Source organism: Chaetodon trifascialis, chromosome 3, assembly GCF_039877785.1.
Source record: "Chaetodon trifascialis isolate fChaTrf1 chromosome 3, fChaTrf1.hap1, whole genome shotgun sequence".
In the NCBI taxonomy this organism is placed as follows: Eukaryota; Metazoa; Chordata; class Actinopteri; order Chaetodontiformes; family Chaetodontidae; genus Chaetodon; species Chaetodon trifascialis.
Window position 1 is genome coordinate 18,984,374 of NC_092058.1, and position 121,896 is coordinate 19,106,269.

General features: G+C 40.8%; 9 protein-coding genes and 3 non-coding genes across 15 annotated transcripts in view; 4 read left to right on the top strand and 8 right to left on the bottom strand.

The window, feature by feature from the left end:
- Positions 1-16,186, bottom strand: part of per3 (period circadian clock 3) — a 19,982-nt gene extending 3,796 nt beyond the window's left edge. Inside the window, exons 1-19 of one of the 2 annotated variants that reach the window (XM_070993299.1) lie at positions 16,039-16,186; positions 7,483-7,908; positions 6,582-6,742; positions 6,367-6,485; positions 5,836-6,034; positions 5,535-5,583; positions 4,942-5,087; positions 4,640-4,718; positions 4,433-4,539; positions 3,515-3,671; positions 3,239-3,347; positions 2,593-2,721; positions 2,393-2,501; positions 2,181-2,292; positions 1,930-2,069; positions 1,670-1,828; positions 1,240-1,479; positions 282-1,126; positions 1-109 (exon numbers count right to left, since the gene is read on the bottom strand). The exon at positions 1-109 is cut by the window's left edge and continues 78 nt beyond it. In XM_070993299.1, the coding sequence (XP_070849400.1) occupies positions 1-109; positions 282-1,126; positions 1,240-1,479; positions 1,670-1,828; positions 1,930-2,069; positions 2,181-2,292; positions 2,393-2,501; positions 2,593-2,721; positions 3,239-3,347; positions 3,515-3,671; positions 4,433-4,539; positions 4,640-4,718; positions 4,942-5,087; positions 5,535-5,583; positions 5,836-6,034; positions 6,367-6,485; positions 6,582-6,742; positions 7,483-7,769 (3,256 nt within the window). In that variant the 5' untranslated portion in view covers positions 7,770-7,908; positions 16,039-16,186. Of the gene's footprint in view, positions 110-281; positions 1,127-1,239; positions 1,480-1,669; positions 1,832-1,929; positions 2,070-2,180; positions 2,293-2,392; positions 2,502-2,592; positions 2,722-3,238; positions 3,348-3,514; positions 3,672-4,432; positions 4,540-4,639; positions 4,719-4,941; positions 5,088-5,534; positions 5,584-5,835; positions 6,035-6,366; positions 6,486-6,581; positions 6,743-7,482; positions 7,909-16,038 lie in introns of both variants that reach the window. The other variant, XM_070993291.1, reaches the window with a different exon arrangement.
- A 2,051-nt stretch (positions 16,187-18,237) lies between these two features.
- vamp3 (vesicle-associated membrane protein 3 (cellubrevin)) lies at positions 18,238-27,006 on the bottom strand. The gene is made up of 5 exons (XM_070959721.1): positions 26,892-27,006; positions 21,775-21,856; positions 19,930-20,088; positions 19,561-19,612; positions 18,238-19,309 (listed from the first exon to the last, which is right to left on the bottom strand). Coding segments are annotated over exons 1-5 (312 nt in total). The 5' UTR covers positions 26,894-27,006; the 3' UTR covers positions 18,238-19,292.
- Positions 27,007-32,228: 5,222 nt separating this feature from the next.
- trnar-acg (transfer RNA arginine (anticodon ACG)) lies at positions 32,229-32,301 on the bottom strand. Its single transcript has one exon. It is a non-coding gene; the product is annotated as a tRNA-Arg (tRNA).
- A 335-nt stretch (positions 32,302-32,636) lies between these two features.
- Positions 32,637-32,709, bottom strand: trnar-acg (transfer RNA arginine (anticodon ACG)). Its single transcript has one exon. It is a non-coding gene; the product is annotated as a tRNA-Arg (tRNA).
- Positions 32,710-33,430: 721 nt separating this feature from the next.
- ccdc3b (coiled-coil domain containing 3b) lies at positions 33,431-44,165 on the top strand. Its single transcript, XM_070959314.1, has 3 exons — positions 33,431-33,834; positions 37,968-38,142; positions 42,524-44,165. The coding sequence occupies exons 1-3, from the start codon at positions 33,476-33,478 to the stop codon at positions 42,815-42,817; spliced, it is 828 nt and encodes a 275-aa protein (XP_070815415.1). The 5' UTR covers positions 33,431-33,475; the 3' UTR covers positions 42,818-44,165.
- An 8,546-nt stretch (positions 44,166-52,711) lies between these two features.
- On the bottom strand, positions 52,712-88,687 carry camk1b (calcium/calmodulin-dependent protein kinase Ib). Of its 2 annotated transcripts, none has more exons than XM_070958629.1 (12): positions 88,572-88,687; positions 82,551-82,664; positions 66,178-66,309; positions 61,068-61,142; positions 59,969-60,107; positions 59,720-59,846; positions 58,692-58,767; positions 58,324-58,436; positions 57,282-57,360; positions 56,958-57,045; positions 56,228-56,357; positions 52,712-56,087 (listed from the first exon to the last, which is right to left on the bottom strand). In XM_070958629.1, the coding sequence occupies exons 2-12, from the start codon at positions 82,634-82,636 to the stop codon at positions 55,990-55,992; spliced, it is 1,143 nt and encodes a 380-aa protein (XP_070814730.1). In that variant the 5' UTR covers positions 82,637-82,664; positions 88,572-88,687; the 3' UTR covers positions 52,712-55,989. The 2 variants fall into 2 exon arrangements, with proteins under 2 accessions (XP_070814730.1, XP_070814729.1); XM_070958628.1 differs by having other exon boundaries at positions 54,411-56,087; positions 86,646-88,645.
- Positions 88,688-90,304: 1,617 nt separating this feature from the next.
- Positions 90,305-98,093, top strand: nek4 (NIMA-related kinase 4). The gene is made up of 16 exons (XM_070958804.1): positions 90,305-90,668; positions 91,391-91,657; positions 91,759-91,956; positions 92,080-92,187; positions 92,560-92,714; positions 92,893-93,028; positions 93,966-94,634; positions 94,730-94,780; positions 94,932-95,081; positions 95,168-95,326; positions 95,696-95,762; positions 95,957-96,069; positions 96,247-96,335; positions 96,518-96,735; positions 96,820-96,953; positions 97,464-98,093. Exons 1-16 carry the CDS (start codon positions 90,579-90,581, stop codon positions 97,560-97,562), a joined length of 2,703 nt encoding a protein of 900 aa, XP_070814905.1. The 5' UTR covers positions 90,305-90,578; the 3' UTR covers positions 97,563-98,093.
- Positions 98,094-98,273: 180 nt separating this feature from the next.
- Positions 98,274-99,648, bottom strand: spcs1 (signal peptidase complex subunit 1). The gene is made up of 4 exons (XM_070959252.1): positions 99,533-99,648; positions 98,999-99,058; positions 98,809-98,895; positions 98,274-98,569 (listed from the first exon to the last, which is right to left on the bottom strand). Exons 1-4 carry the CDS (start codon positions 99,566-99,568, stop codon positions 98,444-98,446), a joined length of 309 nt encoding a protein of 102 aa, XP_070815353.1. The 5' UTR covers positions 99,569-99,648; the 3' UTR covers positions 98,274-98,443.
- A 353-nt stretch (positions 99,649-100,001) lies between these two features.
- glt8d1 (glycosyltransferase 8 domain containing 1) lies at positions 100,002-104,022 on the top strand. 2 transcript variants are annotated; one of them, XM_070958921.1, is made up of 9 exons: positions 100,002-100,385; positions 100,594-100,692; positions 100,854-101,064; positions 101,200-101,317; positions 101,419-101,503; positions 101,638-101,750; positions 101,841-102,007; positions 102,116-102,228; positions 102,684-104,022. In XM_070958921.1, the coding sequence occupies exons 1-9, from the start codon at positions 100,370-100,372 to the stop codon at positions 102,866-102,868; spliced, it is 1,107 nt and encodes a 368-aa protein (XP_070815022.1). In that variant the 5' UTR covers positions 100,002-100,369; the 3' UTR covers positions 102,869-104,022. The 2 variants fall into 2 exon arrangements, with proteins under 2 accessions (XP_070815022.1, XP_070815023.1); XM_070958922.1 differs by having other exon boundaries at positions 100,896-101,064.
- Positions 104,023-104,256: 234 nt separating this feature from the next.
- On the bottom strand, positions 104,257-108,716 carry gnl3 (G protein nucleolar 3). Its single transcript, XM_070958864.1, has 15 exons — positions 108,640-108,716; positions 108,371-108,429; positions 108,081-108,221; positions 107,673-107,792; positions 107,504-107,584; positions 107,282-107,417; positions 107,065-107,168; positions 106,460-106,610; positions 106,232-106,319; positions 105,925-106,102; positions 105,692-105,834; positions 105,318-105,454; positions 105,056-105,204; positions 104,774-104,843; positions 104,257-104,691 (listed from the first exon to the last, which is right to left on the bottom strand). Exons 1-15 carry the CDS (start codon positions 108,650-108,652, stop codon positions 104,600-104,602), a joined length of 1,662 nt encoding a protein of 553 aa, XP_070814965.1. The 5' UTR covers positions 108,653-108,716; the 3' UTR covers positions 104,257-104,599.
- Positions 106,735-106,867, bottom strand: LOC139329599 (small nucleolar RNA SNORA47). The gene has a single exon (XR_011602088.1). It is a non-coding gene; the product is annotated as a small nucleolar RNA SNORA47 (small nucleolar RNA).
- A 1,402-nt stretch (positions 108,717-110,118) lies between the features above and the next one.
- Positions 110,119-114,814, top strand: LOC139329585 (zinc finger and SCAN domain-containing protein 22-like). The gene is made up of 2 exons (XM_070959986.1): positions 110,119-110,350; positions 112,191-114,814. Exons 1-2 carry the CDS (start codon positions 110,170-110,172, stop codon positions 113,108-113,110), a joined length of 1,101 nt encoding a protein of 366 aa, XP_070816087.1. The 5' UTR covers positions 110,119-110,169; the 3' UTR covers positions 113,111-114,814.
- The last annotated feature ends 7,082 nt before the right edge of the window (positions 114,815-121,896 follow it).

Here is a 121,896-nt window from a genome sequence, read left to right on the forward strand (position 1 = left end):
AGGCATTGGAGCCGGTCCCTGACCTGGCATCCTCCTGCAGCAGCATGTCGAGCAGCTCACTGGATGTAGACTGGGCATCATGGTTCCCAGAATCACTGGGGTTATCACCCTGCTCAAGGCAGAGTTTGACAGTCAGAACTGAACCAAATACTTATGCTGTGAATACAAGTGAAGAGCCACAATACGTGAAATATGCCTACTTGCTTAAAACTTAAAGAAGAAAGTTGTAAAAGTTTTTGGCATGCTGATGATGAATGTTAGCAGGGACACAGCACTCTTACCTCAGTGGCAAGTTGTTCGTGGAGGCTCTCAGCGTGGTTGTGCCCGGTGCTGCTCTGCCCTTCATTCAGCTTTGGTAGCTCCTCCTGCAGCAAGTTCAGCTGCAGTGGAGAACTCGAGCGAGAGCTAGAGAATAAAGCCCGAGGCCCGGCATCCTCCTCTGCTTCCCCGACAGAGGAGCTGGCTCTGGGTGAGCAAAGCAGAGGGCCCATTGGGGTCTGACTGTGGGGTCCAGGCTGGGATTGGAACACGGGCTGAGGGAGGGGGGCACTGCCAGGGGCAAAGCCTGCCATGGTGATTGGCGCCTGGGGAACCATGGAGGGAGCGGATGGTGGGTAAATGGACGGGTAACCTGGAGTGAAAGTTGGGTAGTTGGGCAGGATGACAGCCATGACCGGAGTCATGTATGGGTTGATGCTCTGGGCTGGAGCCATGGGCTGCAGGTTGTGAAAGTTCTGCATATTCTGAATGGGCTCCATCTGGATTGGTTGCATGCCTGGCAGGCTCTGAGCAGACTGCATGATGCTGAAGTTGTAGCTGAACAGGCCTTGGTCAGGAGGCTGCAGCACCGCAGGGGTCGCTCCAGGCAGCTGTTGTGGTCTGAGCGGTTGGTCAGGGCCAGGCTGGGTCGCCATGATGGGGAAGAATGGTGCCTGGAGTTGGGATGTTTGGCTGTAAGGGGCCCCCATCTGGGGTTGGGAGGACTCTGAGGAGGGCCAGGAGGAGTTGGGGCCAGGTGGCGAAGCGTAGCTGTCTGAGGAACCCTGGGGTTTGGGCCGCTTGTGTCTTGGCTTTCCTCTCCGAGAGCGATTCCACCCACCACCGCTCAATGGACGTAGGTAGTCACCTGTTGCAAGATGCACACAGCCTGCAGAATAAGTTTGATCAAAAGCACCAAACTGTGCCTTTAAAATTCTGTTCAGCTGACTCTAAATCCACTTTAATAAGGTACACACATACCTGGGTGGTGGGAGTGAGCCATAGAGCTGGTGTCCAGCTGCAGGTAGGAGCTGTAGGGGCTCTGGAGGATCCGATGGCGGAATCGATCTACATATTCTTGCTCCTCCTTCTGGGTGTGAGCTGACAGCACCTCCTTAGTGAGACCTAGAAACCGTCGTTCCTCTGTGGTGGGACGGACAGGGGTCTGAGCAGCATCAGCAGGCTCACTGCCCATTGGGGCATCCTCCAGTGCCGTGGCCTCTGTCAGGGAATATTAATGAAAGAACATATTCAACTGACAGTTTCCTAATGTGACACTGACCCAAAGCTATTCTAATTAAAGATTTAACTCCAAAATGCAGATTATTAAAATCTAAGATCAACAAAACAGTTACAGTCTCTGAGTGACTCCCATCATCTGACACACAGATGTAAAGGCATGTTTATGTACCTGATTCAGGTTGTGGCACATGGACGATAGTGCTGCTGTATGAACACTGGCTGGTGACAGAGACTACACTCATGGCCTTAGTGGACATTGTGATGTCTGTCAGAGGTGCTCCAACAACTGCTGCTGCGGTAGGGGCCACTGACACCCCACTGTCCAACACTACTGGGAAGTGAGGAGCAATGAGATGAATGGTTGCTTTTCATCATATTACTCAAATGATGACTGAGTAGTAGATTGTGTGGTGTGTGGTGTGTGTATACCATCTGAGCTGGCCTGAGCTGTGTCAGTGGCTCCAGCAGGCTTGTCGTCTTCCGAGGTAGAGGATGAGGAAGACGAGGTGGCCAAGGAATGAGAGTCACTCTTCCGCTTGAGGGCTGGACCTGTACAGCTCTCCAAATATCTAGAAGACACAAACAGAGACACACACAATTAATAGTGTGATAGGAATCAGGTGGTTTAGCATGAAACAAACGTGATCTTAGAGTGGCACAATGATGCGAACACCACACACCTGATGATGTTGTCCACACAGTTGATCTGCTGATAGGAAGGAATGTGCGTTTGCTTCCTGCTTCCCTCATGATCTCTGACCTCCGGATTGGAGGCTGCGGGGCACAGACGTGCTGGGAAAATAAAGGGTCATTTTAGCCAATATTAAAACATTTGCACATTTGAACACAGTTTTTTTATGTTTTGTATTTTGAATGTGGGGTGCTGCATTACCTGCGGCAGGCTTGCCAAGGAGAGCGATTTTGTGGCTGGAACCCAGATAAGCCTGCTGGCCCCAAGTCTTCACTCTATTCACATCAGCACAGATCTGCTGCAGAGTCATCTGCAATAACACACAACGAATCAGCAGGATTCAACTTGGTAGCAGGGTTACCATTGGCTTCCTGGGCTGTGATGTCACTATGATGTCTTACCAGTTCCCGGTGCGAGTCCTCCCACACGTTACCATTGCTGTCACTTGAAGAAGCGACGCTGATGTAGTGCTCATGAGAGCCATTACTTCCCAAACTGCCGTAACCACTGGAACCATTGTTATGGACCGGCTGTGGAGAAGAGACACAAAGAAGATTCAGATTTTCTCTCTGTAATTGACAACATACACAAACATTTCTCATTAACTTTCTTTGATGAAAAATTCAATTGTATGTTCATAATAAAAAACTGAATATGAAATAACTATTTTTGGGGACAGCTGCATGTGCGTACATTTTACTGGCATAGAACCGGATAATGTGATGCATTTCTAGTGTACACCTATGGATATATATGTGGTCTCAGACTGCAACTTGCTTCCACTATTAGTTATATTAATTATCTAGTAAGGCAATAAAATGTGTCAAAAATGGCCAATGATGGCCTTCAAATTTTCAGAGCCCAGAGATTTGTCATGTGATTTCTTTCTAAGGTTACCAAACCTAAGAAAACGCCAGAAAGGACTGATTTAAAATTTATATGAAACAGAGGCAGGAAAGCTAATTTTAGTATTGATGACCTGCAAGCATTTGACTTTCTCTAATGAGATATGAAACAAATACTTGAATGATGCACTGATATAATGACCTGCAGGAAAAGCTTGTAGATCTTTCCTTGCAAATCTTTTATTTCCTCATGGGTGACTGGGACATCGTCATTAGTCCGAGCAGCAAACACATCCTCGTTCAGTGGACTCCTGTGGACGAAAGACAAATGTACAGTGAGGTTATCTTTGTTATGGTGTTGTTTTATTTAATTAGCAACTCTTAGCAATAACACATAGGATAGGTGTATTATATGACAGACCATGCAAATACCAACCCCGTCTTTGTGTGGTATTAACATTGTGCCATTGTTACTTACGTCCTGACTTTATGCCGTCCAATGATGAAGGCCACCTTGCGGCTCCAAGGGTTGATGAAGCTGGACCAGCTGGTGTCCAAAGTGATGTGGTCTCCATTCTGACAGCGTAGACGCACCGGAGAGTGCTCGAATGGAGACTGGCCGGCATACTTCAACACTACACATGGCATAAAGAGAAAAAACAGCAAGAGAGTGGGAAGGATGCAGGAGACTTTAAGACTGATTGGTCACTATGAACAATGAGGGCTGTCACAATTTTGATTCTAAATCAAAAATCGAAATGAGGATCAGCAGTTCTCCCAGTATATTTATTCTCTTCATCCCCAACGGGTGTGTGTCCAAAAGAAAAAACAATAACCTGTTCAAACACAGTGCAGCTTACAAGCAGCCTGCAGCTGCACTTTTACACTTGACACTATGGCCACTGTTGGAGTCGGAGATGATGGAGAAACAGAGTTGGAAAATCCTTCTGCTTGAAGTCACTGGTGTCATGTTGGTACACATACACACTGCTACACACACAGAGACTCCTGTTTTTTTTATGTTTTTGCCAAAATAAATGGCTGTTGTCAGCATAAAACCAATGATCTATTGATATTTACAAATCAAGACTTGACAGACTGGCAATGACACAGCCATCAGCGCTGTGTGACTTTAAACTTGAAAGTCATATTGAATCATGGATTTAGAAAATCGCGACACCCCTATAAACAACACTGGATGAAATTTTGGGAGGGTCCCAATTTGGGGTGAAACTTGGTTATTGGTTAAGCTACAGATATTTTTTCCACAAATCAATGAATTGTTTAGTACATACACTGACAAATTATCTCATCTCAGTATACTGATAAGGGCTACTCTTAAACTTATTAATAATAAAAAAAAAACCCAAATCATTTACCCCCCTTGAACGCTTACCTTTCCGGTGCATAGACAGCATGAGGGGGCGATCATCTGGGTGGATGCAAGTCAGTAACGACGTGCCGATCAGATCCTGAGGAAGGTATCCTAGCAACGGCACCGCCCTGTGGACAGCAACCATCAAAATCAGCCTCATCAACACGCCGCCATTTAAAAAGCTCAGTGTAAAGCAGGATTGTGCAGAAGGTCGGTATGTGTGTTGACCTGTCATCCACTTCCAGGAACACACAGCCAGGCGAGTGTGTGGTGGTGAAGATGCGCTTGTCCAAGGGGATCCGAGGAGCTGCACAAGCGAACAGTATCAGTGTCACAGGGATCTTTCTTACATGTTTAAGTACATGAAGGCCTCTGCATACTGCTGACAGACATCTTCTATTAGAAATTAGCTAACATTGTGTGTCCAGGAACAAGCGTAAAAAGGTCTGCAGGTAAACAGCTTTTTGTTTACTATTCACTTGGCTGTTTGAGTTCTGTGCAGTTTGACATGCTAAAATTAATATTTGTACCTTCATATCCAGAGATGATGCGTTCAGCCAGCGCCAGGCAGCACGGCTCCTCCTCCCCGCTGCTTCCTTTTCCCTGCACCTTCAGCAGGTAGGGTGTTATCCGAAACGGGTTGTAACGCATCTCACCCTCGCGGTCCTTCCCACCCCTAAAATATAAATTGAAACTGAAATTTCTACTGTGATGTATGAAGTGAACATACAGTAATTCATTTTATTCAACTAATATCAAACACTGAAAAAATATATCAAACTGGGAATGATTTAAACAAATGAAGGCTACAGTCAGATCTACACGTTTCTCCTACAAAAGTAATTGCTCTGTAAAAGTAAAAAGTAAAGTCCCAAAGAGTTGGCAAAATGTCTGACGAGCTTAAAAGCAACTTTCAGTTGTTCTTCACTGATATCTGCTGGTAAAGATTGGTTAATTATGAGTCACTTCAATTAATGTTCTCCAAAAATTTGTGGAAATTCATATTTTTCTGAGAGCATCTGATCTTCCCAGAGAGACTGTATTATTGTGAAATCACAGAATTAGGGGTGGTGTAGTCTCAGCAAGGTCTTTAATGGAATGAAAATACAGTGCAAGTACTGACCTGATTCTGCAGAAGAAAGATTTGACCTGGGCACAGTCAAAGAGAAGCCCTGCAGAGACGAGGAACAGAGGGGCAAATCAAATCCAATATTTATTACACTGTTGTAAATTCAAATGAACAGTAAATTTAAATATAACCTGGAAAAAATAACTAGCTTACAGTGTCAACAAACTGTAATAAATAAAGCCAGACCCCAGCACCCCAAACCTCAAAGTTCTTCCGGTTAAAGCTTTCTACTTAAGCTAAATAATGCTGAAAATAAACAAAACCGACTCAAAACATCATGAGTGTCCAAACACACCTGTGTGCGAGTTGCTCCAGGGTGGCAGATGCGGCTGAGCTGTATGTGAGTAGAAGACATTAACATCTTGGTGGTAGAGCAGCTCCACAAACTTGGCTGACTCCAGGAACTTCCGCTTGCAGCACAGGATGCTGGGAGCCTGCTCCGACGCGTACAACACGCGGCCGCTCAACAGCGAGAAAACCACCACGAAGGAATCCTACACGCAGACACAGAGAGACGTACGCACGCACATGTAGAAAGACACAAGCACACAAGCGAGCCAAGTCACAGACACACACAAAAGCAGTAAACACACATACACTCACACACCCGCCCAGGCGTGAGGCAAAAGTAACCACATAGGTATGAATGTGTAAGACTGTGTTTTACTTTAAGATGGTCTTCAACTGTGACAGTCCTGAATCAGTATCAAAGTTGAATATGAGAACAAATCCGAACAAACCCTCTGTTGTCATGACTACTTAAGTGACAACAGCATCAGCTGCTGTTAGTTCGTGTGTGTGTGTTTGCGTGTGAATGTATGTGTACCGTGTTTTTAAGGGTGTGTTCAGAGGTGACTCGGTCCAACTCTTCCAGAGTGCAAACACAGGCATCTCTCCTTTCATCCTGGCCATTTCGCATCAGCAGTTTGTAGTATTCACTATTGGCTGCAGAGGAACACACAAACATACGCGCTGCTTTGAAACAAGGTGATGTCAGAAAAAGTGGTGTCAGTTTCTAAGAGTTTCCAGGTGTCCGCTTACCTTGAACTTGTTTGACACAGTTGAGAGCATAATGTAAGGCCTCCACCGTGCTGGCTTTGCTGCGACTGCGTTTTTCAGATGGGAGCCTCTTCTTCATCTCAGCCACCGTCATCATCACCTCTCTGTGGGCCTGCCCTCTGCTACCGTCTGCGTTCTCACTGCTACACATAGATTAGGAGAGTTTAACTTAATACAATGCAGAGGCAAACAGGACAGTTTTAAGCCAAAAGATCTGAGACATGCAGCAGATCCAAAGTTTTATGGGAGTTCTTTCCAAATATGTGCGGCAAAAACACTGAAATGCTGCCTCTACGTGTTTGGTCTTGACTCGGTTGACAGTGGGCAGACCTTGCACTAGACTGTCTGAGAGCCTCATCATGGAGCAGCAGATCAGAAATGTATACTGGCTGTAAACTGTTCAGTGCTTTATAATGCAACAGCAATAATTTAAAATACAGGTTACATACAAGCTTTCAGGTTCAACTTTGACCTTGCTTACTTGCCTTATCTATGTGGCAAGTATCTGTCTTCTGCAACTTGCCTGGACCCCACCTGTGCCTGACTTCACATTTCACTGAACATTCCAGTTGAGTCAGACTGGCATGTATTTGCACCTGATAACTTTAAAACCTGTAACACTTGAAATGGCCGTTCTAAGTAAAAGAAGAAAATCATCAAATGTAGTACGGTATACTTATTTTAAACTTTTAGTACTGTGTACTGTGTCGTGATTTTTAGTACTGTGCACTGTGTCGTGATATATACCATTACTGGCAGACAATACTATAATGTCAGATTTTGCTCTCTTTCTGAGATGACGAGACAAGGAAGAAATTTAAGTCACTGTAGTTGGATGTGAAGGTATGGCTAGAGGTCAGGGCACACACAAACAGACAAATACCTCTTAGTTGAAGCTGAGGTGGAGCCTATGGCGCTACCAGGGCTGTGATTGGCTGAGGAAGACAAGTCATTTGATCCGCTAGTCATCTCCTCATCTTCCTGCCCCACTTCTCCACCTGAAGCTCCACTCTCCTCCCTCCTGAGGCACTCTAACTGAGGCCCTCCGTCCTGCTGCCCTGACGGCACCCTCCCCTCCCCTCCATCTTCTCCCGTGACTGACGGTAATGCAGGCTCCTCCCCATCTGGACCGCTGTCACCTCCGGGCATCTCAGCACTTTGGTCGCACATCAATAGTAATTTGTCCAGTCACAGTGGTCAGTAAGGGTCTTCATATGTTCAACACGGGGAATGGGTTCCATGTGGTGACGGTAAATTAGTGTTGATTCAATCAATGCTCAATGCTGGATGTAAGGATCTGCCTTGAACACTGTAAGATACAAAAAAATAAAGGGAGATGATAAGGAACAGTATTAGAGCAAATTTAGCAGGACCGAATTCACAACATGGAAGAAGAAGCAGCAGGTGGCGTCCAAACAGCTCATTTCTTACATAACTCCAGTGACTATAAACAGTAGCAAATCCACCTCAGAGGTGTGAGGCTGCACTAACGGGCATTATTTTGACAAAATCTATATTAAAAGATGAAAACAAAAAGTGAATCAAAAAATAATATGCAGTTCCTCCCAAGCTTTAAGATGACGACACTGGAGCCTTAAAGCATCCAGGAAGTCTTATGACACGCGGTATCAGCACTATGCTCCATCTTTTCCTAGTTGAAGACATGAGGTACAGTAGGAGGTTTGCTCTTAACAGTCCAGTAGTGACCACAGTGTGAGGTAATACCCGCTGAGCAACCTGCTCAAACCCCTGCAGACACGTTATGCTTATTTCATGCTATGAGACAGTAAAATGTTTTGTTAATGGGCTTAACAGGGGGTAAAAATTCTTGTCAGGACTGTTAGGATATGGCAGCAGCCTCCTTAACCTAAACCGAAAGAAGGATGCGTCTAAATTTGCTCTGCTAGTATGTTTTCCTGTGTTTTATGCCGTGAACAGACAAACATTCTGGGTTGCAAGTCCATAGTACATGTGAAATGTACACAGTATGTATTATATATTACATTTTTAACATATTGTTTTTGCGGTTAATGAAAAGAAATGACACAAAACTGCATTTTCAGATGTCAGTTGCACTCCTCAGAGATAGCTAATGTCTTCCTGAAGATGCTTTCCAAAGTCCTTCAGGAGCTGTCTTACCACAAGTCAAAATTGATTCATTTTGCAGCTGTGAGTAAGTCCTCCATTTCCATTTTCCTATTTTTCTGATTCTGCACACTGAATGTTTTTGTTGAACATACTTAATTTCTCCAGTGTGAACACAGTGAATACTCAAATCCTGCTTCAAGTATAAGTATTATTATAGAGCAGGAAAAGCACAGGTCTAATTAATAAGGATAATAATATTGATTGCTGCATTCTATGAATGTGGTCAGGTCCAGCCATGGCTTTGTATTGCAGTTCATTACAGCTGTGCTTTTCATGCTATGACATGTCAAAATGTCTGCCATGGAAAATATTGAGAGAGAAGGAGAAAAACACAAATTAAAAGGCTGAAAACTTGTCACAAATAAGTGATACTTGGCGCTTTATTAGCAAATAAAAACAAGTAAAAGGCTGCGTTCAATATGACAGAGCTTTTCATTACTCAAAGATGAACAACACACGGCCTGCCTTGTTATCTAATACCATTAGACTATCTGATCCAGCTGACTCACTGCTTCCTGACTCACTCCCTTAATCTACGATTTACACTTATGAGCACATTTCATCCATCAATACTGCGAGCACCAGCACATTGTCACTCTTTACACAACACCAATAAAACAATAATAATGTGATAGTCCGTAGCCTGATTCCCGCAGAGACATTTTCTTTGTCTTTCATTCAAGTCAAATGTAGCTCAAATTCCCTGGAGACGCACATAAGTGACACATTTATCTAATGTTTACAGATAAGAATAAAACATCACAAATGGATTTAAACTCAGACAGTATTTATACTTAAAATTAGCTGCTTTAGGATGTTTTTTCAGATATCAAACTCAACATAACAAAACAGAGGTAAGGTCTTTACCATCTCCAGTCAACTGCCTTTTGCAAGCTTTTCTCCAGCTCTCACTATGTCAGTTATACACAAACACAAACTGTACCCTGAGAAGTATAAACAGGAGCCAGTGAAAACATCCGGCGCTGTTCAACAGGTCGTCACTGCAGGATTACATAAGCAGCTTTCTCAATTCGGTGCGTATAAGCCATCCTTTTATTATACGAGTACGGTGTGTGTACAAGGCACAGACACAAACCCATGCTCACTGTGGTGTAGGTTTAATGCTGTGGCCTTGCTTTATTTTTACAGCACACAAACAAACCTGAGGAGGCCACAACAAGGTCAAGGTTGGAATTTGAACTCTTGCTGAATGCACGATTCAAATGTAAAGAAAAAGCTTAGTTGCACCACTGAGTTGAGTTGATTATGTTTTTTGAGACTGTTTATATGTGCAATGTTTGTAGGCATAAGATTAAAACTGTTCCATATTTATTATTGTGAAAAGAAAACTGTTGAGCTGCAAAAGTGCATACACAACAAATACCATGTATATGGTCAAAACAAATATAAAATAACTGAACTAAATTAAACAAAAATGGACAATATGGCCACAAACAATGTTAAAATAGAATATTTTCCAATACCATGTAATGACAGAATAGAAAACAACATCACGGATAAAATAAGCTACGTATCATTCCACTGCAAATACACAAACGTGCTGCAAATACACACAACAAACAAGTACAAAAGTTCCTGTAATGTGATACTATGAGTGTAACTTCAGTTATCTCTTTATCATTACAATATTGCAAGTGTGTAAGAGAACCAACTCAAGAGAAATGCTTGGAGCCAGTGCTTGGTTTGTCCATTCTGGGCTACTGTAGAAACAAGGCAGTGCAACATGGTGGAGTCCGTGGAAGACGACGCTCTCCCTCTGTAGATATGAAGAGCTCACTCTAAGGTAACGAAACACAACAATTCTTGTTCTCAGGATTATACGCTGATGAAAATATACTTGAAGATTACGTTACGTTTTGGCCGTAGTCTGCCAATAGACTGCCCTAGATCTTTAACTTGCAGTGCATTGAGCTCCCTCAGCCAACGTACCAAGCCCTTCATATGTGGAACAACAAAAACATTTGAGCAGAAAACTCTTGCTTAAACTTGAGTTTCTGAGAGGAGCAATAACTTTTAGAAAGGCGGAGGACAAATAGTCAACCCAGCCAACCCAGTGTGGATTGACATGGAGTCAAAGAACAGCCATGAGCGATGCAAAGTCTGTGCTCAAGTCAGGTGTATTGTGTCTCCTTGTCAATACAACAATGAAGACGAAAAGCAATTAAAAAAGCTGACAGAGATAGAGATAACAAGAGAGATAACAAATTCTTGTTATCTTTAAGAGATTCTCAGACATACTCAAATTTACAACACAAATGCTCATCAAATTCCTGCCAATACGGAAGTAAAATCCTGGCCGGATATACATCTCCAGCTCAGCGATATTTGGTTATGAAATCACAATGTTATATAATAACATTCACAGAGTGACAACATGTAAACATGGTTCATCCACACCCTAACATGTATTTCACAAGGCAATATACTGACTTCTGACAGCAAGGTAAATGTCTGTGGGCTTCAGGTACATACATCCAGACTTGTAAGTACAACTATATATAGGTCACCTCAAAATCCAAGATCACTACAGTTTAAAAAAAAACTGACACAAATACAACTGATAGGAAAAACAGCCCACAAGCCACTCCCACTCAAAACAAACCTGACACTCTTCATGGTTCACTGCCCCCTCCCCACATGAACCCAGTAACCTCAATAAGCCCACTAACCATTGCACGGCTTAAGGTTCAATGTTAAAGGAGAGACAGCTACTACTACACCGAAAGCAAAAGCGCAGCCGCCATTATGACATTACTAAGATTGCATTGTTTTGTATATTACCACAAATCTGGCCAGCAACAAACAACACTATGAATACAGAATGCGACAACGAACGTTAGTAAATCCTGAAACTGGCAAGGCTGCAACACCGGAGGAGTTCTTCGAAGATATTTCAATTATTACTGCATAACGTAAACTAATAGCTTACTGACCTTTGTATTAGAAAATATGATAATTGCACTTTTTATTCACATAATGTAAGCGTGTCAGAGCAACATTAGCTACAGCTTGTTAATAACTCCTTAAGCGCCACTCGCTGACTGCAAACCCCCTGACTTATGGCAGACATGTCATGTAGCTAACACATTAGCAATACACACTGCTGCACACTACTTACAGCCAAGTCGTGCTTACTGTATGGAAATGTAAAGCGTCCAACTAAAACAACACAATACACAGTCACAATAGCATACATGGAGAAAAGACAACAATCAAATTTCATTTGTTTACATCTACTGTTCTCTCTGGTTGGTGCCGTGAGCGAGGTGGTTAGCTAAGTTAGCTTAGCCAACTCGCTAACAACATCTTAAATCTTCCTACCTTTGATCTAATCTACCTTTTCCATTCCATGTGTGTCTCAGCTTCAATTTACAAAACTCTAACTAACCGAGAGGACAAATTTCAGGACAGAAACAAACACAGCCACTTTTCTTACCTGCTCCAGTTTTCACATTTTTGACACAACACATACAGATTTCACACAGTCTGCTCAGCAGGGTCTTCTATTGCTCATACCACCATTTACCTGATAGGAGTTACTGTCTTTGAGGTAGAAGCAGAAGTATTTAGAATTTACAAGAAGGCATGAATTAAGAATTAGCTGTAGCTGTTTAACAAAATTTATCAAGTTTGTCCTTTCTCAGCAACTCTCAAAATTGCACGACTTTTTAAAGGGAGTCTGGAGATATTGTGATTACTAGTTCAATGCTGAGATCAGTTGAAACAGACGCTCCCAAACGTCTTTCCATTTTATCTGAGCAGTCATTTATGGTCTCCCTTTTTTCTCTCCAAGCCAACTGTTTCTTCTATTTGTTATTACGTTAGACTGCTTGTAAGTCAGTGTTTTCTTGTGATGGCTGTAAGTCCGTAAAACTGCCTTTTCTCTTTCTTTGATCCTCCATAACTTTGATGCAAATTTGAAATGGTTAACTACCAGTTTGCCAGACAGTGAAGACTGTTAACAATCTATCCTGACAGCACATGGTGCTAGGCAATAGACATTGTCGTGGGGGCATTCACATGGACATGTATCATAAAGTCATAAAGTCTATTGTAAAGACTTGTCTTAACAAAGACCAACTTAACAGTTAGGACCAGGCTTAGCTCATGCACCAGCTGGTGCAATGCATCCCTGGAGTCAAACACCAGTTACCACCAAAATTACAACCTTTACAGCTGGGAAAACATGGCTGATATTGATTTGCTAATTAGAGCAGTTTCACACACACACACACACACACACACACACACACACACACACACACACACACACACACACACACACACACACACACACACACACACACACACACACACAGATCTTATACATTTTCACTTTTTCAAGCATTTTCCAAGACTTATCTTATTCATACTTTAAGTGAGAAACACAATTCTAAGCTTATTATATTGTAAACCTTTCATACATTAGGAGATTTACTCGCCTTTTCAGTACTTTCCATAGTAATTAGACTGTTTCATGTTTTTTCAACTATTCATACTCCCTCAGCTGCTTCACCACACAAATTAGAGAGGACAGTGCAGTTTTGCATCAACTTTTCAACAAACCTTAAAATATTTCACACCTTTCAAACATTATTCCTGGGCATTGTTCATTCTCCTTCAGCAGTTCAGTAGTTTGTAGTTTGAAAAAATATGTTGGAGCAGTTTGAAAAAAGTGGGAAAACTACTGTTGATTAGAGATAATAAATGGATTTATCAGTAATGACAGACTGACTGTGGCCTGTTAAGAACACAGAAATGGTCATGTGCACATAGACAGTGTTTGGTACAGCGTGCAAGATTTCCTGCACAAATCCACTGATCTGGGCTGTTACCCTGTGATGGATGATAAAGAGATATTAAAGGTCTTTGATTTGAGAAGCTTAGATAGTACACAGGGATCTTGTGGCCAAGGTTGTCAAAGCAGTTTCATTAGTAGTTTAATACCTGTAAGATAATGACTGCGTGACTTGGTGAGAGGGTATAGTGATGAACCCTGGATGTCTTCCAAAACATAGTCTGTTGCGTTTTGGTGAACTGGTTCTATTTGGGACAACCAGAGTCCGTCACCACCAAAACCCCTGTACTGTACATCCTCACCTTCATCAGTGGTCATGGCACATATAAGTACAAAATCTCCTCTGCCTCAAAAAGATGCGATACTGTGTGATGTGTAACTTTTTAAACTTCAGGGTTAAGTTATCTCTTCATCATTAAAATGCTTGACCTTCTCAAGCCTACACCTTGGGATATTTCTGGTCTAACAATGTCTATGTGGTTATCATGTAGGCTACAGATCATCTGTCAACACTGGTGGTAAGATCCTAAAGGTGAATATCTGTCATAAACACTAAACCTCCTCAGAAATCATTAAAAAAGAGTTCCACTTGTTCACTCTGCAAGGTCCTGTGAGGTGCATGCAGTGGTCCCTTTTCAGCACATAGAAAGAGTACAAAGGTTGCAGACTGCAACCAACTGCATACCCCTCCGCTTACCCACCCCTTTCCAAGTGTGTAGGAGAACAAACTCACGAGAAATGCAAAATGTCAAGAGCCAGTGCTTGGTTTGTCCATTTTGGGCTACTGTTGAAACAAGGCAGTGTAACATGGTGGAGTCCATGGAAGACGACGCTCTCCCTCTGTAGATATGAAGAGCTCACTCTAAGGTAACGAAACACAACAATTCTTGTTCTCAGGATTATACACTGATGAAAACATACTTGAAGATTACATTACGTTTTGGCCGTAGTCTGCCAATAGACTGCCCTAGATCTTTAACTTGCAGTGCATTGAGCTCCCTCAGCCAACGTACCAAGCCCTTCATATGTGGAACAACAAAAACATTTGAGCAGAAAACTCTTGCTTAAACTTGAGTTTCTGAGAGGAGCAATAACTTTTAGAAAGGCAGAGGACAAATAGTCAACCCAGCCAACCCAGTGTGGATTGACATGGAGTCAAAGAACAGCCATGAGCGATGCAAAGTCTGTGCTCAAGTCAGGTGTATTGTGTCTCCTCGTCAATACAACAATGAATACGAAAAGCAATTTAAAAAGCTGACAGAGATAGAGATAACAGAGATAATAAATTCTTGTTATCTTTAAGAGATTCTCAGACATACTCAAATTTACAACACAAATGCTCATCAAATTCCTGCCAATACGGAAGTAAAATCCTGGCCGGATATACATCTCCAGCTCAGCGATATTTGGTTATGAAATCACAATGTTATATAATAACATTCACAGAGTGACAACATGTAAACATGGTTCATCCACACCCTAACATGTATTTCATGAGGCAATATACTGACTTCTGACAGCAAGGTAAATATCTGTGGGCTTCAGGTACATACATCCAGACTTGTAAGTACAACTATATATAGGTCACCTCAAAAACCAAGATCACTACAGTTTAAAAAAAAACTGACACAAATACAACTGATAAGAAAAGAGCACGAGGAAGTCTCCACTGATACATGTTTTACAGACTTTCATCCACTTGAAAAACAGCCCACAAGCCATTCCCACTCAAAACAAACCTGACACTCTTCATGGTTCCCTGCCCCCTCCCCACATGAACCCAGTAACCTCAATAAACCCACTAACCACTGCACGGCTTAAGGTTCAATGTTAAAGGAGAGACAGCTACTACTACACCGAAAGCAAAAGCGCAGCCGCCATTATGACATTACTAAGATTGCATTGTTTTGTATATTACCACAAATCTGGCCAGCAACAAACAACACTATGAATACAGAATGTGACAACGAACGTTAGTAAATCCTGAAACTGGCAAGGCTGCAACACCGGAGGAGTTCTTCGAAGATATTTCAATTATTACTACATAACGTAAACTAATAGCTTACTGACCTTTGTATTAGCAAATATGATAATTGCACTTTTTATTCACATAATGTAAGCGTGTCAGAGCAACATTAGCTACAGCTTGTTAATAACTCCTTAAGCGCCACTCGCTGACTGCAAAACCCCTGACTTATGGCAGACATGTCATGTAGCTAACACACACTAGCAATATACACTCCTGCACACTACTTACAGCCAAGTCGTGCTTGACTGTATGGAAATGTAAAGCGTCCAACTAAAACAACACAATACACAGTCACAATAGCATACATGGAGAAAAGACAACAATTAAATTTCATTTGTTTACATCTACTGTTCTCTCCGGTTGGTGCCGTGGGCGAGGTGGTTAGCTAAGTTAGCTTAGCCAACTCGCTAACGACATTTCAAATTTTCTGATGGAATATTTACCCTTTCGACTCCACTTGTGTCTCAGCATCAATATCCACAAAATGCGAAACTATTTTTTTGGTCGCCAGGCCGTATTATCAGTATTTTTTTGAATTATGGTCCAGTCACGTACGTAATCGTCATCCACTCGGGAGCGCTTGACACATTTGTGCAACGTGAGGCCGGTGCAGTATAACCCCGCCCACTCCATTGTGATTGGACAGGCTAATTTAGTATCTACCGTGTGATTGGTCATAGCGCCTGACAGTGGGCAAGGCCAGACGCAACGATCTGTCATCCGCTTTCACACAGTTCACGTGGACCTCCATGTTACACAACAGAGGGACAACAAGTCCGGTGTCGACTGCTAGAGCACCGACTCACTGTAAACCCGCTGTATCCGCCCCTCTACTACTGGATGAATGAAGAGAGCCGCTGCATGGTCCAGGCAATGCTGTTCACATATGCTGCTTTCAACAAGAGGGTTTAGCTTTGAATTATTAGTTTTGTTGTTGTATGTTATCTGACATAGTAACAATATATTTTTGTTTAATCAAACTGCAAGAATCACAAAGAGATGGAGGGTAATTAACAATAAATATTATTGTTAATAAATTATAAAGCGCTCAGAAATTGTGATGGACATTTTAAATATTTATCACGTTTTATAAATTGAACTATTAGTCGATTAACTGTCTGAAAAAAACCTTTGGCCCCACTTTGTTTGAGGTTTTGTCATGGTCTGATATGATATTTGTATTAATTAGTTTAACTGCAAGGATCAGTTAGGGCCTGTGGCTCATTTTTGCCGAAAGTCCACCTAGTTGGCCAATCCAGGTCTGAGTAAAGGGATTGTGCTAACGCTTTTTGAATAATACTAAGTTTAGTAATAATGGCTACAATAGCAAAGTTAAGAAAACCTTTTGATGCTGCAGTACATTAACTGGAATACAGTCCTCCTTTTATACATGTGACGTTTTTCTCTATGGAAACATTGGCTGACAGCTGTTTTTCTTCTTCTATTTTTGGTGCCAGTGAGTCAGGTGACAGCCAGTGAACTGCTCAAAAGTGTGAATCTTTGAATTATTGACTTAATGAGAAAAAATGGCTAATATCAAACTCCATCAGAGGAATCAGTGACCATATGGCCATCAGTGAAGATGGACCAAGACTAGCTGTGAGACAGTATGTCCCCCAGCAGAGAAACCATTGGCATTTATTCTATCGCAACAGATCAGAAAGAGAAAAACACAGTTGAGGCACTGACATTTAAGTTAAATCAATTTATTCAAGCAAAAGGCATTCATGGCCAAACAGTAGAATGCACTTAGGTCCAAATGCATTCTTTGTAGGGAGACATGAGCAAGGCTTGAGACTTACTGGGTCTCAAATTTCAGGTGTAGAGGGGAGAGGATGATGACAATTCAATACATGTGATAAAAGCATTTTCATATATTACACATTTTCCTTAATGGCAACAGACTGGCAAAACACTACATAAATGTCTGAAAAGCCTAAATCTGGTGATGTTCATTTTAGTTAATACAGTATCATCCATGCACTGTGAAGGTTCCACTTGTAGTAATTAAATTCCAGAAAGTGAAATTGTCAAAAGTAATCCCAAATTGTCTGTCTCATTAAAATACATTTATTTTAATAGGATGGAAGTAACAGCAGGGAATACAATCATCTAGTGTTGGTGTGGCACTCTATACTGTATATCACACTGTGGACAAAGCTTTCCTTGATACTCAAACACACATGATGCTCAGCAGCAGTAAGCACAGAGCACCAAAAGATACTATACAGTCTCCATAAGGTTAGTTCTACACACAATATATTGCTTAAAAGCTAGTTATAAGAAGAAAAACTAAAAAACAAAATCACACTCTAGAAGTACTTTACATCGATCAGATGGGATAAATGCCAGTTTGACTTAACAGAAGATTTCATTAAAGGTTAGTAAGCTCAGCTGAATAAGCAAGCAGCACAGTATTTGGACTGTGAGCATCCAGAGGGCTCACTCTCTCACTGGCTGGTATATATGATCAACAAGGCATGGCTGTATTTTGACTATTCTCCATTGGAGGCACTTATTAAGGCATCTTCTACTACTATTTTCTTACCATAGTGTACTTGAATATTTCACAAAGGCAAATATTCTGGCACATCCTTGAGACGTGCCTGAGACAATTCACCGCTTTTAACCCAGTGTAGCACTTTTATTTATTTATTTATTTTTTTATAACTTTTCAGAGGTTTTTCTAGCCTTGCCAAGCTCTGAGGCTGTTGGTCTTTGCATATAGGCACTTAAATAAACACAAGCTTATTATAGTTTTTCCTGTAACCAAGTCTGACCTGAGAGGGAGATGCACAAGGACAGGTATGATCAGGTGGTTCAACAGTGTATTACTGGTCAGCTTTGTGTTGTTGGGTGATGAATGAAATTCCTCTTTATTCAGTCCAAAATTATATGTCTTACACAGAGAATTTAATTAGCAATCAATCATGTGCAGAAATAAAATAAGGCATTGGATCTCATTGGTCAACTTTAAGGATTCATAAAATGACAGACCAGCATTTTTTTTTTAATGAGGGGGAAAAAATCTAAATATTGGCATTCTGAAAAGTACAAATATGTATTTGTTGGAAATGGGTTTGTCTTCCATGATATGCAGGGATACTGTTACAAACTAACGCAGAACAGCATATCTTCAAAGGCACTTCTCTAAGTCTGGCACACAAAATCAATGGCTATTAATAAAACATAAAAAAGAAAATATAACTTGAGGAGAGTTTACAACAATTCTTCACTTCCGGTCCTAAGGTGGGAATATATGTGTGTGTGCTTTGTCATACACTCAAAGATGATTCATTTATACTTATTTTATGGGTTGTAGTTGAGTTTGTTTCTTTTTCTTTGGCACATGGTCTGGCACTTGAAGTTTAGTACACACACGTATGCACGCACACACGCACGCAAAACCAGGACAAGGAATCTCACACACACACACACACACACACACACACACACACACACACACACACACACACACACACACACACACACACACACACACACACACACACACACACACACACACACACACACACACACACAGGACAAGGAATGAAGAACCCCCGCAAGAAGGGAAAAATGTTGAGGAGCTCAGTAGACAGTAATCATGTGATCTCCCTCTGAGACATTAATTGTGCATGTTGCTCCTCTCCTCTTCTTCATCATTTCCTCCACTCCTCCTTCTCTGCTTGTCATTTTACGAGTAACTCCAAACTAAGAATGAAGGAGGAAAGAACCTGTTAGTTGAAACATTTATATAATCTAATTAGTTTTACAAACGAAAGTCTGTTAATGTTTTAACTAACAAAAATATCTTTAATCCACACTAAACTAATCTACACTTAATATTAAGGGCTATGAGTAGTAATCCATTAAAAAATCCCACAGATCCCTTTGATGCAACTGCAACAATACCGTCCAAACTGTTGATGACAAGCTTCTCAAACCACAGGCTTGATACTCACTAACAATGATGATTATGATGATCACTATGACAGCTATCAGGATGGCCCACATCTGCAAGGGGTAAAGGTACAACAAATTCAGTGCCACACACATCAACTGGAGCTGAGATGTCTATTTTTATTTTATGCTATTCTAATTTTAATATTTGTATATGCTGTGAGTTCTATGTGTGAGGAGGCTACAACTTAGATTTCATTATGCAACCCTGTGTTGTAAAATGACAGGCCAATGTAATTCAGACCACTTCCAGTCAAGACACTTCTAGCATGAAGTTCATTTAAGATCAGTTAGAGCTATTTTCATTTACAGTGGGGAAAAGGGATGTGGGTATATTTATTTATTTTTTGGACCACACTGTGTTTAGGCACCTTGCAGTTCTTCCACCAGTACTTCCTTTTCAGCTTAGCAGCACTGGTCTCAAACTGGGATGCTCCAGCCTGCAGTGCATCTGCTCGGTCATCCAGTTCAGACAACTTCTGGTCACGCTCCAGCACTTTGTCCACATTAACACGCATAATATCCACCACCTACATTCGCACACACACAAGAACAAAATACTTGGTTTAATATTAGTGTGCAGGATTTTGTGGCATCTAGTGATGGGGTTTGGGATTGCAGCCAACTGAATACCCCTCTGCTCACTCTCCCTTTCCAAGCATGTTGAGAGAAACTATGCTGGTAACTAAAAATGCATAAAAGCAAAAGGCCCTCTGGAGAGCCACTTTTTGGTTTGCCCATCACATCACATTTAGTGATTTACCAACATTATGGGGCATGTTACTCCTCCTAAAACTCACATCAGCCTATACCTCATTCTCATTCCCATTTGGAGCCAATGAACATGTCCTCTTTTTAATAATTTTTCTGTTAAGATATGTCCTGTTACATTCTTAATACAGTGAAAAGATACAATCACGTCTTGAGCAGAGTATCTCTATCATTTGTGTAATACTGTGACTGTGATAGAATATTGTCACCATAAAAAAAACAGACCCCCCCCCCAAAAAAAAAAACCTGATATAAATTTTAAGGCATATTGCCCACCACCTATAAGAACATAATCATGAACATTAAATTCAATTTCTGTCAACGGATTCCCAGAAATCCTACACACTGGACCTATTTTTTTATTAATTAATAGAGCACAGAGACAAGGATTAGAAATGCACAAATATACTGTACATAAGAGAACAATGAGGTTAATGCTTTGAGTGTTAAGTAACCTCAAACAATGTTACTTAACATAACAACCAATCAAGAAAGATCACACCTTACAAGGTAAAAAAAAATATATTTACACACTTCTGCTTAACAGAGTTCACTGACAGGCATACATGTGTGTACACGCAGTATCACAGAATACACATAACCCATATGTTCCACTGATCCACAAACCCTACTATTGGCCCTCCTCTCGGACAGACAGACAGACAGACAGAGTGGCAGGGTGGGGAGGAGTGTGCAGGCCCATGCAGACCTTACATAACCCTAGTGATTACATAAACTTCTGACAACCAATCACAGGCTTTGTGTGACACGCTGAGGTTAAAGTTCTGTGGAGGAGGGGCTAACATCAAGGAGGCCACAACTGAGAAAGAGAGTGGAAGGACAGTTGAGGGGATTAAAAGTAAAACCACAGGAAGAGGGAGACTTGTCAGCCATTTTTCCTGGTGGCCTCACTGATATGGCTTTGAAAATAATTTCTAAAAACTAAAAAAGGGAATGGCCAGTGTTCTCTGGCATGTGATACGACATGTGCAGAGGTAGAGCTACTGATTCCACATTGTGGTGATTCATGACACGGCTGCCAAGGGTTATGCAAGTCTCTGCGAGAGGCAGACGTGAAGGAAGAACGGAGTCATACAGAGTGGCTGAAGACAGGAGGGGGGAGCATGGAGTTCAATAATAAGAGTGGGTGAATGATGTATGCTGAGAAAGGTAGAGCAGGTAGAACTGCCTCTGAATGTAAATGTGCCTTGCTTACATTGCATGATTTTGAAAAATTTTGAATGAATCAAGTGACTTCATGGATATCGGGATTGACTCTGACAAAGGGCAGACATAAAGGGCGTCTTACACAGGAGCTTTCTTTAAAAATAATAAATTGAAAAAAAGAACTTGTGTATTCCTACTGGTAGGGCACACATAAATTGAGTGTTAAAATCATACAGTTGGAGCTTTAATGTAAGCCAGTAACCAGAGATGTATCATACCTCATCCACCTGGGCCTGGGTTTGCTGCAGGCGCCTGTTGCCTGACGCTGCGCCAGAACCTTCTGGACCAAGGGCTGCTGACCTGGTAAAATGACAAAGTGTAGATTATTAGCCTTCTGTGAGATTTCACAAAAATGTGTTTTGCATACCATGTCACTCAATCTGCACGTACCACATTAAGATAAATGTGACTGCAGGTGGCAATAAGTAGAAGGAAACAACTAACCACGACTACAAAAATCCATTCTTATCACACTTACTCTCTTAATCTCTTGATTAATCCCTGAATCACAGTCAAAGCCAATGTAAAAAAAAAAAAGAAAACCTAAAACTAAAAAAAAGAATTAGAAAAAGAAAGAAAAAACTGATGTTTACACACCTGTGACTTTTTAAGGTAATTTAAAGAAACCTTGCAGCTGAAAATAAAGACTAATATTCCAACTACATAACAGTCATTTATTTCACAACAGTATATAAATAGAATTCAGTATCGAGGAAAATCTTTGAAAAGAAATACAACAGAAATTAGGGCACTAAATTAATTTAGCATTTCGACCTCCCTTAACACAGAATCTGTCCGTAATGTTGACAATCTCTCACCAATATAGTACATTATTATGCTTAGTGGTCATATAACTGAAATGAACCATTGCTGCAGGGAATAGTTATCTGTTAAATTTGGGGATGGGAGGAGATGGGGCAGTCTAGTTGTGTTTTTTATGTAAATATTGAAAATGTTCCCACGCACTACTTTGTGCCTCTGCCAGTAACTGCACTCATTAAGCACACTGACACACTTAGTATGTATTTAAACATTAATCACATGAGAACCTCGGGTGGATAACATGAGAACAGACATTTATTTGCAAAGTAAGAATACACAGGATGGTTGGTCATGTATCTTCAGAATGAATGGAATGGACAATGGACAATGGATAGCTAAAATCTTTGGGAAAATGAATATAAGATAATGCATCCAGCCCATCTCAAACTTCAAGCATGTCTCTGAATTCTTATTTTCTGAAGTTTGTTCTTTCGTAAGAACTTGGGAAGAATGCTCTGAGAAATGACATAAATATAAAACATGGAAACTGTAACAAGGAAATGACCGTATTTATTTACTTTGATAATCCATTTGGTATTCCTAGATTTGATATGCATCCCTTGTCTATGCAGCCACATTAACTGGTTATCTACTGCCACCCTGTGACTCGAGACAGAATTGCTTTGCATTGACCACACTTATCTGAAGATAGACAATAGATAACTGAAATTGGGACGATAGGTGGAAGGTGTTTACATCAAACTGTAGGGATTATACAGGATTTATTATGACTCAGTAAAAGAGATAAGTGTGGCAGTTTACACTGTATTCTTAGACACAGCCCACATTTAAAGGCAGTCAAGACAGCGAGAGATGGATCACTCCTTTTCCTGAATGCAAAACAGTTAGAGCATACCGCAAGTGGGCACACCCATGCATACTTAACTTCAAAAATAAAACGCACAAAACATTTACCAAGTTCAAAACATCCCGTATCATCCCTTGTGACAAATAAGGTTACAAACAGAAATTCCTATTGCAGGACAGGCACCAGCTTCATTATGTTTTTTTGACAAACATATGCTCACCAAATTGAAATATCAGATTCATATTAAAGCAAAGTATGGAGCAAAAGGAAAGAACATGATGCTTAGAAGTGCATGTGTTGACAGCAGAATAGATCTGTTCTGCACCAATTCTCACAAGAGGCTGACAAACTCAAATCATCCCCATCCCCTAAAGTAACACCTACACTGACATGACCAGGACACTGCTGACAGACTCAAACCATTCCAGCCTCTCTTATTTCTCCTGAAAGAGACACAGCTTCTCTCTTTCTCCAGAAACATGGTCCTTCTTAGTTTCAGGATACCAATAAGATGAAAATGTGCTTATGTAAGCTGTACTGTATATTTGAGAAAGCAGAAGGCAGCAGTAACAAAGGACACATTTCTGTATTTTCTAGCCAACTTCATCCTCCACTCTCTCGAAAGTCCTTTGAATTGACTGGGTTAGAAAAAAGCAAGAAACTACAGAGACATGTAACAGATGAGGAAGCATACTATCAGTGATTTGGCGAAGTATCAATATGAGAACAAACCTGATGTACATGGCCGGATAACAAATCCAGAAACAAACTTATTTGTCCAACTGCTGGATGATCCTACAGCCTGGCTGTCACTTGCCACAGAGTGGCTGAGACACTGTTCAAACATAACCACCAGCTAGAGTGTATTACAGTATATAAACATGTTTTTTCAGAGCTGACTGCTGTAGGCTCCCTTTAAATACAGAATAAGTGGAGGAGTGAGACACAAGACCTCATTTCATTCCAGCTGTCAAATGTCAACACAAGACCACATCACAGTCAACCCTATCTAAACTGCACTAATGCTAGTAAGCCTGACCTGCATCATTTCCTGAGGAAAAACTATTGTTTCAAACAAACATCAAACCCAACCCAAGACCTCATGAAGGCAATACAAGTTCAATTTTATAGCCACACATTTAATTCACATTCCTGTTTCTGAGTATCTAATACTCACTGGGCTTTGGTTGCTACATAATTTTCTATTTTTAATCACCCATCTCGTTTTAGCATAAAAGTGAGACATATGTAAAATGACAAAAACCTCAAGAACACACAAAATGGTGCTGCAGGTGAAACATGTGTCAAAATGACAGTGCTAATACTTAAGAGTTATTGCAGATGGCACACCTTGCCATGCCTGTTTTAAATTATGGCTGTTAATAGTGCTCTCGACGTATGGCGTTTTAGATGAGACTGGAACTGCAGGTCTAGAAGTGTGAGTATGTGGTAAGCAGGTGCTACAGCTTTGCAACTGGACTTCGTTAGAACCCTCTTTATTTCTGATTTAAAACAAGCCAACAGTCTTTTTTCCCTCTTGGCCACAGAGAACAAAAATAGAGGCAATTAGAATTCTGACTCGCTAGCCCAACTGGACAAGTAGAAAATATTGTAAATGTTAAACATCATACATTAGGCAGCCATGAGGACTGCAACTAACAATTATTTTGACATTTGACATTTAAAAGTGTTGTGATTTGTCCAGCCAATAGTCCAAGACCAAGAGATATTTACTTATCATATAACAATACAAGGAACTGAGGAAATTCACATTTGAGAAGCTGAAACCTGTGAATCTTTGTTCTTTCTACTTGAAAAATACACCACCTATCAAATGATTCATTTTTAATGTTCTGAATGGAATCTGTACAACACTCTGTTCAACATGCACCTTAACTTGCATTCTGTTTGCACTAGGCATTTTTACTTTTAACTTTTAATTCTTTGTTTGCTGTGCATTTGGATTATTTATTGCATACCCTCAACTTTAGATTTGTAGAATATGCTGGAATTTGTGAATTTCCCTTGGGGATGAATAAAGTATCTATCTATCTATCTATCTATCTATCTATCTATCTATCTATCTATCTATCTATCTATCTATCTATCTATCTATCTAATGCAGGAATGATGACTCTATTCTGCAGTATATTTAGGTGCTCCAGTGAGTCATGCCAGGTGAGCCACCTTGCACAATAACAGGGCCTTGAAAGTGGCCAACATGGTCTGTAGCAATTATTCAAGTGACTAACAACTACACCCTTTCCTCAATTAATCTGGCAAAATGTCTGTGGTGTAAAATGCCTATTGACAACCTCTTTAGTTCCTATGATGATTGTTCTTGCAGATTCTTAATATAACAGCAAGGTCACTATGTTTAAATAAAAAACATATTTACTTCTCCATTTAGAATAAATCTGTGATTTTCCAGAAGCACAAAATGTCCATCTCATGATAAATACAGCTGGACTTAATTTTTATATAAAGATTTACAGACGTAAAGCTAACAATCACAGTCACAGCAATTGCGTGAGAAATTGTATTATGGGCGTTAGTTTCCCTTTAATGTTTTACTGCTTATTTGATGATGAAAATGCATAATGAATAGGTCCAAATTACTTAATGTTTGCCCAATGTCATACATCCATTTTCCACACCATAACATTCAAACCGTGACTTCACAACATCGAATCAGGAAAACACTCCTAGGTATAATGCCTCTTGAATATTTTATGCCTGGAACTGCCTTCAACCAGGATTAATTTATTACCATGTCCTAATGGATAGATTTGATCAGGGCAGCAAAACAACCTTCGAACATCGAGGTTCTTGGTTTGAACTTGTAAATTTTGAACTACATTCATAGTACTTGGACAGACTTAATGTGCACGGTGGTACAGGGTGGGGTGGGAACAGATGAAGGGATGGGGGAGGTTAATGGAAATGGAAACAAGGGATTTTTAAAGAAACTTGTCTTATGCTGTATTCCTATTCTAACATGGCCATGGTTAGCTATACACTGAATAATAAATACAAAACATCACTCAGTCCTCGTTAGCTACTCCACGTTAATAACTCTCTAATCTATAACGTAACTATTATCGACAACAAACAACAGGTAATAGAGCCATCAATACGTTTCCTGTTCTAAACTGACCTCGCTGTACTTTCTATGTAGCTCTACATTTCCAGTTATAGTTGCAACACTTAAAACCACCAACTTTACTAGACTACAAAATCATACCGTTTGCTTTTAAGTGAAATTTACACACAGTTAACGTTAGCTAGATTAGCCAAACAAACAAAAAACGGACCCGGAGAGACGAGCTTGTGACCACAGACGGCAAAACTAGCATGGAAGCTCATTGTCCCACATTCGTGTTTACGCAGCTGCAGCCATTAACAAGCAGACCGTAGCCTATATGTGTTCGGTTCATTAATTGATTCACTAGGGACGTTGACATAACTTATGTTAGGCAAAGTTGCTAGTTTCTAATTTTCGCTGCGACAGCTAGCTTAGCTTAACATTAAACATCGAAAACTAACGCCCTAGCACTTGTTGCATGTTAGCAGCAAAGTTTTGGGCGTTGCTTTTTTTCCTGTGATCCTGTTTCACCAAACTACCCGGAAGGCCGTCATGTTAGTCTGTATGACCGAGTAACATTTGATTTCTAAAAACTTTCTGTAAAAACAAAGTACACTTACATTGTGAAATGAACTTTTTTGAACGACTCCGCCGGTGTTGTCCGTAAGCAAAAGCTAAAGTGTCAAGCCGTAACAGTTACTGCTGTCGGTTGTTATGTTGCTTTCCGGTGGTGTCGGAAAGGGGAAACGTAAAACGTAGGGAAATGACAGACAATTGATGTGTTAAATAAAACCAGAAACAAGGGAGTTCTCTTTTCTCTTCGATATACCAAAATGTGATGACAATTGATATTAAGACATTGTAGTTTATATAATAACTTTTACCACATGTAAAACGTAAATTATAATGCCAGTTTCCCTTGTTGTATTATTCTTTATCCACCGTAGAGCACAGAATGACTCTGTGCCACTTCATTCCAAATAAATTATCATCTTAAAGCCGACTGATGTTGTGTGGTACATTTTTATTTGATCAAAAAGCTGGTATTTGCCACTTGAGTGTAAAAGCGTGAGTTTATCATCAGCACTTGAAGGCAACATTAAAGAGGCAGTTGGCCGTGTGTGCGTAGCTGCTATTAATAACGCTTAGTATTTGATTAGATAATAACAATAAAGGGGGCCCATACTTGGAAATATGTACGATGTTACTCTAGACTTAAAACTAGAAAAGTAGTGCGTCAAATGTGTCTGTTTTTACGGTTCATTCATACCTTTGCTCATTAGTAGATATGCAAGGAGAGCCCGTGATCAGCATGTGACATAACGTCACAGCATGGGAACTAAAACTTCACATTGTGTATTTTTAAGTCAGAAGAAAGTTTCGACACCTATTTCACTGCTTAAACTTAAGTAACTAGCGAGGTGTTGTTATTGGAAGAAGTCCACACGGACAAACATGATTTCTGTAGATTTGATTCTTCAAATGTGAAATACTTGGAGCAGACTTGCAGTCCTCTTTACAGGGGGACTTATAAATAGACACCACACAGAGGACAATGACATTCTTTGTTTCAGAAAACATCCAGAGTTCACAAATATCAATTAACTGCTATAGGCTGCAGGTCACGGCAGGAGCTGCTGTTTATCCTGTCAGCGAGGAAGCTGTTTCCTACGAAGGCAATTATTCAGTGGGCTAACTGAGCTTGTGTAAATTCCCTGGATTGTTTTAACCAGAAGATGGACCCACCCCTAATGAAATCAACAAAGCATACAGGACACATGGGTCCAGATTGTAGACCAAATGACCACACACAGGTTTATTACAAGCTTCTGAACACTCCCAAGAGATAAATTCTGCATTTCGTACACACCGTGTGACAGCATTAGCTTGTAATTACAGTTCAAAATGATGAATGTGGCTTATGAGTTGTGTTTTTGAGCACTGAAAGCCAACAATAAAGAAGCAGTTTAACTTCTGTGGATACTTTGACAATAATTTTTTTACTCATCAAAGGGAGTGGTCCTGTCAGATGCCAATTTGTGGATTATTTAGTGGATAAACATGCTTCATAACATACAGACTGGTAACAAATGAATAACAACTTTCAGCGGAGAAACATATAACATCGAGGTGATATGAGTGGTCACTGATGGTTTGATGAGTATGAACATGATGTGAATCATCCGGAATGCTTATACGGCCTTCATAGTAACCAGATCTCAACCCAAATGAACACCTGTGGGAGACGCTGAAGCTGCTCTGATGGCTCATGGTGGCCCAACATCTTATCAAGACACTTAATGTTACAGGAGTTTTCCTTTCATTTGTCACCCATCTATATCTGCCATGTACTACAAAACACGACAACATGAACAAACATGAATATGATATACATTTATTAAAATAAAGTTAGTTTGCACTTAACATATCCACATTTAAATGTTAGCTATAATATACAACAAAAGTGATCTAATATTGATGTACTTTGTAACTACTGAGACAGTTAGGAAATACACCTTAATATTTTGTTATATATGTATATTGAAACTGTGTTACAGAAGTTTTCTATTTCCAACCTACTGAGCTGTACCAAGAAGCAGTATCAAGTATTAAACTTAAAACAATAACAAATGAACGTAACAGAAAAATCTTCCTTATCACTGTTTTTAATGTATTAACTTAAAAGAAAGGAAATCAGGCATGCAAATTAATTGTTGAAAGAAATCTTTATCAGATAAATCCTTTGTTCAGTGTTTCATCTTGGTGATTATATTTTATATTTTTCATATATTGCAAGTTGACCATGAGCCAACAACAACAGCATTGCCGTCTTGTGCTCTCCCTCTTGGCTACATCCCAGATCCTTCATCCACCACAGCCTCCCCTCCATGGTTCTGCTGCAAGACAAAATGGTTTTTAGGCTTTGTTGTGGTGGTTTTATTCATAAATAATAATAGAACTTTTATTTATTTTAAAACAACATAATGAAGTTAAAATTCAACACCAAACTATTTCAACTTACATAGTTTATTTCCTCCTGGGAAGCGCCTCCATTATACAGCATACTGGAACTCTCCTCCTACAAATAAGTTGTTATATTTATTCCAAACTTGTACATTGTTCAAAGCAATGTTAACTCTGATTGCTAATAGTATCCATGAGGCATGTTTTTCAGTGACGGTCTCAACAACATGCACCTAAACGTTCCACAACATGACAGAAACCCTGGTTGATCACATTCCCTCTCTCTGTTGGCTTTCATGCTGGTCATCTGATATTTGCAACAGGTGCACTAAGTAACAAAGTCGATGTTAATGGCCTGCCTTCATTCTGTCTTCAGATTGCAAGCCTGGTATGTAAGAACACAGTAATGGTAAATGCCTCAGTGACTCGCTTGATTCAGTTTCACCTTATCCCTGCCGAACAGAGGAGGGCCTCTCAGCTCTTGAGTGTGAGTCCACGTCTCTGGACGTGGTCTTTATTCATGATGTTTAGTTTCATGTAGATAGACTCGCCCTCCGTGCAGAGACCCAGCAGCCCAAGCAGACTGATGGCCCATTTTTAATCGAAATCTTCCTGTTGACTCAACTCAATAGTCCTTTATTAGTCCCACGAGGGGAAATTCCAATTCACAGCAGCATCAATAGAGCAGGTAGAATAGTCAAACAAGTGCATGCAAATTAAAAACAACAACTATATACAGAAGAGTGAGATGAGAAGAAACATCATCCCAAAAAATTGTAAATACTATTTACAGACATTGTCTGTAGTTACTGACATTTTACACTTGTTTTCCTCTTGCAGAGGGGAATTCTGTGTGAGGACTTTCAGTCTGAACACATTCTGAAATAATCAAACTTCAAAGTGTGGCTGTTCCAGGTTTTGAAAATAACAATGACGAGGCTCTGGTTTGTCAGAGAGACAGCTGCACAACCACACAACACCACTAACCAGTGGTGTAAGGAGCTGAAAAAACAAACTCTGTAAAATCTGTGGAATCTATTTGCAGGTACATGCAGTGGTGGAAGAAATTTTCTGATCTTTTACTGTAGTCAAAGTAACAAAACCACAGAGACACTCTGTTAAACTCCTGAATTAGATTTTTTTTTTTACTTAAGCAACCACAGAAATATTATCAAAATATATTCAAAGTGCAAAAAGTACTTATTATGCAGAATAGCCAATTTCAGAATTAATTAAAATTAAATTAAAATTAATATAATTGGAGTGTAATTATTGATGCATTAAAATGCACAGTAAAAGTGGATCTTATTTAAACTACTTTCTATACTGGCGGGTAGCTTACTCAATTATAAAACATCATTATTTATTAGTTAATTGTTGGAGTATTAGTTATATTTTGTATTCACCTTAACCTGTAAAAAGTAACCACAAACTGTATCCATCAGACAAATGCAGTGGAGTAAAAAGTACAACATTTCCCTCTAAAATGTAGTAAAGTAGAAATGCTCAAGTAAAGTACAAGTACCTCAAAAGTGTACTTATAAATGCTTTTAAATGGGATACATCTTTGGTATAGGGAATCCTCTGTCAGCATGAAACATGACAGAAAGTACAATTGACAGAGCACTTACATATCCTACATCCACCTCTGCCATTTCTCCAGCTTCACTGACGTCTCTGCTGCAGCCTCCAGGAAAACACTCTGATGCGCGCTTCTCTCTAACTTTTTGAAGGAAGTCCATTGCTGTCGATTTTCTCAGCAGTGCTATGGCATAAACAGGTGACACAGATGCATTCATTTCCCAGATAATAGCAGAGAGATTGAAATATCAGTCATGCTCTGTCATCAAAGTACCTCACCTCCCTCACAGATGTAGGGCATCATGAGCATCACAGTCAGCAGTGTTGCAGCCATGTCCTTCATGCAGATTCTCACACACTTGAATGTTGTGGCCCCTTGCTGCTCCTGGCACTTTGTGTTTGTCACCTGAGAAATCCCCACGCCCACCTCCATCCGGGCAGCTTTCCCAAGGGGAAAACAACCATCAGATGGATTTGGACTGAGTGATGGGGAGGGAACGAATGTGTGTGAGTGTGAAGAACACATCATGTCTATCAGTGCTGTGTTTTGAAGGCCTTTGGCAAGTGGTGAGAAAAATGTTTGTGTGTCTGTTTGCATGTAGTTCTAAGAATAGCTTTTGGTTTGGGAAGATGTTCAGCGCTTTGAAGGTCTATTCAAAACGTAGAAACTTTGTGTGACGAGTAACTGTTGTTGTAGTATGAAGGGTTATGATTCACTATGACTCACTACAACGGCATCTGAAAAATACAGAAAAAACCTTAACTGTCACTGTAGCATTCAAGTACAGTTTGAGCAAAGAGCTTTGAACAATTAAATTAATTTAATTCTTATCAAATAATTGTCAGAAGGGCCTCAGGTGAAATCTGCACTCAGCGCCTGTAATTATATTAAATGTTGTGCAAATAGTGCTTTCCATGTAATTGTTCAACTGAGTGAAGAGAAGCAGAAATTATGGAACATTAAATGAGTGGATTTTGAAGTAATTGGCATCAAAGCATCTACATAAATTAAATAAATGTACAAGAGGCCAATGGTACTAAAACTCTCAAGGCATTAAGGCCTTGTTGCATGGCAATGCTGCCACCTAGAGGTGTATTTGTGTTATCTCAAATTAACTGAGGCTGCATGGTGTCCATTTTTGTATCACTCATAATACTGTATATCATTGTAGTTATAGAAGTATTCAAACTTAAATAAAAGTTAGTGAGTCACATAAGCAAATCGAGTGAAGAACTGGAATTTGTTGCAAGTAAAAACGGGGATTACATAACTTAGGCAGTATTTTTGGCTAGCTGTGGGTGTACGGTGCTTATTGCTTACCCTGCTGATCACAACGTCATCAGATATAATATAATTGTATGACATTACACGTTACGAAAGAAGAACACTGGACAAAAATACTCGAAAAAGTCGAGCCAGCCAGGAGTCGAACCTAGAATCTTCTGATCCGTAGTCAGACGCGTTATCCATTGCGCCACTGGCCCGATACAGAAAGTAAAAGGGAATAAATTATTTTCTATCTATCCATTCATGTCTCCTGACACCATGTTATTTTCCGGAATTAATTTTAACTCAGATTTTATAGGTGTAATAAATAATTGCGGAGAGAGACATTTGACTGTTGAATCTCATTCCCGGGTCGTTAAAGAGCGACGATTTCGGTTTCGTCAGCGCGTCAAATAAACCTGCACTGTTAAACAAATATGTGCTGTGTTTCATAGCTGAGAAAACTATTTTGAAATTAATATGGATGTGCTAATGGTTCCAGGTGATTTATATTACATTATCACCCTAAATACACAGCACATGATCGAAAAGACGAGCCAGCCAGGAGTCGAACCTAGAATCTTCTGATCCGTAGTCAGACGCGTTATCCATTGCGCCACTGGCCCTACATAGATTCTTCATGCCCAGAGTCATGACTGTCAGGTACTCTTTCGTAAGATTTACGCAGGCTTCACCGTGTAGGCTGCGTGAACCGTCAGCCTATCAACATATCTATCTACCACACTTCAGTACTAGCTGAACATAATGCGCCTGGAGTACCACACCGGAATACTTTAAAGTGTGTTCACATAACAGTGAAACAGCCTACTAACTCAAACCATAGCCTTCTGTCGCCACTGTGTCCTTGCATATTGTCACCAGAGGACGCCACTGATCTTTCCTAAATTTCAATTCTAAACTTTGTCTCTTATCGTGTGTTTTAGAGAGTTCAAGATGTGTCTTTTTGTGTTGTTGTTGCCTTAAACGCCACCTAACCTTTTGGGAAATTTCATACGCGATCCTGAAAACACACTTTTTAATTGCTGCTGGGACTCATTTCAAAGGTGAGAGATAAGGTTTTTGCAGGGGATGCTGGTGTGAATGGGCTGATCCACTGATCGCAGGTATTGAGGCTGGAGGAGGGAGCAAAGACGGCAGAGAGCAGAGAAGTTACCAACTGTCCGGGGCTATTTTGTTCTTTAAAAAACCTTTGTTTAAACTGACTTACTGTGAATATTAGTTGAGTCCGCACTGGTGTGAGTATACACATGGTGTGAGGGCCCTGCAGTCTTTTTTTTTTTTTTTTTCGTGAATCCTTCCATCAGCACCATCGTGTGAGTCTCTCAGTCGGTGCGCCTCTCAGACTCACAGTCGTCTCCTCTCTGCCGGATCATGTGGATTATTTTGGCGTTTATTCTGGCAACGGTCGGTCCCGATGGGAGCTGGGGATGTCAGCTGCCCCACGACTGGAGACCGCAGACAGAAGCGTGCCGTGCCGAGCTGGCGCAGATCATAGTCTTTGCCAAGGTGTTGGCACTGCACAAGGAGTCTTACAGTGTGTACAACTACCTGCCGTGGCAGTACGACACCGACCTGTTCTTCTCCGCCGAGATTGAGCTGCTGTGCGACCAGGCGTGGGGCAGCATGCTGGAGGTCCCCGCCGGCTCCAGGTTCAATGTCACGGGCCTGGGCTACTTCCCGTGCTTCTCCTACAGTGTCACTAAAAACAACAACTACTACTTCTTTCTAAGGTGAGAAACCCAGCAATTTATATATTGATATGATCAATGTAACATAAATTGGATTTGTTCTCACAGATGCATTAAATTTCATTTGCTCCCAGGAACATTCAGCCAGTCCACTTGTATACATCAGTAAATAAAGTTATAAAAGCTTTTTTGTTATTCATTTCTAATAGAAGAATGAGCTGTTCATTTGCACTGTAGGGTTTTTTATTATAGGCTTTATGTGTGTGTTGACAGTTGAAGGTCTGACTACATGATTGATGCCCAGAGATGACATGGATGACCCCTCTTGTCCAAATCTTGGTTGAGATCAATGTGCACAAGCAAATGAGTCATTTTCTGTTTCACATAAAAGCTAATGTTGCACAAATGTCACTGGGTACTTGAGAATCTGGCGTCAGCTTTGTCAAGTTTGTCAAGTGTCCAGTTTGTAAACTCAGCCAGTGAAGAGGCCTGTGACAGGACTGCCTCTGTTTTATTGGAATGCATTACCATGAATGGCAAAAAGTTCATGAGTGATCGTATGATTTTACACTGCAAGAGGAAAGGACACACTCTATTTCAATCTCCATCAACGTGGGAAACAAACGGGGCGAGTAATGTCAGGCATGTGATGTGAAGTTGTCTTTGGCAAAGCTAAATGTTTATATCACGTACTAATGGTGGAGCTCCACCGTCAGTCCCTCCTCGAGATCCAGTGATTGAATCATCTCATCCATCCAAACTGGAAATTCAATGTTAAGCATGTTCAATGTGAACATGAAAGACCAGGAATTCACATGTGCATTTGGTAGTAGTTTTCATTTATTTTGGATGAAACCATATAAGGCTTCTGTCTGTCTCCAAGTCTCACAATGAGACACTCGAATTATGTCATCTTTGGCTCCACTATCTGACCCTCAGAGCTTGGGACCTCTTTGACACATTCATCATACACATCTATGAAAGTTATACGTTTAAACTGGAGGAGTGAAGGTCAGTCATTTAAGCAGCAGGTAACCACTGGGAAATCTCTGAAAAAGGAATTAAGAATCATCCTCACACAATATCAGTGATTGGTATTCAGTAGTTTGGTCGTCCAGAAGGCCGAAACATCTTCTAGCACCAGCGATGTTGTCATCACCGTATATCTTAATCACTAGTTGGCCAGGACCCTCCAGGAATGTATTTTCTATGAGTATAGTGGATTGAACCTCACCTCCTCTCTGTGTCTGGCCTGTTTCTCCAATTGAAAAAAGCGACTCTTCAGACCTGCAGACATCTGTCATGAAAGGCAGTAAAGGCGGTTAAAGCAGTCGTCGGCCAGGAAGGAACATTCGCAGTCATAAGCCGAGGACTGGCACCATCCTCACATGCTCTCATTTAATCAGTGTCTGTCCATGTGACTTCAGGTTAATGGTATATTTAGTAGCCTGCCAAATTTTCTCCTCAGATTTCAAAAACGTACGTGGCAGCTTAATTCTTAAATGTCTGTGTTGGACAGAAACAAAAGTGTTGCTCAGGAAACAGCTATTGCATTCCAGCCAGTGTAATTACAGAGCCAGACATTTCCCAACAGCTTGTAAGTGAACCTACAGAGAGTTTTCACTCGGGAGAGTTATCGGCACGCTGACGGTTGGTGGGACCACCTTTTGTCTTGCTGAAACACAGCAGTGTGCCGCTCAATGAAAGGGACGTGTGCTGACAGGCCCTGATGATATTTCTCTCATATTCTGCCTTTTCTCTCAAACCGGTGAAGAGTTAGATATTCAGAGGGGGGCACTGAACAGCATTCCTGAAGTGTAATGTTTGGCTGTCCTATATGAGGGTCTGCAGCAGGGCCAACTACAATAGTGTTCTTTACAGCATATGTTACACATCACACGCACAGAGCCGCGCTCACATGTGTGCATTGCTAACAGCTAAAAGACATTTAAGATGATATCACTCGTTAATTACGCCTCCTGGGATGGCTTTGCTGTACCCTGATGTGACGACGAAAACATCCGGACGTTATCCCTGTAATCAGCCAAGCGACCACCATTGGAAACTTCCTGAAGCTAGAGTCAGAATAGGGCTCGGTTTGAATGCAGACCTCATTATAATTAAGGCGCAACAATTGCTCCAGTAAACCAAAGCAGTAATCTTCTTGCAGTGTTTACCGGGGATATAATGGAGAGAGCGATGCACTGAAAATACCCCCCAACATTTTCTTTTGCAGAAGTCTTCAGCCACAAAGGATGGAAACCAATGGGAAACCCAACATAGGTCAGATGGGTGTTATTTTGATGATTAATGAGTTTTGGTTTGGTCTGGTCTGGTTTATTTGACATAATTCAAATACAGTAGTAAAAAAATACAAGAGCATGAGATATTGTCAGGGTAACACAGGATAACACAACAAATTCCATCAGTCCATCCTCGTCTCATCAAGATGCTACAGCCAGCAGACGGTTAGCTTAGTTTAGCATAAAGACTGCAAACAGGAAGAAATGGCTAGCTTGGCTCCGTTAAGCTAGCTGTTTTTACACTTCAGTTTTTGTATGGAATAAGCACAGGACACATAAGGTGTTGATTAGCTGTGGTGTGACAGAGCCAGGCTGGCTGTTTCTCCTGTTTCTAGTCTTTGTGCTAAGATAACCATCTGCTGGTCTTAGCGTCATATAGAGATATGGCAGTGGTTTGATCTCATCTAACTCTTTTCCTTCAATTGATCATTGAGATACTGGTATTGAAAACTGTGTCACAATCACTTTCTGTGGGTCTGTCATGCAAATATTCCTAAAGCGTAAAAATCAACTTTCGTGAACATTGCCCCTCAGCTGGTTGAAAGAAATGAGAGACAGCTAAAGAAATGCCCTGCTCTGTGACATTCTTGCTAACATGAGAGTCCCCATCATAAACCTAAAACAGATCGGTGTAGAGTTTCAAAGGAGTACTGTTGTGGCCGCTCTGCAACACCGAGACCCAGACACTGCATGAACAAGCCAAAACTGAGAAATTCCCATTGCAGTCTCCAGTGGACGTCTATTTCCTGTTGTAAAAGCACCAACAACAATACCACTATCTCAGACCAGAATAGTCTTTCCAATCAATCACGACTATAAGCTTCCAGGGTGAGGTGATTCAGAGCCTAGCGTGGAGGAAAATGCAACAGAGGATCTCCCTCAGGACCTTGAAATGACACAGATTCAGCTTTCTGCCTTAGCGATGTATTGGCTGTAAAAACCCGTCTAAATCTCACTGCTTGAAGAGTTTTTAACTTGTCTGTGAAAAGAAAGCAACTTAACACCAAGCTTTAAAGCAGATGAAACTTCCTTTTCACTCAGACTGAAGGTTTTTTATGTCAAAGTATGCTTGTAAGGCTTTTGCATGGTGTTACATGCACTGAATGTAGTGATAAAGCTTTCTGTGTCACTATTGTTGTGCTCAGTGTATTTATTCTGCGTTCTGTTTAGTTATGTTTCCATCATTGTAGAGTCCAGACAAGTCCTTCTGACCTCCCCGGTCACTGTGCTTACACCTGACCTTTGACCTTCTCAGTTGAAGCAAAACATCAACTTTCTTGGTGCTCTCTCAACACACACACACACACACACACGCGCATGCACGCGCGCACGCACGCACGCACGCACGCACGCACACACACACACACACACACACACACACACACACACACACACACACACACACACACACACACACACACACAGAGTCTCTGATAGGGACAACCAAACTTTTGACGTCCCTCAAGGGATACGAGATGGAATCCAGATGTATGGAAACATGCTGCTTCAAGACTTCCTCCCTCACACACTTCACATGGTAGGAGAAGATATGAAACATGCACAGTAAATCCCTTTGATTTGTAATTTGCTGGCTTGCCTCATCCACATAATGCTTGAATTTGCATAAAAATAAACCCGGCCTGTAAACAGTTCTGCAAAGGTTTTTTTTTCCCCTCAAACATTTCAAACTTTTACTGCTGACATCTGACATATGTCTGTCAGCTTCATATGATAAATAGGCCAAACCTGTCCATTTGCTTACATTTGAATGGACTCCTGATGACATTCATTTATAATTTCTTGTTCCAATTGTGTGTGTGTGTGTGTGTGTGTGTGTGTGTGTGTTTGTGTGGCATCTGCTTTTGTTTTTAGGATGGATGAGAACTACAATATTGTCCCTCATGGAGTGAACTTTCAGGACCCCATCTTTCCCGACACTGCAGAGGTCCACCGCATGTTTGCCAGCCTGTTCCAGTTTTCTAACTGCACGTCTGGTACTCAGGTCCACCGCTACACCCCGGAGTGGGAGGCTCAGGAGGACAGCCGGGTACGTAGCCCATCAGAACCACCACCATAAACCAGTTCCTGGTGTTGAAATGCCTTTCTCACGCTCATTGAGTGATAAGGACTATTTTGATTCAGTTATTGCGTATTCATGGTGGCTACACAAACAACTTGGGAAAAAGACAGGAGCCCCAACAGCCTGAGGTTCTGTGGTCCACACATAAAGGATTTAATGTTGCATCCTGTTGTTTCCAAAGGAATACTATGAAGTTAGATATGTTCTTAATGCATGGGAAACCAAACACAAATTTCCTGAGGTTTTTGCTCGACAAAGAACTCACTATGTTGAAAGGAAAAATCCATTTAAAAACATTTAAAAAACACATGTTTTCCCCCTCTCTTTGGCAAACCATTTTGTTGTTTAATGGAGTATTTTCTTATGCCAAAAGACGAGAGGCCTTATGTAGAATAGCCAACATCATGTGACCCTAAGAGTCAAACATCAAGTGCTGTTTTACATGACGTTCAACAATCAAAAGAAAGAAAACAGTAATACTGGTCGACCAGAACACAAGTGCAGACACAAGACATGATGAATATGTAGTAGCGAGGGTGACTGATCCTTTTTGGACTGAAAAAACTGACTTTCCACCCATTTACATAGCCAGTGCAACAATTTCATATCCACCCTCTGGAGGATACTAAAGGAATTTATGGAAATGTAGAAAATCACTAACTAAAGTAAAACCAGGGAAAGTGGATACATCATAAAAGTAAATTACAACTCTTAATCACAAAGTGGCTCCAGGATTACACAGGACAATACAGATTGATGACAATGTGAGTCTCTAAAAGTCGCTACTCTTTTTAATGCTTATGACACTCTTATTGATGCACATCAGGTTTCAAAATGAACACCATAATAATAACACCATTGGCCAAGACTAACACCTGGTGATCCTTCACTCTGTATGTTTCCTGCATCTCGTCTCATAGTCTGTGTGTCACTACATAAATGGTTTCCAGTTACTCGCCACTGCTTTAACCCCTTTAATGAATCTAAACCTTTGGCATAATCCCCCGATTTAGGCCAGTCCTCTTCTGTCTGTTTCCAATCATTTCTGCCATAAAGAGAATGAAAACATGGTTTGTATTTCCATTAAACGTAAACTTTTGGGTCAGGCTTGTGATTATAATTACAGAGCAACATTTAGATATCAGCACTGCTTTCTGACATCATTCTCATGATTAGATTTCCTCCCAGCAAAATAAAAAGCAGACATTGTTTTTACTGGTACTGCGCAACCATTGTTTGGACAACTGACCTAAAATCACTTCAGAACAGATAACGTTTTATAGCCCAGTATCAACCAAAATACAGTAAATTAAATGGCAGACAGTCATCTTAAGATTTAACACCAGACAGTGCCAGCAATAAAAACATTATTTTAACAAGCAACAAGGGTTTTTTCCCACAGTTTCAGTTTCCCAACTCAAATGCATAAATATGGCTGTTTAAGGGCCTTGAACTGTGTCCTGACATGATGGCAGGAGACAAAGACAAAACTAACTGCTGTCCACAAGATTTCAGCATCTGTTAACTAACGTGCTCTTAACAAAAATTTTTCTTTCATACTCAACATGTGCAGACACCCATCTGTTTTTCCTCAGAATGGTTTCAAACACGCCTCCTCCAAGATGGGGAGAAAGAGGCGGAAAAGGCTTTGGTCCTGCATAAAACATAAACTCTTTTGTTTTGTCCATGTTGCAGTCGTATTTGGATGAAATCAGAGTTGATAAAATCCTGCTGGGTACTGAGGGTGTGCCACATGGATCCATTTTGGGGCCAGTCAAATACTGAGGATGTGGGCATTTACCACATGGGGAGGGTCTTAAGAGAGTGCTATGGCACAGAATTGTGTGGGACTCTGGGAAATGTAGGAACAAGTGGTTTTGGAGCTTGAACTATGGTGTCTAAACACACACACTGGTCCAGACACTTGCTGCACTCAACCTTCAGGTAATAAGCAGTAAATACTTAAAAATGAAATGAAGGACTTTCCAAACAACCAGTAGAGAAATGCAGTTTCCACAGAAGTTTCCCCTCTCACTCTACAAAAGTTCCTCCTCTGTGTCCTCTAGTTCATGAAGGTATCCTCTGGTCTCCACAGTGAGCGGCATTTCATCATTGCTGCTGTCATAATCGCTCATTTTTACTTTCTCGTTTTTGTCATCACTTCCATAAACCACTCAAAGTTTGGGTCAGACTATAATACACTTTGTAAAATACACTTTTCTGCTGACCCCTTGCAAATTTACCTTTAAATATCACATAGACGAGCTTGACTTGCCTGAGTTTCCTCTCAATTCTGCATTCTGGAGATATGATTCACTGATATGCTGTCACACTCTGTTAAAACGTTTACTCTGAAGTTTGGGGATGAGGTAATTCAAATGCTCACTGCTGCATTTTATGATAAATACATTTGATGTGGTAATCACTGGTACATGTTTATGTACAAAACCCTTGCTGAAGAATTGCCATCTCGTATCTCATCTTCGCTGCTCTGGAACTCTCGTCCATACATACGGCCCAAATGATCGGTTAATGCTGATGGAACAATACATCAAAACTAATGCAGGAAAGACTGTTTCCGATTAGCGCCATGGTCTAATTTCTAAAGTCACCTTAAAGTCAAAATCTACTGAAAACTGTTCTCGATAATACCCAAATGTACCTGCGTATATCTGCTTTAATTGAGCCTGCAGCCTCTTTAACTGTTGTTATTTTAGTTCTCAATGTAGCTGTAATTAGCAATATAATTAGCTTATGTAACATGCTCTTTTACTCATGTAGACATGTGGTAGAAGACATTCTCAATTATGGATGGATGGATGAATAGATGGATGGATGGATGGATAGATAGATAGATGGATGAATGAATGGATGGATGGATGGATGGATTAATTGATGGATGGATGGATGGATGGATGGATGGATGGATGGATGGATGGATGGATGGATGGAACATCTGGATGTCTGGATGGCTGTACCTGTCTTGCCACATTATCAATGTCACATTGATAAAGCACAAAAGCTTATGATAAGGAAAATATGTCTACCTCTCAGAGGCAGGTTTATGTTGTATGTCTGCATCTCAGTCTCAACTCCAGACTTTTAAAGCATAATTCCATAAATATTTGTCCACACTGCACCTCACCATATAAAAACACTGTAAGCATGGACATCGGAGCCCACTGATGGTGTCTTATGTTTGAGTGAAAGTCATATTTGAATGCAGAAGAGTGATGTGCCATTTTACACCCTCTGCTTCACATAACATAGGTTGTTGTGCTCCTTTGCATTATAAAGTTTCATACCCCTTTCAAATCCCTTATGAGACATAAGAAAGTGCACATGGGAAAAATCCACAGCTAATATTACAGCGGGTAATGTACTAACCAGTGATGTGTGCTGGCAGCCAGCAGCACATTTTTAACATTTCCTCAAAACCCTCAGAGGTTGTTATCTGATGGCAGGGAATATACATCAGTGTTTCACACTGGCCCATGTGGAAGCATTAGGATCTGTGAAGGAAATCCACACTCAGGCAGACAGGCATGCAGTCAGAGGCAGCTGGAGCTAATTTTTTCACCTATGAAAGGTCCGGGCCTTTGGATCATCTGTCGCAGGTTTGCAGGCATGTTGGGTTTCATCTCGCAGTGGCATTTGACTGAAACAGACAGAGTTGTGTAGCCATTTCCTTTACCTTTAGATTCATCTTGGTCCCTACTTGGAGCTACAGTGTGTGTTGTTTTTGGCTTATAGACACTGGCTGGTACATAAAGAAAGGGCATGCAATAAAATGGTTCTCTTAAGATACATTTCCAAGTGTTCCACAACAAGAAAAGTTTAAGTTTTTCTTTATTTTTAGGCTACAAGCTGCCAAAAACAGTGTTTTTTTGTCTCACTCATACACAAACAGTGGAATATGCTGAAAGACTTACGAGCTGTTGGCACTGGTTGTCATCCCAAAGAGCATGCCAGAGTGTGTTCTCTCATCTGACTTGTCCAAAGGAAATCCAGCATCAAAAACAGCAGATCTGTCACGTGTGATGCCATAAATGTTACAAAAACATTCAGTCTGACTCTAGTACTTAGTATGAGCTGTTATGGAATAAAATTCAGAATATAAATGTCATTCAAATGCCAGTGCAAGAGGAAAAATCTATTGGGAATATTGCAAAATATAATTGATACTGGCCTTCTTTGAGTAATTGATCGCTAGTATCAGTGTTTAAATGGGTCAAGTCAGTCACATGTTAGCCTAAAGTGCACTCAACCAAAGGCTCTCATGCTGTTCCTGATATTACTGTTAAAATTGCAATAATCCAACTTGTAGCTTTTCCTCTTCTCTTCACAGTTGCTGTGCTCGGCTGTACAGAAGGCTCTGTTCGAGGAGGAGGAGAGGGTCCGGACTCTCTCCCAGCAGGTGCGCTCCTTGGAGAAAGCCAACGACCACCTGAGGGAGAAGGTGAAGACCATGAAACGTCAGCTACGCCAGGCCCAACGAGAAACAACAAAGGAGCAGCAGACCCTCAGCCTCAAACAGCTATATGAGCCAAAGACGCCCCAAACCCACCCGGATCAGGACACTACACAGGACCGGAAGAACCCACCACTTAAAAAGGTCCTCACCAAGAGACTAAAAAAATAGTTTTTGCTTTTTTAGTTGTGTGTAAACCAAGTATTGCGCCCTATGATGTATGTCCATGACAGAGCAAATTGAAAGGATTGCATGTGAAAGCTTGGGGAAAAGGCAGCAACAACAGCAGAGGTCATTTTGATTTCGATTATTCTCAGTGTCTTCAGTCTAACTCATATACTTATTTCTAAAGGAACGTAACAAAGTTTAAGATACTCCACAACCAAATTTGGCCATTCTGTTGCTCCAACAATTTCACCAATTTCAGTTAATGGTAAAATTGACCTGTGCTATTGAGACTACAAAGAGACCATTCATGCCTATTTACATCCTTATCCTTATACTCTAAGAACTCTGTGTGTGTGTGTGTGTGTGTGTGTGTGTGTGTGTGTGTGTGTGTGTGTGTGTGTGTGTGTGTGTGTTGGGAGGGGAAGGCTTTCACTTGACCCATTTTGTGTCCCCAGATGAACTAAAGTGAAGGATTAACTGCCTCTGAGATAATGGACTTAAACGGTTTCACAGGAGGAGGAGATCTTCATCTAAAACTCCTGAACTCTTGTTTCGCCCCATTAGTCCGATATGATCCTCCTCTCTGAATAACTGTCTCTGTTACTTGTATGAACCCCCAACTTTTACCTTTGTCTTTTGTTAGTATGATTCAGTGGCAGCACAAACACTCTCCAAACATTGGACGGAGCTCTTAGCTGGCAGATGCACTGTTAAACAACATGTGGAGGATTTTTAAAGCATTGAAAATGTAATATCTTGCTTTTTTCTGTGCTGGACACATTATGCATTGCATTAATATAAATTAGGTTGCATATTTCAGAAACACTATCGTCAAAGGCTCCAAATCAACCTCCCTCCAGTGTTAAACATCTTGTGTGCGGAAACACTTCATGCTCTGACTCTGTATAGTAGTGTATGTTAAAGAGGAGCAGCTAAAGATTAAAAGATGCAAGACCTAATGTTACGCGGCATCTTTCTTCACTACCTTCGCCTGCTTTTCATTTACACGTTTGATCTATTTATACCCAAGAAACTATTCTTTAAATTCAGTGAATTGTTTGCCAGGAGTGCATTTTTATGCAAACTGCACTGAATGAAAGTGTAATTTTTATCTCTGAAAAAGGGTGCTGAGCGCTCATATGTCCAGCCAATGAGCCTTGCGTGGGACACGATTGGCTTTTTCTGTGTCAGAAATCAAAGTTTGCTTTTATTATACTTTTTGTATTTGCTTTTCTTATTGTTTTTGCTTTCTCTAAACTATAAGCATCTGGTTTGCTTTGCCAACAGCATAATCATGTTTGTTACAGTTATTGTGGGTTGTTTTTTTTTATATAAATAAATGAACTTTTACAAAAATTCCTATGTCATTGTTTGCAGTCGTCACAGTTGAGTTCATCTTCAGAACATTCAGTAATACATCCACAGATTAAGGCCTCCTTGAGAGTTACACAACAGTTCTTAATATGCAGTCATCAAAACATCTGAGTCTACAAAGCTTTCGACATATAAATCAAACAATAAAAATCTAAATTGTGTCAGGGTGTGAAAGTAGCTTCCTATGCAGCACTACAATCTGTACAGTGGACAGTTATGCTTGTATCTTTTGCCTCATCCACTTTTCCAGATTTGTCTAGAACAAAGGGACTACTGAGAGGGCTGCGATGCAGAGGGGTAATGAATTAAAGGGGTAAAGTGAAAGTTTCAAACCTCAATTGTAACGTTTCCTGCTTTCCATGTATTCAAGTCAGAAATGACAAATGTTTCTTGGCATGCACAGTATGTTTAGTGTGATTCAGTGCTAATAAATCAAACATTTTCAAAGAACTGGTGCAAATTCAAAAGCAACATAAATCCTAAAAATAAATTGGCCCCATTTTGACCTCTTCCTGTCAAGCATTTGTTCAGTTTACATCCGGTGCACTTTCAAAAAGAACACAGGACCATTTCAGATGCGAAATCATCTTGGCAGATGAAATTTTCAACACAATTTCCAGGAGAGCCGAACCAAATTTCTTCCATATGGTGCTGTCGCATAAAACCGAGGGAATGAGAGGCGGGGCTTGCAGGGCGAGAGGAGAAACAAGAAATGGATGCATTTCAAACATGTTTTCCTTCAGGAACCCTCTTGCAGGACTGTTCTGCTGGACTGCTGGATATAAAGGGGACATTCACAAGCTTTCTTCTGGCGTATCCTTTGACCTCTGGACCAAAGAGAGAACGTGTTGCAGAGAACAGCTCATCTTGCCTCCTGGTTAACTTTTTCATCAGACAACCTTGCCTGCAGCCAACTGTCAAAATCCCATGGACCTTGGCCAAAGATGATATACACACACTGCTTTCTCAACACAAACCACCATGCACAGCCAAGCTGCAAAACAGATGTCAGGCAATACGACTGCACAGTGGTGGTCCCTTCCACTAGACCTGGCTATCTGCGGACATGGCTTATTTATCTGCCTTGTTTTATGTTTCTTTTCAAATGTCGTTACTTTTTCTGCCTGCTCTGGTTTTTCTGGTATTTGGTATTGATAATCCCAGAGCATCTGATTGGCTAATGGAGTACATCTTTTTCCTTATCTCCCCCTTTCTCTTGTTTTCTCAAGCAGCTGCACTAAGTCTGTCACTGTGAGTCATTCATCGCTGTGCATGAGGAGGTCCACCAGAGTAGTTTCTAACTTTGAGCTTTCTAACCTGAGGTTACTTGAGTCTGCACTTGGAGAACCAGTGTTTCCTTTAAGGAAAAGAAATCCAGCCCTTTGTGTTTTGAGTTAGTCACCCGTATTACATTAAAACAAGACTGAAAGTCCACAGTTATGCAAGCCGCTCTGTGAGGCTGCACACTGGTGCTTTTGAGTTCAATGCTAACATTAGCATGCTAATGATTCCACTTGTCATTTCTTCTGATTATCATTGCTAAATTACTTATTTTCAGTCCAATGTTATTAATTCACCCAGAGGAGGACATGAACATCTTGACCAAATTTCATGGCGCTACATCTGAGAGCTGTCCAGACATGTCACTAAAATCCTCCAATGTAAACCTTCTGATGGCACAGGAGGAAAAGTGCATCACCAAAGTCAGCCGGGTCCATCCTCTGGGCACCACAAATTTAATGCCCATCCATCTAATACTTGAGATATTTCAGTCTGGTCCAAAGTGGTGGACTGACTCATCAACCCTGTAACCGTGCTGCTAGCATGTCTCAAAAACCTTTTGAAAAGCAAGTAGTAATACCAGAATCTGCAATTCAGATCAAACATGCTAAGAAATGTGATATTGTGTGGCGCCCAATTACAGGTCAGTGATACCTTTTCTCTCTGTCAGTTTGCACCTTCCTCACGACTCTGTCATTCTGTCCTCTGCCTAACACGCATTACCCAGCACCTCTGTGAACATGGCCTCTATTTGAGTGGAAATGTTTCCTCATCGTCTCATTACACTTGACGAGCTGTACTCTGGCGAGGATGAAGTGATTTTTCATTGTTGCCTGTCCACGTCTGTTTCAATAAGGATGACTGATGTGTGTGTTTGCCCTCAGAGACCTGTGCTGTTCCAGTCTAACTAAAATCACAATACCGTGCTTTTAACCTCAGCCACGTACTGTAAGCTCAAGAGAGGGAAATTCGTGCATAAGTATCTTGGAGAGCCAAAAATAGTGAGCTCAGTCTTTTACTTTACAATAATGACCATAACACCAGATTAAATTCCACGGCCCAGTTATGGCACACAGATGGGCCACGGTTCATACTTGAAAATTTGGATTTCACTGTTGTTTTTTCACTCTGGCTAAATAATCTATTATGTCCACAAACTTCATTCCAGGCAGCAGTACTTAAGTGTGTATGCATTTGGTTGCATTCTTCTTTCACCTCTTTATTGTTTTAATCTTCTTTATTCTTTCTTCCATTTTCCCATTTGGCCAAAGGTAAAATCCTGAACAACCTACTTCTTTCCCTCCCACGTCCTCCTCTTCCCCTCCCCCGGTCTCTTCCTCCTTCCATCCTTCATTTGTAATTACTCCTGCCTTCGTCTGGGTTGCTGATGAAGTCCGCAAGACAAGCTGGAGGAATTTGCCTCCATGTGTTTGTTGTTAGCGCTGCCTAGGTGTTTTTATATCTAATCATTAGACTAGAGGATGTTAGGTTTATGTTGGTATGTCTTCAGCTCTGCATGTTTACAGTGTAAACAGTGTAGGGTGATTGTTCAGGATTTGAGGCTTTTCTGTATTTCATTCCAGACTGCATGTGAGGCTTTTGTATAGTTTTGAGAGAAGAGTATCCTGCTGTGGGTTGACTGTTTGTACGTGCACCAGTTGTAACTGGTATTGATATTCTGATAAATGCTAAGGTGCTGCATGCATCTCAGATGTGAGCAGCTGTGAGTTGGTCTGGGCTTCAGGTCTGATTGAGAGCATCATTAGTCAGTGTGGTGGTGAAAGGTCCTAATGAACAGTCTTGGGATCCATCAGTACTGCTCGACCACTTAAAAAGAGTAAAAAGAGCTCATATTTGTTAATAGAGTTCATATCTGTTAATTGTAAATCTGTATTGTGTTCAGTGGCCAGTAATATATCCCTACAGGTTACAGGTATCAGTTTATTGGCTTACAGATAAGCTACATACACTCATAGTTAAGATAAATAGTAATGCAAACCAACAGATTTGATCAAATGTGTCAAAACACTGACTAAAGTAGGTGAAATCTAGTTGCATCCTTGTGAAGCAGACAGAGCAAAAGTGTTACACAGACAGGAAGGAAAAACCCTTTGGACAATCAGTGAATAAAAAGTAGATTTGAGCTGAAAAACACGTCACCTATTGGCAGCTCTCCACAGACCCTATTGCTATGAAACAGCAAGTATGATATCATTGTTTCTTTCTTTTTTTTTTTTTTAAATCAATCTTTTGATGTGAGTCACTTGGCGTGTTAGAGCAGATTTAATTTGCAGCTCTTCTCATCAACAGTGCTCATTGCGCTTTGTTGCAAATATATCCTCCTGTGTGAACAGGCAGAGCATATTATTTGAGCATAAATGACTGCCTGAGAAAAGGTTTCTGAAAGCACGGCCCTGCAGTCCGCAGGACTGAGAGATGGAGCTTCAGTAAATCAAAACGTTCTTGGTGTTTGCTGACTGTTGAGAATGGGAAGCAGAATTTGTGTAGTGGTCAAACTGAAAGAACTGCTCTTATTTCCAAGCATCTCAGCTTGAATAAAGGGGCCAAGACACTAAAAAGGGGCAATTTAAGACTATTAGCAAATAAAAACCTGTGGAAATGTGAACAGACACAGAAGTACTGCTGTAGGATAGCAGCTGCTGTGTTGGGCTGGTGATCTGGTCTGGGTCAATGAAAAAAACTGGTTTATTATTTCAAGTCTTTCACACTGACAGACATTTCACACATTTCTCTGTCGGCATCCTCAGTGACTCTGACCCCAGACTACCCAGAACTCCACTCTGTGTCTGGTCTGATGTGTCAGTCTAGATGTGCAAAGGTGTAGAAGCAACACACTTTCCTGATTTTCCCCTCCATCTATTCTGCTCTCTCCATGTTTTCTTCCTGACAGTGTGTTTCCTTTTCATCTGTTGTGCTCTGTGACTGTGCTGTATGATGGACAGAGTCGGGGTAAACTCCCAGCTCAGACCAGTATCAGATGCATTACTAATGCAAGTAACATGGATGTCAAGTTTCTGGCAATGTTTGACCCTAATTGTAGGCTGAATTTTCCCAAAAGTGGAAAATTATTGGCTCTCCACATACTGCCAGATACTCTCCATCCTGTTTATTATTACCAACTGTGGTTTGCAGAGTCATGTGGGCTTTGAGGGTCTGCAACTTTTCATAAACAGTGGTGCTTTGGCTTCAGAGTCTGCAGCACTCTGTTTTGATGCTCCAAGAAGGCTCAGGATCAAGAAGAGATCTCTTTTCAGATTTGCACAAACTGGGTCAGATTCAGTTTTAAAGAATTCATCTTCAAAATTTGTAGCTTTGTAAATCACTTTTACATCATCTCTCCCAACCAGATCTACTAAAACGAAAATTCACATTGAGTGAGTTGTTCATAATCTGCATGTCACTCATCTCCAGGGCACAAAGTGGAGGATGATCTCACTGTGTAGTTTGTTCTCTCACCCTCCACTGTGCTCCAGCACCTCAGGGATTTTGACATGCTCAAACTCAAACATTCTGACTTTACTCCCGAAACAATGTGAGGCCACAGGACTGTGGAGGAACAGAACTGGAAAATCCTTTTACATTAATGATTTGTGTCTGTTTTTCCACGCTTTAGTCCAAAGAAAACATTTAGCCAAAAATGCTCTGAGCTGTATGACGCTGCATCCAGAACAAATGCATAACTGAGATACTAGGGAAAGATCTCAATGATTAAGTGAAGAGGGAAAAATGTGTGTGTGTGTGTGTGTGTGTGTGTGTGTGTGTGCATGCGTGCATGTTTATTTGGTATTTTCTTCATAAAGCCACTCTAAATCTATCCACACAACTATTTGTTAGTTAAAGCTTACAGGCTGCACGCCACGGTGTGTGTGTGTGTGTGTGTGTGTGTGTGTGTGTGGTGGCCTGTTTCTCTCATACAATCAAAACACACACAAATGTCTAGTTCTTTACTTGTAGCCTACATGTCATATGACATTATACAGTGTGCAGTGAGTCCATGATGAGATTAAATTTTGGACATCCTCCTGTGCGTCCTCTGAAAATAAACAGCATATCTGAAAGGACATGGCATGTCATTGAATTTATTTTTACCTCCACTAAGGAGGTAATGTTTCCATTTGTCTGTTTCTACTCAGATTTTGGTGAAATATGCTGTTAAGTTCAGCTGTGGCCTGTGAAAGGGCTCATTTGATTTCAGTACAGACGCTCTCTAAATAAGTGGTCAAGTAAACCATTTAGGCACATGTGCTATCATGCACTCATACCTCCTGAACTGTGTGGTGTAGATGCTAAATTCCTTTTTCCTTCACCACATTGCACATAGCCAAAACACTATTCATTTGTTATTTGACATTCCGTATCTGCTATTCTCCTACGCATCATTTAACATAAAATGCCACAATTATTTAACATATTGTGCAAATTGCAACCATATGTGTAACCATGCATGAACTGTAGAAATGCACGCACTAGAAAAACAAAACAAAAGCACATTGCCAGTGAACATAATGCAGGTAGCAATTACATTTTCCTCCAAGATGTAACCAGCAAAACAAATTCGTTCTCTATAAACCTGAGTTTTAGGAGACAGGGTGGATATATCACTATACAGTATCACTACACTGCAGAATTTCACTTCTAATTGGCACTACAGAACAATTATGAATTCATATGGAGCGCTGGTCATTAGTCCGACTCACTTAAAAATGGGATTAGCCCTTGTACAAACCATATTTTTTCCAGAAATTAATTAATCTCCACAATAATTTTTTAAATTACAGTTTTCCATTCCCAAATGATCTCATAGGAGTATTGGTCTAGTAGAGATTTACCAGATATTTACTTAAATAATTTATCAATTTTGACAGGAAAAAGTGGGAAAAGAGTGAAAAGCTCAAACAAGCAGTGAAAACTCTCCACACCTACGACGGCACACGTGTTGAAGGACAACATGAACTTAATGGGCACGTAAAGCTCCTTAGAGCACTGCCAGACAGAAGCACAATAGATTCCTGCTGACAGACAGGAGGGCAGTGTGTGCACTCGCTCTTTCGCTCTGCATTTCAGTGCGTTTCATTTCAAACCTTAACTCAACACTTTGGCATAAGGTGAAACAGGTCACCTTGAATAATACTTATGAAGAGATTTTTGATTGGAGAATACTTTTTCCCAAAAGATGTCATTATAAACTCATTAAACTAATTTGCAATGACCTGCAGTTGCTTATCAATTATCTTCATAATTATTGTATTATTATTGTACTCTATTGGAGTATAACTTTGGGCCAGTTACAGTAGGTCACCCTGGATGGGAGTGAGAAACAGACCCAGAGCCACCAGACCCCAGCTGTACTTAGTCATTGTTAGCATGCTAATATGCCAAACTACAATGGTGAACATGGTTAACATATCTGCCTGACAAGATATCCACCTGACAACATTAACACCAAGCTACTGTTGTCATTGTGAACATGTTAGCATGCCAACTTGCCAAACTGTGATGGTTAAAATGGTTAGCATATCCACCTGACAATGCTAGTATGCCAGCATGAACACCACGTTACCATTGTCATTTTGAGCACGTTAGCATGATGACATTAGCATTTAGCTCAAAGCACCACTGTGCCTAGCTTCAGAGCTGCTAGCATGGTAATATAAATGGCTTTAGGGGGTTTCTGAATAGTCATGATGGTCATACCATCTTTGCCAATAATAGAGATTTTAGCAGCTCTTTACCCGCTCAAACTGCTACGAATCTGTGAATACACTCGTTTGCATCCTGCATCCACAGCAGGTGTGCTGGGGATTTGTGCCATGTTGTTATGACACCAACTGCTTAATAAATCTTCGCAGAATTTCAAATCAGCATTTTATTTTTCAGTGCTCTTTAGAGGTTTATATTAATGACACGGCTCTAATAAATCAACATTCAGAGGATGAGGTCAGTCATACCAGCATGGTTCACTTCTGGCTCATTGTTGTATCAAGTCTCTGTTTCACATTCCATGCAAGCATGGGCAACAGCTCTCTAAAGTCAGGCTGAGAGGAGGATGTGGACTAAGCACAATCTTCATCAATGTGCTTCTGCTCTCATGTTGTCGGAGAGATTAAACCCATGCATGAAGATGTGTGTTAGCTTTAACTATGGTGGCCCACTGTGTTCTGTCCTTGATTTAATTATTCTCCTCTACCTGGTGCCAAGTTTCACTTTGTTTTTTCCACTCTTCCACATTGAAACACTGCCTCCATCTTTCAGCACTCTTTGTGATCCATGCAATTTCTCTCCCATTATTTTGAATCAGTCCCTTGTTCCTGGTTTGACCGCATAATTTTTACTCTGTCTACTGTCTCCTGAATGAGGTTGACCACCAGACTCCCGCTCTCGCTCTGCTCTCTGGTCTACTCCAGTACAATGCTGCAGCAGCCAAACCACAAGCCTCAATTACCCAGCATTCCTGGGAGAGGACGAGAGAGGCCTCATGTAGCAGACTATGAAATTAACATTTCATGACAAACCTCTCAAACCACAAAACTATTACATGAGAGCAACTACACAAACTTGAGCTAATACCAGCATCTGACTCGATGTTTATTTTACCATATAAAATGTTTTTAGGACAAAAAAATGGATAATTTAGAACAAAGGGTCCTGCAGCATGTTAAATGTGCAGTTAAAACCAAACAGTCACCGACAAAGTTTGTGCACTTAAAGCTAGCTGGATACAGCTAGCATTGACCAAAGATAAATATACTTGGTCCCTTTAGCTGTTTCCCGTGATTGTAATATATTAATTTATGTCAATTAAAGTCTCAGTACTTCCATTTGTTATTACATTTAAATAAAACAAAAGTGAAATCCAAGTATGAAGTTAAAAAAGCTAAGTTAGTCCTGCTAACTAGCTAACTAGCCTAGCTTGGTGGAGTAGCAATAAAGCTTCCATCTCAGCATTTGGCTTGTGACAATTTGGTGTGGTTAAGCTAAACTTTTAAATCACATATGTAGGTGTATTAAATTATTCATTTGATTGATTTGATTTTAAAAATTCATTTGATTCTTTTAAAAGCCATAATGGTAGATGGGCAGCTGAAAGGACACATTGTGTTTGATAATACATTTGTCATTGTCTGTCAGAAATAAGATGCACAGATTGATTTTTTTGTGGGGAAAGCATTTTTAAGTACATGTGTACCATGTGAAATGTACAAATGGACTCAGACAGATTCTGAATGCATAGACAGGGATTTTAATGTATGTTTCACTTACAGATCTGTTCCAAGCACAAGTCACTGGCTTTCACACTGAGCAGAAGTCACTTTTCAACAACTCATGATGCATTGCATCTGCGTATACAGTAAGTACCGTAGCCCCATACGGCATTTCTTAAGAGGCAACAAATCAGTGGTACAAATACACATTTGTACAATAAATCTTATCACAGGTCCTCTAAAAGCAGTTCATGAGCAATCACAGGACCGTCACAAAAAACATCTTCTGTGAAATGAAACGTATGCACTGTAAATATGATCATTTTCAATGCTGGCCTGGTAATTGATCTAAACTACTTGTAGTTAGATTCTGTTGAGGGCAAGTTTAGTATCACTTCTTATCCCTGACCAAGCTTCTAATGTCACTCTTTCTATTTTCAGGGAGGTTGAGTGGTGAGGTAATGGGATGGTGCTTGGTTATGTTTTTCATCACTTGCTTCATTACAGAGGAATGTAAGAATCCTTATTTTCTGTTTCCACAAAACAAGAACAAACATTCAGAGTTGTTTTATTTGTTCAACCCTCACTCACAGCACTCAGTTATAACAAACTATTCTCTTGCTATGTATCTTTTTCTTTTAGGGTTTGTGGGATAGATATTAATTTGAGAACTGTTGGGGCTAGATGTGCTGAACCTAAAGTAGCTGGAGTACGTTAAAAAAACAAAAAACTTTGAACATTAATGCTACAAAATCAAACATGATCAGTGGGCAAATTACAGGAGTTAAATCAGACTACAGGAGTGTAATGACAGCGTCTGCGGCAATGTGTCAAATTAGAAGAGCTGTTTTCATTATCGGGTGATTAATTGGGATATTGTCAGTCTGCCAACATCAGTAAGTGTCAGCTTTCCCGTGCTTGTTTGGGTCTTCCTCTGTCACATTAATTCATGAAGTATAAACAACTCACACTGAAAATCCCAGAAAAAAATAATGACTCTTTTAACTCAGCTCTGTTTGGAGTCACCAGTTACACAACTGTCCAAATGCACTACAATGCCTACCCAATAGAAATGCAGAATAAAGCTCAAAAGACTCTTTGAAGCAGCACACTGAACTTGTTTTAAACTGCTGAACCACTATCAGAGCTTTCCTTAATCTACACTCATCTGCAAAGACAAACTTCTCAGGAGACTTTTGAACTTGATAAAGATGGAAACCATCTGATGAAATCCGGCACTCATCTCATGGCAACTGTTAACATCATCACAAGTAGTGTACACATTATTAATTGTTGATGGCGGGATTCACAAATTTCAAGCCACATCATGCAAACATCATCAGTACCAAATATCAACACTGTTGTATCAGAGAGAGACTGAAACATGTAAAAGAAACTGTGGATGGAGCGATCAGAGGATGGATGAAGCTCATGTTGGAGGAAGATCTCAGCATCACTTTCACTGTGAGCTATCCAAACTAATGTGCATTGAGCTCCTCTACAACTCAAATCCATTCTCCTTTCATTTACAGCGCAGTATTCTTTATGAAATCCAGTGAAAGAACCAACACTGGCAGGTGTTTGTCAATGCATGTTATTTTTTTTTTAAAAAAAGAGTCAGATGAATGTAAAATGAATACAGAGTACGTACTCTTCATGCACACAATCATAAAAAACACAGATGGATGTATATTAAAGATGGAGTGAGTCAGTCTGATGCATATTAGCATGTTTTAATCCACATCTTTCTGAACAGGCTGCATGTGGAGGAAATGTGCCTGTAAAAGAATGCAAGAAGAAAAGGAACGACAGTACGATTACAGTACATGGTGACAGATGCATATCAAAATTTGGTTGCAGTTTTTTTTTCTTTTTTTTTTTGCATTCACACAACCTCCTGGATCCTACTAAGTCAGCCTAGTCTTGAGGATGGCTCAGCACACTGATCAATGTTTTTTTCAGGTTTGCAAATACACATTTTTTGCACAAATTGTACTGCAGGAATTGTACTGAAATACATGAACACAGTTCCTTAATATGTGCCATTGAGGGAGCTGCCAAAGTACTCGAAAATACCTCTAAAAAACATTTATTTGAAGGATTTTTTTTAAAATAAATGAGGCTCCTGGTGAAGGCCTCCAGAGAGGTTTTAACAATATAATTGGTGGTTCACTCATTTCATATTGTACTAATGATATTACTTCCATTTAGAGCAGATTCAGCGAATAGCAAACTACACTTGACCATAATGGCGGTGTACAGTATGTGTGCAGGCCTCCCCTCTGAGATTACAGTACTTTGACACAAAAAGCATAAAACTGCATTTTAAAGCTGAAAATGTGATACATATAAAATATGAAGTTACAGAAAGAGTCTGTGCTGCAGAAAGAGACTAAACATTTCAGAAGCTACCTGAAAATGAACCCATCATACTGTATATCCTAAAGGCACCTTAGACAAAGATATATCCCTGTGCTCGAGTGGTTAAAGAGGTTTAGGGTTAGAAAAAGAGAAGGGAGAAGCCTTTTTCCTCTCAAGAAGCCAAACCACTGCATGGAAACACTATATCGCCACAAGAAAGGCTACACAGATAGTTTTAATTGCATAAACTATTCTGTTACTGATTGTCTAAAAGCACACCTTAAAGACATAGAATGCAGATCTGCAAAATAACAAGATTTCACTCAGTTTCATTTTGAATACAGCAGCAAGAATGCTCTCTGCCTTTTCACCTTAAAAAACTTTGCACACAGCACTCCATCGTTTGCATCGGACTGCATTTCTGCAACAGCGTATATTTCTAAGATAACATGCATGGGGGGAAAACTCTCTCCTGATCATGCAGATATTGTTCCTGGATTTACGCTCCAAAGTCTAACAGTAGGAGGTTAAAAAGACAACACAAAAATATATAAAACAAACAAAGAGACAGGTTGAATCATGAGTAAAAACAGTGTCCAACAAGCTCTGTCCTGCTCCGGCAAAAACAATCCCCCTGACATGCTGGTGGAGGAGGTTATCCTCCCCTCCCTCTTCTGTATCCTCTCCCCATTTCAACTCATCAAACTACCAGCCCGGTCTGTAAAAGTGATTCTCTCTGGTGCATCTCCTTTCAACCCATTTTATGCCTTCCCTCTCAGGCTGAATGGGCTTGCTCCCCCTGCAGGCAAGAGGTTGGAATGACGGTGTATTCCTAACCAGATAAGGGGGGAGACGGTGCCTCTGGTTCCACCGAGGGGGTTAAATTTGGAAAGTCGCTGGGATTGGTTAGACAGGTAAGTGGAGCAGGTGTAGGGTTCACACCCTGCTGGTTGGATGGCAGCGGTAGGTGCAGCTGGACAGAGGGTCAGCTCCTCCGTCAACGTTCTGGGAGCACCCTCCATCGCAACACGCTCCTGGGAGACAAAGAGGTCATACCGTCAATGCTGTTTGTCATAAACGAAACTAAATATGTGACACTAAACACCACACAACACCTGTCAACGCCTACAGTCTTCTTAACTATGTGTGTGAGGTGAGCAAATGATTCCTGTACCTGCGTCTTCCTCTGGCATGAGCAGGTGAGTTCGGCACGGACTGGGCAGGGTGGGGTTGGGTCCCTCGTGACTGGTGCCCAGCTGGAGACGCCTCATATGACGAACCACTGCTGTGGCATTGAATGCTTGCTGCAGAAGAAAAGACAAAAATGCAGAACCCAGAAAACTGTAAAATCTCATTCATCTGAAAGTGAAAGTTGACAGGGACTCGGCGAGCAGCCTTAAGCAGTGGCTCCAGACATTTTTTGCTAAATACGAAGCAGTCTGCACTTGCCACTCCAACTCTGTGAGTAGTTTAAAGATTGATTTTTACCTTCTCAGACTGTTTCATTTTAGAGGTTTTTAGAGACTTGAAAAGTTTAATTGTACAGTATTTGTCTATAAGAGAGCAAAAGTTAAAGACAAACTATAACAATAAACTATTTAGTGTAGCATGATTCTGAAATCATCTTGTGACCCCATGCAAAACCTTGAGGGGATTCCTACACCCAGTGGAGTTGTGGCAGTCCGCAATCTTTAACGTTTCTAACAATTCATCCAATCCCAAAAGCTAAAATTAAAAAAGGCTGTACTGGAATGACTCCTGAAGTTCAGGCCAAGACCAGACTTTTTAATGTAGCTAATCTGTATTCTCTCTGTGTCCTCTAAAGGAGAAATAAACCATGTGACATAAATCATGCATGTAAGAAAATCACAGTGCATCCAAGAGAAACTGGAAATCTGACTTACCCTCCATTTGCTCTTAGCAAAATTCTTCTTAATCTGAGCACTGACAGACTCGTGGATGTTCTTATCCAGAGCAGTATCCCCTGCAATCCTGACAAACAGACGGTAAGGAAGCTTAAGAGTGTGTCTGTGCAATGGACAGAAGTCACATGTACAGCCACAGTCATAATAACAATCTTATATACACCAAGGTTTGCATAACATTCTCAACCTGGATTACTTAAAAACACATAAATGACTTAAATTCAAGGTTTTAATCAGACAACAGAAAACTTCTTCGCAATGTGAGTACATCGTTGCAGAGGAAAGGGAATATAGAACCAGTACCAGGGGTGCTGCAGAGCCTGGTCACAGGTGTAGCGTATGTTGGGGTCTTTCTCCATCAGGTGGACGATAAAGTCTTTCGCTATGATGAAAGAAGGAAGGTTTAAAAGGTCAATATTACAAAGGCCAGCTGTTGCACAAAATTGATGCAGTGTGTCTACTGATGAAGGCCCATGCTACAACGTCAGTACAATAAAACTGGATACTCATTAATGGAATTATATTTCAGTATCTAACTGTTCTAAACAAGACAAAACAAATCTTGAGGTAATTCCCATATGACAGAAAATTGGCCACTGCATCAGCTGTATCATTTGTTCTGAACGCTGGAGAAATCCTTGCCCAGAGCAGGGAAACAGGGACCGGGTCCAAGAGCCAGGACTGGGAAAAAAATCAACATGGGATCATTGCCTTGGCTTGTGGGCTCAACAGCTGCAAGGTGAAAGGTAGGGACCGGATAAAATATTTACTGGCTTAGAAAACTAGGGACATCACTCTCTCTGTATAAGACGGAGCTTGACTGGCTCTGGAAACAAACTCTGGAATTAGATAGGGTCTCTGTCTTGCACTCAGGACTGGCTCAAGGTGAGAGGCGTCAGGTGGGTGAGTGGATGCTAACAAACCCCGGCTGCCCCCTTCAGTGTTGGGAGTTTTTCGTCTGTGTGCTGCAGGGAGGAAAACTTGATTTCTGCTGCACGTCAAAGTGCCTTGTCTTTGTTTACAAATGTTTTAAACCAAAATATGTTTTCGAGGACATGTGGGCTCTGGAGTCTACGTTACAACCCTCACATATCATCACAAGCTTTAGGGCAGACCCAGGATGGTTTAAAGCTGTCCTGATGTCAGGGAAGTAGCTTTAGGACCAACACACACACACACACACACACACACACACACACACACACACACACACACACACACACACACACACACACACACACACACACACACACACATATATATATTCCCTGTGTCTCTATGAAATCTACATCAATGCAATTGTGACAGAACTGAAGAAAAATGTACTGTACTGCATGTACTGTACCTGAATCAGAGATATCGTCCCAGTAAGGAGAATCAAACTCATATTCTGCCTTCAGGATCTGCTCAAACAGTTTAGCATCATTCTCGTCATAGAACGGAGGGTAACCACACAACCTGAGACACACATGAGAGCACAAATGTCACGTTTCCTCACAGACATGCAGGAGCTTTTCTACTCGGAGCATCTCAGGAAGCTAAAATGACTGTTACTGACATTATAAAAGCTTTCAGCATGCAAGACAAGGAGATGAGAATGACTTCCAAGGTACAACTGACATGTCTGTTACAGTTTCAAAGCAAAGTTTCTATAGAATAAATGCATTCATGCCATGCTAGGCTCAGTCCATGTCTTAAAAAAAACATACTCACAGAATGTAGGCTATGACACCAATAGACCAGCAGTCCACTGCTTTACTGTAGGGTTTCTGAGCCAACACCTCAGGGGCTGAAAGAACAAAACAAGGTAATACAGTGTACAGGCAAGATAAATGTGTAACAATGCCACATGTTCAGCACTATTTACACATTAACTATAACAATCATAGCTGTTAATTTTGTAGTTGAGCATGTGTTATTGAGTAAAATTAGAGTGTGAAAGCAGTGTCAAAAGCCTCTGACTGGCTGTAGATGGTGTAGGATAAAAACAAATATTTTACATTACAGTTTGATATTGGCAGCATGCCTATATTGCATGGTGTTCCCTGCCATGCAAGTAAGGGATAATGCCCGATGAGGTGTCCATTATCAGGAATTAATGGATGACAGGGAGGCTGGACGAAGGACGGTTGCCTCCACAGAGTCCATTAATTCCTGATTACTGAAACCTCAAAGAGCATTATCCCACTTATACCATGGTCACTGGTCAAAGAAAACAGTATGTTTAACAACAAGACCAGTGAGCCATGCAGCCATCCATGTCACTGTCCCCAAATCAATGTCAGGATTTAAACAAACGAATGACAGGCCATGTGTCTTGAGTTGGATAGTGAATGGGATGTGAGTTGATCATTTATGTGATACAAAGTATAAGTGCAGCGTGTACTTCTTGCAGCTGTGTGTTACAGTCGCCATCCTGTGGTGCTCATGGGATGAGGCACTGAAGACTATGCTTGGTATCCTGACATCACTGATTGTTGTCATTGTATGTTACATGTGGTAATAAATTGTAAATGGAGGCTGGGACTGAACGCCTGTTGTCATAGTTAGTCATTTCAGGTACAGGCTGATAATATGTAGCCAACATAATTTATTACAATGAAGCAAAAGTTTCACTGGTGTCCATTATCAGGAATGAATCGACACCCTGCAGCCAATCAGAGCATTCACTCAGACCATGGTATAAAACTTATGATTTAGAAGCAGATTTTCTAATTCAAGAGTGTATCTGTTGTCTTTACCAACATATCCAGGTGTTCCACAGGCTGTTGACATCACACTGCCAGAGCCCTCAATTTTAGACAGACCAAAGTCACTGATCATGATCTTGGAGTCTTCATCCATACTGTAGTACAGCAGATTCTCTGGCTGCGATAATGGAAAATGACAGAAATTTAAAAGCCATGTTTTCAGTTTGGAGGGTTTTTGTGAGTCAATCCATGGGTATAGGGTGAAACAGTTTTTCATCACATCTCCAACCCTGGACTGACCTTGAGGTCACGGTGCACAATGCCCATGTCGTGGAGGTATTTGACGGCATCCAGAATCTGCTGAATGAGCTTACTGGCATCTTTCTCTGTGTAGAAGCCCTTCTCTATGATACGATCGAAGAGTTCCCCTCCAGACACCCTGGATAAAGAGATTCACTCATCAAAGTGAAGCCAAGCTTCAGAAATATAAGTACAGAATGCAGACAACAACCACTAAATCAGACTGGACTGGACTGGACTGGACTTTCCTTATTTCTGGAAATAAGGGAAGGAATCCAGTATTTGACCAAGACAGCTAAAGGTTTTACTATGATTGCGACAGAGGAATAGTGTGAAAAGTCATGGTGGGAACATAGAAGCTTACTGATTTTCTTTGCTTGTAGTAAATAATTGCTATAATATTCTCCATGTTATATGTCTCTCACAAACACATACATGAAGACAGAAAGACAAAAGCATTTTACTGTGGGAGTCAAACTGCGGTGCGAATGAAGCCACAGACAGTGCATTGACATCTGCTTGATACTAGACTTTAAAACCACTAGATGGAGACTTCACACTGTGTGCAGAAAATCTGCAGCAGTTTGAGCCTCCAGTGCTTCCACGAACAACTGGGGAAGGCATGATGGAAAGATGACAAAGGAAAACAGGAAAATGAGGGAAAGAAGCTAAACTTTAAAATAGGTCACAACTATGGGAGCCTGGTCTTGCCTGAAAGCTGACTTGTCAGTAATAACTCAGTTGAACTGTGATGAATGCATAAATGATTTACATTTTCTGAAGCCTCTCAGTTAACAGTACTCCTGATCCTGAGCTGTCCTTTCTCTCTCTCTCTCTCTCTGACATTTCGATGGTTGGGATGGGTGGGAGGCTGACAGGCTGCAGGTGTGAGGGCGAACTCCCCACTGGTGCTCATGAGTAGGCAGAGCACAGTGTTTGCTTGTGTCTGTGTGTGGTCATGCACATGCAAGTGTGTTACAGAGTGCAATTAATGGCATGTGACATGGAGTGTGTAGGAGATAACACAAGTAGGGAGTTGGAAATGCACGTCACACAAAAAACAAAAACTACTCACACAAACCCACACGTGAATACTCACAGTTGCATGACAAGGTAGAGGTGTGATTTACTTTCAAATATCTCTTCCAGAGATACAATGTTAGCATGTTTAATCCTGCGGAGAAGGACATAAGAGAAGTAAGGCAAGAAATTAATACAAGATTGTATTAATCCAAACTTGTTTGGAGTATGAAATCTTTCCCAATGGGTAAGGCTGGGACAGTCAGTGTGCATACACACCACAGAGCTTAATCCAACACTCACACGTCGTTCTTACTGACCGTAGAGGAGGTTACACTATGTGGTGGAATGCAGCTCCCTAATTGGCCGAACATTGTGCTCTGCTGCCCCCTGAGACCCGTGGGTGCAGTAACAGGGGTGAGAATATGACTCACTACACCTAAATTGGTATTGTACTCCTCTGCCTGACCAGTGCGTAGTGTTACCATACTTGTATTCCACTCAGTGGCCACTTTATTAGGCACACCTGTACAATCAAATGCAATTCAACACAACAGCTCACCTAATAAAGAGGCCACTGGGTAAATGGCAAAATGTCTCATACACTTACATTAATACATACTCTGTGTTTCAGTAAAGCATATATGACAAACTGGCTCAAGACTCTCAGAACATTAAAACTCAATATTGAATGACATCGCAAACCTTTCCATCTGTTAACCATTAACTGTTTCATTTGCTTACTCAGAGAGACACTGGGGTGTAATGAGCAGCATATCTAAATTTCAGCTTGAAGCACTTTCTGAGGTTTGCTCTTCACAACAACACTTTGTTTATTGTAAACTACAGTGACTTCACTGACCTTTTGCCCCTGGGTATGTGGTGATGTAATGTCTGTTTAAACCCGTCTTCTCCCTTTCAAAATGGTTTAATGGTTGTTTCACCTTCCACCATGATAAATGTGGGGTTGGGTAGTAGTCTTACAACTTTTGGTGACAAAACAAAAGCTGTTTGTAGGGTTGATTCATGATGTTAGTCTGATTCAACTGTCCATTCGGTACGTCCTCATTTAAGTCAATTTTAAAATGATCTTCATATCTTAAACAGGAAAATTATTAAGGAACATTTTTGGTATGGTGCTTGTGTATCATAACGTAACAGCACTAGTATGATAACCAGCCCTTCCTTGTGTGTCACCATGTGCATGTGTGAAACAAACAACTGATTCTGTGTTTCGCCCTCATCATGCACTCTGTTTGTGTGAATCCTATTCATGTAATTTACTTCAGTACCTAGACTATGAACGGGTGTTTGAGGGTTACTGAGTAGCCTTGAAGGTAGGAAGACAAAGACAACACAAAGCCATGTATCTGAGCTGTACTGGAAGTAACTGTGCATGCGTCAGCCTGAACTCATAATGGATTACAGCGATGATCCAGATTGTAATAATGCACGTACACCTTCATTCATCTGCTTAGCTCAGTGAGGAAGGAGAGCTGGAGCCAGCGAAGGATGAATGATGGATTAAACCTGCAGAGTGAGCAGACACGTGTGAACACGCATGAGCTCGCACATGCACTTCCACAGAGTTACAGAAGGTCAGATACATGCAGTAAGGGCATTTCACTTGAATTTCTGTGCAGGTGTGTTTTGTGCTTGCGTGGGTGACAACCTTATGGTGGACACTGGTCACGGTGATTGTCGAGGAGCTGAAATGTCTATTGAGGGCTGGTGAGTCATCTGCTGACCTCTGTCAGCACCTGTGTGTCTCACAAGGTATTGCAACATAGAAGTCAGCAAATTAGAGAGCAGAGTCGCTCTGCAGCCAGCAATGACTCTCCCTGACATCTCAGTGAAGCTGGCAGATATGAAACCTCTCTCTTACAGTAATCACAGAGATTCCTCTGTGTTTCTTACTCAAGTCAGGATCTGTTAACCACATTAGAGACCGTGTTTCTGGTTTACACGATGCTTTTAAATTCAGGTTACAGCAGAAGGCTGTGATACAGTTTCTTCAGATAAATGCCCTGTGTCTGAGAACTCGCTTGCCTAAGTGGCAAACTGGGGAAACCTAGCTGTTTGACATTGAACAAAATGTATAATCAATAGTGCTGTCAAAAATATCGCGTTATTAATGCAAATCAATTTTAACGGCTTAGGCTACCGGTTTGTGTGGATGTCACGCGCGAAACGCAGAAATGGATGCAAACAAGATTCTGAATGGAAAGTTTCAAAAAGTTGTCAGATGGGTCGACTGACAAGACCAAAGTTATCTGTGTGTATTGTTGGTGTGAACTGAATTATCACCGCAGCACATCCAGTCTGAGATACCACTTGATGGCCAAACACACGGCAAATGCGAATTCTCCACCGCCTCCTTGTCAAAACCAGGCGACAATGGATGGCTTTCGACAGAGGCATATGGATGCTATTATGTTCAAAGGAAACTTAAGAAAGGAAAGTTTAAGCCATGGTTTAACTGCACCATAGGCTGAGTCCTAGTTTACAATGATGTGCACTTTGTAACTTTATTTTGTATCACCCTGTTTTGATCCCTTAGAAAGGGTTGTTGAAGGGGCTTTTTTGTAACCAAGTATTTATTTTTTTTGTCATCTGTTTATTGACAGTGTTAAATTGTGTGAGATTTGATCCATTCAAATGTGAATGACTGCTCAAAATGAGAATGTTAGTGTGAAATATAACACTACACATTGTTGTTTTCAATAAAAAAACATTTGCACAAAGCAAGCCTATCCACTTCTCCATGCTGATAACAGTATTAAAATGATAATTCAAGGGACACTGAGAATAGATAAAAATGTGCGATTAATTTGTGATTAATCATGAGTTAACTATGACATTCATGAGATTAATCGCAATTAAATATGTTAATCGACTGACAGCACTAATAATCAACTGACTATTTGCCTCACACATGTACTGTGTAACAATGCAGAATTGGTCAGTACAATTCCGAGCAATGGGCTTGCTGCCAGAAACACACTTTTATTTGGAGTCCAAACATGTTTTGGTGTGCTATAGAGCCATGACAATAAGTTGTTTCAGATTTTCAACACAGCCTCAGCGGCTACTTCACACCGACTCTTCTGACTGGCATGCTTACAAATGACTTAGCAGAGTGTGATTAGTCACTGTATTTGCACATGTCTGCGTTTGAGTAAATATTTGGTCTAGATAAAACGGTAAGAGGAGGAACAGCCAGCAAAGCAATGTAATTATATTATATGGCAACATTAGTATTAAAGTATCATTAGGCTGGGCAGCAACCCTACAAACAGTGATAAGAATAGAGATGAGTTGACTGAGTGTTTCCGATGAGGATCATCTGCCTCACCATCTGGACCAACACACACTGGCCATTTGACAACAAATTGACTTCTTTATACAATTCAATTCAAAACACTGTTACAGTAAGAAAAGTCAAAATGAAGGTTTTGCTTTGGCATCACAGGAAAGAAAAGCAGAGATAAAGTGGGTCATATAGTGTTCGCCCACCCTTTCAGTCAAGTTTCTGTGTGTCAGCTGACTCCTGTGGTTAAAAACAAGACAGCAGGTTCACTTCACTGTAAATCTCCAGTGTTGTGCCACAATAAACATACATTATTAACTGTATATAGGAAGATTAAAAAAATGACATTAAGTTTCATGTGATGGGAGTAGTACATTGTTGATAGATATCGCATGATCAATTTTGTGTAATCATTACTTAAGTGATAGTTGGGTCTGGCTGTTGTCACAAAAAGGAACACCAAAAGAACGAGGTGACAGACAGCAGAGCTGAGGGGAGCTGCAGAGTTGGTCATTATTCTCTGTGGGTTCATCACTCTGACTCATGCCTTTCATGTTGCATGTAGTCATTTGATCCATTGTTAATGGAAACATATTAATTAGTGAAATGTGTATTTTACCATTTCTTACTGCTCTGTCAGACCACATCTCCAGGCTCTGTGTTGTGGATGACATGTTACAATAAGTAATGAAGCCTCCGTATTGGTGTGCACAAACTTCAGACCAAGCAAACCGTGATTTTCAGGCCAAGTTTACATCAGTTTACTCTGTTTGTCAAATTCGTAACCTAACTGCTAACTAAGCCCCACCACTCTCATTCCACCATCCTCACCTCAGGAGGGATCATAGCTGTATATCGGCTGGAGTTGTGTCTCCTGTAACCCAGGCAACAAGAGCTCTAAAAATAACTTGGGACCCAATGTAGATCAGCCATTTTCACCGTGGCCTGTAATTCCCCACATCTAAAGAGATGTACCTTTGCACCACTCCACAATTACAGCTAGTCTTATTGTCTCTTGCCTTTGTCTTTGTATAATTAAACATTATATGTTTTATGCATATAACTACAAGAAAAACCAATTATATTTGCAACATACTGAGTACAGAAATGAGGATTAAGGTGCATTCATTAACAATACAGTTTGTACAGCACTGTGATCTTCAACGGTTAATTTAAGTTTTATTACATCAAACTAAATAAGCTGACTGATGTATGTATTGTTTTTGTCATGTATGCTTCAGTTAAAGGTCGATAAATATTACAATGTTTCATGTAACAATGCACACGGTATTAAAGGGTACATCTAGCTTCTCAAGAAGCTGCTGCTCTAGTTAAGCTGCATGACATATTGTCAACTGGTTTCACAGGAACTGCTTCTTCAGAAGAAAGCAGTTCCATTGAAAAATGCTCACAGTTTTTCCAGATCACCAGAAATACCAGCAAATAAAACCAAAGCTATCCAGATGGCTTAGTGAGAATTTGGGTGAGCTGGCCCTTTAAATTTGAAGCGCTGTTTCTTTACTGAATATATGGTTCCAAATATATGGATTCAAGTCTCTGTATGGTGCATATTAGATTCATCCTAGTTTGTCATATTACTACAGTATATATCATACTTGACACATGTATGATATCCAGTAATGTGATACAACTTAAATGACACAGTAATGGAGATACAGTGATGAAAAATTTACCATCTTGAACCTTGTGGCTAGTATTTCAGATGCAGGCTAATGCTGCACAAACATCTAAAGGTTTATGCTTACAGTACAGACTGCTTAAAAATGCTATTTTATCTTACATGCTATGATACATCATGTCACTGAACAAATACAAGGTCTGTTATTGTTAATTTCTTAAATCATGAAGGCCCACTTACTTGTGCAGGACTGCTATCTCATTCTCAATGCTGTTTTCCTTGCCCTCTAATGCCTTCTTAGGGATACACTTGATAGCCACCAGCCTCTGGGTCCTCTTCTCCTCAGCCAGGACCACCTCAGAGAAAGCTCCCCTGAAACACAAACACACAGGTCAGTGAGTGAGACCTCAGTCCATTTATCATCTGGTGTTTAGTCAGACCTACTCATAGAGCTCTGCATCTAAAACAAAAAAAGGAAAAAAACCTGCTTTGATGTTAAATTGACCTAACTTTTCTAATAACTTGGCAGCTTACATCTAAGTGCTAGTAGAAATTGTAGCCTGCTGATGCCAGGTTGTGTTTGTTTTTAACTTCAGCATCCTCCTGAAGTCTCTGGGTTGTTGCTGAATCAAGCTTTGGAGAGGGAACAACATCGTGGGATGGTATGGAGGCACAGATATCACATGCTGAGGTTTATCATACAGACAGATTTTAATAGTGGACCAAACAGATTTAGATTTAAAGCTGTTGATATGGCCATCGCATTGACTGATTGATACGTGGTGTTTTTGTCCGACTTTCACTGAAGTTAAAATTAATAATACTGCAAAAGCATCAGCTATCTGATGTGTTTGATAGATTTTTACGTTGTACACTAATTTGTTTAGATATCTGGATCTATGAGTGTGTGTGTGTGTTTGAACCAGAGTGTAGTTCAATAGCATTTATGAAGGTCTTTGTGTATGATACAGTTCAGCATAGCTTGGCTCAGACATATAATAACCATTAACACAACAGAGCATCATTCCACTTTAGCATATTTGTGGTGGCTTGTTTTGTGGTAACATTTCAACATATTTTTATATATTTACCAGTTTTACGTTATGAAAATGTATAATTTTTGTACATTTGCTTATCTATGGCATTCTACAGTTTTAGTGTTATTATTAAAAATATAGGACATCATATTTAGAGAAATGAAAATAAAGGGTTTGTTCAACTAAAAAAAAACAAGACAAAACAAAAACATTCTCTTCATTCATTTATAATATGTGTAAAACTGTACATGATACTATTTGGACATATTTGGAGACGATTATCAGAAAGTGAAACTCTCATCCCACCGCAACCCAAATATGTACACAGACAGCACTGCACAGTGAACAGTTTTGTGCTGTTGTGACATGCTGAAGTATGCATAGCGACCAGATTGGCCCTGATGCCTTCTATAATAAACAACCACATTTCTTTCTCTTTCTCTCTCTTTGTGTCTCCCTACCAACTAAAATCAATAGTAAAAAACAAGCAAGGCAACATAACCCAGACTAGCAAAGAAAAAAAATGTTTAGCATTTTCCCATGACCCATTTAACAGCAGAGGCAGACATTTCTTACAACCTCTGGTGATTTGGATGAGCTCCAGAGATTTTTGACTGAGATCCAAAGCTGCACAATACCCTGACCCACAAGTATAAGTTTCAACCGAACATTACACTAATGTAGTAGTAGTAATACAACTGCAATGAAACATGACACAGGAAGGACAGGAACTTTCGAACATGAATAATGATTTAGTCAAGCGTGAACAAAGTGTGAAAAAAATGCAGCTGTTGAGGGTGAAGCTGCGTACGAGCCTACATAACTCCTCGGCTGCCTTAACACACATGTTTCTCCATACAGATAATTTAAAGGTAAATAAGATGAAGAGGAGGTGCTTTCACACACTGGGCTCTGCTTACTCTAGTTTAACACACAAACGTTTGTTCAAAGACTTGCTTGAGGCACACAGGGCAAACAGGGAATGAAGGAACACTCAGGTGTATATAAAGGCTTTCCAGTAATTAGCCTCAACGCCAAACATCTGTGTGTCCTACAAACAAGACCTAACACTGTGTACAAGTCAGGTGGGATGGATCAATGTATTGATTGCGCAACTGAAGAAACCCAAAAAGTTTGGACAGATCTAGAGTTTTATTTAGATATTGTTTGTCACTATGATAATTTAGATGATGGTGCTCTTGGATATGTAATTTGTGTAACCATTTTACTCAGAACCACAAATCAGTATGCTCAACAACCTATCGTATATTTCTACTTCAAAAGACAGAAGCCTTTGGAAGAGGAAGAGGAAGACTTGCTACCTCTTCTTGTTTATTTAACGCTTGAATTTACTGCCTCCTCCTGACTGCACCAGTGCCAGCTACAAAGCCAATATCATCATTTTGAGATTATTCATTCACAGTTAAACCTTGTGACATGAATGTACTGCATTGCATTAATATATTTACAGAGCTGAGGTATTGTTACGTCCCTGTTTTCTTAATGGACTGCAGGTGGTAAACACTGCTCAAAAGATGTGTCACAAAAACACTGAAAATTTATTTTCAAGGCTCACCTCATCTGAGGAGAACAACACTTCCACATGAGTGTGGTTGCATTTTTAGAGGGAGGCTTGCTCATCAGAATTTTATATTTTTTATTCATTCTCTGATGTTTTGCCACTGAGCAGCCATTCACTTTCATCAACTTGTGGTGAAAAAATGCATATTTGTTTTGGAACAGGTGATTATCTAATCAGCATACCAACAGTGCTGCCAATGAATGTTGGAAGTACATTCAGCCATGTCTCTGTCTACCAAAACATGATGGTTAAAGATGCAATATGAACCTTTATCAAGTCATGTGGATCCCTTGCATGACAGCTGCGAATCATATGAAGAGACAAAGACAAGACAATCCTACATACATACGTGCAGGTGCCCCTCTGCAAAGCACAAAATCTAAAAACATCCCCTGAAGTTATGTGTGTGTTTGTCTGTGTGCGTGTGTGCAGGGTGGGAGTGTCTGTTTGTGCCAAACAGTATCTCTTCAGCCACATATAGCTGCATGTGTGGCCAGAGGGGAACCACAACCGGCCAGTTCCTTGGTTTGTAGATACTTTATCAGCAAACATGGAAGGACGGCACAGTTTCATGTTAATGTGACCAGAAAAGAAAGTGCTGACCACAACTCCTTGTCGAACAATACTTCATAAAGTAGCTTAAACCTCTGGTTGCTCCGTTTTAGTGGACTATAATATATAATTCATAGCATGAAAGCATGTGGAAACCACTCATTTGAATCGATTCAAATGTGTTTTATTTGTTTTGTCTTCAAATGCAATATGTGAACCTGAATACTGGAAGATTATTGATGTTTTGGTGGACAGCATGTTTGACTGCTTATGGAATATATTCTACATCTGTGTTACTCAACTCTTCACTGGAAAATGTTTTCCTCACGTGAACCATCCGGGTGCTTTCAGAGGAAATGAAGTGTGTATTTTCTGACAGAGCAACAAGCACACAGCTTGCAAATGTTTGTCTTAGTGTATACATAATAAAGTTGCTATGTGTGCACTTTAGACTGCTGCTGTATTTACACTGGTTGCCTGACCAAACAACTACGATGGACTACGGTGAATTCTTCCTTCAACGTGTATACATCTACACTTGAATTTACTTGAACACATTTTTGTTTGGATCAAATGTCCCATGAACCCATCTGCACATCAAGAGATCCCAAAAAGTGTTACATCCTCAAGACTGAGAATATCATGCCAAATGTAAAAGCTGTCATAGTAAAGCAAGCACAAAGAATGATGGATACAGCAAAAAGTACATCAGTTAAACGAGTAGTAATTACTACTATAGATGTTTAAGTATTCAAAAAGTATATTTAATCTCAAGTTTTAATAACATACTTTATCCAGGGACCTACCCCAGCTTCTCTTGTGTTATTAACCTCAAAGCTGACAGAACGCTGACTGATTCCATTTCCTGATCAAAGTAACAATTATCCTGGGAGTGAGGCCTTGTGGTCAAATCTCAACAAGAAAGTAAAACTGCCACAGAAAAGCCATTAGCTTTGGCAGGAATCCAGCTGTGTGGAGGAGGGTGTCAGCGCTGCAGATTCCTGTGCTGCATCTGGAGGATTTAGTTGACATTCTCCATGCACCCACTGACAGACCAAGGGACTCTGGGGAAGTGTTATACATGGTTTGCACAAACATTGGGAAAGTCTGAGAACACTAATGTGTCTTTGACTATGGATAATCCCAATGTCTGTATGTTATTTTGCCCTTTCAACGGCACATATTTTTCATAAAATAATGACACACTGGAGGATATTTTCCCCATTTTTAATGGTCAGAGGATCTTATTTCACATCTTATGAGTGATATTATAAGTGATTAAGTTGGTTGAACCTCTGGCACATTGTTGCTTGAACTTGCAAATTAAGTAAAACAACTCTTGTTCAGATGGACTGCAGATAAAGGCTTTGCAAAATCATTTGTCAGAAGCAGAAGCCTTCTACCCCTGACTTCCTGTAACCAAATGGCACTCGACATTGTTTACATGTAGTCTGAAGATACTTCCTTCTTTGTGAATGTCAGTGATCTGTGGGGTAACATTTTCACTGTATTAGACAACCATCTCTAACATCTCCAACTTCTGCATAATGTGGACTATGCATCACAGTCCATAAAACAAACCTTTCTGCCACTGCTGAAGTTTATTCTGGACACGATAGCAAAAATTATATTGCTGTTGGCTGGCAATAGTTGGCTTAGTACTACTGCCAAATAAAATGGCTTACAATAACAACTCATCATTGTGTTATCCAAGTGATAAATTGTGAGATTAGAAATATTTCCACTCATGAAGAGGAGGGAGATGATACCACACTGGTCTGACAGCCCAGTCGAGTCTCTCATTGGTAGCATCAGTTCACTCATCCAAGCACCTTTCTACAGACTTTATAGTGGAAAGATGCTATATATCAACAATAAGGATGGAACAGCAGTCTTCTGAGAAGCTGTGGGACAGATGTTACACTAAGCTTAGCTGAGCACTTGATATCTCTGCAAAATCCCCCCTTCCACATCACTGACCCTGAAAATCAGAAAGACAGGGCAAAAAATACAGTCTAGTGGAGACCCCCCCGCCCCATTTGTACCACAGACTCACAAAATATGAAGAGCTTAATTATGAAGAATATTTGATGCGTGCGGAGCAGTGTGGTGAGTTTGCTGAGATCTTAATCCTAGCTAAGGTTTCAGATGGATTATAAAGTAAACAACTGTGTTTACTGAGCTGTTCCTGTTCCTAACAGGACATTCTTACCACCACTGTGGGACCTGTGTCCAGGAAGCGGAAACACACACACACACACACACACACACACACACACACACACACACACACACACACACACACACACACACACACACACACACACACACACACTTATTGGCACTATCCAAACAATAGGGTGTGTTCTCAGAAATTCACTGTGCAAATACTTCACAGAGTAAATAGAGCAAATACTTACATGTCAATGAAACAACTCTATATTCCAGTGGTCAACATTGCGCTATTGTGCACAAATCCCGTATCTAAACACTTTGTATCTTGTGCAAACATTGGATAAGAGGCCGTCTTTCTACTTTCATTGCTCAAAAAGTTCAAATATTAGCATCGCTCTTCCACTCAGTTAATCTCTTTATTACATCACTCTTTTCTGTCTCTGAGTGAGCCGCTTGCTTAAAATACAAACATGGTGTTGCTTAGTTTCCATCGCTACAAGCAACCTTTTCATGTGCATACCCCACGATGCCTCACTTGGCACATCAAAGGAATTTAAAAACAAGGAATGAGGATCTCAAATGCCATCATGGATGCATGTATGCTCACTGCCATACAACAAACATACATAACACAGATGAAAACATGTACTAGCAGACCGTTATAAGAGGCTGTGGTCACGTCCACAGAGATAAAAAGAGCTGAGCTCTAATGATTTCCAATGACAACAACAAAGAGCATGAACATACTGATAACTTTTGCTGACACACTTTAAATGTTATCATCACAAGACAAAGACAATTTGCACTGCCTTTTTGCATAGCCAAGAAACGCCCTAGTCTATATACTATTACTGCCATGTTTCTCTAACAGCTGTAGCTTCTCCCTTCTCTTTTTATTACCATCTGCTGTGTTACACAGGTGCCTGTGTCAGTGTATACATGTTCAGTGCATATTTAAAATAAACTCATATAGAAAGCACTTGTTTTTAATATCCATGTTGATAATACTCAAGAAAGCTTCTCTCGCATGCGGTACAGTTTGGAGAATACAGATCTTCCTTGACTATCTGCCATGTATTTTTTTTTTTTTTCCAATAATCACGTTTCTGAAACTCCAACCAACTGTGCCATCTGTCCTGCCAAGAAGTTGGTCAAGAAGGTATGTAAGCAGATGACAAAATGGTAACTGTGGAAAGGTCAGTGAGACATAGGGAAGGACCATCTGGTCCAATCAGAGCTGAGAGATACCCAACTGTGATACTGGCTCTGAAACATAAAAAGGCCATCTTTGCTCTATGGGCCCTCCAAACACAAAGATCTGTAAAACCAAACCACAGTCGCTCTCCTTATTTGAAAACAAACCCAGTTGCATAACAACTAGGTGTAAGCAAGCACTATGAGCTGGATTTAATGCTTCAGTGAGATACACAGAGCAGTTTAAATTCTAGACACATGTCTTTAAAATGCTGAAGGGAGATCTGTGAGGGCATAATAACTCAGTTAGTCTGATCCCTTAATGTAAGGGTGAGACCTCAAAGCTGCTATAATCAAGATTTTTATGTTAACAATGGATTATATTACTGCATAGAATATAAAAGAGGACACTTGTAGTGATAAAGGCACAGAGAGTTATCACCCGACTCAGCTGTTAGTCTCAACTTCAGTCTAATCCCTAAAATACATCCTGTAATTTGGGAGTCATGGTTCAGAGTGTTTTTTGGTACAGTGTGAGAAGCAAGAAATATATTTTCATTTGTTCATTCATTTATTTATTATTTTAGGAAAAATAAACCAGAGTTGTTATGTAACAGTCTTAACTTTGCTTTAATTTATCTAACTATGTGCTGATGAGGTAACAGTACTGTACAGAGGTACTGAAGTACATACACAGTTACACCCCAAATATCACAACTGTAATCTAAGGGAGATTAATCATGTTTACACTTAACTGACAACAAATGTAATCTGCTGGTGTCATCATGTTTTGTTCACTCTCATTTTAGTAATCCCGAAATATGAGTGATGCCATGGTGCTGGTATGTTGGACTCGCTGCCAGAAACTGTGTCCTTTGGCCGAGGGCAGAAGGAGGTAATGTCATGACCATATTAAGAAATATAAGCAGCATAGAGATGCACTGACAGGAGTAAAGTGATCAATCAAATACCTGAAGACAAATACTGCCCCTCATATGCTACTGTACTGTTATCAGTGACACTGGATTTTCACCACTCCTCCCAGTTCCTCCACAACCATCAACCACAACCACAACCATCCATTAACAAAACATTTTTACATCTTAAATAGTGCTTAACATTTGTTAATCGTGCCTAAAATGCAAACAATTGTAAATCTAGGCATATGTAAGGGCTGAACAATGTCTTGAGTGTTAATAGCCAGTGTCTGACAGGATTTTATGCAGTGCAATATTGCGTCAAGTGTCCGGATGCACCATGGTGAAACGTGAAACGGTACTGCTGCAACCCTAAGTAAGCTCAGCACGATTATTTTGCTCAGGAGTTGGTGGAGACAAAAATGCAGCTCAAAGCAGAGTAAATGTTGGAGCTCCAGTGGAAGGATAATGCTGGTCTGTGGTGGATGTTGGCAATTGTGTGCTAACACATTAGCTGTTTAATGGGCTGAAACTCAATTAATACAACTTCATGTGCTTTATTGCCCATATCAGTGTGCTTCAGGTCCACTTACTGAGAGAAATTGCTTTGAAACACACACACAAAAAGTCAGTATCCCTAACCAAATCATATAGTGGATCCTAATTAAGCTCCAAAGCAAAGAGTATGCTTCCCTCAGGAGTTCTTGGGCCGGAGATTAAAAAAAAAAAGAAAAAAAACCCCACAAGGAAAATCTTCTGAAACCAGTTTGCTGATATGTGGACAGCTTGACATGAGGGGGAATATGGGCAATAAGGGATTACGACAATGGAGAAGGACTGTGGGAAGATGATGACATGACAAGCCTGCAAGTGTACTTGAAATTGTTAGGGGGATATATTGCTGTGAGCAGATGGAGATGCATAAATGGGCCAGTCAGTGGGCATATACAGTATGCGTGTGTGTGTGTATTTGAGTGTGCGTATGTATTCCAGGAACAGCAGGCTATGCCATGCTGAGCTGTGCTGTGCTGAGACTCAGGCTTCTGTTCGAATTAGGTCAGGGCAGGGCTGAAGGGCTGAGGGTGCCATAAGCAGGAATGGATTTTCAGGATTGGCTCGAAGTTAGAAACAATTCCATGTTGCCTCTTTTCAACTGTCATTGCTTTGAATGCTGGAGTGTCAAAATGAATGTGACTTAGTCTCAAAATGAATCAGCTGCTGACTTGATTTTTGTTTCTGTATCCTACTGTGCTCGATCACTTAGCTTAAATGTGACCACGATGGTATCTGCACACTTTCCAAGTACAAATAATGTCTGGAGCAGCGAATCAAAGAGGAGAGAGAGCAGCATACCGCGAGCCTTACTCATAACTCCTGTATGGTCTTATCAGTAGCTGAGACAGAATTACAAGTGCAGACACAGTTACGTGTTGTTCTGTGCTTTGGGGTTCTGTACAGAAGCAATGCACTGCGTAATGAAGGGAGGTCTTAGCTCTCTCATCCTCCATCTTAGACACAATAACCCTGTGACAAAAGAAAAGCTGAGAAAGGCAAAGCAATAAAAGCACAAAAAGGAAAGCAATTCACTCTTCTCCAGAAAGGCCAGTGGGTGTGCATGTGGGACACCCTCATGCAGAAACACAGACATGACGAGGGGAAGATAAAGACAAATGAAACTGTAATATCACGGGAATAAAATGGAAAAGATGATTAGCAGTAAATGATGAGGGGAGAGGGAGAGTTAGGACAGAGACAGAAAAAGAGAAGCACAGAGAGAGACAGAGATGAAAAATAGATGAGGTGGGACAGCTCTCATGCTGGGAGACTCATCTGCTCCATAAAGGTGGCTGTTTCCTTTTGTCTGAACTACTTTGTTAATCATCATTTTGAATTCATTTGATTCTGACTCAGCATACCAACACTGAATAATGAGGGCGCGACAAATATAGCACCTGAAGAGTCGGTCAGAGCTAAAATTTCTTCAGAAAAACCATTTCTGGGCTCCTTGCTGTGTCCACACCTCGACTAAATTTTGGAACTACACGCTGACATTGAAGTACGGTGACTGAGGGATGGGTGGTCACGGGCTGCTTTGCCTACACACTATCTGGAAATCAGGAAGATAGACGTCACAGCAAGGAAGCAAATTAGGTTGGACAATAGGGATTCAAAGTAACTGCCTGAAGTGAAAGGCTGGTTATTTCATTGCTATCAGGCATTAGTATTTTTTATTAATATGCTGTTTCTATTTAAGTCTGACAACTAAGTTCTGAATGGACAAACTTAATGTTCTTTACTGTTGAGTTGAAGTGGCATCCTAATTTGTACTCATCTCTTGCAGTGACTCTAACAGGACAGTGCACACGTATTAATAAAGTAAAGTAATAATTAATTAATTAATAAAGTAAAACTAGAAGGGCCAGATATTCCCCCGCTGTGTTAAATACATTACATTTCTCCTTTAAATATTTAACTTAGAGCGGGTGACTCACTGTAAATGCCATTGTGTCATTCACCTCAGTTCTAGCACGTGCCTGTTTGTATGGTATTCTATGAATCCCATACACTTAGACAAACGCTACTATTTGGTTTGTTGGATAGCTCCAACACAGAGAGAGGTCTGCTAGGAGGATAAAACACTGGCATTTAAGTACAGAATTTGCATTTTATTGTAGCCTGATAATCAGTGAATTAACATTTTGCTTCACTTCACAGCTGTACACAAATCTGAGACGTGGGAGGCGAATCAGAGGTCTGGAACCAGGCTTAACTCTTGTGTCCTTTAACTTCTGTGGCATTAACATATGCATAATCTGGAACTGTGTCCCACACCTTCAATGAAGTTTCACTGAATGATTTGTAAGACAATAATTTAGGACTCATTATTTCCATGGTCACTACAGTAACAGTTCATGTCATAATTCAATTGAAGGACATTTGACTCTAAGGCAGAGTCAAAGCCTCAGCTCTTGTCACACAATTTATAGTCTTTCACAAATGCATCTGCAGGCACAAGAGCACACACACACACACACACACACACACACACACACACACACACACACACACACACACACACACACACACACACACACACGAGTGTCGAGCCATTGAACCTTTCCACTCAGAAGCAGAGAGCTGTCAGACAAAGCGGTAAATTAGTGTTAAAACCTGTGTAATGTAGCAGAGGCATGAGTGTCAGGGAACAAGTGGAGCAAACACTTCAGCTTTTGACTACCCGTTGTGTCCCAGCCCAGACCACAATTTGTATATGACAAACAAAAAAATGTATGTGAATTCTTCGTATAAGATTTGAAACATAAGCAGTTCTGACACATTTAAGGCATCAACAAGACACCTATTCAAGTGTAGCTTGAGATACTTGTCTAATGAAAATAGCAAGAACTAAAACCATAGGCATTTTATTTTTGTGGTCTTTCATTCTCTGAATATGAAAAGGCAATGAGGAGGATCAGCTCACTCTGAAGTCATTGTGGATTTAATGAGATCTTCAGTCTGTCAATTAAAAAATAAGAGAGTGTGGGCAAGAGAGGCGCCTTGCTTTGTAAAAAGACACGATGCGTGATGAATGCGTGTTATGTCCTCTTTCAGGTCAGGGGCTGGAGGTAAAGGTACAGAGGTACATACAGAACAAATTGCATTTAAACACACACACGCACAAGTGCACAGAAAACTAAAACCAAATTAAGTGTTTTTGAACCCTCTCCCTCTCTCACAAATCAATTGTGGCCAATAGTTGATCATACGACTGGCGAGGGCAGGGGCTACTGGGTCACCACCACGAGTGACAGGAACAGGCGGGGGCCAATCCATCAGGCCTAATGATTTTAGATGATTACACCATGCTCCCCTACTCTTACCCTCCACTTCCTCCCTCCCATGCCCCGTCCCTGTGCTTTGCAATGTATTCTGGGTAGAAAATGCTGAGAATTTCCCCTCTCTGCTCTTGGCATGAGAACATCCGTAGCCATTGAAATGTCAGAAAAGGCCAATTTGTGCAATTTGTCATCAGTAGAGAAACCTCAAAGCTGGCAGCTGAGTGTGGGAACTATGAAAAAAACCATACAAACAATAACACAAAGCTGCTGTTTGTTGATTTCATCCAATTAGCTTTATAATTCTGTATTCTGCAGTGTATTACATTGATATCACAGGACATGCAGATTCAGAATAATATTTATTCTTAATTATGACATCTGTCGTAGACCTGTGAACTGGGAGAGCAGTTTGAGATGGAAATGAAAGTAGAATTGGTGCAATGCTAAAAATAGTTTCTGCTCCAACACAACAGAGTAACAGCATTTATATATCAATATCAATTTTCCAAATATGTGATCTGTGAATCTTTAACCAGCCAGGTTTGTATGATGACATACTGAACAACATAAGCTGGAGAGTGCCTGGTGCATCAATATTTGAAATGAAGCCAAGGGAAGTGCAGGGGAAGCCGCGGGAATCCAAACTTTCCAAGCAAGATGGTCTGGATGGATGGTTTGTGTGTGTACGTGTGGCATCGTGGTGTTACTTAGATCCATTTTTTGTGAGCTTAAGCTTGTTTTGGTATTGAAGATAAGAGGTTTTTAATGTTACCATCAATTTAACAGTAAGAGTACATTGTTATTTGACTGTATTCTATATCTTATTGACAATAATATGGTTTGGTCTCATGCTTAGTTGTGTGTCCTGATTTCCGTATAATGAAAGCTTTAATTTCAGATGAAAATCACCTGGTCAGCAGCGAACACAGTGTGAAAGCAGGAAACAGTTAGAGAGAAGGTGACAGGAATCATAAGCCATAATGGAGCTGGATTTCACACAGCAGGGATTTGGTTTTGTGGCTGGATTGGACAGAGACAACAGAGAGAGAGAGAGAGAGAGAGAGAGAGAGAGAGAGAGAGAGAGGAATAGATTAACATAAGTAACAGAAACGAGAAAAGATGCAAAGCTAAAGAGGATTTGAGTTGATTGCAGTGAAAGTGCCTTCGCCTGTTTGTGCGTTATTAATTCCCATCTGTTTTGATTACAAAAACATGTGGCAGCAGCAGGGGATTGACAGTGTAAACCCTACATGCCACTGGTACCTATAGTTTAAAATCTCCCCATCATCAACGTTTGCACCACTAAAGGCATTTGCAAAAAAATCATCAAATGTACGAAGTGTTTGTTTCCGATGATGTCATGTCATGAGCACATTTATAGACATGTCTGTGTGTGTTATTTTTTCCTGTTTTCTTGTAAAAGAGAGAGCGACTTTATCTCTTGCACAATGCGCACATATGCACCCAGTGGTGGATTATTAATAGCAAATCAAAAACTTTGTTTCCATAGTGACTGTTTGAGTCCATTATGGAAAGTGTTTCCTGTTGTTACCAAGACAACAATCCAGCAATGGCAAATGAACACAGCTGATGCGGTGAGCTGGTGATCTGTCCATAAACAAGCTCAGCTCCTACACTGGGGGCAGGTGGAAAACTGGAGGGATGATAATGAGAGGGCTGAAAGGAAGGGAAAACATGTCCACGTATGTTTACCTGTACCTGACATCCCACTTTTGTCTACACACTGTACATAGGGTGCCAGCAAAACAATGTAAACATGACAGGAATCAGAATTAAACTTGGAAGTAACTAACGTTTTGCCTTTATTAGAGTGTTTTTCTGCACCTTTCCTGACTGAGAATTACAGAGGCTGTTAGTAATTATAAATGATAGTTTTGAGGGCATTTTGGGTGCAAATTCAGGTGGCTCATTGCTCTTGACGTTCAGGAAGCAGAAGTTACGCAGAGCAGCCTTGACATCATATCTGAGGGATAATGTCAGTTGAGTAAAATACAGGCTTTTCATGCGAATGTGCCACATGAAACACAGGTGTGTGTGTGTGTGTGTGTGTGTGTGTGTGTGTGTGTGTGTGTGTGTGTGTGTGTGTGTGTGTGTGTGTGTTGGGGGGTGGGGGGGTGTTTCTAAATCACATGAGGTCCCTGGCAATACTAGTCCCATGCGAATAGGGCTTTAGTAGCAATGTCTGCACTGTGATTAAGTTCCTTCAGATTTTAAGTCCTATTGATTAGGTCCTTACAGTGTTTGTTCTGCCCTCTGTGCATCAGTGACTGAAGAAGCAACAGTGAGTTTCATAAAATCACAAAACAAGGCTGAGTTTCATCTTGGATTCAGTATGTAACTTCATCCTGGACTAACAAGGATGTGGATGTATATCTTGCACCACATGTGTATATACTATAAACACATGTGGTGCAAGTCAGACACCTTTGGTAAACATCCAGTCTTGTGACTCTCAGTATCCATGCTTAAGGGATTAGAAAACAAGTTATAGTTATATCTAACTGCTCATCCCTCTCACAGCAATTTGGTCTTTGAGAACAAACTAGGGTTCAAATTGCGTCTGCCAATTTGGGAAAGCTGGGCAAATGTCCCACTGTGGGATGGATAGCAGGACCATTTAGGCAGGAGGACTGAATCAACCCCAGGAGGAACTCCAGAGGACAGGAATATGGTCCTGTCTTGGTGCTGGAATATGCTCAAATACTGCAAGTGCAGTGTATAGCTACCAGAAAGGTGTTCCTGCTCACTTGCATAAATATAGAAGAGAATGCCATATAAGTCGGGTTCGAGAAGATGCAGCAAATGAGTTACGGCTCTACGAATGATGAGCAATAGGCATGCTATCATGCACTCTGAACACCAAGCATGACCGTTTTGAGACAACGGATAACACATACACACCCACCCACACAAACACAAACACACTGTCCTCAAAAGTTAAGAGGTTTATGAGAGATTCCACAGCACCAAGAAAAGCAGAGCAGCAAAGACATAGACACAGCACAGCACAGACGCATCAAACAGAACAGTATTCCACAGAATAATGTTCCTCTCAGAAAGTAATGCTGATATGGGCTTTAACCTATGAAGGTCTTGCAATGAGGAAAACACTGTCATACATGTCATACATTTTTTAGACTGAAATAGAGATGAAAAATTTGCAAAAAAAAAAATCAAAGACTCTGGCCTGTTCCAAAAAAAAAAAAAAAAAACCCTAAAAAAAACAAACATTTGCACAAAGATGTAGTTTCTGGCCCATACTGATCCCACTGTACCAATCCAATGTATCGCTGTATGAAGCTACTTCCCAGCTTGCTGTGGGATAGCGTATTGTTACCTGGGTGGGAAATCATTAGTCATAACAGCTGTGCTTCTTTTACATAGGCTGGGGTGTGCATTAATATTGCCCCTGCAAAAAAGAAATCTTGTCCTCAAAATAAAACCAAACTCATGCCTCACAGTAAAAAAGCCACCCCACCCTCTCCCCAAATGCAGTCGCCAGCTGCGCACACATAAACACAGTGAGTGACAGAGAAGCTACAACCCTGACTTCAAAAAGGTTGGGACTGTGTGTAAAACATAAATAAAGACAGAACACAATCATTTGCAAACAAACTGTTTTTACAGACAATGGTTTCATGAGGTCATCCTGAGTCCATGTACTAATATACTTTATACAATCATGTGTTCACAAAGTGGTGAACCTCTCTCCATCCTCGCTTGTGAATGACTGAGCCTTTCCAGGATGCTCCTTTCATACCCAATCATGATACTATCACCTGTTACCAATGAGCCTGTTTACCTGTGGAATGTTCCAAACAGGTGTTTTTGGAGCATTCCGCATCTTTCCCAGTCTTTAGTTGCTCCTGTCCCAACGAGTTTGAAACATGTTGCTGCATCAAACTCATAATAAGAAGATATTTACAAAAAATAATGAAGCTGATGAGGTCAAACGTTAGATATAATGTCTTTGTGCTGTTTTCAGTTGAGTATATGTCAAAAAGTATTAGCAAATTATCATATTCTGTTTATGTGCTGCACAGTGTCCCAGTTTTGTTGGAATCAGGGTTGTAGAATCCAAGGTTGGAACCAATGTCATGTTAAACTCTTTACTGTTTTTAGATATCATTTATCTTTTATAGTGACAGTTAAAGTGTTGGAAATAAACTCAAACTTAAAAGTCTGATTTAAGCACCAGTTTGTATTTTCAAGTTAGCAACAGCATCACCCAGGTATAGTTTAGCTGTTAGAGTCACAAGTTTATTAACTACGCCTCTACAATCTAATGTAATCCAGTACTGCAGCCCAGCGAGGTTCGTGTCAGATTTGACTCAACCCTGTGCTCAGTTATGAGGCTGTATATTGAGTGGTGCTGTTTCATTGTGAACTACATTTCCCTAAAAGGTGTTTTCTAATGCTCTCTCTATCATTCTCACTCATTTCCATGCAGGCAGCAGAATATGAGCCTTTCCGTGTCATGCTTTGTGGCTGGTTTGTTGACAGTGTGGCAGAAAGGTAAATCAACAGGGTTATGATGACACTGTGTCAACGAAAGTGAACATTATAAGCTTCACAAAGATATATTGCAAGGCTATTCCAGTACTGAAAATTTACTGCAGGGTTGGTGTAATACATTGCATTAGACTACACACACTGCCCACTCCCAAATAATCTTGTTTACTTGATGGAAAATATCCCTTTGATTACTGTGAGAAATAGTGTTTGGAGTTTTGCACAAAAATAGCTGCTTGCGTTAACATAAAAGGTGATGTGAGCAGTCATAATGCATGGCATGACAACATTCATGTGTGCTGCTCGCACCACATCAGGTTCACATTAGAGCTTGCTATGTTCCGATTAAGCATCAAGCTGTTTATCAAGGGACACTAACAGGAGCAGCCCAGCATTAATATACTTGGGGCAGGGAGACATTTACAGATGACACCAAAGCCTTGTCAGGAGTCTTGCTGCACAGTCATAAATTCATGGCCAATCACTCCTTACCAAACATGGGCTATCCAGTCATTAAGCAGCAATGATTATCTGCCCAAATACTTGCCTGATATTTAGAAAGTCCATACAAAAGCCTCGAGATCAGAAACAAGACAAATGTAAGATTTTGGTCTTTCCTCCAAACTGAGATAACAGTTAACAAATATGCGTTAACTGGATGATTAAAAACACAAAAACACACACCTTTTACTCAGACTGTGGCAATGTTTCCCAGAGTGTGAAATAGCTGTCGTACAAAGCTGAAACACAACAGGGTTTTTGCTCATGGCGCTGACACACTTACGTTCCCAGGATCTCTTTGAAGTCATACTGATCCTTCACATCTGTGGTCTTCTTTTTCCAGGCATGGCAATCGTCACCCAGTGGCATCTTCTTGTTGGTACGGTCGGAAACAATACTAGTGAAGAGAAAGGATAAGGAGGAAATGCTCATTAATATCAAAATTTTAACTGCCTCCATCCCCCACCCGTGGTAAATACTGTCCTTACAGTGCTGCTCACTTTTTTAAATGTTTGCCTGTATTAATGTAAGGATCTTTTAAATAACTGGGATTGCTGATGTCAGGGGATTTCTTAGCTTCTTTGCCACTTGTGATGACACACTAATAGTATGCAATGTATGAAAAACATCTGACATATCCTCTATTGTGAGGCAAGGCAGGTACGTTTGCAAAGCATCTTTCAAGCACAAAAGCAATTCAATAGCCTTTCATTAGCCTTGTGGCTGTGTATCAGAGAAGAGCACTTCCTGCAGGTAAAAGTCACAACAATGACAAGTGACTCACTAACTGCTTAGCACAGTCCAGTGTCTTCTGGCCAAAAGGATAACTTCTACTTCACAGGTGCAGGCAAGGAACAGCTACTTAACAGTGTTACAGCCAGCTTGACAAACAGGCTGCTGCAACAATTTGGTCAGTCTGTTGCACAGACAGTTGCATGTGTCTCAGGTGACTTAAGAATGCGGTAAATCCTGCTTCCTCTCTTATACAATTTTCACACAAAACATATCGTATGACACAGGGTACTGAGCACAGGCTCGGGCTGCATATCATCCATTATACTGAAACAGTGGTAAATACTGGATCACTGTTGTTTATGAGGGGCCAGCATCTGAAGCTTCGGGGTGGTTACCTTTCAGCACCATCCCAAGTGGCTGCTGCTATGCTGTGGTTACTTTTTAAAGGTTCAATATGGCAGACAGTGCAGAGGATCTTGTCTAAATATACAATTTCACTTCTTTATTTGGATATATTATAAAATGTTATGTCCTGCAAGTCATGCATCTTAATAATCAACCAGAGTGGAACTCGTGATAAAGAGGGCTAAAAGTCATGGCCAATATCTACTAAGTTAATAAGTAAACTACAGTGTCACTCTGGTGACTTGATTGTTGCTGTAGAAGTATATGACTTCAAGTACACCATGGTTCAGCTTCGTGTCAAAGCAACATAAAACCCTGGCTCTGATGAGGACTGCGTCAATGACTCAATCAAACCTGGTGCTTACTTTGGTGTATCACTGGTATAGTCAAACTACTAATGCTGTGACTGAAACCTGAACATCAGTCTGAAGAAGCAGACTCAGCAAGCAAACACAGAATCTCAAAAGCTTATATGTCTATGAAATGTCAGCTTATCTGTAATGTGTGCCTGACTTAACTGAGCTTATGTAATGCTCAAGTTGAACTGGGCCAAACAAATATCATATCAAGGTATAGAGTATAAAGACACTCCTAGAAAAAAACACAAACAATATTAATACTTTGTCTCACTTACTCAGATTTCCTCAGGGGAATTTCTAACATATTTGTCTTCAACACACTCTCTCTCGAGAGAGAGAGTGAGATCACAAAGGACCCTGCTGTCACTGCTATCATCATCTAAACTCAGAAAGTGCCTTTAACTCCAGACCTGGAAGACTAAAATAGCCCTGTTCATATCAGCATGCCTCACTCCTCTTCTGTTCCTGCTGCCTGCCTGGCAACTTCACACTCGGGTCTATACAAAATGATGTAATGTATTGTTCTGGGTTGTACCACAGACATTTTGTTAAAGACAATATAATAATGGTTAATAATTTTCCTATGGGTTCAGAGTTGGCTCATTTAAATTGCGTGTATGTGGGGCATTAAGCGACATGCGGGGGGGGGGGGGGGGGGGGGGCTGCTGTTATCTCATAATAAATGTTAACAGGACATGGCCTCTTCTAGCTGCACTGAGGTGCAGTCACTGACCGATGCACACACTAGCATAGACTGCACGCACGCACGCATGCACGCACGCACGCACGCACACACAAACATGGTGGCTCTCTCTCTGCCTTCACTAATGTCATAAGTCCGCTTCATACCTGTTGTCATGGAAACCCAAAGGAGCTGCTATGGTATCTGACAGTCTAAATTGCTTTAGTATCTAATGGCAGGTGGCGACTAAGGTGGAAGTCATTCAAGTCACTTTGACGGCTGGCTGTTATGCTTATGAGTGTTATGCTTAGTTTAAAAAAAATGAAACAAAAAAACAAAAAAAAAAAACACGAGAGCATCTGGTGGATCAGAAAGAACATATCACACACAAGAAGCAGTGAAAAATGATATAACCTGATCAGGTATACACTGCATACAGTACAATGCTTCCATCACTATAGGTCTGATTTTAAATGTCATATCCGTTCACAAGTACTTGGACTCTTTTCGGTTCATGATTGGAGGAAAAACTTGTGTGAACAATGCCACCAAACCTACTAGGAACAAAGCTTACAGTTGAACATTTAAATCGATATCTGAGTCATACATCATTTCCTCCACTGCAATTTGCATTCCATTTAAAACAACTGAAGCAGAAGGAAGTATCTCTAAATTAGCAGCATGCAAAGCAACATGCTTGGGGGAAGCAGTAAGAGGAAGTCCAGTCAAATGTGTGTAAAACTTTTGCTGGTAAACCCGAGGGCCTGTGTTCCTGTAGTTCAATAAGTACTGTAGGGGATAAACAAACAACACATACTAGACTGTAACTCTATCTTCAACTTGACAGCAGCCTCTTCGTGTGGAAACTGAGGATCCATTACCAAGCATGATTTTCTCCTCTCAGTGTTTTCATTGAAAAACGATCTGTGGTAGGTCAGTGTGTACTCCACAAACACAACAGAATACAGGGTAGTTTTTATGCAAAGCATAGAGCGATGTTTGTGTTTTCTCATGTTGAGATTCTTTAGGTTCGCTAATGTCTGGTTACAAGGAGAGTTTGTTGTGCCGAAACTGACTGACTGTGTGGTCAATACAGAAATATTTTATTATAATTCTGCAAATAATCATTGATTAATTATTCAGTCAGTACAAATATGATATTGCAGCCTCTTAAATGTGAAGCTTTGCTTGATTTTCTCCATTCTAAATTGATTGCAACCCCCCCATAAAACATTTTGAAACCTTTTGACTGTTAAATTAGACCTTATTTCAGGCTTGGGCAAACTGTGATAGAGACATGTCAGTATTTTGAGCATTTCATGGGCTAAATGATCGGCAGTAAAAAGAAAGCAGGATTAATTGAAAACAAAAATAGCAGCTGCGACTCCGTCTCCTGACCAGCATTGTTTAGGCAGGGCATCACAGTTGTCCTGTTTAAAGAGTAGTAACCTTTAGGCTAAAAATAACCGCAACAGCCCGAGACCGTTTTGAGGACACTGAAGTCAGAGTAAGAGTGAAAATACCTCTCACATACTGCTTGTTTGTAGCATTTCACCTTACTCATATGGAGATTCATGGAGATTCATGTTAATTCATGCACTGAGAATGGGTGATACTGAACATCAAAGTCATTTTAATTGTATGAATGCATCAACCTTTGCTTGCCACTGCTTGTGTTCGTTTTAGAAATCTACAGGTAACAAACTGTGTACCCAGAAAATACCAACATGCACCTAAATCTCACTCATAACGCTTGGATTTCACTTCAGTGGCAAAAACATCTGGATATGTTTTACATTAAGCGACTTTCGAATACATTTCAAGCAACCGGAGCGTTAAGGACAATGTTGAGGGGTGGGGGTCTGTTTTTCAAACAGGCAAATGCTGTGAACAGGTTCAAGATTAAGACACGCAGGGGCAGATGGGGGCAAGTTTTCAAAAAACATGGGAGAGTAGTGAGGAGAGACACATGCAGGTATCGTATGAGCATGTAGAAGGCCGAAATAAGCCCCTCCATGTCCACTGATGACACGACTTTTGGCCAGCAGGTGAAGATAAGCTGCTCAAAACCCAAGAAGCAACAGGATTGAAGAGGCTTGAGAGGGGGAAATGCACAATACCATAACCACATTCCAGAGTAGTTTGTGACATGCAGCATTCACCCTCGTTTTACACAGAAGACAGTCGCTGTACTCACTGGTTTCCCATTCCTGTGATGTGCAGTGGACAGAAAAGACACACAGACACACACAGACACACACTGTTAAGTGTGATGAAACAACATACATTTAGGCTGTGCTGTTTGGCCGTGAAATTCAATTTACAATGATGTGTTAAAATGCTTTGACAACACTTGCATACACACATGCACACACACAGAATCAGACATACACACAGACAAACTTACACTGAAACTAACATCTCTGGACAACTTCATTTGTTTTTTCTGAAGCGGGTGGCTCGCATCTCTACAAAAGTGCTGAAAACAAGTGCTGATTTTTGTCTTTACACACAGACATATTGACTTTGGCTAACCTAATATCATTCCAAATCTCAGCAGACAATGTGTGGCACAGCTCCAAACTGTAGGGAATTCTGTTGCCAAGTTATGAACAAGGACTCGTGCCAAAGGACTGCATTTCCTCTGAAGCAGACTCACTACACTGCAAACCAAATGGTTTCTGAAATGATTTTATTTGACTGCTTCTTTTCAGGGCTTCATTCAGTTAGGTGCATAGCAACATCTCTGATCTTTTAATGCTTTCAGACCACCAATCTGCAATCTGGCTTGAAGAACAATGGTGAGCAGTCTTTTCTCATCCAGCTGCCCAGGTTTTGGATCGCATGTTATACAGTATAATGCATTTCTTTTTACATGTTTGTTTCACAACACTTGTTATTGTTTACCTTGACAGCTTTATTATCTCTCTGGAATTCAAGCGGAAAGATGCACATCAACGAGGGTGAAATGCAGCTAAAAAAAATCTGGAGCCAGCAGAACAAAACTCCATTCACATATTTAGCACAACAAATAAAAATGATTCAGTGGGTCAAACGGATGAATTGATGCAGTGGCGTGCCAGTGCTTTTTCCTGCCTGCCAAGAGCAGCATGTTTAAAAGCATGAGCACAGAGAGATCAGTGAAGCAGCACTCTTGCTTATTAACGTGTTAGTCAACATTAACTATTACTGTAGAGGAATCAGAAAACTAGCCAGCTAATCAAAAGCCTTCCCTCAACAGCTGTCAACTGCTTGCCATGGTGCCTATCCAAAACTGCATACCCCCCTGACCCCCACCCATTCCCATCATCATGCACCCATTGGCTGCCTGAGAGATTTACTAACAGTAGCTGGTCAGCTGGTGTCAATGACGCACAGCAAATCTCCTCTCAAAGTGAGCTAATTAATTGATGAATAGACTTCTCCTCACAAGATCTCATAGACAGAAGAGATGAGGAGGTGCATGTGTGTGTGAGAGCGATAGAGAGAGAGAGAGAGAGAGAGAGAGAGAGAGAGAGAGAGAGAGAGAGAGAGAACTGAGGCAGAAAGGGAGAAACCGAAAGAGGGAAGGAGAAATGAGAAATGAGAAATGAGGGAAGGGGTTACGATTACGGATGCTGTAAAGATGAATAACAACACCACCAGAGCTCTCTCAAGGCATAACTCAATGGTGGTCAGACCATACAGCATAAACTTGACTTTATTAGAGCGCAGAAGAAGACACCATCTCTTCAGCCCCTCGTATATTTATGTCAGTATCTTCGAAGCTGCTGCTTCAGTGACACAGTGGTCCTCTTGATGTGAATAAGAGGACATCTGCACAACTGACAGCTGATGTCAACTTCAGCAGTCTTCCCTGTGGCAAAGCTAAATATAGTTATAGTTTTGAATGCAGTAAATCCCCCTCCGAGAGTTCCTCTAAGCGAAGAAGTCCACATAACCACGGAGTCCATATAAAACGCCGTTTGAGGTTAGCTAACGTTCCTAACTGATACACGTTACTCGAAAAGCAGCTGTCAAAGAGCCCCGAGCAGGAAACCTCGCTCCAGCCTCCCCCTATCTTCAGTGAACGCGTCGGAATTGAAAGTTTGTGTCATGACAGCGAGGAAACAGTCACTCCTACCTGAAATTTAACTGTCACTAAGGTCCAACAGCCGCGTCCACTGTCCGTCTGTCAGTCCGACTCGGTGCGCTCTCACGCTGAGCTTGTACTCCGCAAGCTCACCAGCACCGCTCCTCCTGACGTCACCGCAGGGCGGGACGGCAAACGGACAAATCACCGCGCGAGCTGTGGCTCACAGGTAAACACCTCTGCTACAGGATTGGTCACCTGTCTGCACACGTAACCCCCGTGCTGTACTTCAAGATAAAAAGGCTTGGCGGTGAGTCGCTGTCGGTGTGCGGCTTTGACAGTAGAAATAATGAATGACCCCTCCTCATACTGTTGGTACTTATGAACAGAATCTGAATCAGCTTTGTTGGTTAAATGTGTGTACACTACAAAAGAAGACCACAAAGCTGAACAAAACTATTAAAGCTGATAAACTATTATGCGCACAAAAATAGGTAACAAAATAGTCTGCATAAAAAGATATATAAGAAAAAACAATGACCAACAATGTACAAGCACCTTGTGCTGCATTTTTATGTATGAAAAGTGCTATAGAAATAAAGTTTGATTGAAGTTTGATTGATATATACACAAGTCAAGTGTTTGTGTAATGGAAAGCAAATAGTGCAAAAGAATAAATACTGAGTGAATATTAAACACGGCTGCAAAATTAGTTGTGGTCGCAGTGTACTGTAGGTCATAGTGACCATACTAATGGACTTGCAGTTGTAGGTATTATCTCTCAAACTCTCGACCACACAATCTAATAATGTATTGAAAAGATTTTGATCTCGTGGTACGGTGCACAAACACAGAGAAAAGCCGTATAACTAGGTGTCATTACTATCATCTGCCTTTCCCCCCTTTATCCTTAACATCTAGTCTATGTTGCATGTTATTTATCTTGTATTCCTGTGTTCTATAATTTGAAGTTCACTCATTTGCATTTGTTAGTTTTCGCGAGTCCCAGTCCATGCTCAACTGAATCTACGTTTTTTGTCTTGGCAATGTGCGTTGTATCTTCGTTTTATAACAGAACAAAACCAATACGAAACCCGATTTAATTTATTTGTGACGATACCTCAAAATAAATCCGAGAAAAAAAGCACATACGACTTACTGCTCCATGGCTAATCACCCTGCCAGGTGCGCACCGCTTTGGTACGCTGACGTCTGTTTACGGTGGTCTAGAGCTCCATCTAGTGGATTATATGACCCAAACAGACGAGATGAAATTCATGGAAATTCTACACAAACTCTATATGGCAGCGGTCCCCAACCTGTTTTTGCGCCACGGACCGGTTTCACGACAGTGCCCAAGGCATTTACAGTGAACATTTGATGTTTTCTCTTAAAGTCCCTGCACTGAAGAGGTTTGCCTTTTTCATAGCAGGAGTACAGGTATAACTCATGTTTTGCCTGTCATTAATGGCGGTTGCATCTCATTTAAGTGTAATAGTTCGAAAAACTGGTATTGTGTATGCTGGCTAAGTGAAGCAGACCTGTGTTATCACATCCAGGCCTCTTTTATACTACTTTATTTTGACATTTTACAATTGCAGGTAAGGAATAGTACACCACAAAATAGTTTGTTTTTCTCCCCTATATTTGTAAATAAAGAGTATCTAAACAGAAAGCAGGGACATTTTTTTCTGTAGTTTTAGGGTCAGTTTTCCTGTAGTTTATTTATGCAGCTGCTGTGGTGTCCACGCTCAGACACTGGGTGTCGCTGTGACGTAGACGGAGAGGTGTTTGCTCCGGTTGGACCCTCTCCCCATCATCGGCAGAGAGCTGTCAGTTGCCTAGTGACGAAAAGCTTTCGACTGCTGCTGATTTCCTGCGTTTTCAAAATCTCGTCGCTGGCACTGGAGCTAACCAGTACGAAGTTTTGCACACAGATTTCATATGTTTATGGCGTCCATGCAGCTGGAGTATGGGACGAAATAAAGTCGCTATTCTTGGCGGGAATGCCGTGTAACGTTTCAGCGTTTCAGGTCGCGTTATGAGGCATTTTGAAGAATGAAGAATAATTATATTTTCATCAGGGTCGTTGGGAAAGGGAGCTATGGGGAAGTGAACCTGGTGAAACACAAAACAGACCGAAAACAGGTGAGAGACGGAACGTGTGTGAGGAATCCAGTACAGTCCCATAACGGTTAAAATAAGTGACGTACAACGTTAACAATTGAATTTTGTGGCTTGCCTCTACAAAGACCCAGCTAAAGTTCAACTAGCTTAAAGTTAGCTTAAGACGGCTAGCTAAAGCCTCAGATTTATTCACGCTCTTGTACATTACGGTTGAGATTTATGAAGCGGCTTTAATAACGTTAACCCATCCAGTTCGATGGAAGACATAACAAAACAAACCCGTGTGTTATTTTAATAACAATGTATGTTGTTATTTTCGGGGCAATAACTCTCAGTCTGAACAACTGAGAAAATTTGTTTCCTGTCTCCAGTGGTCCCCAAAGACTCCTCGAAGGGCTTGATCCCACAAGGACAATATAATTGAACCTATTCAGCCTTGAGAAGCTGTAGCTGCATGACTAATAGTACTGAACATCATGGTGACTGTTAATTCCCCTCCCGTAGAGTAAGTTTTGGGGTTTGAATTTAAGCCATAAATTAACAACAACAAAAAAAAGTACATAAATATTATGTAAATGTGAATTAGACCTATAAGCTGGTTGATCATTTTTATTGTTAGGCTCCATAGTGTTATGGGTTCTGTATTTGTTCATATGTCCAAATATACCATAGAATGACATGTTTTCCTTATTTTCCAAGTCAAGGAGAGTGACATTCTGTTTTTTTGCCTGTCTTTCCCCCAGTATGTTATTAAGAAGCTGAATTTAATCACCTCCTCCAAGCGTGAACGGCGTGCCGCTGAGCAGGAGGCACAGCTTCTATCCCAGCTGCGACATCCTAACATTGTGACATACAGGGAGTCTTGGGAAGGAGATGACTGCCAGCTGTACATTGTGATGGGTTTCTGTGAAGGTGGTGACCTTTATCATCGACTCAAACAGCAAAAGGGCGACCTCTTACCTGAGAGGCAGGTGGTGGAGTGGTTTGTCCAGATAGCCATGGCACTCCAGGTATGTTGTGAGATTGAAGGTGAACTCCATGTGAGGATCAGACATAGTTTATGTTCTTCATATCGTAATGGGACATCTGAAGTCACTGTTTTGCTTTGCAGTACCTGCATGAGAGGAACATTCTTCACCGGGACCTTAAAACACAGAACATCTTCCTGACGAAGACCAACATCATCAAAGTTGGGGACCTTGGCATCGCACGAGTATTGGAAAACCAGAATGATATGGCCAGCACACTCATAGGGACCCCTTACTACATGAGTCCAGAGCTCTTCTCTAATAAACCCTATAACCACAAGGTAATTTTGTTGTCTGCTTTTACTATGTGTAGTTTTATTCGTGAATGGTCAAAAGAACTGCTTTACAAATGTGTTAACAGTTGTTGTCGCTTGAAATAACAAATGGATGTTATTTTTTTCTAGTCAGACGTATGGGCCCTGGGTTGCTGTGTGTACGAAATGTCCACACTGAAACATGCCTTCAATGCCAAGGACATGAACTCACTGGTCTATCGCATTGTAGAAGGAAAGGTGGGATTTAACTTTTTACATGTATTTTATTTGATATTCTGTTAAGATAAACTTTGCATGGTTATATTTTGAAGACTTTATTCATGCTTTTCCAGTTGATCCAAGTCTGAAGTTTGTCATTTCGTGAGAGTGTCAGAAGAGTTCAGCAATATTTTTTTTAGTTTCATAAACAGACTGAAGTTGGGAATTGTTTTGTATTTTCCCAAATAACCAGAGGTGAATAAGCTGCTTGATTGGTATCTTCAGCCATCTTGATCAGGAATTTCATAACTGATTCTCTTCTGGTTCATACAGTGCGTTGTTTTCCTGAACCCTGAAGTCTCATTTATGATATGTTTTTTAAATAGGAATTTTCTCTGGTTTTCTCATCAGCTGCCACAGATGCCCAGTAGGTATGATCCCCAGCTGGGGGAACTGATCAAAAGCATGCTGTGTAAGAGACCTGAAGACAGGCCTGATGTCAAACTTATCCTCCGGCAACCCTACATCAAACGACAAATTGCCATGTTCCTTGAGGCCACTAAAGAGTAGGTGACACTGACAGCAGACTGTGTTTCTGTTATTTCTAATTTATTTAAAGCAATTTATTATTTGCAAAAATCTTAGCCAGTGCTTTTCTTTTTTGTCTTTGGTGGTCAATTTTTTTTGTCTCTGTATACTTCAGTTGGAATACTTATTCAATTTGTTTGTTTTGGCTCTTACCAGAATAACTGCCAAGTCAAAAAAGAAAGCTGTGGGGGGCAGCAGTGATTGTAGGACCAACAGCGCTTCGTCGGTGGCGTCATCTCAGCCAAAACCTGAGAGAAGTCCCCAGCTGGAACCTCTAGTCAGGGTGAAACGGGTGAGTGACTACAGAATAACAAGGCTGGTTTAACACAGACAGCTCTGCTATAATCCAGTAATATTGTGCAGTATTCCCATAATAACGCTTTATGTTTTTCAGTCACTCAGTATTGAATTACTGTGCCACCACTTATCAAAGTGTGTCCTATGATTGCCTTATATGTCTTATATCTTTTAACAGACCAATAGTAACTCACAGGTATTTTCGGTTAGACTCAACAGTGAAGTTTCAGTATGTGGAGGAAAGGTTTGATTTGAACAGTAGCCTGTCATCATGTCTTTTACTGCATTTTATTTTGCCAGCTCATTCAAGCTAGTTATTGAACTAAAATGATCCCAGAATCTCCTGAGTGGAAAGTGTTTGTGTGCCACTTGGAGATGACTGTTATGGCTGGTAATGCAATAATAATTAATTGTCACAGTAGGCTGCTGTGCTTTGCAAAAAGCCCGCATTAACTACAAATAGATTCATGCCTTCAAATGTTAATACATTTGAATCTGGTTGGGTCTTTTAATTCATTTAGATGTTTTTTTGCTTTCTCAGTGAAAGTACTTCTACTTGGTCACAGTAAGCACTTGGGGTATTGCTTTGGTAAAAACTTGTTATTTAAAAATTTCTTCACTTAGTGCACTGAAGCCGGCAAGCCAAATGTTGGATTCAAGTAGTAAATACCTTTTAGATTGATGACATTGCATCAGGGTTGTCCAGAACACCATAACCAATCCTGGACAAGTTCTATTGTTGTATATTTATTTTCAGTATGTTTGTGTGTTGATTTATCCTGGTCATCAGGTAGTAAGGTGTCAAAAACATTCCAGTGGATTTCTCCAGTGACTATACAGTTGAGGCTGTTTTCCAGGTTTCTTCAGTTCTGATGTTAGGCAGGGAATCATGAATGATTATTATGGTTTTTGTTTTTTCTCTTCATCTTCAGAAAGAGGAGAAATCACAACAACATAAAGTTAGGAATGGCACTACTGACTGCACCCCAGTCCAATCACCTCTGTCACACAAACCCTCCTCACCGAATGCTCTCAAGGCCAGCATCACATCCGTGGCAACTGTCAGCAACATTGATATTGATCTCCAACTGCAGGATGAGGACCTGACAAAGAGGCAGGTGCAGGGGATCCAGTCAGTTGCGTCACACAACCAGGCTGGTAACGAGCCTGTGACTCACAGTGTGTACAAAGACAGCAAGGGAAGAAGGAAACCAGATCCCTCTCCCCCTCCTTCCCCCGTTAAGCCCCCTCTGAAGTCTGTATCAGGTGTTGGCAGTCGGGGAGGAGACGAGAGGAGGGCATCCAATGGATTGTTAGACATTCATCCACAGGCCACGCCAAATCCTGGGGACACATTTTCTGTCTGTGGGGAGAGGCAGATGTCAGATGATACTGTGGAGTTACTTAAAGAGGCTGACATGCAGAACCCAATGATAGGGGAGGAGAGAGAGGCTGCTTTTTCTATCTGTGAGAGAAAACCTGCATGCAAATCCAGCATAGAAAATATTGGAGCATCTGTGGAAGTGAATATAGATAATAAAAATGATACTGTTACCGTTCTCAAGGGTGCTCCAACACAACACCATACCTCAGCTATCAAAGTAAGTGCTCTTGGTAATATTACAGTATTTCTGTTATTTGCTTATGGAGTATTCTTGTTTTAGTTGTTAACGTGTGATCATTTGTGTGGTTGCAGGAAAACCTAGAATCTACTGAAAAACTGTTAGAACCATTCCCTCAAACACTGGTGAGCATTACACTTCTTGTCCTCACTCTGTGAACTCTTGCCGGAATAAAGGCCATAAGATGACTGTAGCACTGCTAACATCCAGTGACACAAAGCACAAGAAATTCTCTCTTTCTGCCACAATGGAAAAAGTGTAACTGTGTGTGTTCAGGAGCCTGTTCAAGAGGATTCTCCCTTACCAGCCAGTAAGCCGAGTCTGATTACTCCGTGTCAAACGCCTCCGTACTTCTCATCAGAACCTGCTGTATCACAGCAGCACAGAGGGAGGGACAAAAGATGGACACTTGGAGATCAGGACAAGGTAAAAAAACAGTCCATAAATTGATTAATTTAATCTGAATTTATCTTAATTTTTATTGATCTTTTCTTGTCTTCTGTTTGTCCAAGGTGGCTGCTCCTCGACCTTTACCTCCACCTCCTGTTGAGAAAATAGCCGTGGAGGTGAGGAAGAGGAGCAGGAAGAGTACAGAGAGCAAGAAATCTGGTGTAGCTGCAACCTCCACATCAGTTAGCTCCTGTCAGGACGGATTCTTACCACTGCCACAGGTGATGGTGCTCCTCCACTCGCACAGCGTGTACAGCAACATTACTGTGAAGATGTATTTTTCTGAACATCCATTCTGCATAAGACACATTTGGTGTTGGTAAAATTAGGACCTGAATCAACAATCAACATTTCTGCAATCTTAAAATACAACAAGTTATGAATTATTCTTCAATAAGTGTAAGTAATTTGAGGCCATAGCTTTTGAATTTTATATTGAAAGTTGAATGGAGTATCTATAAACAATATTAAAACATTGTTTTGAATATTTTGTGCTTAAGGGAATGGTTTTGGTATGTCGGTGTATTCTTGCTGAAATCAGCAGATGCACTTTATCTGTCACAGAAAATGTGGGTTTATCGTATTTTTAGGATCGTCCTCTGTCTGCCAGAGAGAGGAGAAGACTGAGACAGTCCCAAGAGAGTGGCAGTCAACCAGGTACTTACTGTCTTGTCGGAAATGGAAAATTATAGTTGAACCTACAATATAACAACAAAACTGTAAAACTAAAGTTATAGGAGGCTTCAAAACAAAACAAAACAAAACAAAACAAAACAAAACAAAACAAAACAAAACAAATGTGGTAATAGTTGATTTAAGACTTTTCTTGATTACTTCTGTTTTTTCCACAGGTTGTAGTGTTTTAAGGAGGGCATCCTATGATGTCACTTCCACCAAGGACGAACACTACAGTGTCCCAGTTACCAGATCTGTTTCAGACACTATCACTGCGACCAACAGCAGGGTACTGACCTCCCATTGCTGTGACATTCAGTCATGAAAAGAGAACTGCACTTTTTTAATGTCTACCAGTGTGACAAAACAAGGCTAGATGTACCATGTGAGGCTAATCTGAGCATATTACAGTGAATTTAAAGCTGAAGTTTGTGTCATAATGATGGGACGTGTCTCAATACAACAGGATAAGATGCTGGAGCGAAGGTCAGATGAAGATGAGTGCAACTCATCCACAAGTTCTACCGAACGTTCAGAGGGAGACTGCAGGGAAAGGTGAGAGCATCCAAGACAAGAGAAAATAACATGAAGTGCAACTCACCTCAACTCAAATATAGTCACCGTACGGCTTTGTCCTCCATAGTTTTAGCTGTGGAAAGTCTTTGTTAACATATTTACTGCTTCCCATTGCTTGAGGGAATTTGCTGTATAATCCATGATTTGTGGGTCATCTACAGGAAGACTGAATCCAACGACATGCAGGATTTAGTCCATATGATGACCCAAACTTTGAGAATGGATGTTGGAGACGGTGTGAGTGAGGTGGACAAAGGCAGATTTGGCTCCTCTGCATTTCCAGAATTTAAACTGAACAGGAAGTACAGAGACACCCTGGTGCTCCATGGGAAGGCTGGAGGGGAAGCAGAGAACCTGTCACTTGGTGAAATACCAATAGGTTAGATGCTTTGGGCAAAGTTTATAGTCATCAGTCTGCTGTTCTGGAGCTTCCCTGTGTTCAACCAGCTTTTCTCTCCAAAAGGCTCCATGTCTGGTCTAGCCAAGATAAGGAGAGCCATAGAACATCTGAGGACAGATGTGGTGAAGGGCCTGGGGGTCAAGCTGCTGGACAGAGTCTTGGAAATCATGGAGGAGGAGGATGAAACCAAACGAGAAGTAAGATTTTAAAGAAGTGAACCATTTCACACCAAATCATACTGTACCCACACTTGTAAAAGTGCTCAGGGAGAGCAACTAAATAGGACCAAGAGCAGTGTGTTTTTTGGCATTGTGTGCACAATGCTTTGCAAATGTTTAAGGGTATTATGCTTTTTTTTAAATGAAATGCATTGTGCACCTTTACAGCAGGAAGGGTAAAGGGGGTCACAAACGTGTACTGTAAGCCTGGTGTACAAGTCACATACAATGATTTTCTAATGCATTGGTCAATGAGATCAATGTATTGACTGAATAATTTCTTTGTTTGCATTCTGACACAGACAGTGTTTGTTCACTAACAAATGAGGCCCAATGAGACTTGAATTAGACTGACTTCTCATCATACCTTTGGAATAGATTAACTTCCGTGTGCGGTGGAATAAGTTTGTCTCCAGAGTTTAATATAAATGTTTCACCTGTCTTTCGTTTCCTAATGATCACAGTTGGCATCCCTTTCTCTCACTGCAGCTGTGCCTTCGTGACCAGATGGGGGATGAGAAGTACCAAGCTTATGCTGTGATGGTGAGGCAGCTAAAATTCTTCGAGGATATTGCCCTCAAGGTTTAGAGAAAACATTGTACATAAGGGAGAGAACATATTTGCATTTATGTGATACCTTTTGAGAATGCATTCAAGCAAGTGTCTTGATAGGTCTTGTATAACAGGAAACTTTGTCTTTGGGAGAAATGTGAATCAGACCACCTTGCTTGTGCGGCATTGCCACTTTATCTATGCTTCAGGGTCACATCATGGAATTGCCACAATACAGCTGCCCTTGTGCAAGAAGTCTTATGTAAATTACTGTGTAAAGTTTTCTTTAACTCATTCTTTAAATTTGTAATTCTTCCTGTAATTTTCAGGATGCCTATGTAAAGATGTTGAAGCACTCCTTATCTTTTTACTTTCTATAATAGTTACTTATTTGTTTATTTATAATGCAGGACAGAATGTCAACAGCTGTTTTATCTATGCTGTACTTATGAGGACACTAGCTCGCACTTCTGCTGCTGTATTTTCTAAAACACAAAATCATGTAATGTAGATGCATTGTTGATATTAACATTTGAATTAGTTCCAATAAATCGTGAATCTAATTTGTTTACGTCTTATTTTCCATGTTGATAAGAACCACAGTTTTTCCACAATTGACAGCAGCAAAAATAAAGAAAAGCACTATTTTTAAAAAATGGAAATACATCTTTGTGCACTGTAACATACTCAGTCCCGCAGAGGAAAAATATTCTAAAGGCAAATGAAACATCCCATTTACAAAACAAAGACAGTATCAGATGTTTATTATTTGGACACAGAAGTATTTCATTGTTGACTGATAAACACTATAACAACATTTTCTTCCCAAATGCTTCAAATGTGAACTGTGAGACAAAATTCAAAATAATTTCTGATATAAAAGGATGTATTAACAACTGGGCAGTGATCATTTTCAGTTATTTGTGCTTCTTCTTCTTGAGGCTTTCCTGAGGTTTTTGGCTGGACTCCCCGCTGGTCTCTGGTATGACTGGCTGCCAGGACAGAGGATTCCGTCTGAACATAGGCCATGGAGGCAGGGTCAACTGAAATCAAGCACAGGAACATAAGAAATATTATCATGTTGGCTGTTGTTTATTTCCCCAAGAACTTTTTTTTTTTAATTTATTACAAACTATACCACCACAAGACAGCCAACATGTAATTTTAATTAATTATAGAAACCTATATTGGGTGCACAACCTATCTATATATTGTTACTACCCACAAAAACGGCAAACCGAGCACAACAAAACAAAACAAAACAAAACAAAAAAAAACTTACCACACAGGACACAGCAAAACCAGCCAAGACTATGTACACTGTCCAGCCGAACTGTTCAATGATCAGACCGTACACAAATCCAATCACCTGGAAAACCCATACAAATGATATCAGAGAACCTGACTACAGGTAAAAACGCAGTAAGTGGTTTGTTTCGAATTGCTACTTTGTATGTATCATAATTAGTTACCGCTGAGATGAGTATTATTCCCTGGAAAATCTGTTCAGCCAGTTTCTGGCCTTTATAATCCTGCAACACAAAGGATGGACAACATTAACAACGCAAAATCAGTTCAGACTCTGGGGAGGGTGGTAACGGGTTTACCTGTGCAAAAATACAGCGCGGGTCTTATGCACAAGGTAAAGTGATTGGGAAAATATATAAGTTACAGACGATAGTGATGTCACAGGATGAAGCTAACTTCCAATGCAATTTTAGTTAACACGAAGACGTGCCAAAACACAAGCAAGCAACTAACTACTGGTAACTTAGGTTAACTTCGCATGATGGATCATGATAACTGATGGTAAAAGCTACGATGGATCAGAAAACTTGATTTGGCAGTAATTACCATAACGTTAGCTAGCAGCTGTTACCAATGTAACGTTATTTTGACCACTAGGTTACACTGGCTAGCTAGGAATCAGTGTTAGCTTAGTATAAATGCATGGATGAATGGCTAGCATTATTATGCTGCTCCATACCAAATAAGCTATCTCTTACCATGTGCGTGGGAATGGTCTTAAATACAGACAACATCTTTCTGCCTGGAATGAACAAGCATACGCGAACAGTAGTTAGATGCTCGAGCGGATGGAAACCGATGCTGACTGACTTCCGGTTTCAAAGATCTACGTCGTGTTATGAAAGACCCACCCGGCTACTCCTCAGTGTTAGAACTTGTGTTAGCTGCGCAGGTTCACATATCTATAAACAATCGGGATGGGGTAAAACGCTATGTGTTGTTCACAAATCCCGTTTGGTGTTAGTGGAAAGCTATGCGAGCCTAAATGATTGCCGGTCAATATGTCTAGCTGTTCTTAAGTATTATTGTCTAAGCATACAATTTTACCTTGTATCTCCAGCCATGAAATCATATATACATACAAAAATGGAACTTGCAAGTTTTTTTTTAGGTTTAAACAATGCGCTAATGCGATTTTACAATCAGGCAAACGCGTGGGCAGCCATTACTACGTGCAAACGTGATAACGGATAAACTTGTTGATGTTGAGTTGGCAGTTTGGCTCTTGTGTAAATGACTGTCGCTGTCTTACGGAGTGTCTTTTTTAGAGCTAACTTCACCAACGTTGTACATATTTTTCTACGTTCAAGCACATGAACACAGTTAAAAGCCAATAGTTTGCTTGTGGTTCCGTTGTGCATTTATGCAGTCGCAAGGCAGTGGTGCAGCAGCAAGTCGAATTCACCTCAATTCTCATTAACTAGCCAGCAAGTCCAGGTTGGGCTGCACTCAGGTCAGTTCAGCGACTTTTTTTTTTTTAACTTGTTTTTTAAATTTTCATCAGGCGTGCTGGAGGGACGGATGAAGTCGTTGTCATGACACTGAGGAGAGGTAAGCCAGATGCTTATTTGCTTCTCTGACGCGTCTGTAATTCTGTCTAGATAGTACAGTGTGAATGGAAAACAGTTAAATAGAAACTAATAATAGAGTAGAACAGGCAAACTGGCTACCATGTATATCTAACATGGCATTCACGTTTCCTACACTGACACCGCTGCCACAGCTGCTGTCAACATCAGCGCTTCATTGTGTCTTTCAGTAAACGTGGTCATCCTTGTGCTGCTGGCTGTGGCCTTCCTGATCATAGTTCAACGAAATCTCCTCAGCCTCAGTGACTTTTTACGCAAGGAAAACTCAGGTATGGTTGTCTTTGTGCTGGAGAAATACACACTGTGTGGTTAAAATGTTGCCCCTCAGAACATGGAGTGTACTGTCGTGAACATCTCATCAGACACCTTCAGTGTGTGAAAATGAACCCTTGGAAACAGCTTATGAAAGCCCACATATCCCTCCATGTAGACGCAGGGATGATTCTTCCCTTTGAATCCGAGTTGTCTTCAGACCTCAGACCAGAGACGGTGAGGAAAGGAGAGGAGATCCCTGTCCTCATCACTGCTGCTGAGGACAGGCTCGGTGCTGTGGTTGCTGCCATGAACAGCGTCTACCAGAACAGTAAAGCCAATGTGGCTTTCACCATCGTGACCCTGAATGACACAGTGGATCACCTGAAGTAAGACAATGGAGCAAGTCTGTCTTGCTACATCATGCATACCATATATTGCATAGTGCTGCAGGTTAACCAAGTTAAGAGGAATTTGTGAAATGCTAACTGTATTTGAATCGAGTCATTTTCTCTTATCAACAGAGTGTGGCTCAGTAAGACAAAGCTAAACAATATCAACTATAAGATAGTTATCTTTGAGCCTGAGCTCCTCAACGGGAAGGTATCTAAAGATCCACAGACGTTTGAGGCTGTAAAACCGGTAAGACAACGTAATGTTTTTTGAATGGGGCGTGATAAGTATTCATACTACTGTTTGCCTGTGTTCATCCCCTGATAACCTTATGTTAATCTGTGTTTCAGTTGACTTTTGCCAGGTTTTATCTCCCTGTATACATACCCGAGGCTGAGAAAGCTATCTATTTGGATGATGATGTCATTGTACAAGGTAAGACACCACCATAAACCAAATGTATTTTCCACACAGCCTGTCACTCTTTATTTCTCAAAAAATATACATGTTATAACTATAAGGGAAAGGGGAATTAATGAAGGGATTTTACTTGTTCTGTTGGATCTCAGGGGACATTCAGGAGCTGTATGAAACCAGCCTCAAACCGGGACACGCAGCTGCCTTCTCAGATGACTGTGATTCAGCTTCAGCTAAGGGCATTGTTAGAGGAGCAGGAAATCAGGTGGGTATCTCTTGAATGGGCTCACTATTTTCAGCTATCTAAAAAAAAAGTATCATTAGTGTGATCAAATAATGAATCTTTCTTCAATAGAATAACTATATAGGCTTCCTGGACTTCAAGAAGGAAGCTATCAAGAAGCTGGGGATGAGGGCCAACACGTGCTCCTTCAACCCCGGGGTCATCATCGCCAACCTGACTGAGTGGCGGAACCAGAACATCACACGGCAGCTGGAGCACTGGATGCAACTTAACACACAGTATGTGACTGTGGAAAAATCTGGATTTTATTTCCATTTTACATTTACACATGCTAATCAAGGGGACTCTTTCTGGTCATATTGAGCTAAATTTGCTGGTCTCCTCAGGCATGAGCTGTACAGCAAGACTCTGGCAGAGAGTATCACCACCCCCCCACTCCTAATTGTTTTCTACAAACGTCACTCCGCCATCGACCCCATGTGGCACATCCGACACCTTGGTAAGTTCTGCTTAATTGCTGATGGGAAATGAAAAGGAACTAAGAAACTAATATATTAAGAGTTTTCGATCAAACTGATTTTACAGATGGACAACCCAGAACAATTGTTTCTCTGGGATTTTTGCGTGATTCTTCCACAAATACATATCCACAATACAGGACATGAGAGTATGGAGGTGCTGCCCGAGTATTTTGAGAAGCTTTTAAATGGTTTTTAAAGGAATGGTTCAATATTTCCCTCAACTGCCAGTCCTTATGCTATGCTAACTGTGGCTTCATATTTATCTGACAGATACGGTTGATATGGTATCAGTCCTCTCGTTTAACTCAAGGCGAGGAAGCAAATACCAGCAATACCAGAATGTTAATTCCTGCTTGATCTGAATGCTTTTGACACCAAATACAGTATGACTTAAATCTAAACAATCATATGATGGTAAAACCTTGTTTTTCAGGCACGACCGGAGCTGGAAACCGCTACTCTCCCCAGTTTGTGAAAGCTGCCAAACTCCTCCACTGGAATGGACACTACAAGCCGTGGGGGAGAACGTCCTCCTTTTCCGACGTGTGGGACAAGTGGTTTGTTCCAGACCCCACAGGAAAATTTCACCCTGTGCGAAGACACACAGGGGACAAATAGATTGAAGAATTGGTTTCAGGAACTTTGGAGCAGCCAAGTCCCAGCAGGACCACACCTCGTGATATCTCAGGAACAAAGTAAGGCCTTCTCCCTCGCCTGCCCTGTGCTTGAGTTCTGTCATCCTCCCAACATCTACACCTGTGTATTGTCACGCTTCCTTGAACACACAGAATTGACCTTTTTTTTCTACCCACTGCATCTTGTTGTTGCTTGGGGCTCACAGATATTTGACATTTCTTTAGTCCAGACACTCATTGCCCTTGAGATTGCTTTGACACACACTTCTCAAAATGTTCTGATAAACTGTTGAAAGCAGATTATTTCACTGAAGAGGCACTATTATCTCCTTATTGTCAGAGCAGTGTTTCATCCTCAACAGCAGACCTGTTGCATCTGAAGGTTATGACCTCTCATAGCCATGTGTGCAGTAATGAGATTCCATATGACGTGCCAAGACAGCCATGTACAACTAAGCCATGGTCAAAGTAAAGTTGGCAGAAGTAGCTATGTTTACATGCAGCTCAACACTAACTTAATTTGCATACTAAAGCAATTTATACAGTTATGTCAGCGTTAGTGGTGTAACAGTCGTCCCGACAAACAAGTTCCCCTCCTGAGTTAGGTCAGTCTGAATTGTATATTATTTTAGTCATGATGACTCATGTTGTTACCTCAATCTTCAGGACTTCCTGTGGAAAATTAATGGATCTTTTCATACTTAATTGCAGATATGCTTATTAATCAGATCCATGTTGACATCTTTTAAGTGTTTAGCATTTCCACTACAGTCAGACAGAAAATGCTTCCTCTTCCTCTGTAATTCAGTCATCCTGAGTGGCATTTTCACAAATAGGAACTGTTATTCCAATTTAATGTGCTACTATTTTGATTTGTCCCACTTATTTTGTCATAAATGAACATTAATACAGTACTGTACTGCCCCTCACTGAGCGATTGCAGTGTGGTTTTTAATGATTTTTTTTTATCACACCACTAAGCAAACTGCACCTCTGCAGAGACTGAAGAACATGTTTGCACAAACTTTCCATGCTTTATCCCATCAGGATTTTTATACACATCGAGAAAGCATTCACCATACCGCTGTAAATATTTATCTTTTGTAAAGTTCATGAAATAAAACATTTTTATCAGTTAAATCTTGTGATTATATGATTATCTACAATGGGCCTTGCATTTTTTAAGATCTGTCCTTTCCAAGGTTGTGTACAATTTTTGTAATATTATTTGGATGTTAAATAAGAGCTAAAAGAAAATGCAGTTTAAATGTGACTACAGCGTGAAACTCATAGTTGTGATGTAAATTCATGATTTTGCATACAAATTCAGTAAGTAAGACGACCAGTAGAGGCTCATAAGAATATAAGATGTAGACTTTGTAGAGGGTTTATTATGTCTATATACAGTGTTCTGCATGAACAAAATATTACAAATGACCTCTGGACATTTAAAATGGGTGATTTTTGTATTGACATCTGGGAGAAGAAGTCAGTGTATACACACAAACACATAATAAAGTCCATTTCCTGGGCAGGGCTCAGTCCTTGTCTGGTCTTCCAGATTATGTTTGAAGCAGGGCCTGAAACCAGCCAACCAGGCGATGCCTTTCAGACTGTGCTTCAGAATCGACTTTGTCTGACCGACAGTGATTCTGTACGACTGCATGTCCACATGAGCACAGACAGGAGATCAGAAGTGGTGTGAGGGCAGAGCTCATTTAAAATCTGTGTTGAAGTCGTAGGCGTCATCTGCAGAGAGGCTAAGGTCAGCGGGGACAGACTGGAACAGCACATGGCCTGGTTTTTCTGGAAGACAAGGTGAAATGTAAATATAAGGCCTAATAGGTGAAGATTTTAGTAATAATAAATCATTTTTAACACAATTTACTTTTGAGCAATGGCTTCAATGGTTTCTCCAGTTCCCCTGTTTCATTTGCGTCCTCAGCGGTTTGTTCAGGCTGCAAGGAGAGCAAATATTTATTTAAAGTCCAACAATCCTCAAGATATACAGAGTGATCTCAAAATGCGGCAGGTCCTGCCAGCTGGATCAGAGTTGGATTAGAAGTCTTCATAAACAAATTAAGACTTGAATGTTTGTCCTCATTTCCAGGAGGCCAGACTGCTAGCATTATTTGAAGCAGCTGTGTTGTCTGGCAAAAAGATAAGTTACCTCATTATTCTCATCATTCCGCTCTGCGTCTTCCTCTGTAGTTGCAGCACCAGGTTTTTCCTCAGAGATGTCACCAACACTGAGCAGGCCTGCAGTCAGGCCTTTGGAGATGAAGCTTATACTGCTGGCCTGGTTTGGGAATTTCACACCTTAAAAAAAGAAATAGGCAGAAGTTGTTTTCAGGTAGAACTTCATGAGGTAGACAGTTAATCTGAAGATCCATTTGCTTAATCTGCTGCTTAGAGTCAAATTAAACAGGTACCTTTCAGAGTTTCCTCGTTGCCCGTTTTCAGTAGGTTTAGGTCCCAGCCTTTCTGCATCTCAGCGACCACAGCGTCGGACATGTACGCGGGCAGGCTGTGGTTCTCCTGTGGCTTACAGTGGTAGCTCATCTTGGCTCTGAGAAGACACCAAACCAGAGACACAGACTGCAGTGAGACAGAGTGAGACAGAGCACTCCCTACTCTGCTTTATGAATCTACATGTATGCAGTTCTCCTGGTACAGTGTTTGGATCAGAGTTGGATTAGAAGTCTTCATAAAGAGATACAGAATTGCGCTTTTGTCCTCATTTCCGCACTGATGCACTACAACATGCTCCCCCTTCCAAATCCTTTGGAAAACCATGAACACTCACCCTGTCCAATCAGCAAGGAAAGCTGTGGCTGCCTGCTCTGTGTTGGCGACTCCGCCCTTCTGCAGATATCCTCGCTTTTTGGCAAACAAGGTTAAAAACTCCAGAGAGGTCTTGAAGTCAGGGACATTATATTGAAGCATGATCTGTAACAGTGAAAGCAGATGACTGGAAATTAATTTACAAGACAACACCCAAACCCATCAAACTAGTTCACACACGCTCTCTCCTCTAACCTGGGTCTTGTCGCACTGTTTGAGCAGAGTCCTGACAGCCTCCAGCACGCTCTCCTGGCCCTCCTCCACCTGCAGGCTCCTCAGAGCCATAGAGGCTGGTGGGTTGGAAGGTGAGGCCACGACTCCTGGGCTGTCTATAAGCTTCACATTCTTCAAGATGTGCACCTCCTGCATGGATCTGAAGGGGTGGTAACAGGTAACATTTAACTATGGGGATGCACAACAAATGAGGGGCTTGAGAAATATGTAAATTACAACTTTGTACAGCTTGAATAATTCTTGAGTTTTTACGCTTATTATCACTCACTTTGTGACGCCTCTATTGACGCCAACATTGCATGCAAGGATCCCCTTCATACTGTTAATGAGACTGCTCTTCCCCACGTTAGGAAAACCTGAGGGTGACAGATCACATCAAAGACTTTGTTCTGTGAGGACATTCAATCACATGGAGCTGCATGTAGCTAAAGTCCTCATGGAACTCAAACACAATGTCAAAGGAAGCCACTTTCTAAAGGGAGGACGCTGTGCTTACCTACAATACCCACTCTGAGTGAGTCCTTATTCTGTGTGTTATCAGCCAAACTTGACAGGAGCTCAGTGAGACAGCTGTTCCCAAATGAGGTGGCTGCTCTGGATTTGTCCAGGACTTCATTGGAGGCCACTATCCTGCGCTTCTTGGCTTGCTGATGAAGACAGAGTGCAAAATACTTTAAGCACCACAAACGTTGTTTTTTTTTTTTGTTTACATTTCAAACAGGATGAAGCTCCCTCCCACTGCCTGAATACAGCAGGCGCATATAGGAAACTATGTTGTTCACAAACACACACCAGCTCTGCTTGGGACAGAGCCATCGAATTTGTGTGTTTTGTTTGTTACTCTTGGAGGTTATAACCAGTTATAACAGCACAACACAAGCTGCTCAACCTTCTCAGTCCTCCAGATTATAATGAGGTATAAACACAACATTAGCGTCAGCTTATTCACTATAAAACAATCCCAACTGTGGGAGAGAGGAGTGGCTAACACTTCACTTCCTGCTGAAAAGTTGGAAGAGTTTAACTTTCTTCATATAAAAGGATCATGTGCTGCAAGTCTACACATTTGCTTTTGATGACTGATGTGTAAAATACACCTACCACTGTTTTGTCCTTGATCTGTGTTGATGCTTTGAATGCCAATGTGGGAAACTCTGCCTGTAAACACTGCATCCACCTCTTCACATTTTCCTTTGGCACCAGATCTAGAACACAGAAAATCAAACTGTGAAGGACACACAGCAGACCAAAGACCTGCTCATCTGCTTACTTAACAAGAAATTAACAGCGTAACTGGCAGCGTCTTGTGTCCATTTACCTATTTTGTTAAGAACCAAAAGCAGTTTCTTGTTGCCTTCTCTCTGCAGCACCTCCTCCTCCAGCTGTGGACACCTGCAGCCCAGTGGATCGCGAGCATCGAGGACTTCTATCACTACATCTGATGCATCAATTACCTGAAAAGGTAGAGAGGGAGGTCAGGTTGAGGACTAAAGTCATTCCTTTCTTTAGTGAAACGCTGACTGGGATTGGGTAGTTTTACCTTGTTTAATTCAGAGCAAAGGTACTGTTTTGAGTTCTTGTCTGGGGCGGCCTGTTTCTGTGAAGGCTTTATAACCTCATCCTATGGAAACAAGACCACAGAAAAGTTAAACCAACAGCAGAGACATAAAACTCTGAATTGACGGATGACTTTAGAGTTTGCCTTTTACCTCCCGAGCCTTCTTTGCCTTGGGTTCAGTTTCTTTACTTGCAGCCTCTTTCTCCTTTTTCCTCTTCTGGGCTCGCTCCTCTTTTTTAGCTTGTCTCTTTCTTTGTTTTTCTTCTTCAATCTGGGAGATTTAAAAAAAAAAAGTAAAACAGACAGCCAGTGATGTAATGTTACAGACTTAATCGCCAACAGAAGGACACTTATAAACACAGTTTAGCCCCATTTCCCAAAGCATTTTAATGCTGAGATGATCTTGGCTCATATATTTACAATAGAACTAAAATCACTGCAGTCTTACACCACTTTTGGGAGACAGAAACAGAGCAGATCCACACATCAATCTGAGAAGTGACACTGCTTTTATACCAGGTAGCTGCAAACTGCATCAGAAGAGCAAATGGCTGCCAACCTGTTGCCTCCTCTCCTCTGCCTCTCTGAGGACCTCCTCTTTGAAGGGAGCACTGTTGGGCACTCCGGGGTCCTTCTTTACTCGTTTGTGCACTCCTTTCTTCTTTGCCTCTTTTCTTAGCTTTCTGTTGTGCTCCCGGACCTAAACACAAAACACCATAATGTAACGTAGCTCATTTTTGTAGACATTAATCAGAGCAGCAGCAGCGATCTCGTTCCTCCAGGCCCCGTCGCACATAAAGCTATAAACTTAAATATCTCAAGTATTGGATGATTACTTCAGACTCTTACCTTTTTCTGTATTTTATAACGCTTTGAACACGAGACTCGCTTGCTGGCTTTCCTTAACTCTGGAGACAAAAGACAAACATAAAACAGTTTGACGTTGGTTCAACTGTTAGCTAAAACCAAGCTAATGCAAACTTCCCAATGACGGTTGTTAGCGATGGGAACAGTTTGCTTCTTAGCTTGGTGAATTAACCGAAGAAGAAAGTCTTAAAGAACTGTTTAATTTAATAAGCTCATATGTTGCTGGACAATCACCATCAGTGTTGACTTACTTGGTCGTTTCATCGTGGAGCTGTGGACCTGCCAAAGACAGTGTGCTGGTCTCGCACGTGGAGGAGAGAGCAAGTTTGGTCTTCGTCACTTCCGCTTTTGTCACCTTGACGGGCGCCCTCTGTTGGGTTGGAGTACTTCTTGTGTCACGATCGTATTTGTAAAAAATATTCCTAAAATAATGCAACAGAGAGAGTCAATCCTTTTTTTTTTTTTAATTAACTCAACATTTAATCATTCAACATCATTGACTTATCTAAAACATGTGTTATTTAAGGATGTAAAACACAAATTTATTATTTTGCAATTTCATGTAGATAGATTTATCAACATATATTTACCTATTTATTTATTTATTTAGATAGATAGATAGATAGATAGATAGATAGATAGATAGATAGATAGATAGATAGATAGATAGATAGATAGATAGATAGATCCTCAAGGGACATTCACAAGCCACTATATTTAAGTAGCCTATCTGCTACAGTACTTGAGCAGATGTTTATATAATGATATTCACATATTGGTATTTGCGTAACAATGATATTATCAATTTCCAATAGCTTTCTTTTTTGTTAAATCATAATATAATAAATATATATCACTGTAATATAATGAACTGTCATTGTGTTTGAGACAATGAGAATAAAAATCTCTTTTGCACCCTTGTACAGTGCAATGCTGGTGTCCATGAGTCTAACATACAGTATACAGTATAATCCGCACTCTGTTTGCACACACAGTCTTAGATAGAGAAGTCACTTTCTCTGTTTGGTTCAAAAGTGAGAACCACCAGTTAAAAATATTTTAAGGCTCGTACCTAAATTGTCCAACTTTTCTTTCAACTCTTGAACTAGATAATAGCATTACTGATGAATGAGTTTGAGTATGCATGTGTATGTTTAGTTTGTTAAATGTAATGTCTAGTGTGGGTGTCTGCATGATGACTTAATTTAAATGTGAGATTTTTACTTCAGTGTGAAAACTGATGGAGAAGGTAAATTATTATACTAATACATAATAGCACTTATGTGCTGAGCACCACGGATTTCTTGTTCAAAATTGTAACCAATCACCACAGACTCTTTCCATCGATAACACATTTTGTAGCCATATGAGAAACATAGCGTTCACAGAGGCCATACTGTCACGGTGATATTAGCAGGTGTCAGATCCTGTCACCTGGTTTTAACCTCAGTTTACCCAAACTACTCATCTCTGCAACGCAAAAATTTAACCTAATTTCAAAGGGATTTTGCCAAGACTCTTCATCATGTCAACCGATCAGAACCACCTGGGCAACAGAAAATCTTCCCACAACGAAGTAGGCCGAGATGAGAAAGAGATTAAGAAGAAGAAGAAGAAGAAGAAGAAGAAGAAGAAGAAGAAGAAGAAGAAGAAGAAGAAGAAGAAGAAGAAGAAGAAGAAGAAGAAGAAGAAGAAGAGTCAACTCCGGGTCACGTGACTGGGTTGAGCATCTTTTTTGGTCCATTTTGGATGGTAGCAAGAGCTCTGTGCAACCCAAGAAAATGACCAAACTGCAGTTTTTAAACGTCTTTTTGACTGAGCGCCTCATGCTTGCTGCGCAGGAGATCTACAAGTCTGTCGAGGACACGATTTTGGAGTACCAGGAGGAGATAGCGATCCGGGAGCGGGAGAACGACCATCTGAGACGGAGGCTGCGAGACGCTGGAATTGAAATATGGCCAGGTTAGCTCCGCTGAAAGCTAACGGTGCAGTTGCGCCCCTTTATGTCCTATCAGCCGAGTCTGTGGGGTGGCATTGTGTAGCGAAGTGGAAACGACTACGTGCAGGAACAATGTCACAACACAGCTAATTACCTCAGAAAAATGTTACCCCACTTCCAAACAAGTTAACTTAGCTGTTTACGAGCTAGTTTATGTAGGCTGCTGTTGTTGTGGAGCGGCTAGCACGTTAGCAACCTTTGTTCGTTAGCCAACCCGCTAGTTTAGCCGACTAGCCTACTCCCGGTTAGCATGTAGCTATATGTGCATACCTGAGTGCGTTTTGACGTGGTCATAGTACTACCTCAGAACTTGTTCGACCAGGGCAGATAGACATGAGCATTGGTAAATGAATACACACTGTTCACCCGCTGTGTCACAGTTTGTGTTTGTTTACTACAGTTGCAAAACTATCATGGACCTAGGGTTGAGTGTTGCCGAAGGTGCCACTATTTATGAGTGTAAATACTCCATGCACTCCTAATGTCAGTGCATTTGTAGAGATTTCAGTACACACACTTTCACTTGACATCCGTCTTTTTTCTGTTAGCAGTGGCAGATACAGTAACAGTCAAATGTTTGCACGACCTCCTCGTCGAATGGGTTGTTTTAAGTTTTAGGTTCTGCAACATGGGCACCTTTTGCTTTGATGTCAGCTTTGCATACTGTTGTCATTCTCTCAGCTACTTTCACGAGGTCTTCACCTCCACCACCATGCTTTTCAGACCGTATAGGAGGAGTTTCCACATATGTTGAGAACTTTTTGGCTGCTTTGCCTTCACTCTGCGGTCCATCTCATCCAAAACCATATGAACTGGTTTCAGGTTGGGTGGCTGTGGAGGCCAGGTCATCTGATACAGCACTCAAGCACTCTCCCCTTTTGGTCGAATAGCCCTTACATAGCCTAGAGGTGCGTTTTGAGTTATTGTCCTGTTTGAAAACAAATGACGGTCCCACTAAGTGCAGACCAGATGGGAAGACATGTTGCTGCAGAATGCTGTGGTAGCCCTGTTGGTTAAGCGTGTCTTGAACTTTGAATAAATCACCAACATTGTTTCTGTGTCTCACAAAGACACAGCAGTTGGAACCAGAAATGTCAAGTTTGGACTTATCAGACCAAAGAACAAATTTCCCCTAGTATAATGCCCATTCCTTGTGTTACTTGGCCCCAGCAGTTCTCGTTTGTCTTCTCTCAGTAGAGATTTCTTTGCAGCAGTTCAACCATGAAGGCCTGATTCACACAATCTCCTCCGAACAGTTGATGTGGAGATGTGTTGGCTGCTTGAACTCAGTGAAGCATTTATGTGGGCCCTTATCTGTGGTCCTGTTATTTGTCAATTTCTGAGGCTGCTAACTGTAGTGAATGTATTGTCTGCAGCAGAGGTAACTCAAAGTCTTCCTGTCCTGGGACGGTTCTCATGACGGTCCATCATGTCATATGATAGTTTTTGCAAGTGCACTTGAAGATGCATTCAAAGTTGTGAAATTTTCCAGATTTACTGATCTCCATCTCTTAAAGTACTGCTGGGCTGTCATTTCGCTTTACATAGTTAAGCATTTCTTGCCATCGGCTGTGAATAAATGCTTTACACCACTTAGAAGTCAAGGGGAATACTTAACATAGGTATCACATAAAGTGTTATAATAGTCAATATATACTGTACAAAATTCATCAAAACTCTTGAAATTCATGAACTGCAAATGTCCTGTCAATTTCAACTAGTGTTGCACTGTGGACACAGTTGTGTTTGCAGAAATCAGCTTAATATTTTCTTCTGGGCCTCTGCCTCCTGTTGTGTTTTCAGATCGTCCGTCCATGGCGCTGTTGGACGAGGAGGATGGTGAGCATCCACGACGTGAGTGGAGTCCCAGCATGGGGCATGAAGAGCGTATCCCTATTCAGATTAAGGATAAAAGAGATCTGCGGGCCAATCAAGGAGATGATCAGCTTCGTGGTCATGGCTCGTGCAGCACACCAGAAAACATGTTCACTCCCCCGCGTGTTGGAAATGAATATCCTCAGGACGGTCCCCACACATCCAACCTCCCTCAGAGTCAAGGTGTGGAGAACAGGGAGAGGGACCCTGGATCTCGAGGCCCCTCAAGACATGTGAAGGTGGAGAGCGGAGGAGGCCACAGAGGCTCGACTTCCTCCAACAGCGGCGCCCAGCCACTCGCGCCAGTTAATCCAAACTGCTCAAATGAGAACAACATTGACATTATTGGGGTGGAGAATGGAGGACAGATGGTTGGTGCTAAGGGAACTGGAACTGGAGCTAACAGAGGACAGGCCTCTCACATGCGCAACCAAGGAGCCAATGCTGTGGACTGCCCCCATCAAAAATCCCCCCTACAAGGCCACATGTCGTCCTTTTGCTGCAAAGTTTGTGGCGAGGCGTTTAGTCACGTTGGCCACCTGCATGTGCATGTACAAGTGCACACGCGAGAAAAACCTTACCGCTGTGGAGTGTGCGGGAAATGCTGCAGCTCCTCCGGCAGACTCCAGGAGCACCAGCGTAGTCACACAGGAGAAAAACCATTCCGCTGCCAGATTTGTGGAAAGGGCTTCACACAGATGGCTCACCTGAAAGTACACATGAGAATCCATACTGGGGAGAAGCCATACAGTTGCCCTGTGTGTGGCAAATGCTTCAGCCGCTCTGACAAAATCAAAAGGCATCTCCAGACCCATAGCCGCGAGGGTACATATTTCTCAGGGCAATGATGCAAGTGTTTGTGAACCATGTTGATGTGGGAAACTTTCCTACAAAAAGCTAACATTGCTGCCATTAGGACAAGGCTTTTTTTCTACTTTCCAAGAACTAAGGATTCTGCAACTCTTAGAGAAAGTTTCTTATCTAAGCTAATACTTCTCCATGCCATAGTCCCTCAATAGAATTTTTATTAGCCAGTTTAGTATGTCATTTACTTAATTTTGTACTTGTCACTGAGTATTAAATCTCTAAGACACAATTTGAGTTATTAGCTAGTCTTTCTGAATTATTGAGCCTTTCCTTAGTCACATTATTAGCATGATGAAGTCTTCCACACATGCCTTGAAACTGAGATGCATAAAGAAATGCAACAATGTTCAGCACGGTCACAGCTTATTATCAACCAGTCACTTCATAAGTTTCCACTGAGTTTAAACTCTGCAGACTTGACAGCTGTCATGTTATCATTATTTTAGGACCTAAAATTAAGTGTCAGCTCATGCATGAAATTAGCTCCATCTTCTCAGTTATCCAGAGAATTGATGGGCTGACTAATGAACCCTGTGTTTCATCTGGCTCAGTCTAACACTGCCAGTAGTTTATTTTTTTTAACACAATTTTAAAAAATGACACAAATTTAAGGCAAACAAAAAGCTACTGAAAATAAACTATGGACTTTGACCGACTTACAAGAAGACCTGGCACTTGTCTCCATTTTAGTCTTTTTTTTAACTTCCTTGTCTTGGGAGTGCTGTTACATTGTTGCAGAGCTAAATACTGCCATCTCACATTGTCAGTGCTTCATGTTGTCCACTGGAACATGGACAAATCTGTTGTGAGACTGCTCCACTTATGTGAAATAATGTGATATTCTGTAAAATACCACTAGTCTCAGTCTACCATGCATTTAAGAATTTTGTGGTGTCTTTTTTATGACATGCACTACGGCATCTGTTTAAGAGGATGCAGAAATACACTCTGTAATAGGGCCATACAGTATTGGTTGAACCTTTCTGAGGTTTTTCAGGGGTCTCAGTCTGCAAAGATTTATGCTCACCTGTGTTTCTACCACAATAGATATTCACATGTGAGATATTTTTGGAGTGGTCTCAGTTGTGGTTGATTTTCAGAAGTGATGGTTGCTTTATCATAGAATCAGGTACTTCCTCTGCCCATCTTGGACTGACCCCAGAACAGCAGACCCAACAGTTACCTTTCTCCTCTTTATCCTCTCAGGACTAATGCTGCATTCATAACATGAGAGCATACCAGAACTACTACTGTCTGACTTGAAACAGCTATCATTAAAGTCAGAAACTCAGGGTTTGTGAGTTTTCCCGTGGGATTAGACCCTTGTAGCAGGAAAGAAACTTGTCGGTAACAAGTAAAGACAAACATAAATAAATAAAACAACAATCTGCATCTGAATGTCCTGCAGAAAGATGAGCTAAATAAAATTCACCCTCAGAGTGTCAAAGCTCAGTTGTTTATTCTGGGATGCACACCAGTGAAACCTCCTATGTGTGATGAATGCAGCATGAGACAACTACAGCACGTCCTCACAGCTGACCAGCAGCCCTTCACTCAGCCTTCTCTGGGACACCTTTGCTCCCCCAGCGCGCGCACACACACACACACACACACACACACACACTACTGTACAGTGTTGTATCATTGCGTATTAAATGTTATTTTTTAATAAAGTAGTAATTGAGTATCTATTGTAATTGTCTTGTATTATATGTAAACAAGCTTACCGAAACTGTGCTGATAAACTAACTACTGTTACAGATAGCACAGAGGCTAACCCTAGTTCACTAAAACCAGTTTCAGAATGAGTTTAAAGGATTTATAATCAGATTAATTTTATGTCGGCAGAGTTAGAATATCTACCAAATACTGAGAACAAACCTCTCTCTCTCTCCTGTCATTTAAGCAAAGCCAGGTGTCACTAATGACATCAATGATGCGCCTGGAAAGGTTGATTAAGTGCAACGGTTTATCAACAGAATAACAGAACTCTTAATATTTATCACTTGGTAAATGTGTAAGGAAATAGGCCTTTTTCACAGAGGACATCTTGACAGGTCATAATTGGGAAAGCACAGGTATGAAAAAGTAAAATGAATGATTTTATTGTTCATGCGGACTCACTGTTATGACTTACCGGGAGCTTGAATAGAACAGATCCATCGTTAATATTAATAACACCTAAGCTTTCCCCTTGTTGACTAGTCAAACATCTGTTATGAAAAAAGGCCTATTGGAGAACATAAATCTTTCTCTGGCTCTCAGTACTGCAATTTCAGTTCTAAATGCTGTGCAGAAAAAATCTCAATCATATTCAAACCACATTAAAATCCTCAAATCCATCATGTTCCCACAGCCAGCATTTGAATTGGGTGTAGAAATGATTGGTTCACAGCGAAGGAGCCTCACTTAGTTTTATTTTGTAGTAACAACTATGCAACACCTGGTGGGGTGCTTTCCATTTCAATGTTTTTCCTCAGTTTACATGACAATGTAACTGCTGCCTGTCAGGGTGTCAATTTGTCTGGGTTGGTTAAATGCATCAAGTGGACTTTTCCATCGTAACATCATACAGTTTGTGTTCAGATGGTCGATACATTATGAATTCACCGAAAGCTCCTAACTTACATGTATTCAGCTGCATGCAGCCTTGTGCTGGACCATGCATTTACATTATGGCAGCGTCCAAGCTTTACATCCTTGAAGAGGGTCCATCAGTAAGAGAGAGGGACACTGAGAGCCTCACCAAGGCCTCTGCACCACTTAATCAGTTAGAACCACTTTAGTGTTTCAACTGATGTCTTCATGCCTCTTAAGATGTGAAGGAACACTCACTCAGTCCTCTGATATTTATCACAGTCGTAACAATGTGTAATGTTTCTGTGTCGACAATAAAGGCCTGTCTGTCAGCAGCAGCTGAGAATATTGAGACTAATCATGGAATCAAGCAGACCTGGCAGACCAAACTTGGACACTGCCGCCTGATTTGCTGTGAGACACTACATCTCAGGGTGCAGGCAGGCAGGAAACAGAGGATGCATGCAGTAGGAAGAGCCACGAGGTCCAATGGCACAAAGCCGGGAAGCTGAAGGGAGATGCTGTTGATAAACTACATTTCATTTGCTCTTATCAAATTTAAGTATCTACCAAGCAGAAGTTATCTAGGTAAGCTTCCCGTTTAGGCGGATCAGTCACGTTCCTAAATGCCAATCTAATGGAACAGGCTTATCGAGTATGATTACATTACCCAATCACAAGCAATCAAGTCAGAAGCCTGCAGAATAATCAGCCATCAAAATCAAATAATGGCCTGTATGAAGAGATTCGTGTGGATCCATATAATTCAATCGGTGCCAGTGTTGGCTCCTACCTCTAAATAAACATGACAGACATGTACATTACACTCAATGCAAAACGTGTCGCACCTCTCATCTTTTAAATTGTTGTCACCTGGATGATTTCAGCCAATATGTCTTTTATGACAAAAAAATAATCATTATCCACAAAGAGGCCTTGAGACATTTCAGAGGCCACTTCTAAATATAAATCTATTTGTGGTTTTGTCTGAAAAAAGTACATTTACAAATGCAACAGCAGCCTCTGGCTTTGGCCCAGCTTCATAGAGGAAAGCATCCTTTAAAGAAATCTTGGAAGAAAACAAGGTATTCAGTGAAGAACATGCATTGCAACAATACCAACAGAAGTAAAATCAATTGATATGCCGTGCAGCTACAGAGTTGATATTTCATACTAGAACTCATCTCTGATACACTCAAAGTACACCCAAAAAGTCACTGCAGCCTACTTTTGTCAGGCAATTTTATCCAAAGTGGTTCTGGGAACACACAGTGGTTCCCTATCTTTACACGAAGAGGACATTTTGATCAATCACCCTGCCCTTAATAGCTAAAAACAGCAGAGAGCATCATTATTTTATGAGGTATGGTTGTTTCAATGTCTGACAGCTCTTGAGTGATTGAGTGAATGGTGGGATGAGAGTGCTCTCCAGGGATCTTATTCAAATGTTGATTGATCTCCAGTTTATGCATTCAGTCACGATGGCAGTTCATAACCCAAGAGGATGGCATAAATATTAAGTTTCACAACGAGGACCTGGGGTCAGCAGCTGCACAGGGGGTAGAGGAGGAGGATCGATAGAACAGTGTGAGCAAGAAAGCACGGCTGCAGACGTCACGCCACAAGTGTCACATATGTAAACAGACCTCTGATCGTAGGTGAATGTGACAGGAATTCATATCTCACTGTAATTAAAGCCACTTAAACTGAAGAATCTCATCTTTAATAAATGAATCTCGACAGGAACAGAAAGCAGTTTGTCTGATTCATAATATACAGATTCTGATTTCAGTCACAGATCCACTGAGGAAACCTGGACATGCAGATTAAATGGTGTACCTGATGTGTAGTGTATATGTGTTGTGTACTTGTCGTTTTACTTGTAGATGCATGTGGCGCTCTGTCCCTGTCAACTGTCTGGACATCTATTGACTTTTCTGTCGCTGCGGGGGAGCAGCATTCATCTCTTTGGAGGAGCCTGCTGGGAGCCTGTACACTGGTTTCCTGTGGGTCTGCAGGCAGCCACTCCAGGCCAGTCCTGGAGACCAGACTCTATTAGCCCACTCTGTGAGGTTGTTTACCTGAGGACACTGTGAACAGTGTTTGGCAAGGCAAGGCTCAGTCATTTACTCTATTTCATGCTATTATTATATACAGGTTTTAATATAATACAACATATAGCATGGTTTATATATTGTTTTTAGTTTGATAGATTACTGAGAGGAAGCAGTGTGTACCAAAGTACTCAGTTTCATTTCTTAGCACACGTCATGAACACCTTCATCGTTTAAATTTCAAACAGCCTTCAAGCTATATTTTAACATTTTAGGGAACAAGCTCATTTGCTTTCTTACTGTGTTGTCATTCCACACTCAGACTCCAGGAAGTCACTGTGCAGGGCCAAGAATAGTGTGGCACATTACCCCTCGTACATGCTTGTTGCTTTCACACTCAAGTTTTGTACGGATTGAGCAAAGGAGATATGATGTCACTCAGTGAGCTGCAGAGGTGATGCAGATGTATTTTGTCACCTTTGGACCAGTTGAAGGTGCCCTGTGTAGTTTCTTCTGAACAAACAAACATTTATGCAAAGCATTTCTCACCAAAACTGAATGTGTGCATCCTTGAGGTTTAACATTGTTATGAACGTGTTTCTTTCCTCCTGAGTTTCCATAAAAGTTTGAATCTTACAATGTTGACGTTCATGTGTTATACGAAGCAGTCTTCTTCTTCTCTGCCTTAGTTGGTTAGTTACTTAGTTGCTGCAGATCTTAGTGCATTGCTGCCACCTCTCAATCAGTGGAATAATGTCACACCATCGGCAGAAATGTGTCTAGCAACACCCACATGCATGTGGCTCCATAGCATAGCAGCAGAGGTCAGAAGCTCTCAAGGAACCTTTGAGTGAACCGGCTGCTGGCTGGAGCGTCATATTTACCGTAAAGAGATGACAGTACCACAGTTTCTCTCATCCCCCGTTGAGTGACGCTTGCTTGCTCAGACTTCCCTTTGCAACAGCGGTGGCGAATGCAGAATTTAAATACTTCTGCTGGCAATTTCTGACTGACATGAAGCCAGCAGAGCAGTTTTTATTCAGCAGATGTGGAATTTTAGTTTTTTCTTAGTGAATGGCAACAAAACGATATTCTTGCTATGTATGTTGATGCTCACTCTCACGTAATAATCTAACACAGAGGAGAGTTTTCAGTTTCCATTTCCAGCTTTCTCCTGACAGTTTCTGAGCAGATGATTCAGAGCAGCTCTGAAAAGGTGGAACAGGCATCCACAGTTTTACAGATTCAGATCTGCTTTTGGGTATAATTAGATAACTTATTATTCTGTGCTGATAATGAATTATTTCCTTTTCTTCTATTAACTCTAATCAATCCAATAGTGGTCATCGTGGACATGATGTCTCTGGGGATGTTTTTGTCATTTTCCAGCTATCTCTTGTTCCAACACTCACACATACACAATTTCAGCTGGAAAGAAGAGTGACGTGTCATTAGTTTCTCACACCTCACATATCCCGAAGCTTCTGACTGACCAATCTATGACACATCGATCAGTTTATCTAAGAGAGGAGACGACAGGATCACGGCCGTGTCTGTATGATCCTGTTTTATCTCAGGGTACAACACCTCCTCTGAAGCACTGAGGAAATGAAAGAGTATCTTGTATGTTGGCAGGAACTGAAGTGATTTGAGGGCCAGCCTGAAAGATGCTGCTGCATGACTCACACTTTCTCAGTAACCGATTTGTGGTCAGTAAATCAGTGAAGTGTCGACAGCCTGCTCGGTAACTAATATGATGCCTTGAAACAACTTGTTCCCACTTTGGGTCATTGTTGAAGCAGCATTACAGGTTTTTACATATTGTCAGTGTGATAGCGTATATCTTAACAGAATGATAAAAATGCACTTCATATGTTATGTATTCATTTCATGATTTAGGAAAATGTATGTTGGTCACATTGATTTTATGTAGATTTATTTAATTGCATAAAAACAGAATAAAAAGTATACAATATCTATAATGTGGGATGTATATTTCACATTATTTTTAAGATTTGTTTCTTATTTATTACCTTTTTTATGGTCTTGTCCTGAGGTGCTATGACTAACCTTTAACCTTTATTCATTGTTTCACTTAACTTAGTGGTTACAGGTGGGCTCCTAAGCGATGCTACAGTGAATGTAATCTCAGAATATGTTTTGTGTTTGTGTGTAAGTTGTACTGGCAATATATCTTAAACCTGTAATAACTGATATTTCAACTGTTAACACAACTCTGACATATTCCCTTCCAGCATGACATTATAATTCATGTTGCGTCATGTTTCTTGTCATCTGATTAATCTACAAGTCCATTATTCACTCTTCTTTCAGCTCTCTTTTGGTCTCCACTAATTCCCTGCTGCTTGGTGCTGGGCAGGCAGTGTACAGTGGGCTTTTAGAGCTTTGTTTGCAGACAACATAAGTCACTGAGGCCAAAGTCTCTCATGCTGGAGGGAGTTGTTACTTTACACTAATATGATTTGCCATGTGGACTAATTACTATATATAATCCCTTGGAAAATCCATAATAAGAATTGCAGGGAATTAACTTGTCCATAATAGGATTACAGACCTCAGTCAAAAATACCATCAACAGTGCAGTACCCCCCCTCTCTTTTATTTCTTCCTCTTGCAGTCAGATTTAGGAAAGAGCTGGAGGGAAAAGCTCGGACATAAAATGCCACTAGAAATTGAGCTGTTCAAAGGCTCACAGGGGTGAAACACATAAAAGTGATACACAAGAATGGAAATTTGAGAATATGTATGAAAAAAAAACAAGTCTTGGAGTTAAGAGGTTGTGCAGGAGAGACAGAGCAAAAAGAAAACAGTGAATCAGGACACGGTATCACTCACATCTTCATCCATACCTTGGAGTTACCCATTTTGCGATGCCAGTGATCCCATGCATTGCTCATCTGCACACTCAGATATCTGGTTTTTCATTCAGGTGCCTGACAGATGAAACACACTGATGCATTGCAAGTAATACTGTGAGGCAAACAATAATGAAAACTCTTCAGTGCACAGCTAATAAAAGTAAAGCTGATTTCCAATCTGGGCTGAGTCTGAGCCTCATCCTGCCATCCTCCTTCCTCTGCTTTTCCTCTTCTTTTCCTGTTTTTCATCTCTACAGTAAGTCTGTCCATACATAATAATAGGCCTATCACTTTTATTAACCCCTATCTTCACACCCCTTGGCCCCCCCCCCATCCATCACACCTCCCGCCTTTGCTCTCACTCTCGTGAAGCCTGGCCGTTTTGGCCCTGCCATCATATTTCACAGCAGTCTTTTAATGTTGACGTTGGCCTACGTGCACTGTCTCAGGCCATAAGTCTCCAGGATTACATGCGCAGTCATATTTCTGATCCCACTGTCCAGGCAAACAGGGAAATCTGTGTGTTTTTCCACCTTCTGGCAGTGATCGCCTGTAAGTGGCAAAATAAATCATCACGTCAGACTTTTATGATACTGTGAGGGATAGCAAATCAGCAGGGAGTGACAAAAATAAGCATTATATGGCACATGTTGTTGACCACCACCTGCAGCGGTGGTCAGATCAAACAGTCAAGAGGCTTGCTGGGTGTATCGGAGGAGGTAAAATTGACTGTGGTTGGTTGTTCTAAACCCCGAAGAGCAGCCGTCCAACTGTAGCGTAGCCTGTCAAGCTTCCTGTGTCTCCACACGTTGAAGTAGCGCACATGGGACTCTAATAAGACTGACTTTTCTTTCTTTCTGTCTTTTAAAGCTTTTTCACAACTAAAAACAAAAGCAAAACTGACAGGCATGGATCAAACTGTGCCTTCATCCGCTCTAAAGCAAGCTGTAAATGTTAGCATGTCTGGCTAACTACAGCAGTAATCTAGTGTCACTTTCAAAGCCAAGCAGCATACACTATCATTATTTCATGAGATCACAGGGAACATGACCCTGTTCAGCCCTGTTCATCAGGAAGCCATGTTTAGGACTGGAACATTGATTGTGAGGGAACCAAAATGCTACGATAGCAGAGTTTATGGTAACGCTAACAGCTCTGTTGTTTGGTTTGGGGATTTTGTTACGTTTGCTAGACGCTGTTTGTTATTCCTGTTATTAGTAATCCTCAAATCCTTTTCTCTTGTAAAAGTGGTTTGAA

Excerpts from the sequence above, each read along its gene's own strand:
- camk1b (XM_070958628.1), bottom strand. The coding sequence starts at position 86,815 with ATGTGTGTATGCAAGTGTTGTCAAAGCATTTTAACACATCATTGTAAA. Across the intron at positions 59,847-59,968 it reads TTGTGCACCGTGACCTCAAG|CCAGAGAATCTGCTGTACTA; the intron begins GTCAGTCCAGGG and ends CCATTATCGCAG. Across the intron at positions 58,768-59,719 it reads TGGAACACCTGGATATGTTG|CCCCTGAGGTGTTGGCTCAG; the intron begins GTAAAGACAACA and ends TTGTTCTTTCAG.
- LOC139329585 (XM_070959986.1), top strand. The coding sequence starts at position 110,170 with ATGACCAAACTGCAGTTTTTAAACGTCTTTTTGACTGAGCGCCTCATG. Across the intron at positions 110,351-112,190 it reads TGGAATTGAAATATGGCCAG|ATCGTCCGTCCATGGCGCTG; the intron begins GTTAGCTCCGCT and ends TTGTGTTTTCAG.
- ccdc3b (XM_070959314.1), top strand. The coding sequence starts at position 33,476 with ATGTGGATTATTTTGGCGTTTATTCTGGCAACGGTCGGTCCCGATGGG. Across the intron at positions 33,835-37,967 it reads AACTACTACTTCTTTCTAAG|GATGGATGAGAACTACAATA; the intron begins GTGAGAAACCCA and ends TTTTGTTTTTAG. Across the intron at positions 38,143-42,523 it reads AGGCTCAGGAGGACAGCCGG|TTGCTGTGCTCGGCTGTACA; the intron begins GTACGTAGCCCA and ends TTCTCTTCACAG.
- glt8d1 (XM_070958921.1), top strand. Across the intron at positions 100,693-100,853 it reads TTTACGCAAGGAAAACTCAG|ACGCAGGGATGATTCTTCCC; the intron begins GTATGGTTGTCT and ends CCCTCCATGTAG. Across the intron at positions 101,065-101,199 it reads GACACAGTGGATCACCTGAA|AGTGTGGCTCAGTAAGACAA; the intron begins GTAAGACAATGG and ends TCTTATCAACAG.
- gnl3 (XM_070958864.1), bottom strand. Across the intron at positions 108,222-108,370 it reads GTTATAAAATACAGAAAAAG|GTCCGGGAGCACAACAGAAA; the intron begins GTAAGAGTCTGA and ends TTTTGTGTTTAG. Across the intron at positions 105,455-105,691 it reads TTCCTTGCTGATTGGACAGG|AGCCAAGATGAGCTACCACT; the intron begins GTGAGTGTTCAT and ends GTGTCTTCTCAG.
- nek4 (XM_070958804.1), top strand. The coding sequence starts at position 90,579 with ATGAAGAATAATTATATTTTCATCAGGGTCGTTGGGAAAGGGAGCTAT. Across the intron at positions 91,658-91,758 it reads AGATAGCCATGGCACTCCAG|TACCTGCATGAGAGGAACAT; the intron begins GTATGTTGTGAG and ends TTTGCTTTGCAG. Across the intron at positions 96,336-96,517 it reads GAGGGAGACTGCAGGGAAAG|GAAGACTGAATCCAACGACA; the intron begins GTGAGAGCATCC and ends GGTCATCTACAG.
- vamp3 (XM_070959721.1), bottom strand. Across the intron at positions 20,089-21,774 it reads CCCAGGCCCAGGTGGATGAG|GTGGTGGATATTATGCGTGT; the intron begins GTATGATACATC and ends GTGCGAATGTAG. Across the intron at positions 19,613-19,929 it reads ACTGGTGGAAGAACTGCAAG|ATGTGGGCCATCCTGATAGC; the intron begins GTGCCTAAACAC and ends TACCCCTTGCAG.
- spcs1 (XM_070959252.1), bottom strand. The coding sequence starts at position 99,568 with ATGTTGTCTGTATTTAAGACCATTCCCACGCACATG. Across the intron at positions 99,059-99,532 it reads AGACCATTCCCACGCACATG|GATTATAAAGGCCAGAAACT; the intron begins GTAAGAGATAGC and ends TTTGTGTTGCAG. Across the intron at positions 98,570-98,808 it reads GTTTTGCTGTGTCCTGTGTG|TTGACCCTGCCTCCATGGCC; the intron begins GTAAGTTTTTTT and ends GCTTGATTTCAG.